Raw genomic sequence first — 144,179 nt, 5'->3', positions numbered from 1 at the left:
AGATTGTAGATCAGTGGTGGGACCCTCCTAATCATGCCTCACTGGGCGCAAAGGTTTCTCAACACTGCCTACATCACGTTTGTCCAAAGTGCCACAAAGGCTGGAAAGAAATTGGGTGTTCCAGTCAGTGTAGAAAATGATATATACAGTATTTGGGTGCTAGCAAAAGGGGGTTGACACAGAGAGTTTTTTTTTTTTTTTTTTCTAAATTCGAGCAATTTTTTTTAGAAATCATGTTTCTTTTTTTTTCTTTAGAAAACTGAGGGTTTCTGTTTGATTTCACAGCAAACACAACTGCAACTATTGATCAACATTAACTCAAAAGCAGACCCGGGTACACCCAATCCTGCATTTAACTGATTTATTAAACTTGGCAAAATATTATAGCAAACATTTCTAAATAAATGTGGTGAACCTCAATATCAGACATTAAAGACTGCTTATTAAGATCAGAATAATATGTCAAAAGGGACAAAACTAGAGGTGAGGTGCAAAGGGATGGCTGGATTGACATTAGAAGGGATTTTAGAAGACAACCAAATTCCACAATGTTTTTTTTATTTGGTATTCAATACATATCAAAGGTTGACAATGAAAACATTTAATTATAAAAAGAAAAGATGACACAACCTTCCATCTAAATAACATGTTATTGAAATGTAAAGGGTGAAAGTTTTTCTGCAAAACATCAAAAGAACAAGTCTAAGTTTGCTTAGACTTGTTAGTTAGACTTAGTTTGCTAAATTTGGTCTAAAAAAAAGCACAACTGGTTATCCTAAAATTGCCACAAATGGAAATCCAGTTTTTGAGAGGTATCTTTTATTACAAGAGGTAAAAGTAATGTGCTGGTTTGTCAACTGGCTCAACAAAAGTAAAGAGGTTTATTGCGATTTCTTGGCAGCAATGTTTTAATGTCCCTGCAGTTCATGAGTAATACACTGTTCACCTTTGGACATCTATTTACAACAACTGTTTCTGTTGGTTTTCTTTTCCTTTTTCTTGTTTTCTTGGCTTTCAGTTTTATTGTATGTTTTTTTATATAATATCGTTCTGGACAGCAGTTATTGACACAAGAAAGACCAGGTGGGTTCTCTAACCCAGGACTGGTACATATACTGTCATAAAAGGCCTGTCGGTCAGATGAATGACTAAATGGACCATGATTTAACCATTTGCTTGTGTGCTTTGCTTTTCTTAGAAAAATCCACACAGCTCCTGTTCTATATTTGAATGCTTCACCACAATCCATTCAACCCGTTCAGTCACGCTGTGATGACCCCTAGTGTGTTTTTTGCCTAAAATCCATTTGCAAACTGGTCATATAAGACATTTGTTATCACTACCTTAAATCTTTAAACAGTGCGGCTGACCATCCACCCATCCATCCTTTCATTGTCTTCCACTTATATGAGATTGGGTCTAGGGGGCAAGATGTCAAGGAGAGAAACCCAGACATCGCTCTCCTCTGCAACATGTTCCAGGTCATTCTGGAGCACCTTAAGACATTCCCAGACCAGACAGGATATTTACTCCCTCCAGTGAGTTCTGGATGTTCCCCAGGGTCTCCTCCCAGTAGGACACTATCGGAAAACCCCCAAAAGGAGGCACCAAGGGGGCATCCTGATCAGATGTCCAAACCACCTCAACTGGCTCCTTTCGATGCAGAGAAGCAGCGGCTCTACTTTGAGCACCCCCCAGATAAGAGAGCTCCCCACCCTATCTCTAAAGCTGAGCGTGGCCACCCTCCAGAGAAAGCTCATTTCAGCCTTTTGTATCTGGGATATCGTTCTTTTCGTCATGATCAATACCTTGTCACCATAAATGAGGGTGGGAATGTAAACGGACTGTTAAATCGAGAGCTTTGCTTTTTGGCTCAGCCAAAGGCAACTGGCCTACTCAAACACTCTTAAGATGACCACTGAGGGGGCCGTGACTACCATACTTGGCGGTGCAGAGGCAGGTTGGCTTTAACCCTCCTTGAGAATGTGACCCTTTGAGATAAAACACAGAAGACACAATAAGACATTAAGACTTCAAGTGTTTTGCAAAATAGGCTTTTGGGAGGAGATTTTTCAGGTGCTTTTTCGTACTGTTGGTATCACACTAGGGTTTTCAAAATTAAATAATTGGAGTTGGAGCTAAAGTGAAATTAACTGTGTGAACAAATTTCCCCATTCCTTTTTGCAACAGTTTACCCCCATACATTTTATTTTATCTTTATTGGATTAGCCCCCTAAAGAGCTGGGTGCAGCTGTGGGGTTGTGGCCTAGTGCAGGGCACTGAAAGACTTAGTATCTATCTCCACACAGGGGACTTGGAGATACTGAGCCCCGCTACCTTCCTTTTGAAACCTTTTCCCTCTGGTGACTGGCAGACCAAACAACGCACAGAGCTTTGTAAGTGACTCCATTGTCAGGGGCAGATTGAGAGGAAAAAAGGGGACTACCCCAAGGGATAGAAAAGCACGGTGAAACAAAAAGGTCTGGCTCTCTGGTCTGAAGAGGGCAGAAATGGATCAAAGGATTGGGTGCTGACCTGCGGCCTTTGTCCGTCAGACAGCCCTGGGTTCATTTAACCTCTCTCTGGAGGTCGGCAAAGCCCACTGGGATATCGAGCTACATAGAAGCTGTGCCCTATGGGGACATCTCAGTGCTACCCCTGCAAACCCTCCACCCGGGACAATACTGCAGGTGAAAGTGGGTGGGAGGAGTTTGTCTGTGCATCGCCTCAACCTGTCAGGGATGAACGACAAAGGGAGCTGAGCCTTCTCTCCGGATGCCCGACGGCCAAGTCTTACCTTACTATATGGCATTCACATGGCCCTGCTAGCTCCCTACCCAAGCTCCACTGGGAGTCACAGGATGTAGAAAATCAGAACAGAGAGAAGCTATCAGTCGCTCACCTGGGGATGGTAAACCTCAGCTATGTGGCAAACAAAGGTGAACTTGATGATTCTCTGCTGCATTGTTAAGATTTGGAAACCTAAATCTTCTTCCCTTAATGAACTTTTGAATAGGGAGGATTTTCTGCGGTTGAAAGGGTCATATGTGACTTTTGAAAAGCTGTCCAACATGCTTTCTCTAGACGCAGATCTAAAAAAAAACAATAACAATCAACTTCTAACGATATAGATTTCTAAAAACGTCTGTACTCAATGGGTCCCTGATTTAAAGTTTAAGTTTCACCAATATTTTTTCATTAGAATGACAGATGAGCATTTCCAAATCTGACCCAAAGACAGCAGGAGGGTTAGGGTTCACGGAATTACCCAACTTGATGATGGAACACGAGTTCGGGGTGCGGAGTGGTTGAAAAGGAAGAATGAAAATGAAGATGGGAGGCACATGGAAGTGGGAGTACCTGTACTGAAATGGCAATGGAGGGGTCTAACTATGTTGGGAACGAAAGCAGCCAAATTGTTCTGCTTTCATTAGTGCGCTGAGTGAAGCCTCTGCTCAGGCCTCGATTCCCAAGACTCTCAGATAACAAGTGGCTTCCCACACTGAGGCTTTCTGTTTTGTTTCCTTTCCAATAAAACCAGCCACAGAGAGGTAAAGATGTGGAGCAAGAGTGATAGAGGATTGAGGAAAGGGGAGAGGGGACCCCCTTGGTCTACTGTTATCTGTCTGACTCTGTCATTTTGAAGGGAGGAGGTTTGGTTTATTTCCCCAAGCCCAATGAATGACTGCCGACAAGCTATTTCTGATGCCCATGATAAGATTTCCCACCCCCGGTGCCCTACCTCACAGCCCCCGACCAGACCTCCAGCTCCACGCTTTCAACTAACAAGGTTAAATGTTCCTGCAATAGCTGGTAATGAAAGACAAAGTAAGGTGGCCTTGTGCTGAAATGCACAAACGCAGCAGACTGGGTGAAGGCGGAAAACAATGAGAGGAGGTCATTTCTATGACCTCCCACACACAGTAACGTACATACCAACGCAAAAGCATTCCATGGGCAACACCAGCCACTCTGTTGGCGATAGGCTCCAGATAGAGCAAACAGAGCCATCTGCTCCATGGCTGCTGCATGTTTGTTTGAGACCACCGAGACGTGAATGCAGAATTCACTGTTGTTGCTTGATAATTCACCTGACAATTGAGCATAGACAGTTTAAAGGAAATGCTGCATTTTTTTGGTGCTGTGGTAAGGTGATGGTCTGAGCTGTGAACAGGCTCGTGGAGCTATTTTGGCTTTGGGATCCATGCCGGTTCTGGTCAATTTTAGTACGTTAAATGGTCAGATTGGTCCACACGCAACAGATAACTTAAAAGTTATACTTCCCTCCCTTCACACAGATTTCCAGGAAAATTGTGGCAGAGGTTGCAAAAAAGGGCAACGGTAGTGAGTTTCTTTGAAAGAGTTTGGGATCTGGCTGAGAGCAGCTTTACTGTATGATCATCTAAAGAAAAAGACTTTTTCATGTCATTAAGGTTATGTTACATTAGGGTGGTGTTTGCAATAACGGAGACATTTTCCCCATTTCTTAATAGGGTGCTTTTTCATGTCACATAAAAAATATTACCAGGATGCAAATAGGGGCAGAGATAAAGTCCCACTGGTCTAGCTTTATTATTTTCTGTAATATACTTATATAATTATCTCCTAAATGCCTCAAAAGTTCTAATACACATACAAATAGGACTTATTTAAGATAAGTTTTGAACTTGCATCGTTAACTTATTCATAAATCACACGCAAAGGGTAGTAACACAAGCTGTTTTGTCAACATTCAAACTGAGACGAGAACATACATGTGCATAATAGCACTCGCGGGCATACAACCACAGCAAACAAACTCAATCTGATTTATTTTGGAGAGTTCATCTAACGGCGCTCACACATGCACTCAACCAAACAGTTCGAATCAAACATTCCTGCTCCAAGTCTGTCGTCTTGATCCTGCAGACAGCAACAAGAGGATGCTCAGCCAGTAAGCTGAACTGTCAGGGAGAGGCGGAGGGAAGGATGGAGAGGAAAGCAAGAGGGTGTCCGTGCTGCAGAGGAAGGGTGGCAGGAATGATAAACTGTGACCTTCTCCTCATTCTGCAGCATGCCTAATGGCTGCTCTGAGTGCTCCAGCTCAAGGTGTCTGAGCCTCTAAATGGAGGGGTATTTTTATCCTCCTCCCACAGACCCATATCCACACATATATTAACAAACACAGTGAATAGGGGGTATAGCCATGGCTGATGTCCGGTTTCACCACAGGGAGAGCAAGGACTGGCGAGTTGGCACGCAGCGCTGGCAGTACTCAAGTTCCTGATAGCTTTCAGGGGCCTTTGATGTTCCTTGCATCCCCCGGCCCCCTAACAGCTCTGTTCCCCTGGCCTCCCCCTCACAGGAAATTGCATTCTGTCCTCTGCCACAGCAGATAAATGAGGCAAGCGAGGGGCTGCACACTGTCACCAGCTGACCTGGTCTGTCTCACACAGCAACCTGTAGTGCGTTAGCCTGCATGTGCTTCTCTATCCAGCAGCTGGCTGTAGGGAAGGAGTCCATTAGCGCGCACACACAAACATGACCTGACATATACACGCAAAAATCATACAAATTGTAGGCAGGCATGTTATTGCATTGCACACACATGCAGACCTTTGCCTTAGACTCCTAAGTTTTGATCCTTGCTTCATACTTTGTGAAGACCTATTCCCTTTCTCTGTCCTAAATTAACTGTATGATCACTGTCTGAAAATGGCACTCTTTGCACGTGCAGTTAGCATGTCACCACGGATTACATCATTGTCCGTTTCTGGTAATCTCTCCATATTGTTGTCTCGGTATGTCAAGAAATAACACCGCTGAGGGGACTGCTCACGCAATGGGGACACCGGTATGTGCAAGCAGGCGACTATAAATGAATGGAAAGTTGCTGATGGTGTGTGCATGTACGTGTTAAAGGTCTTTGTTCAGTGCAATGGTGTGAATATAGACCCATATATTCACACCATTGTGTGAATATATGGGTCTATGTGCATAGACCCATGTCTGAGATCATGGGTCTATGCACAAGCTTCTGGCCTCAGCCTTCAAGAATGTCAGGATAGTGTTTGACTAATTGCAAGAACCTCTGTTGGCAACAAAGTGATGTAAGTCCTTCTGGATCCCTTTTCTAAAACCCCACCCAGCTTGAATAAGATTTGGAACATTTATGACAACTGACCGATGTCACAAAAGTTAAACGGATCTACGCACACGTATCACTGTTCTGTACTTGCACAGACTGCAGCTGTAGCAAATTAGTTGTATTTTAAAAAGGACAACCTCAAAGAGTTAAATTATGCACGTCATTAACTTTGTTTTGATTCTTAAAACACGTTTCAAATATGTTGTTGGCATACCGTTTCTGCATCAGCAACAAGATTGTCTTTAAAGGTTTGAGGAATAAAGTCACTGCTTACTGTAGCTGCGAAAGTGAAGACCATCCCTATTCTTACTCAAGGAGTATTAGCCGTTTAACAGTTTGGGACCATCTTCATCCTATTTCTCATGTTGTATCACTCCATCTGTACAAAATGGGCACAGGGTTATTTTTTTCCTGCAGAAAGATTTGAGCCATTACCCAGTCAATAAAACTAATTTGACTGCTGAGTGTGCAAAGCTAATAGCTAAAGAGCTCTATACTTCATGTTGTCTTTAGATTAGCTCAAGAGCATTGTGTATAGCTTCATGGAATGGCTTTTCATGACCTAGGAATTGCAAACAAGCTTTATATACTCAACAGCAATGCAAAACATCACCCCTATTGAAGTAGAGCACAATGCCATGGGACTCTGGAGCAGTGGAGGCATTTTCTGGAGCGACAGTTCATGTTTATATCTGGTAATCTGATGGACAAATCTGGGTTGGGCAGCTAACAGGGCAACATCCCTGGCCTGACTCCATTGTGTAGAGGGGGTTGATTATGGTGTGTGGCTCCCGGCCACTTGGTTCCAACGGAAATAAAACTCCTAATAGTTCAGCAGACCAAAAGATTTTGGACGATTTCATGATCCCAGCTTTGTGAGAACAGTTTAGGGATTGCCCTTTCCTGTTCCAAAATGGTCATACACCAGCACAGAAAGCAATGGTGATAAAGATATTCACAATTTTGGTGATAGAGAACTTAATTGGCCTGCTCAGAGCCTTCACTACAGCCCAACAGAACACCTGTAGTGTAGAGACTGGGAGTCAGGGTTTTTTCATCTAACATCAGTGTCTGACCTCACAAATACACTTCTGGTAGAATGGTAACAAATTCTCATAAACATATTCCAAAATAATATGTTTTGGAATATGTTTATATTATCAACTATAAAGAGTGGGAAAACATCTTACTAAACTTTATGCATTGACAATAGGATGTTACTCAAGGTCATGTTTGTGTGAAGGCATATGAGGGAATATTTTTGGCACCATGGTTTGAATAATTCCTTGAGTCTTTCACTGCTTGATTAATTACAAAAAAGGTTGACTTTTCAGAAAGTATTTATAGATTATTTAACATTTGTATTATTTTTTTTATCATTTTGTAATGTTGCTTTCAATCATTTTTAAACAGTTTTATTAGATTTTAAATACTTAAAACCGGAAATTTATGGCAGATGTTCACCATTTTAAATTTTCACATCAAACATTAGAAATGTGCTTTATCCACACAGCTACTTCGATATATTAACATAATTAAATAACTGTTTTGGATTGCAGTCTGTATTTTACACTTTATTCAACTCATTAGAAATTAAACTTCCCGGAACATTTTTTCCCCATTGTGTAAAAAGTTATCCCCGGTTCAAGTGAACTAAACTTTTCTTGTAAAAAAAAAAAAAAAAATCTATATTGCAATATTCTGGGCACTGACCTTTTCTTTTATCTTATCAGGTTTTATCACAAATGTTTCCGCTTGAGGTATTTGGTGACCTTTCAGATGTGGTGCCACATTCCAAAAAGTAAGATTCACCCCCCCCCCCCCTGCAACTCTAGACTTATTTAGGTAAACCATGATGGACTTATATTATTGTACATCATTTATGCTCCCTGACAACAAACACATCCTGTTGTTTTTAATAAGCGTTCATATAAAAAGTTTCATGAGAGCGAAAGGAAGATGTATATAAAAGTGAATTTATGTAACATGATAGGTTTATATATATATATATATATATATATATATATATATATATATATATATATATATGGTACATGTTCTGTTCATTAATTGCTAAGATTCGCTTGTCTACTATGTAACATTTGTTGCTGTGGGTACAATGTTTTTTATCAGCAACTATCATTTGTATTACAATATAGTATCATATCAATTGAAGCTGAGAGTTCTAGGCAAAAAATGGCTAAACTACACTAATGAAATTTTACTTCTGCTACCAAGCACATCTATGTAACACATAAAATTTGTTTTTAAATCACAGAAATGAGACAAAAGTATGCATTTTTAAAAGAAAAGTCAGCATAATTCTCTTGACCCCCAATCTTTTTTCCCTCCACGCAACACTCTCCTCTTTATGGGAACGACTCTACATGTGGTGAGTGAGCAGAGCAAGGATCCCATGTGGTTCTCAACAAAGTAAGAAACACACTGCATGCACATACACATGTTTATGTTCACGCCAAGCCCATTACCCACCGCCGCCACCTTCACAACTGCCGTTTATGACCCTTCATCTTCCCCTGAGCTGTTGCAGAGACCCACGCCCCACACACATCAGCGGCCTTCTGATTGACAGTCTGTGAAGATACACCAACATGGTCTCCATTTAGCTCAAGTACCACACCGCCATTACTATGGAGCCCCCCCCTTCTCCTCCACCCACCCTCCTCCCGCAACCTGCCCAGCCGCCCACCCGTGCACCCCTGATGCCCCTGGAGAAAACACACTTGAGCCAAAGTGTTGCAGAGCAGGATGTTTCCCTTGGAGAAAAGGTTTCGTCTCGGGTCAGTGTGCACTGCAGTGATGGAGGACGCTTTGTCACGAGGGTGTGCGCTCTGTGGGGGTTGTGTGAGGGGTGGTAATTCTTACTAATGCTGAGAGGGGGAAAATGTGGAAGGTGGTCTATTTAGAAATGGGGACCAATCATGTGAATGTGAGCAAAGGCACATGAACCAGGTCAGAAATGCATGTGAGGTGATGAGGCTGCACAGTGTCTGAGTGTTGGAGAGCTTGGAGAGATTAAGAGATGGGGGTTAGGTGGTGAGGGACTTTAGTCCTGAGAGGAAACATTAGCAAAGTGAGGAGGAAAAGCTGCCAAATTAACTTCTCACCCTTTCAATCACACTCTGGAGAGTTCCTGCCCCAATTTACTTGTGCCTACACAACAGAATAAAAAGAAGAATAGTTTTTCACTATGACACACCTTCACATCAATCCTGCCTCAACTGTTCAACCCTCTATGGCCCTTATTATCCATCTTTTACCAAGAATCACGTGTGTCTGCCGAGCCAGTGGCAAAAGAGAGGCTTTGAACATATTCACAAAAAAAAAAAACATTCGGTGTCATTAATACCACAAATGTCAATGTCACAACAGACGAAGTCATCATTTTGATATGGAAGGATGCTGATAGTTTTAAGGATCTTATTGTTTTTACAAATACAAATCTGAAATGTATGGTGCAAATTTCTATTTCATATTTTTTATTCTGATACCATAAATTTATGAGACACTGCAAACATGTGGAAGAAGGTGCTCTGGTCAGTTGAGGCACAAATTCCATGTTTCGCCTGCATACGAAATACGACGTGTGGCAAAAACTATCACTGTACATCACTCTTGATACACTCTTGCTTTTCTTCAGCAGATACCAAGAAGCTAGATGCTATGGCAATTCTGGAGAAAAAAGCTGTTTGAGGCTCTAAACGACCTGAGAACTACCTACAACCTGCAGCAAATGTCACAATGAAATGACTTAGAAAAAATATGTATGTGTTAAAAAGGCCTAGTCAAAGTCCAGTCCTCAGTCCAGTTCCGATATGTAGCCAGATCTGGAAATTGTTGTATAAAGATGCCCACCATCAAAGCTGACTGAGCTTGAGCAGTGTCATGAAAAAGATTATTGTTTTACATCCACTTCATTTGTCTATCACATAAAATGCCATATAAAATAAATGAAAGTTAGTGGTTTTAATGTGAAAGCATAGCATGTAAAAAAAAACTTCAGTGGGTATGAATTATTTTTAAGAAAGGTGCTCTTTCATGACGGGTGCTGTTGTAAATTGGCAATATAAAAATGGACAAAGCTGAAATGGCCTTTGTGTGAATTCACCTTAGTTTTAGCCTGTGCATTATGATTTTGTTGTGATTAAAAAACACTGTTGTGATACAGTTCAGACCACACATAAACCCGCACACCACCCTTCTTTAAAATCCTTACCCATTTGGAAAAAAATAAAACTAAAAAAAAACGTATACAAAATTAAGCAGTCAGTCAACTTCTGTTAATGTTTAATTTATTGCACATCATATAACGCTTACATGATTTACTCTTGAAACTGGCCACATTTGCATTTATCATGTGTATTTCTCCATACAAGAATGGAATGGTTTTTTATGAAATACTCAAAATGCTTCCAAAATATTTGGCAAATATACTAAAGTTGGCAATAATTTCCCAGTCAGCTGCTTTTTGTTTATTAATGGATTTCCTTGTAATTGTATCACTAGATTTGATAATGGTTTATGTCTTGCATGTGTGACACCACAAATATTTTCTATGTATTGGCCAGTCATACAAGTCTGATAATAAATTTTTCTACCAAGGATATCGTATGAGAAATTACTGTCATATTGTTCTGATAAGTAGACTATAGATAGGATTCTTGTATCTGCTTTCACTGTCTGAAGCATTACATACAGGTTTTAAGCAAAATAGATACAAAGTTTATAAGATTAATATATATTTTCCATGTGGCTAAAAAAGGCTTTCTAATTTCTCCGTATTTGTGCTTTTTTATAACCTTTTTGGTATGTTTTTATATATCTATTCTCACTACCTTCATATCATGCAGCAGATTAAGAGGCAGGTTTCTTACATCTCCTTTGCTCCTTTCAATTTAAAATGGATGATTACAGTCACTCTGCAAGACAAATGTAACTTTTCTGGATGCTCTAAATCTGTTTAGGCACATTTAATAGTGTCAATTATTGCGGGGCCAGACTGGGGACTTGGGCCTTTCTGTAGTCGGGGCCCTTAATAACATTGCTTACAATGAGAAGCAGATGCTGACCCGCTTGGTCCCTTTGAAAAAAGACATTTGAGTAGCTCTGCTTCTAATTTATGAGCCCCCTACACATCTGGAATTCTTTATAATTAAAACATAAACCCCAAAGTTCTACTTCCACCTGTCAAATGTTGAGAAGATGAACATAGTAATGGGCTTCTCCTGCATTGGTAGGAAGGATGGAAAGGCTGCTTTTCCTTGCTCTTTTTTTTTATAGACGGGAACTATAAAGGGGTGGAAAGAGAAGCCTTCTTCTGTGATTGTTTTTTTCTTTATGGCAGGTCTGGTGTGCATAAAGTTCCCACCAAGGTAAGTTCTTAGACAGGTTGCAACAAATAGTCTTATTCAGTAAATCAGAACATCATAGAACTATCCTTTATTTCAGTAATTCAGTTTACACAATCAAGCACATTATAAAGTTTAATTACACACTGATATTTCCAAGCTTTTATTTCTGTTAATTATTTTCTGCTTTCAGCTACTTACTTCAGACCAATTAGAAAACATTGATACTGTAATATGGGCTTGAGGAAAAAAAACAGTTTAAATCTGCTTAAAGGTTGAAAGGGTACTTCTTATCTAACAAACAGGTCTCATTGGAAAACATATAATTTATTCAATATGACTGCATAAATAATGGAAATTGGTATTTAAACTGCACATTGTAGAAATATTTTGATTCATATTTGCAGTGTCAGTTCTTGCAGTGATTTGTCTTGTGCTTCAAGAAGAGAGATGATGATTTCATCCATGTTCCTGAAAAATATAAATCACTACTAATTTTCAGAGATCGTTTTCAGGGATCACAAACCGTATTTAAAAAAAAAAAACTGGGAGCAGTGTAGAATAATTCAGTCCAGGGTTGAACTTTCTATATCTTCTGTTCTATATATCCAAAACTTAAATCAAACTTAGTCCTAATGCTATAAAAAGCAAATTAAAATTACCACAGGGTTCACTCATTTCACATTGTGTTTTAAATAATCACTCCTCAGTACAAAACCATCCAGTTCTGGTGTGGTCAGTCTGATCACAGTCTGATCGCTGTGTTTTGTTTCAAAACCACAGGAAAAAGACACTCCAGCATCACCTTCTTACACGGCAACATTCACAATCCAGACTGCCGCAGATAGCTGGAGACATATTAGTAATACCGTGGGTGCAGGCAGGATTTGGAATGTGCTATTACATTGCTACTTTTTATGTTGTTTTAAACTATACTATATACCGGCCTCAAACTGAAAGTTGAAGTTGTCTTTTAATAATAACCTTACTTGATCTTACACTATGCAGTGCAGACAATTTGTTGCGTTCTTCAAACCATAACCAGAATGGTCAGCATGTCTCACTTTCTGATTCATCTGGCTAATCATTTTTAGACTGCTTTGGGGCACTTGTAGAGTGTTAAAACGTAATTTCCAGACAGTCAGATGATACTTAAATGTCACAAAAAATAAGTCAATAAATAAAACATCACAGCAAGAGGTTGCCTGCACCCGGAGAGATCTCCAGTATACCAGAAACCCCAAGGAGCGAAAGGTGGAGTACCTAGAAATAACCCATGCAGGCACGGGAGAGTATGCAAACTCCATGGCGAAAGGCCCCGACCTGGATTTCAACCAAGGACCTTGTTGCTGCAGCCCAAGCAGCATGGAAGTCAAGCTAGAGATGAAGAAAAGCTATTCAGATTTGTGAAAGTTGTGCAGCAAATCTGAATCTGTGAATTAAACCCCAACTTTAGTGTCACTAACCTATGATGGTGTACAGTAAAGTTTCTTGTGGTCCCTAAACTGTGTGCAACCGAGGAGATGTATGAAATCACATTTAAATAAGAGACAGAACACTTCTTGGGATGTCCCCCCCCCCCCCCCCCCCCCCCATGAAGGTTATGCTGCCCTGGACAATGAGCCATATCACCTTTATATGACACAGCATATAATTCAAATAACATGAAAGACCACAAGAGGATAAATGTCAGGGCATGTTTTATTTTATCTTTATTTCATTTTTTTTTTTTTTTTTTTTTGCTTGAGTATTTGGTTCAAAGAGATCCGAGACAAAAAAAAAGTGTTATTGCAAGACGGAAGCAAGGATTTCCGATCTCACACCAAAACCGAGCAGGAAGCATCACGTTCGAGCTTAATAGATTTCCCTTTCATCTGTTAGCAGGAAAATAAAGCAGAGAAATGGATTTGCCACGGCTGGTGAATAACATAATTGCCTTTAATAACGTTTGTTCCCAACAGATCAATAGGACCTACATGAGAGAGCGCCGAGCGTGTGTGTGAATGTGTACGTGTCCGCCGTAGGTGTGGGAGCTTAGAGCCGCTCAGGCTTTTGGCTCCCTTCGTTAAATCGAATTAAGATCCTGCACTGGGCAGATTAATTTTCTTTGTCTTTTTTTTTTTTTTTTTCCTCCCCTCCCACCTCCTCATGCCCCTCTTCCTTTGGAGAGCAAAACAAAAGCAGCTGCAAAAGGTGGGGGGAGCCATCCAGCCTCTGGAGGTTGAAGAGTGCAGCCCGTGCAGCTAATCCTGCTGCGAGCACGGCCATGAGGACAGCATTCCTTCCATTTTCTTCACCGCTGCCAGACCACCATAATTAAGTCCTCAGCGTTATAGGGGCAGCCGGGCCCGAACGCAGCTCTGATCCCCGCTTGCTTCTGCAAGAACAGGGCAGCGCCGACGAACAAGGTCATCCGAAATAGCAGAGGGCTGCACGGCTTTTTATTCCCCAAGGGGAAGGTCAGCATCCTATGTTCATCCACAAATCTTCCCCAGCACTCTTCTCAAGACAGCTCACCTCTGTTGCTGCACTCTTAATTCATACTGTCAGCTGTGATGAAGAGAGTCAACAATGTCTGCAGGTGTGAGGCAGTTAAAACCAGACCAAAGCACTTCGAAATAACAGCATAAAACACGCGGCTCAAAAGGAGGCGGAGGCGGGTGTTTTTAAAAGGAAGGAGGTTCCTCTGCTGTCCCGAGGAAATGAAATGAGCTCAGTGGGTGACAGGTTTGGGAAAAGAGCGGAGCAGCGGGGAGGAGAAAATGAGCTAAACAGGGTAAAATGAGAAAGACGGCAAGCTGTGCAGAAGAAGGGGAGGAAAAAAAAAAAGAAGGATAGGTGGTAAGGGGGATAGGTGGCAGAGAAATAGGGCGAGAGCAAGAGAGGGGAGTGAGTGAGAGGAGGGCCTCTTTGTGGATCATTTGCAGATAATGGGCTCATTAGGCCAAACGTAGCTTTAAAAGGCTCTGGCTCTCTAAACAAACAGAACAGGCGCTGAGGAGATGGACTTAAGGGCCCGACATGGAGAGAGATATAATGAGGTTCTCCGCCCCCATCCCGCAGAGTAAAAGAAAGGCTACCAACTGGCTGCCCACTCAAATTCCCCCATGATCAGTCAACCTGCTCCAACCTCAGTTGCCCTCACCTCCCCAACAACCGAGCCGCCTCAGAACCCCCACCACATAGTTCTTGATGTCGCTTTGTTGTTGTTGTTTTTTCTCACTTTTGTGACATTTCTGGCAATGTGAGCATAATGTCAATGATGTTCAATGTACTTCCTGTCAGAGGTAAGACATTTACTGTTATTAGCAGCTGATCTGACAGTTCATTACAGGTTGGCTTGCATGTGCAGAGAGATTATTTCGTTTTTCTAATTCGTGCTTCCTTGTTTCCTACATCCTCGCGTCTGGGCGGAAATCATCTCAGGACCAAAAATAAAGAGAAGAATTTGATTCAGTGGATTTTAACATCTACCAAGTGTGCGGAGGACATGTTATGCAGTCAGATAGAGTATAGGTTGACATGCCTGTTTACCTTTCAGCATTAGCGTTTTACAACTTCAATGTATTTTATGTATCCTGTGTTACAGATCAACACATAGTAGTGCATAATTGGGAAGTGGCGTTTGTAATGACTTTATCTAGGTATAAAGTCATACCATAGCAATTTTATTTATAAAGCACTTTAAACACCCACAGGACCAAAGTGCTACACACAAGCATAAAATACAAATGATCATTCCTAAAATAATAATAATAATAATAATAATAATAATAATAATAATAATAATAATAATAATAATGGTATAATAAAATGGTATATCAAAGTAGTAATAAAGTCAGGTCACTGTGATGAAATTGTGTGTTATAGTTTTCTTTGACAAAGTCAGGCCTTTTACTTCCATGATGGCAGCCTTTTTCTGTCACTCTCAGCTGCTGAGCCAGACGCTGGATGACACTGCTGCGATGGGAGGAGTTAGCGCTCAGTGTCTGCTGACATAATGGCCATGTTTTTTGGTCTCCAGGCCTCTACACTGGAAGCCCTCACAAATAAAACAAACAGCCAGGGCACCTTAAAGTTTTCCAGGAAATGCTTTCCCCTCGAGAAAAAGAAAAGGAAAGGTCCTGGGTCTCACTTTCGCAACGTGCCTTTGATTGCTGTTTTCCTTCCATTTTCAGACTACACATTGGAAGTGAGTCTTCCAATATATTGGTTATTGTTTTATAACCTAACCCTGCTTCTCCACAACCTTATCTCTGATCCGTCGGCTCTGTTCCTGGTCTGGTCTGAAATTCTGTCTCATACTGAAACACGAGGGTATGAAAGAAATTGTTACATGCTGCATAGCACAGCATTCTTCTCTCAAGTTGTAACATAATACATTTTGACCAGGAACTGTTTGCGACACATTTTTACCAGTGAGATACTCCTTAAGAGCTATTTTTAGTAGGCTGTGATTTCCAAATTTATCTCCAGATGGAGAGAGTGTAAAAAGAAATGCTTGCTCTCTTTCACTTAACAAACCCAAGTTTCAACTTTCTGTTAGGCCATCTGGACTAAACCCATATGTTTGCCATCGTTCATGGGAGGTTGTGCAAATCAGATATATAACTACTAAGAAAATTACACTACAAGTCTGGAGAAAAAAAATGCTAGAGAAAATGTCAGTTTGTGATTCATTCACAAACATAATCTTACACATAATTGTATGCGTGTTTTAATATTTTGCAGACAGACAAGAAACACGTCTCTGCACAAGAGTGTAATAAGACAGAAAGAAGAAACAGCGATGGGCCACATGCAGACCCCAGACCTTGATGCTGCAGATTGGAACTTGGACCTTGATGCAGGGAAACAGGAATCAGGAGCATGACACGTAAGTTCACCAGAAAAAAAGGGTGTCGTAACGGAGGACCTAACAATGAGTATGACTGAACTGGCTGACTAAATAGGGGAGGAGCCGGAAGGGAGGTGGTGGAGCAGGTAAGGTGGAGCAGGTAAGAGTAAAGGTAATTAGGCTAAGAGAGAGAGAGAGAGAGAGAGAGAGCAGAATCTAACAGGAATGCATGATGTATGACCACAAATGAAAGAATAACCTAACTGACTAAACTGAGGCAGGAAAATGGGAATTGGACAGAAGCATGGATAAACCACTAACATCTTAATGAACAGAAAACTAACTAACGACAAACAAGACTCTACGGATAATAACTAATAATAAAAGGTGCAAACCCAAACAGAACTGCACGATCCCCAGGAACCTAAACATTACTAAAGATTTATTTTCCCTCCCCGTCTGTCCTGTCATCGTTCTCCCTCGGCTCAGCCTCCATTACCTCCACCTGTGTTTCCATTATCAGCTGATTAACGCCACCTGGTCCTCATGCCTACTCTCTCCCTCTTCTCCCAGGATTTCAGCACTATGGTTTCATGTTCTTGTTGCTGCTTTCTACTGTTTACCTATCTCGCTTGTTTCCCTGCCTGTGCTCCATGTCCATGCCTTCCCGATGATTATGTTGCTGTAAGTTTAATCCACGGTCAGGATGTTGACATAGTCGATGCATATAAATATTTGCAGTCTGTGTTTGATTCAAAACTGAAGTTTGACACTAATACACAATGTCAAACTTCAGCAGCAGAGAGTCCGCTTGCTGAGGAAGCTAAAATCTTTTAACGTTTGCAAAGACATGCTGTGTCTTTTATCGAAAAGTATTCTACCTTTTTCTTTTATCTGCCGGCTGGTGGGTTGTCGATGAATAGCCAGAACTGTCTCAATGGCATCGTCAGGGTCTGCTCCAAGGAAATTGGTGTTGAGCAGAGGGACTTGTACACCTTGTGGGAAAAGCAGATGGTCGGGAAAGCCAGATGAATAGTCTCCAGAAAGAACCACATTCAGTCTATGGAATTTACCCTAATGGCCTTAGTCTGCTGCTTTGTTGCACCGCCTGCAAAAAGGAAACAAAAAGTAAATATAATTTTCTTGAAATGAGTGTATCTGCCCTTGATTTGAGCAGGTAAATAAGATAATCTGCCAATAGGAAGAGTATTTTAACCCCTAGAATAAGATAACCAGACATACTGCTCTTGAAATAAGATGATGGAGAAGGGTTTTTCCTATTTTAAGTGCAAACGTCTTATTCCATTGGCAGATCATTTAAACTTGCATGCTCAAATCAAGGACAAATACATTAATTTCAAGCAAACATTTTACTTTTAGTTCCCTTTTTGCAGTGTAGAAGAACCAATAGATTCTCAAATCATTTTATTTATTCTGCCATAAGAATGCTGAACTGTGATGGTGGACCGTCGGACTTGCATGCATTGCACTAAACTGCTTAGTAGGAAATGTACTTTGGAAGGACATTGTTTGGGTAATGTGTACAGGAACGTGTTATGTTTTTATTTTATTTTTGTGTGTGTGATTGCGATTTTCCACACTACCTGAGTGGACTGATAAAATGGATTGTCCTTTTAGTATAAATAAAATATTCTGAATCAAATTCTGCCTAGAGCCCTGTACAATGTTGGTCTGGCCTTTCTCCAACTAATTGTTCAGGATATGTCACATTTAATTTAGTTTAAACTTGCCATTTTAACATGGGAGTGAACACATTTTTTTTTTTTTTTTTTACATTTTATAAAATTCCCAATCTTTTTAACTGACGGGATTTATAAGCTAACAATCCAATGCATATAAGTTTAAACCTCATGAAATGTACTCAATTTTGCCTACTTGAAAATGTTTTAACGTGCAAACATGCAAGGAGGAAGTATTATATTATAATTTACCATTTTGCCTCATTGAGTAATTTTACAGTGCTCAATAAGCTGATTAAAGTAGACAGAGAGAAATTTTCCCAAAACCCTTGCTGGACTGGTTTCCCCCACCATCACATCTTTGTCTGCTGAACTCAATACACTCAAACTCCTGCTTTACACTGGTTCCCCTTTACAAAAACACCTGGCTTGAGTCACCGTATGAAATGCAACCAACACCATTCTGTGTGTAGTCACGCTGTATTATTCACTCATTAGGTTTGGCTGCCCAGCACTGTCCTCATCCAACGTCTCCCCAAGGGACAATACTCCAAACTGAAACCCCCAAGTGCTCCAAATTTAATGTTACTGAGCGTTCTGTGGAAATGAGAGCCAAAGTGTTTAATGGTTGCGGTAAAAGAGTGTCGTTCCAACAAAGAAGTTTGTGGGGAAACTCAAATTCCTATTAAGCAATTTGGGATGCTTGTTGCCAGAAGGGGACAGACGTTCAGTTCTGTTCACTCGGATGCTGCTTATAGGAAAGAATCACCTCCGTTTAGCAATTCCTTCAAAATAAATAGTTTTTCCGACTCTTAATTGAAGCTGAGTTTTAAAAGGTTTACTGATGGCAAAAAAAACAGCAATAAAAAAAACAGTGCAGCTGCTTTCAACCTCATTGTAATCAACTTTGGGGAAGCATTACCAGAGAGCTTGGCTTTGTAGCCACTGAAGCAGCCAAAAGATTTATTGTGAGAAGAACCAAGGAGGCTTCTGTCTGGTTCTCAGGGATTCCAAATTATCCTCTTCCACCATTAAGGAATGTTTGCCTTTGTTTGCTCTTTATTAATACCAATATATTAAGCTGAGAAAAACAGAAGAGCCAGGACGGAACTGGGGAATGAAAAATAGAGTTATTGTAAGGAGGCCGAGGCAGTTTCTGTTCATCCCCAGCTGCTACACTGCTCATCATGCTGAGAACTAACATGAAACACACTCACGCTATGGCCTCCTCTCACATACATCTGACATCCATTAAGGATAACAGTGGAAGACCAAGCCTCTGAGGGGACTTTTAGTCCCATCTCTCAGCTCTTTACTTATAGACAGAAAAAGAAAGAAAGCAAAACAAAAGATGAAAGAGATTGTGAGGAGGGGGGTTCTAGTATTATTTTAAAAAAAAACTGTTTTAAATTTGGACTGTATCACATGTTTTTATCTCCTTAAAAGAGTATAAACATGTGCACTTATTTTTAAGTCGACACACCACAAAATGTGTACAGTCTGGATGCTGTATACAAACCACTTTAAATACAATCATTTGTTTTGCACATTTCATACGAAAGGCAATGTATATTTTCCAAATGTTTCTTAATAGTGCAAATGTAAGAAAAAAAATAAATGCATGAGAAGATCTCATCCTGGTTACCACAGTGGCAGTTCTGCACATTCTGGAGAATAACCGTATTTTAAGCCTTTCCCCAAACCCAGACTGTAAAAACATTCCAGCGCCGTCTGTGGGATAAGTCTATTCCCTGGGCACTGTTTCCCACTCAGATAAGTCAACCTTGACAGTGTGAAACATCATCGAAAAACAGTCCGGACTGGCCAAACACATGTAGGTCTCAATGTAGATCTGACGAGGTCCTGAGGCCTGCGCACCCACCCTAAAAGGGACTACAAGAGAAAGCTACACGCATGTGGAAAGTCTAGCTTTCAGTCTGAGACGAAGGATTTTCTTTATGTGAAAGCAACATTTCTTCAACCTCTAATAAAGGTAAAGTGAAGTACCAAGGCAACAAAAATGGGGCTTTTTAGCGCTTTGTTTTAGGAAGTAAACACAAGATACAGCCATGTCAAAAGAGAAGACATCAAAACATACACAAAGCTTGTCAAAACTATTAACACCCCCTGAACTTTTCAACATTTTGTCGTTGCCCAACAACAAAGCATGTGACATACTAAAACAAAGTAGTGGGTAATTGCCAAGCAGCAAAGTAAAACTCCTCATAGTGTGATGTGGATTTGGACTAAGACCTCTTTTACTCTGATGACCCCAAAATAAAATCCACTGTGTATGTATGTAGGTTTTTCTGTACTTGCCAAGTTTGAAAATACACTAATCCTTTCTAGAATCAATACTGGATGAGTGACAGTTTAGCCTTTGCAATGTATGATTTTTTTTTTTTCAAAGTCAAATATCATGGTCAGCAGCCATATACCAGATTTGGTATTATGCATCTTCTCTGTTTTCCCCGTCTCCCAACGTTATCTGCTGTTTATTGGGCCGGCTGTCTGTTTGCCACTCTCTGCTCTGCTCATTAGTGGGCGCAGCAGCATCTGTTACTGCTCTAATTACATTAATTCCTTCCACCTGTGCTCCTGCTTTATATATATATATATATATATATATATATATATATATATATATATATATATATATATATATATATCACAGTCATTCCCCACGGGCACCAGGTAGCCCCCCAAGGACCATATATGGTGCCCACAAGCCAGTTCTAAAAAAATAGCACAACCCTCCAGTGAGATCCATTTACAATGGAATTTATTCAGTTTCTCTTCCTTTGTAATCATACTTGTATTTACATAGATTTAAAAATGACAAAAGCATTAAAAACATATTTATATTATATAAAGTTCATATATGTAGTTCAAGGTCAGTACAGGTAGCCCTTTGTATTCTCTGTATCCTGCTGAGTCATGTGGCAACCCAAAAGTCCAGTCTCCTTCCACCTTATGGGATGCTGGTAACAAACCCTGAAAACTCGGATACAATACTAGTTAAAGGGTTAGAGTCACACAGCAGCACATGTTTACAGAAGAAAATTGTGGATACCAGCATCTCTCTTTTTTAGCAATGGGAGCTAACAATTGTAACCGACCATATTGTAACTAGAAGAAGAAAGGTAATAAGAAAACAGCACAGCTATTAACATTGTTTTTTGTTTGTTTTTGTTTTTTTGGTGTGCCACGCCTGCTACTCTCGTGGGAAGGTATTTGTGAATGTGTATTGAGAACCAGGACAGTGACATAAATGGCAGATTCCTATCTTAAACATTGTTATTGTTTTTAAATGTATCGAAACCCAATAAAATGGCCCCTTGCAAATGGAAATGTATGAAACTTAGAAGCCCTAGGCCTTGGTTTACCCTGGGAAATCAAATCCTGGGGCTTTAAGTCCTGGGGCTTGCAATGGAAGAGAGGCTACAAAGACACACAGGTCAAACAACCATGCACACACTCCCACCTCACAGTAATTTAGAGAGACCAATTAACCTAACAGTCATGTTTTTTTTTTTTTGTCTGTGGGAGGAGAACCCACACATGCATAGGGAGGACATGCAAACTTTGTGCGAAAAAATCCCAGGCAGGAGACCTTGCAGGACCTTCTTGCTGCAAGGCAGCCCCCCGTCTAAAAAAAAAAAAAAAAAAAAAAACTATTTTGGCAAATGCCAATGTAGGGAACATCATAGAGAATGTTTTGAAATTGGAAAATTAAATAATATTTTTTAGGGTTATAAGAATAACTAATGTTTAAAAATTATACAACAGAGAGAGGCAAGTTGACATAAAGACGGAAAAATGAAAATAAATGAAAATAAAACAAAATTGCTGGTGATGAACAACTATGTTACAACATGCCTTCTCCTGGAAGAGGAAAACCCCATGAGCATAAGTGATATCATTTCATTTAACCCATAATTTCTTCACTGAACTTGTTTTCACGGTGCTCTTTCAACAGCACAACAGATTTGCCAACATTTTTGTGTGTGTTTTGTAATCCTAAACGTTCAATATTAAAATGAGTTGAAAACAGAAACAGTTAGTTTCCTTCCACTCAATGGTTCTTAAACCAGATGTTTTAAAAATGTAGAGCAACAGAACTTAGACATTTTCAGTTTATGTTATATAAACAGCACAAACAAATGTATGCATTGACACTGAATGATGGTTTTTAAGGATCTGAAGTAATTGTTTGTTACGTTTTTGTTTTTTTTTATTAAAAAGAAATCACGTTTGAAGCTGATAAAATTACCAAAAGGGACCCTGGAAGGTGACAATTGCAGGGTTCTCACCAAAAAACTGCCATCAATATCCAACATGGCTACCTTGCATCTTCAAACTTGGTTATTAAGTAACAACATATTCATACACACTCCTGATCATTTCTATCCCATGCTGCCTCCTTTAGTTAACATGTTGCAAGAGTGTTAAAGAGAAATACATTGTTTTTAGCTTGCATTGCAAAGTGACTTGGCTTCTCAATCTGTCACTTTGGGTTTCCATATACAGAATATATATATATAACTCTTAACAAGAAAACCCCTATGCAGCCCCTAATGTGTTGAACATCCTACTACAGGAAGGAAATAACCTAGAAAGAAGCTAAATAAGGTGAAGAAAGCTCCTTGTTTAACGTGCGTAAATCTGAGTGAGTGCTACATTAACCTGCTGTCTCTCCTTCATGTTTACTTCAGCACATTACCCTGTACAGCCAATCTAAATGGATTCCGCACACCCTGACCCTCAGCCTGCACCGTCAAACAGAGGGATAAAGAGAAGGATAGTGCAGGAGAGAGAAAACCCACACCTCATTAATCATCTCTATGGCTGTCTGTTTTACCACCGAGTTTACTTTCACGCAGAGGTGAAAGTGACAGATGCTCAAATGGATGCCTTTAAAATGGAACGCGAAATGTTCAACGTCACCCACAAGTGATAATTTACCCACTTTTGTGCTTTACTTGGGTTTGCGTTCTGTGATTATTCCACGCTCACTGCTTGGCTTTTGTCTCCCCGAAACAGAAATCCGCAGTATTTTTAGACTCTCTTTATCTCCCAGCCTGGTCTATTATGACATCCTGATGAAAAGGTATCAAAACTTTTCCGGATAAATCTCACTATCCAAACACGGCCTTGCTAGAAAATGTCTTGACTTTAATGCTGATGAGAGAAGTTGAGTTATGGATGTTTTTCCCCTGCCTTTATAGCGACGCTACCTTCAACATTAGGAGGGAGTGGTGGCCTAGTGGTTAGAGCAGGGTGCTGGCGTCCTGGGAAAGTTGTTAGTTCCCCAGTTAGAATCCAGCAGACTGCCACTCTGAGTCCCCGAGCAAGACTTTTAGCCTCATAATGCTCCCCAGCCACCACAGAGTGGCAACTCACTGCTCCATTAGGCATGGATTAAATATGAGGACAAATTTCAATGGGATGTACAAAACTGCAATGACAAATAAAGATGATGATTATTATTATTAGCGGGTGATGCCTCTCCTTTACAGTATCTTGCAAAAATATTGATACCTTTTTAAGTTTATCACGTTCTCTGGCCGAACAATGGCATCATGTGGACGCCATTCTTGAAGTTGGTCAGAGTGAAAGGTCAGCGGAGCTAATTACAGAGCAGTCCTTCAAGAAAATCTGTTAGATGTTTCAGTAGATTGGAAATGGTGTAGAGATGCCCCTTCCAGCATGTCAGCAACCAAAAACATAGAGCCAGAACTACAATAGAATGGTTTAAAGCAGATTAATTTGTTAGAATGACCCAAGCAAAGCCCTGACTCACTTTCACGTGTAAAACTGTGGCAAAACCTGTGGCAAAATTGATTTTGAAGGATGTAAAAAAGTTCATTAGATTTGAATACTTCTTCAAGGCCCTGTACATAATGCTAGACCCAAGATTAGACCTGTTCTTTGCTTGTTTAACAAACAAACAAAAAAAACCATCACATGAATATTGATCCCAGTTCTAAATACATTAGATCATCCAATGAGTAAATCATTGTGAAAGAGAATGTATATATCCACTGAGGTTTTGCATTCTTTTTCAGTGCTGCTACTCCTCAAGTCTTACCTGTTTGTGTGCCGAGATTAGATCTTCATTCTTGTTTTTCCTCGTCAGATAACGAAAGAGACACAAGACCCGACAAAAGCCTCGATTATTAAAAGCTCGCTGCCGTTTGAGCACAATGTAATTAAAATACCACGGCATGTAAAGATTTATTATTCCTGACAAGCTTACGCACACTCACACAAACAAACATGACAGAAGCTATGCGAGCCATTCACGGTCCAGGCACCAGCGTGGAAGGATCTCAGACTTGTGAATTGTGGCGGCGGATCTGTATGACAATGGGTCAGCAAGCCCTGGAGGAGATCGTTAGAACAGTAGGGGTTAGGCAGCGGCTGCCATGGGCCGGAGTCAACAGCCCCAATCTCCCACCTCAAACCTGGAGTCTAGACAGCCGGGGTGGGGGGGGTGAAGTCGCTTGAGGGATTTAGGTTCCCTTGTCCAGACAGTCAACCAGACAGATGTGAGGATGGGTGACTTGTACTCCATTTTCATTCATAGCTGCCCAAAAATAATCCTGTTACAACTTCTCAGGGAACAAGTCCTCTTCTTTCGGGACCTCGTTGACCATTTGAGGGTCTCTTTCAACCGTGCTCCAGTTGGATCTACCCTTGTACAGCGCAGGACGGTGGGAGGTGGAGACGAAAACCACACATTACATCATGTATTTACTTATCCTGGATAGCTGGAGAGTGACACGGAGAGTGGGGCCGGGGGTGAAAGGTGAAGGATTCAGGAGTAAATGAGTCATGACCAAAACCAAAGGATTGGAATCTGGTGACAAGGTTGCCTAAAGACCAAACGCTACACAGTGCCCCCAGTAAGAAACCAAACATATTTGTGGTTGGACCAAAGAAATCTCAAAACTATTTTTGATTGCTGCAGACAAATTTCTAAACTAATCCAAAGAGCCTTGCCAGATGTTTTCAACAGAGCGCCATAATGTTACAGGGAATACAAAGTACTTTGAGATTATTTGCCATTAATGACGACAATTAGGGGATCAGGCTTTTGGTAGCCTGCCAACTACTGTTTCAACATTTTCCCTCCTTGGAAGTGGAATTTGAGCTCGGTAAATTGCTTCCTTTTAGTAACAATGCCATAAACACCCTCCAATCCCCTCGCAACTATCTGTGCATGGTCAGCATCACCCTAGTAACTGCTGGTGACATGTGCTGCTGATTGGCCTTGTTGAGGGTCCAACTACCTCACCTCACCTTAGCGAGGCGGTGCAAGTCACGGAGACCAAACAGACCCTGACAGGAAAATCTGCAGACTGTTCCATTTACGGTGAGGGTGGGATTTCTGTATTTCATTCAAGGGTGTGTGTGTGTGTGTGTGTGTGTGTGTGTGTGTGTGTGGGGGGGGGGGGGGGTTACTTGCTGAAATGGTGGCCGAGAGATGGTGAAACAAAGGTAAAAAAAAAAAAAACAGGCGAGAAGCAGCAAACGCACAGAGGTCTGTTGTAGGGGCACTCTGATAACACCAAATTGATGGAAATTAACTAATAACATTTGACAATTAAAAAATTGGGCACATTTAAACAATTTTTTTAAAATGTGTTCTAACAAAATGTATTAAATTAATGATTAATGTTCACAATAATGTTACTGAAATTCATTCATTTACACATTCACTTATGTTTTAGACCTACTTAAATTAATATTTTGTTAATGAAATGGAAGTATGTTAAACGTCTGCTCAATCAACGGTTTAAGACAACATGTCTTCATTGTGTTCATTTCAAAGCTGCAGTCAACGGTACAAGCGAAAAAGCTTTGTGTTTGCCAGGGATATCCTTGTAAAAATGTAAAGTGGTGAATTTACTCTAACAAGGCAGAAAGTAAACCTTTTCCCTAAAAAAAAAACAACAACTAAGAAGTGTTCATTGGCAAAGGCTGCTGCAGGGTTAAAAGGCTTACTGGTAAGTTTGGCTTTAACATCAATGCTGTCAGTAAAACAGACAAAGTTGGAAACAAACCTAAAAAAAATGTTGTTCCAACACACATATTTTCCCAATCACAGCTTATTTAACAGATCTTCACTTCTCCTTGCCGGATAGATGCTCACCGTCCAATTTATTAGGCACATCTTTGTAAAGTAGTTAACACTAACAGTGACTCAGCCAATCTAAGCATTTAGGCATCTAGACGTGGTTTAGGTAACACGCTGATGTTCGAACTGAGCATGGGATGGGAGAAGAAAAGGGGGTTTGGATTCTGAAGTGGCCATGGGTCTTGGTACTTCAGAGACTGATGATGTACTGGGATTTTTCATGCACAATCATCGCTCAGGTTTACAGAGAACAGTCAGAAAAAGACAAAAATATCCAGTGAATGATGGTTGTGCAAACAAAAAAGGCTTGCTGATGTCAGAGGTCAGAGGTTAATGGGTAAAGTGGTTGGAGATAATAGAAAAGTACCAGTTGATTAAACAGGCAAATGTTACAACCATGGTTTTAGGGATGCAAATCACCAGCTTTGTCCCGATATGATGTTATAACGATTTGTTTGCATGTACGATATTTGCTGATATAACAGTTTGTTACAATTTCTAATCAATGCAACCGATATGATGTGATATTATCTGGTCAAGAGGTGGTGTCATCTAATACTAAAATATAAATTGGCAGGGAGCTCTTTTAATGACAGACTGCTGCTCCCCAGATGCTCAAAGGAGCGCTTCTCACAAAAAACAAAACAAATCATAATTTGACCATTTTATTTCTAAGCTCTTGTGGGTATCAGGGATTTAAATCAAAAACTGCATTCTTCTAATTTTAAAATAATAATAATGATAATAATTGATCATCTATTCACTATAGTCTCGTGCATGAGTTTCAGATTAAAGGTGGATCTTAAAATGATATGGATTGATATTTTTATATTGCATCGATGTAATTGGATTGTTAATCATTTAATCGATATATTGATGTGGATCGATGTATTGTTACACCCCTTCAAGGTACTCAGAATTCCACCAACGAGTGTTTCCCGTCACATAAAATGGCCTTGAAGCAGATGTACTACAGCAGCAGAAGACCCCACTGGTTCCTGTCAGCTTAGAACAGAAAAATTGAAGCACAGTTCTCACTGGCCGATCAACTACTGTAAAACACCAAACTGGAAAATGCTGCCTTTCAATTGTGACTTCCAGGAAGCACGATTGAAATTTGTCATGAACAACGTGGAAACATTGATCCGTGCTGCACGGAGTCAACGGTTCAGGCTGGGTGGTAGTGGTGGCATGATGCCATGGGGCATTTTCTATGCCCCAAATTGGGCCCTTAAATACCAGTTCAGCATATTTTAAAAGCTGCAACCTGCTTGTGTGTTGTTGCTTACTATGTCTCTACCTTTTAAACCACTGTATGCCCATCTTCTGACGACCACTTCCAGCAGGATAGTGCACCATGTCACTCTTTGCGAGTCATCTCAACCTCATTTCTTCAGTATGACAATCTAGGTCTGATGGAGCATCCTTGGGATGTGGGGGAAACAAGAGATAACATCACAGTAAGCAGCCTAAAGAAAATCAATACATGTTGACACTTCTGAACAGAACAGGATCAAAAAGGAACCCTGGGCCGTGACCTGTGGAAACACACGAAATTGTTTGTATTGTTGTTTAATGATCAATAGCAGGAGCCAGTTTTTTGTCACACATCTAATGCTGCAGATTTTTGTTGCTTTGTACCATGAGAATGATACCCGACTGAACTTCCAACCAAATTAGGATTTGTTACCAAAACAGTGTAGTTCATCCTGGAAATTATCTTTTTAACGAGCATCTCACGTCCAAACTAATGTGCTTAATTTAAATGTAAATCATTTTAATTGTCCAAATATTCTTTTTTTCTGGTCTGGCTGTATGAATTTCCTGTCCTTTGTCTACCATATTTCCAGCAAACCTTGCCTGCCTGCATGGAGACATCAAGCACATTCCAAGAGGCAACCCAATTACGGGCAGATGAGGGGCAGTTCTCTTTGTTGAAGAACAAAGCCAGAAGTGACACAACTGGTCTTTAAAGGAAGCTCTCCCAGCCGTGGTTCAACAGAAAGACCGAGGGGGAGCGGGTGGGCATGAGGGAGGCGGCCAGCTGGTTATAAATATCTATTTGGTTAGTTACTGGAAGGAAAATGTGCAGTTTGTTTGTCATCCACTCATCCAGGTGGTGGGCCTGGTGGTTGCAAAACATCACAGAGCACAAGGGAGCAACGAGGCCAACCTGTCTGGGTTGACTGCCCGAGAGAAGTTCATATATGAAAGCCACATGTCAGCCGTTAGCGTACAAGGGGAGTGGGAGAAAGTTCTTGGCACAGTCAGATCCATATTTACCCTGGTGATGATTTTGGTTCCTTTACATTGTGGATTGCAGCAATCTAAAGTAGGAATACGAAGCCGTCATGATGACTTTCACGTTCAAAACACACTTCAAGAGCTGGTTGCTGACTGGAAAAGTTCCTTGTGAAACATTGCAGCATTCATAATCACATCTAGATGCATCTATGAGTGCCGCTTCCACATGCTGTCTCTTGAAAAACTTTGATAAACTGTTCCGGAAGCCGAATGAGTTTCATTTTTTATTTAATTGATTTTCTTTTTTTCTTTTTTTCTTTTTTTACAGCCAGGGGTGGGGGTAGAGGGAGCAGGGTACGAAATTGACACTAAAAAGACAGAGTTTGGGTGGAGTAGCGCTTTAATAACGCTCATTGTGCAAGTAGTTGTTGATGGCCAGAAGCGCAGAGCACTGGCCCGCTGAGGGGTGGGACGAGCTCAAAGTTTAATTCCCACTCTGCAGTAAATTAGAGCACAGCGGGGTAATGTCTGTTTATTCCAAATACAGCTGCCTGGGCCCCTCTCTCTCTCTCTCTCTCTCTCTCTCTCTCTCTTTCATCCCCCCCACATCCCCCCCCCCCCCCCCTTTCGTCTCTCCCCACAGTTCCAACCATAGTCCCAGAATCATCACCTGGACCAGCATACACACAATGCATATCCTGTAAAATAAGAGCACTGCACATAAGTCAACAACGTTGAACTAATGCACATGCTCAGAGATGCAGGCACCAACTCCTACTAAATATACAGATTTTTTTTAGCTCATGGACATGACTGTCTTGTTGACAGAAGTTTAAAGATATACTGGTCAGTACCCTGTCCTCACTTACTTTAGTATAAACTTCTGCTTGGGGAAAAAGTAATTTAACTAGAAATTGGGTCAGAAAGCAGATTTGTATTTCTTTAATCATTTGTTGTTAAACTGGGTGGGTTGTGAGCGTAAAAAAGAAAAATAAATAAATAGAAATCCTTGCTGGAACCCATTTGAACATCTTTATTTATTTTTCTTAGCGCCAGTGACTAAAATTACTTTGGAAAGTCAACTTACTTGGGGGAATCGGTTGTATTCAGTTTAAAATAGACATTTGGTGACCTCTAGTGGGGAATCAAGTAATTGCACTTTCTAAGGTTAGCAACTGTGTGAGATTCAACAGGACTGTACAACGTTTATCTAAAACTAAAACTAAAATATGATTTTTTTTTCAGTATTTAAAAAGGGAAGCTTGTATTTTATATCGATTTATTACACAAAAGGTAATATATTTCAAGAGATTGTTTATTTTAAAACACAGATATGAATTGACAATTGTCCAGCACAAGGACACGTTGAGCACTAAGGGTAAATGTTAAATAGGTTAGCTGTTCACAAAGTAGAAAGGAAGGAAAAAGGGTGGTAGAAAGAGATGCAGAAGCTAACAGGGATAACTGCGGTCTAGAGGGGAATGCCAATCAAAGCCCATTCAAGGTTTGATATTCTAAAGGTCTGGGCTGTATTTGTAGTCCATGCTTCAAGAGCCGCCACGGAAATTTCAATGATATGGGCTACCGCTCTTGTCTTCCTTTTGTTAAACCTCTCCTGAACCAGAGACAATGTCAATGTGCAGATTACCTGGGCTGCAGAAAGAAACCACTGGAATATTGCTCAGAGGTCCAAAGTTCTTCTTGCAGACGTCCATTTTGAAGTCTCCACAGGTAAATAAGTCAGTGATGATCTGGAGAGCTGTGTCATCTGCTTGTGGGTGTCCAATGCGTTTTATCAAGTCCAAAGTCAATGCAGCCATCTACCAGGAAACGTTTTGCCGCTTTAAGCTTCCCTCTACTAGAAATCTTTATCTGGGATTTGGTTTTCCAGCAGAACTTGCCACCTACCCACACTGCCAAAGGTAGAAACATCTGCTGAAATGACCATAGCATCACTGTACCTCACTGTCAGCTAGCTGTCTGACCAGAGGCTCATAGAAAATCTATGAAATATTGTCAAGAGGAAGATGAGAGACACCCAATCCGCCAATTCTGAGGAGCTGAGGGCTGCTGTTAAAGCAACCTGGTCTTTTTTAACACCTCAACAGAACCAAAGGGGGATTTCAATTAAATTCAAAAATACTTTATTAATCCCAAAAGGAAAATAAACACTGGTGGAACTCATGTTTCAGGGGTTTCTTCAACAAGACGTTGTAGATACTGATGGCTGCAGGCAGGAAGGATCTCCTGAAGCGATCTATCTTACAGCTTATCTGGAGAAGCCTCTGACTGAAAACAGTCTGTTGTTGCATGACAGTCTGATGAAAAGGATGCTCAGGGTTCTCTGTAATGTTTTTTTTTATTTGATGAAGAAATCTTCTTTGTAAAAGCATCTCCAGATGTTCTAAAAGGATCCCAAGAACAGAGCTGGCCTTCTTTATAACCAGACTAATGTGTTGTTAAATTTCTGACGGTGGTTTTGCAAGAGAGCAAAAACAAGGAAATGGCAAATAACAGTCCCTTAACCAATGTGCTGGGATTGCTGAATAACTCTGGTGGAAAACCTGACACCAGAAGAGCCAAACGGAAGAAAAATGAAGCAGATATAAAGGGAAGATGGGCAACAAAGAGGGCTGATAGACAACATTTATGCTGAGACAGAAGATTTAATCAAGAGCATTTGTTATGAAGTTATTTGTTCTAAAACTCTGTCACTTATAAACAACAAAAATTAAAGTTACAAAAAAAGAAATGCTTGAATCATTTCACTCTTTGTAATGACTCTATATGACTTTCTTAGTAATGTATAATTTAAATAAACATGTTTTTAGATGATATTTTAACTTACTGAGCTATTTGAAACAGTATTTGTCATAAAATGTTCTGAATATTACTTCACTTCCAGTGCACCAATATTTCACACAGGAAAGGGTACTTGGTACGGGTTTTGGGATTGTTTCGGTTCAATGACAAATACCATGAACAACGTGGAAAAAATGTATATAGAAGTTGACTATATGTTATCTATAAATCATTGTCTGATGTTTAAAATTAATTCGTAGGGACATTTTTGTGAGTGGTTTTTCCTGCTCTCCAGTCAAGGTTTGAATCAAAGTTTCTATCCATGAACCACTTGCTTATGCTAACATTGTTTGATCAGTGAATCCATCCTGGATCACAGCGCTGGTCTCATTTATTGGCACATCTGCTAAAGACATAAGGGGAAAAACTTTATTGCAAGTAGTATAATTCCATCCTGAAAAATCTTGGAAACAAATCCAACCTTTCTATTTAAGTGTATTCAATGATTGGGGTGGGAAATCCCACATTAACAACTTATTTAACAACAATTATCTCCCTTTGTACTGCTACCTTTGGCCAGTTGAACAGTAAGTATTCCGATGTAATGTTTCATTTGGTTAAAATCAACAAAGAGGGTAATTTCCTTTTTGTTCAGTCTATGTAGATCATCGCAAGTTTTTTTTTGCTGATTCACATATGTTCTCTTCTCTTCAGCTTACACCACTGGTTTTATTGGATTGAGGTCTGTGGGTGGAGATGGTCATAGAAGATGATTAATTTATGTGTCCTAAAGTCCCTGCAGAGTTTAGCAAACTCCTCATGTCTACATGTGTAAAGGTAGAACAGCAAATGCATTTTTTTTCCGGCATCCCTTCCAAAAAACATTTGACATGTAAACAGCATTTTGATGTTTTGCCTGCAGATTTCCTTAAGAAAGTTTTGCGTTTCATAGCATCTGATGTGATTCAAATATTAAACCCATCCCTTTCATCAGGTGTTTTCCCCCAGGCCTTAAAAACGACAATTATTAAACAATTGTTGAAAATGAGCAGTTTGACCAAGTTGCAACTGCAGAACCACAGGTCCATCTTAAACCTCCCCTCCATCAGTAGGATTATTAAAAAAAAGCTGCCTTTCAACAGTTAAATACCTTTTTAACAGTGACCAGCTGCTTTGACTTCTTCCAGTCAGACACCACCCTGATGAATGACATCTGTATTAATATAAACTATGAAAGAACCACACTGCTGGTACTTTTGGTCCTCAGAGCAGCATTTGATACTGTTGATCACTCAATTTTATTAGAGCGTCTAAAAAACTGTGCTGGTCTTTCTGGCACAGCATTTTATTGGTTTAAATCTTACTTGAAAAACAGGGACTTTAATGTGTCAGTAACTTTAAATCAGAGATGACAAAAATTACATGTGGGGTCCCACAAGGTTCCATCTTTGGGCCCCTCCTATTCAATACCTACATTTTCCCCTTATCTTAGATTATATATATATATATATATATATATATATATATATATATATATATATATATATATATATATATATAAAGATCAGTTTTCATTACTATGCGGATGACACATAGATATTTGCATAATTTTCTTTGCACAGGAGGATCGATCAAGCGTTAGCACACAGCTTCAGTTACTACAGCTAGAAACCACAGATCCGAGTCAAAATCTCGGTGTCGTGATGGACTCAGACCTGAACCTTTAGAGGGACATAAAGGGAGTTACTAAATTGACCTATCACCTGAAGAGTATTTCCAGGATTAAAGGACTAATGTCTCAACATGATCTTGAAAAACTGCTCCATGCATTTATTTTTGAGTCAAACTGATTACTGCAAGTGTCTTCACAGGTCTGCCTAAAAAGTCAAGTAGAGCACTGCAGCTGATCCAGAACGCTGCTGCCCATGTCCTCACTAAGACTAAGAAGGTAGAGCACATCAGCGTAGTTCTAAAGTCATTACACTGGCTCCCTGTATCTCAGAGAATTTACTTTAAAATACTTCTGTTAGTCTATAAAGCACTGAATGGATTAGCACCTAAGCATATTACAGATTTGCTGTCAGTGCATCAACCTTCTAGACCAGGGGTCATCAACCTTTTTGAAACTGAGAGCTACTTCATTGGTGTTGTCGTACGAAGGGCTACTGGTACTGACCTTTGAATTTGAAGAGTCAGAGTTCATCTTAACTTTATGTAAAATAAACATTTTTTTCATGTTTTGTTATAGAGATTGTCATTTTAAAAACTAGATAAATGCAAGTGTGAATAAACAGGAAGAGTAACAGAATATAATAAAGTTTTAGATGTAGCTCACTGGCTGATTGGGCTTTTTTTTTAGAACAGGCTTGTGGGCGCCACATGTAGTCACCTGGGGCTACTTGATTCCCATATATTCTGTTTTTATTTCCCTCTATTTTAATCATGTAAAGCCCTTTGCATTGTCCTTGTACAGAAATGTACTTGCCTTGCCTAAGGGTTGTTATGCATACTTGGTGTTTTCTTTTTTTAACTCCCCTTATCATTCCTTTCATTGTGTGCAGAAGCACTAGGTCTTCATCCAGCCTAGTGACCACTAGCTAAACATAAAATATATATACATAAAATGTGTATCATATCATAACTATTCCCACAGTAACAAAAAGTTGTAGATTTTCCCTGAAACTCTGATTAAAATATAAAGAATTAAAGGACAAATCACATTTTCACGCAACACACACACACACACACACACACACATATATATATATATATATATATATATATATATATATATATATATATATATATATATATATATATATATATATATATATATATATAATGAAAGGAATAATTAAATATCTATCTGTTAAATGTTTGTTTGGATTTTCAAATAGTTTATTGTGTCTTTTCAGCTAGTATATTGAAGTTGAAATAAGAAGCAGGTGGCGTGAGATGAATGTCTTAAAACAATTGTCAGGTAACTGTAAAGTTTCATCTTGGTGAGTAAATTCCAAGCAATTCAAAGCTGGAAAACTGCAAAAACTACCTAAGGTTAAATTAAATTTAAATATCTTTCATTAATCCCAGGAGGAAAATGATTTGATTGCAATGGCCCTTAGTATACGTTATCTAAAAGAGGAACAAACAAACAACATAATTTGGGAGGTTTGAAATAGTATGTGGATTCTAGATCAAATGTAAAACAATAATAATATAATCACTCTAAAAATATTGCTAAAATTTAGATTTGTATGTTCATGTTAGGATTATGCTTCTGGAAATGTAAGTATTTGGCGCCCTCTAGTGCAGAAAGCGAACAATGGAGTTTTGTTGACAGAGGAGAAAGGAAACACAACCGCTCTCGTCGTTCGCTCAACACCGACGTGCGCGTTCACGTGATTTCTGTGCGTCAGCTGGTACGTTGCGCACGAGCTCGCACTACAGTTCCGTCTCTATGCGAGATTTGTTTTCAAATGGAGGAGTCTTTGATAGTCCGATGGGACCAGGGATACTCAAAGTGCGGTGACTGCTGCGTTACGCCGGACCGAAGCGACGCCATGTCACCTGCGAGGGTTCAATCAAGTTTACATTGCTAGGGCTCTAAAAGACAAGTGGGGTACCTAAAGCCTTTTTTTTGTGTGTTTTGTCTGCGCAGGTTAGTTCTCCTGCCGGCTTCATTAGCTTAGCGAGCTAGCATACGAGCCAACAGCTGTGGGTCCGCTAATGGGGATGCGTTGGAAGGTGTCGCGGAGGTGTTCTCGTAGGTTTGTTTGCACCGCTTAGTAACATGAATTCCGGCAGCGGGTGTAGTCTGGCACGGCTGGCTTGTCTGGGGTGAAAAGCCCCTGCTCCGACAGCTATGAGCGGTTTCAACCAGAACCTCCGCATAAGCTCCTCTTTCGGCGCAGACGGCAACGGTCCAGCGGTCGGCGCCGACGCCAACAAGGACTGGGTCCTGGGCGGCGATGTGTTCGCCTGCTGCCACGAGATGAGCCTCGTGGACGACACGATGCAGGCGGGCATGTCGTCGGTCCAGCCGGGACTGGACGGACACCTGCCGCTGATACGCGCCCAGAACCACGGCTCGCAGGACGGCATATTCTTCGAGCTGGGCTCCCCGGAGGACTACCTGGAGAGCAGCCCGCTGGAGTACAGGGACAGCGACGGGAACGGCGTCGGCCCGCTGTTCGAGAGGAGGAAGAGGTCTCGGTCCAACAGCTCCAGGCACAGGTTCAACGAGGTGGTCACGGAGCTGGTCCCCGAGGAGGTCCGGTGGTTCTACAAGGAGGACAAGAAGACGTGGAAGCCGTTCGTCGGACACGACTCCCTTAAGATCGAGCTGATGTTTCGGAAATACTGCGAGCTGAACCCCGGCGCGGTACGCTCGCGGGCTGGCGGCGGCGGCGGCGGCGGCGGGGAGGAGGAGGGCGGCGGTAAATGCGTGGACAGCCCGGGGCAGAACGGCGCCGTGCCCGTGGACGCTGGCACTGGCAGCGTGGACGAAGGCCGCGGCTCTCTGGACACGTCCACCGTGTCGTTTGACGGGAGCGACCCGGACGGCATTGAGATCAACGTGGAGGCCGTGTGTGTTCGGGGAGGCCTCTATGAGGTCGACATAAAGGAGAGGAAATGCTACCCCGTCTACTGGAAGCGTGAGTAGATTGCCCCCCCCCCCCCCCCCCCACCATCACTTACACTAAATCCACACGGCTGGCGCTTGCTTGGTAATAATGTGCGTGTCCGCTCCGAATCACATTATCTCATTAACGATTCTCGTGTGCTTTTTACATCATGTATATTTAATAGTCTGCAGTGTAAAGACTGCGTGCAGATTGCTGGTCTGCTGCCATTCGTAATTGCATTCACTCTGTTTACATTTAAGCTGGAAACTGAACTGTCACCATTGTTTATGGAAAACCGTCATTGGGACATTTTTGGCTTATGTAGAGTTGCACCGATCAGATATTTGGAATCTGCTAGTTTCCCCTTCTGATCCACGGGTCAATTACTAAAGAACAGAGTTGGTTTATTATCACGATCCAAAGTCATATCGATATGTTTGGGTGACGATACGATATTAGCTGATATCACAAAGTCTTTTTTACGATACGATTTCCATTAAATTCAGTCCACAAGTCTGCAATCGATGTGACGCAATATCATCTGCCCATCTAACACCATTATAAACATTGATATAAAAAAAAAATTGTTATTTGACCATTTTATTTCTAAGCTCTTACAGGTATCAGGCATGTAAATCAAAAACAGCATTCTTCTAATTGTAAAATAATTATATTATTATTATTTACAATAATAATAATATGTTCACTATAGTCTCATGCCTTCTGAATTACAAAAATAAAGGCGTATCTTAAAAATGATGATATGGATCAATGTTTTCATTATGCATTTTGGATCATTAATCATTTAATGTTGTGTTAGGGACACATACTATAATGCAGAAATGGGGATAATCCTTTAGTTTGTTTTTTTTTAGGTTTGATTCAAAACTACTATAGCCTTAAAATCAGATGATTATTGGGATATTTGCCAATGTAGTCGCATTTATCATGTTTTACTAATATGGTGCAGGCCTAATTTAAATCTGCGGATATCGGATCATCTTCAGTTGCAACTTTCATGAAAGCTTGAGGGAAAACGTTTAAGTCGGTCTTCAGAGCGTGTCAGGAACATCTGATCTCTATGGGATAGTTTATGCATGGTTGTTTCTTTTAAGACGGAATGAAGAGCGACTACCGCAGATGCACTGATCAGGGTTTTTCTGGCCGGTACGGATTATCGAAGTCTGCTCTGCCAGTTCTGTTGTAGGTTGATTTAGATTTTTTCTTCTGAGTAATATGACCCCAAAAAAGAGGAAAACATGCTGCAGGTTCCTTGGTGATTTTTGCCATTTGACTTGACTTTAGCTAATGCGAGCCAATCAATGGATCTTAGCCGGTTCTGGTCGCTGTCCTTTTTATTATGTGTGTTTCTAACAATATTAATCCTGTTGCTGTTCTAGATCTGACCGCGATCAGAGCTTATTTGAATTAATGATCCTCTGTGCTGATTTTTAAATCAAGCAGCCCCGTTAATTTTAATGACTCTATGATCTGCATCTATTACCTCTTGTCTAGTTTCAGGTTACTTTGGGGGAAACAAATTAAAGATTTAAAGATAAATTATGGCCTTGATCAAAGAGTCGGCCGTTTTTTTGGTTCTTTCAAAGATGAACGCATACCAACATTTTTAGTTTTTGTAGTTGGCGTAAGCCTGTATAAGATTCTCACTGCAGAATAATCTTTAGCATGACTACCTTAGTGTCACAGTATTTACATCAAAATTTAATGGAAAAGGGCTTTTATTTAAAGCATAAAAAAGAACAACGTGCATAAATATAGAATAAACTCTTTATTTATAATTTTGAATGCTTATTAGAGCTAGCTGCTGTCATACAACCTGTAGCTGGCTCATTTACCAACACGCCACTTGTAGCTTAACAGCTGTAGTTGTTATAATAATGATGGGTAGGGATGGGCGATATATCTGCATTAACATCGCTATCGGCCAATGTTACTCGTTTCTCAGCGTATCTGTATCGGTCACATGAGTAAAACTGGTCCGATATTCTTTTTTCACTTTTTGAATACTTTTCGGATGAACGTTGGTTTCTGATATCAGTTTGTTTGGCCTTTGCTGCTGATCATACATCTATTGGTAAATATTGACTGATAACTGGTGAGCCAATCTCATCTACTGAGCCCTTATCTCAGCCCTTATGCGTTTGTTTTGGATTTAAATGGGACATTTAAACACACAGGTAATATCATTCGTGTCATTTTGCCCAGAGACACTCTGTCTTTTTTTTTCAGATTGTGCCTAATTAAGGATCGGCTATTAAGCTCCAACACCACCCCTGGGAGTCAAGTCAGAACCGTGTTCATAATTTCACTCTGGACTGTAATGAAACCTGGCCCCGCTCTGTTAAACACCAAGGCTCGCTCCTCCCGGATTTGACTGACTTATGTAATTAAATGCAAATCAGTTCGCCAGACGTCGTCTGAGGTGCCACGGGAAAACGAGTCACCTCCTAGAAAGGGATTGTAATTCTGCTCCCTTCGTTTTGTTTACTTAGCACCTATTCACACGAAATGTCACGTCAAGGCAAGACAAATGGGTCCATTTTATACCCAATTACAGTATGTTGAATCCAATTCAATCCATTTATTCTTATACAACCCATTTATATTCACATCTGATGCATATACAGTCCAATTCAATACAAAAATGCAGCACAAAGTCAGTAGATTAGTTATCGCTAACGGATAAGGAAAAGGGTTTATTTAAAAAATATATATATGTCTTCCAAAAGTATGTGTAACTAAATCAGCTGTATGTCTGCTGCAGAACAAGACCATATTCCTGTGATGAGAGGCCAGTGGTTTATTGATGGTACCTGGCTCCCGCTGGAGGAGGAAGAGAGCGACCTCATTGAGCAGGAGCACCTGAGCCACTTCCGAGGCCAACATCTGCAGGACACCTTCGAGACGGATCTGGTGGTCAAGACCGTCGACAGCAAAGACGGTGAGTGCCGGAGAAGGGGCTCAAGTTAGATTCTTTAGTCTGTAAAGCTTCAAAACAGGACAGATGCATTCATTCTTGTTGCTAATAGCCTCAAAAAGTGAACCCAGCTAATAGCTTTATTACGACAAAAAAAGGGGGGATTAGGTGTTTAGTTTAGGGTTGAAGCAAGGGCCAAGGGACTTGATTAATAATGAAATATGTGGCCTGCTGTGGTATCGATGCCCAGTCGATAGAAAAGAACCTGGCAGGTGCCCCCATTGTTTTCTCCTGTCTCGTCATGCTGCCGTTTTAAAGCGGGTTCACCGTGTACTTTTTGGCAGAGGCCTCTTTAAAAAAAATGGCTCAAGCAGAATATCACAAACCTTAGTTTTGGCCAACAAAAAGAAAGAGGCCTTCTAAAGGCTGCCAGTTCGATGAACGTGGGGGGTGGTGTGAACAGGAAGCTAAAACACTGCTAAAGAGTTCAGATTGATAAGAGTTTTTAGATTTAATTACAGAAAAAGGGACTTTGTCTCTAAATAAACGAGAAAGTGACACACGAAATATCTCCAATAAATCCAACCTGTAATAAAATTATAATTTCCTGAGAAACAATATTTTCAGTTGAGTTGTTGGCTTTTAGCGAGGATGATTTAAAAAAATCACGTGCATTCATGCACATGTAGATGCATGAATGCATAGTCGCTAAAATATATACTAGATTGATGGCACACCTTCAGTGAAAGCTGCGTGAAATCTAACGCCGCGGCTTTTTTGATGGATGCTGTTTCAACGTGTCGTGGATGAGCTGGACTCCTGCAAAAGGGGGGGAACAATATAGCTCCATCCCATTTGTAACAGAATGAGCCACAGCAAAAAGCCTGCTCCTGTTTTCCCTGCTACTACCGAATAGAAAACAAATATCAGTGCCTGCAGAGAGACCCCCGGTTTTTGCACCTCTATATTTAGCTGAGCCTGAAAGCAAAGTGAGCGATGGAACTTGTTAATTCACCATCTCTGAGCTAACGTCGCTCCCTGCCTCTTACAGAAGAGCATTTTGTCCTGACACCAATAATCTGTGGCACTAGGCGCCATATGGAGGCTATTTTAGACTGCATTACATCTAAGTTAAGGATTCTAAAACAAGTGCACTAATACATTACAGACTTGCAACACATCCTTTTTTTTATCATAGCTTGCACTTTGCTACCGACGCAGCAGCAGACACGGTGGACTTAGCGCATGCAGCACTGAGTGCTGTTTTAGATGGCTCCTTGTAGATAATGAGCCTCAAATATAACCAGTACCTGGAGGATATAGTGCCTTGTCGAACTCTAGCCGCTGGACTTTTTCCAAAACTGCTTTCTAATGTTTCAGAAGAATGAAGGAGACTCCTTAAATAGTGACTTTGGGATGTTTTGCTCTTGATTTCCATCCACTACCTTTGGGTGTGCAGAGTACAATGCCGGGTGTAGAAACAACAGGGCGTGGACTCATCTTTCAGGCTCGAAAGACGTCAGGGAAAATTACATCCAGCAGGCCAACAATGGCGTCAGCTGTGTGTCCTGCATATTTCTGATGAGGGCAAAGCCCAGTAGTTATTTTCTTCTAGCCTACCGTCGTATTCCAGAGCCTCTGATTATATGTAATTAGTGAAAGAACTAAAAAAGAAGGTAAACGCAGGGCGGTGTTTTATTGGAAGTCCTCCTATATGTGGGAGACCTCTAAATTGTTTATTACCTGTCTGTGTAGCCATTAGTAAATATTAAAGAGCCAAACCCACTCTCTGCTTTGATCATTTTCTTCAAGGATGCTTTGCATTATCATCAAAAGACCCAAGGCCAGTTGCACATTGTGGTCTGCTGCACAAAACACAAGCTAGTAAGTTGACGTTGACCTCCATCCACCCATTCAGTGCTTAATAGATGTCCCAGGCATTACAGAGCACTTATTTTTCCATGCCTCCATCAGTGCTCTACCGATCGCTCTTACAGCAAACACTCTTACCTTATGCCTCAGCACTTCTCCCCTCCTCCTCGGCTGAGGCAACCACTGCCGACATTTGCAAGTCTGATTGCCGCGTTATCAGGTTTCAAAGGATTTAGTCAAATCTGAGACTCGTGGCCTTCACAGTTGATATTCAAAATATCTCGTTGTTTATGGTTTGATTTATTTTACTGGCCTTTCTGATTTCATTCAAGCTCTTGATATTTAAAGATGAAATAATTATACTTTTTTTCAGATTAGAAGTGCTCATAAACAGATTAAATGCTGTAAATTAAAGGCGCTATCTCAAAACAAAGGTTGCTGAGCAGTTTGCTGTTGAAGTTACAGATCCCCGACTTTATTTGCTTTATAATGACAATTTCATGTTTATGTTGTTAGAAAAGTTATAGAAATAATTTGCACTCAGTACCACCTTAGTAAAAATAAGGTTTTAAACGTAATTATTAGTGTTTAAAAATGTCAACATGAGTAGAAAGCTGCCAGGTGTACAAATGTATCAGACAGGTACAAAAACAGATGGCCTCAGTTAACCTAAGATTACATCACCTTCTACCTCAGCCATCTAACCCCCAGTGTTTAGGCACCAGTTACAGTTCCTAGCAAAAGAATTAAAATGTTTCCCACATTTTGTCACGTTACAACCACCAGTACATTTTATTTGATCAACCAGCTTAAAGTAGAGCGTAATCGGGCGGTAGAAAGATCTATTTTTCTTACGAACAGAAATCTGAAAAGTGTGGCATGCATTTTCCTTCAGCCCGCCTGAGTCAAACGTCTCAGAGGAGCACCTTTCAGTGCAGTTAGAGCTGCGAGCCCTTTGGGGTTCATCTCTACCAGCTCAGCACATCTAGAGAGTGACATTTCTGCCCACTGTTTGCAAGACAGCTTTAGCTCAGCCGGATCGAATGGAAAGTGTCTGTGAATACCAGTTTTTTTTTTTTTTTTGTCTTGTCACAGATTGTGTAGGGGAATTGGGTCTGGGCTTTGACTGGGCCATTCTAACCCATGAATATGCGTCGTCGCTGTGGCTGTATGTTTAGAGCCGTTGTCCTGCTTATAGGTGGACGTCTGCCTGTCTTACGCATTAAGTCTAACCAGGTTCCCAAGCCCAAAGCACAATGCTGCCGCCACCATGTTTCACCATGTATGCACATCAGTGTCTTCCTTGCAAAAAGGACTTTTCACGTCTTTCATTCAAAAGGTGATTTCTTCTTGCGTCTCTTCCCTAAAGGCCTGATATGTGGAGTGCACAGCTATTTATTGTCCCGTCGACAGATTCTTCCGCCTGAACTGTGGACTTCTCCTTCTCCTCAAGAATTGCCCCAGGCCTCTTGGCTACTTCTCTGACCAGTCTTTGTCATGCCTGCCATTTTAGCCGTGTGGCCTTGTGTTGGGACGTTTTCTGATGTTACCATTAAAAAAAAAAAAAAAAAAAAAAAAAAAAAATCTATTGACAAAATTAAACAATGTTCCCTGGGACCTTTAAAGCTGGAGATGTATCAAAGGTGCATAGCCACGTTATATTCTTATAAAAAAAAGACCAAATACCATTTGATCATGATAAAATTAGGTTATATATACACCAAGCACCCATCATGATAGTGTTTGGGTAGTCCTTTCTGAGCTTAAATAGAATCCCAGCAACGGGTTTGACAAACAGATATAAACAGATGTGGCGCCATCTACCGGCAGTATTGCAGAACTACCAGAAAGCCAGATGGCGACTAATAATTCACTACTAAATAATGCCCGAGTCTGACCCCTCTGCAATGCCTGGTGGTGAAGTGGCAGCTCGGCGTGATCGCAGACCAGCCGGTATTAATTAAATAAACAGACCTACAGCAAAGAGAGCCTCCTATCAGAACATCACAGAGAAAGAAAATTCTCGTTCATAAATGGATACAGGGACAGAGCATCATGGTAAGAATCCATCAAACTATTTATAGTGTTGCTTGTACTTAAGACTGTAGAGGCTAAGAAGAGCATTGCTATTACTATTATCACGGCATTAATAAGGACGTTTACTCCGTTTGAAATCATATTTTATTGCGTTTTTTTTACACTGGATCTTGGACCTTTCTTCATTGTTTTCACACTTTGCTGGGAAATGCTAATAGCCGTTAGCCGCTTCCTTGTTTATCCCCTGCAGCACATCTACAGTGTTAAACTGCCGTTGTAATTCTAAATATACATGAAGGGCTTTATTTACTAACAAACTGAGTAAAAAGAAAGCGTAAAACACCAAAATAACAACTTGTATGCCAGCAGGATGTGATAATTTTTCATTAAAACTTTGTACGCAACCAGAGTGAGCTACTGATGTATAAATGCATTTTAAAAAGTCAAATGACGTGGCTATGTAGCTTTAAAACCAAACTCTGGTTTCAACATCTCCACAGCTTTGTCTTTGCCCTGTCTGATTTGATCCTTGATCTTCACGCTCACCAGTGTTCTCCCATCAAACCTCCCAGGCCGTCACAGGTGGACTGGTCAATTCTGTGGGTAATTAATTGCATCGGTGTAAACGCGACTGATTACAAATGCTTGCCACACTTTTCAGATTTGTGTCTGTAAAAAGAAAACTAAGCATCACACGTCCTTTTCGCTTCAATTCAATAATTAATGTGTGTCTTTGTGTTGGTTTTCGCATAAGATCCATAAAGTATATTGTTGTAGCGTGACAAACTGATGTAGTTCAAGATGTATGAATACCTTTATAAGGTATTTAATTTTCTGCAGCCTATATGAACTTAGAATAACCACACTGAATTAATAAGGTAACTTTAGCACCTTTTGATAAGTTTCCATGTTTAGAGTTATTGGCAATTTTATGTAACCAGAACTGGGTAATGAACATTACTCACTCTTTGTTGGTTGTTAGTTCTCTCCCACCTGCCCCCTTTCTATCTCCCGTTTCTGTTCAAATGGAGTGGATATCAGACGGGTGCTAAAACTGCAGGTCACAAGCGCAAACGCTGCCAAGGTACTGTGATTTCCTACGTTTTCTGTTGTGTTAGCTCCTTTAGCTTTTACCCCTTAACCTTTTAGATGCTAGGTCTCTGTTGGACTAGTTTTTCCTTTTCTTTTGTGGGTTAAACCTTTTTCGAAGTCTTACATTTAGAGCTAGACCTAGGCTCAGTTAGATACGTTGTTGTAGTAAAAAAAGGGATTTAGGCTGTTGTCTCAGTTCCCATTGCAGCTTTAACTGAGCCTAGTTGCTAGAATTCACTTTTTCGTGCTGTGATCTGGAGTTTGGTTCTACTACTATTGCTGCTTTTCTGGGGAATCCTGCGCATTTCCTTGCTGGAATAGTGAGTACACAACATGGTTCACTCAACTACAATTGCAAGACTCATTAGGAACTGCGTCAGAAATTCAAAACGGTTAACTATCAAAAAATCTCATAGTACTGCTCCTCAGCTTTTTAATGCATTTCCAAGCTGTCATCCTGTCTTTTTCATTTCTTCTGGCATATTTACTGTAACTTTACTCAAGCAGCATCTCCAGTTCAATAGAGTTTTGTGAACAAAGCTTCCTGTTGAGTGCTAAGCTCAGCTCATGAGCTGGAAGGACGACTGAATGTATGCTGTCATCGTTACAGCCCCAACAAGCTGTTCTCACGTCCGTTCATGTCCTATTTCTGGGTACGCTGAGGAAAGACGCCCTTTGTTTCCTCGTCTCAGTTTTGACCTAAAGCCCAGTGGGAAAGTCAGCATCAGTATAGACGCATCTTTCTTGTAGATGAGTCACAACCTTCGTTTTTTTTTTTTTCATTAATGTTACAACCCTCTGAAGAGAAATGAACTTGAACGTCACAGTATATTCCAGCGCCAGATCTGATGATTGGTGTGACAGGCTGTCTTTGTGTCTCCCGTTCACCTCTTGTTTTTCCCCAACCTGGACCTCATTTCATCTTTTCTGGTCTTTTAATGTCACTAAATCTTTTTTTTATTTTTTTTTATTTCAATAGTTAGAATGATAGGGGCCCCAACCTTTCTAACATTCCCGCTCCCTATTCACCATTTGGTTTTTATAGCTATATCTCAATAAATAAGAATATCATTAAATGTTATTCAGTTTCAACAAAAAGTAATCTTAATAATCATATATCATTACCTACAGGGTAGTTTATTTTACATATTGATTTCTGCTTATTTTGATGACTGAATTAACCTTTTTAAAGATATTCTTTTTTTTTAAATTATTATTGAGATGCTTCCATATATTGTTTTTGTCTCTGAAGAGCATGACCTTTGACCCCCACCTTTTGCCAAAATATAAGGGTCAGCAACCATCTCTTTTAGCTTTCTGCTTGTTTCTTCAACTCCAATGTGTTTTCTTCCTCTGATAAATTTAGAACAAATTAGAATGGGATTTGTCATCTTTGTCCAGCAAATGCACAATAAAAGGTTATAAAAAAAAACGTTTGGGATCGAAACAGACTAGCTAATGGCTATCTGTTACCGTTGCTGTCCAAGAGTAGTTGAGTGCTACGCCATGTTGTGATAAACAACGATTGTGTTTCCTTTGCCGTGGAGTGATTTCATCTGATCATCTACAAAGAGAAAGCCGAATGCACGACAGAACAAGCCTTCTGTTGCAAAGATACTTTGTCTTGTAGGTTCATAGGCTTCAGTGTTTGAAAGTGATGGTCAATGTGTTTTTTTTTTTTTTTTTGCCTGTTCTCATCTCTGAAGCAGTGTTTCATTTTCATGCAGACGGACCTGATCGAGAACATTTTCTATAGAAGTGGAGTAAATACTCCTTTTTTAAAATGTATTTATTTATTTATTTTTATAAATCTGAGGATTTATTTGACAGCCAACAGAAGACCGTTAGCTGCATGGGACACATGAAAGGTTCGACTTTTTTCGCTCATTGATACGAAAGGTGCAGATAGAGGCATTTCTTTAGACTAATCTGTGCCAGACCAAAAAACAAAAAACAAAAAAAAAAAAAACAGCTTTCCTCTAAACTTCCTATTGTTGGCAAATGTTTGGCGTTTCAAGCTAGAAAATCTAATCCAGTACCCTGCATTTTCCCAGGAACTTTACCCTCTTCTTAAGGATTTTAATTCCTTCTTTGTTTCAGAACAGTACATAGAGTCCACGGCTGTGTTTTGGACAAATGCCAACATATTCAACAATTTCACCCAAATGAACTTGACTGAACAGGGACACACAGCGCCGCTTTAACTCCCTTTAAACCACCACTTTCACTTATTGCTTCTCTGTTGGTGTCAGCTGGTTTCTCTCAAGCCATGATTTTGCTCATACTTGCTTCAGTCGTCGTATAAACCAGTGAAAAAAGGAGAGGACAGATATTTATTAAAGTTTAGACGTTATCAATTGGATGACAAGCAAGAGCTGACGTATGCAACCATGCTGTGTAATTTTAAATTGTATTCTTGTAAGCAGATCAAAGCTAAAAACTGCATTTGAGTCTGCAAAGAAGTTTGTGGACTTTTCATATCGCTGCTACTTTAAAAAAAACTAACTTGGTGTAACTTTTTTTTTTTGGTTTTATTTCTCAGAAGTCTTTATTCCCAAACCTTTGAATCAAAAGCGGTTCTCTCATTCTCTGCTTTTCTGATTCCTCTCTCACAAATGATCCGTGTCCTGTCTCGATGCTTTCTGTCTGCATGAACTCAATCCGTCACTCCTGTCTGACTGCCCCCTGCAGCCATCCACCATTTGAAGCTGAGCCGCACACATGTGGATTGGCACAGCGTGGAGGAGGTCTACCTTTACAGCGACGCCACCACGTCAAAAATTGCTCGCACTGTTACCCAGAAACTGGGCTTCTCTAAAGGTCTGTATCACCTGCATCGCACATTATCATATTAGATCGATAGGGGAATAGTGTTCTTACTCATCCTGTTTGATTTAACAGCACTGAAATGATTATGATAGAAAGCAACCTTAAGCATTTGGTATAAGTTTATTTTACTGTACTTTTGTTAGAGGGACTAATATGATTTACATGATTTTGCAATTGTGAATTTCAAACCAGCAGATTTTATATAGAAAACTTGCATATGTTTTTATCTACATATATATTATGTATTAAAAGAGATCTATTGAAAGTGATTCGCTCATATAATTACTCATGGTCACCCATTTTTAGGGAGTGCCTTTTCCACTTTTTACCAAGCAACAAATGCAACCTTCAATTTATTGATAGACCACAAAGTAGTGTATAATTGTGAAGTGTTTGTTTGGATTTAAACTTTGATATGAGAAGTATGACAGGAGTCTGTATCAGGTATGACTTTTTACTGTGACCACGGCTGCACAGCTTTTGGGGTTTGTCTCTGCCAGCTTTGCACAAACTGGAACTGGTCACTTTAGCTAATTTGTCATTGCAGAATAACTCAGTGAAATTGAATGGAGAGGGTCTTTGAACAGCAATTTTGAAGTCTTCTGTGGGGTCATAACTTCTATTGTAGCATGAATATGCTTTGGTCTGAACCAGCTTCACTGTCCCTCCTAAAGAAAAGATCCCCTCACCATTCCCACGTCTCCCTCTGTGGTGCGATGCCGAGTTTGTGGTGATGTGCCACGTTAGTTTTCCTCCACTTTTTTCCTCATCTGACCAGAACATCATCTTTCACATATTTGCTGTGACCTCTCCATGGCATCTGACAACCTTTTATTGGACTTTTTATGTCTTCTATCCAGTGTTTTGTTGTGCCAAATTTCTGGAGTATGCAACTAACAGCTCTCGTACCTGAGCTGTAGATCTCTGCAGCTCCTCCAGAGTTACCATCCACCTCTAAGCTGCTTCTCTGATTAACGCTCACCTTGCTCGGTCTACCGGTTGGCTACACAACCATGTTTTAGTCAGTTTGCAGTTGTGCTATACACTTTCCATTTTCAGATGATGGGGAGGACCGAGCTCTGTTTGATGTTCAAAGCTTGGGATATAGAGTTCTGTCTTAAACCTGGTTTAATCTTAACCACCACTTTATCCCTGACCTCCGATGTGTTCCCTGGTCTTTTGTGAGACCTTTTGTTCATTTATGTCATCTATCAGACCTCTGAGGCCGTCAGAAGAGCTGTTTATGTTGAGATAAATTAATCACAAGCGGACGCTTTTTGGTCAAATCGTTGCTGATTTTATTTAGGGATATCAGAATAAAAGAGGCTGAGCACAGATTGACGCCACAGCTTTGACTTTCATCGATTAAAAACATTTAGCAGTTTATTCAGCCTTGTGCTTCCACTTAACAATTATACATTGCTTTGTCTTCACTGGTCTACAGTACCAAAGCTCTAGGGTTCATTTTATTTTCTCTCTATACCATTTTGAGAAGCTTTTTCAGGTTACTTTATGGGTGGCTGGTTAGCAAACACTCTTCTCAAGGATCTGTGTTTAGTGCTGTCCAGACAGTTCACTTGCCCCTATCACGTTTCCTTTTAGCACACAGTCTGATCAGATTATAGGTTTTAAGTAAAGACACACACTTTGACCTGCCAGTACGTTACACGTGCTGCCACGTGGTCTGTGGCCACAGCAGGACTCCACGGCTCTCCTACTGACCTCCTTTCAATCGAAACAGCATGTTGGACTTTTGATAAACTGGCTTTTTTTTTTATTTATTTCTGCCAGTGTTGTACATTCAATACAAACCTGTCAAAGGTGTCATATAAATGTAAAACCTGCCTATAGGATAAAATAAATGTCCAGTCTCATTCTGAGTTTCTGTTGCTGCAGCCTCAAGCAGCGGCACACGGCTCCATCGAGGTTATGTAGAGGAGGCCTCTCCAGAGGACCGCCCCCCTCAGACTACCCATGTGGTCTTTGTGGTGCACGGGATTGGCCAGAAGATGGACCAGGGCCGCATCATTAAAAACACTGGAATGTGAGTTACATGTTTTATTAAGGGTACTGTATTTTGAGATGTATCTCCCAAAACCTGATTTTTATTTATTTGAATTATTTTTTTTGTGAAGCATCATGGTTTTAGATTTATGTCCAGTATGCTTTTATTCAAGCCGACTGTAAGGACAAAAGAAGCTTACGTCTCAATTCAAAATGTTTACTCTTTTCTGTTTCTATTTTAAGGTGCCAACTTTTTTCTCTCGTTGCACTGCTCTCTCTTATTTACTTTGTTTCCAGATCAACAAACAATGACATCATCTTCCCTTAAGGGGTATTAAATTGTCTGCATAGCTTTATGCGATCATTGCTTAGCCTTCTGACCAAACTTGTTAAACCTGTAGTTTATGTTCTCCGTGTATTCAGAGATCAACCTGCTGGGCACATTTTTGTTCCCACATTTGTTTGGTTGTAATAGCTTCAAGGCACACATCTTGAGATATTTGATGGTTATGGTGTGCCATTGCCACTGTTTTTAAGTTATTTAATGTTTAATAAATGACTCTTAGTCTATTAGGTATTGTCCGGTGAATATCAGCCCATACAGCTGATATCAGGACAATATTTGAAAGGGTGATTCGAGCACTGGCATTCTTTTAACAGCAAACTCTGCATACATATGGAATAAATGACTGACAGCTTCTCTTCAAGTACAAGAATTTATTAACAAAAATCAAATGAGTATCCAGAGAACATCACTGTAGAATGCTGTGTATCTGAATTAACACTATATTTCAATCAAGAAATCCTTTCTACGAGGCTAGTGAAACGTAACTAATCTATTCAATTCAATTTTATTTATATAGCGCCAATTCATGAAACATGTTATCTCAAGGCACTTTACAAAGTCAAGTTCAATCATATTATACAGACTGGTCAAAAACTGTTCCTATATAAGGAAACCAGTTGATTGCATCAAAGTCCCGACAAGCAGCATTCACTCCTGGGGAAGCTTAGAGCCACAGTGGAGAGTTGTCTGCATTGTACATGGCTTTGCTGCAATCCCTCATACTGAGCAAGCATGAAGCGACAGTGGGAAGAAAAACTCCCCATTAACGGGAAGGAAAACCTCCGGCAGAACCAGGCTCAGTATGAACGGTCATCTGCCTCGACCGACTGGGGTCGAGGCTTGCTCTACTAAGCAAATGTATGATAAAAAGAAGCTAAGGAACTATGTACACACAAAAGACAAATAAAATGGTTGAAAACCATCATCAGAATGATTCAATGATTCCTGGTTCATTACAGGTCTAAGTTGGAGTTCATCTTAAAGAATATGGAATGAAATGAAATTTGCTTGACTGATTTTGAACAACATTTGGTATGTTCAACCCATTCACAGTGCAAATCCTGAGTTAAAACATTATTTGAGAAAATACCATTTTAAAGAATGATTTATTCAGTAAAAATCAGTAACCTTTAGTACACTTGATTTCATTAATGTAATTATTCCTCCGGTAAGCTATGGGGCACTGTAGCGATCGGTCGCTTGGTGGGTTAATCCTAAAGTTGTACAAAACACCATTAAATCAACATTAATCTTCCCTATTAATGATGTACTAACGCTCATAACACTATCGAACGATTGCGGAGTGAAACAAAAGCAAGCCTTATGTTTAAAACAAACTGTAGTTGTCTTTACTAGGGCCGTAGCACTAATGTTATCCGGGAAGCTAATAGTGCTATGATACTGGACATTCAGCACCAATTTAAAAATACTTATAAACTCTATTTGGTCATAATGAGCGGACCGGATAACATAAAACATTAATATCCATCGGTGTATAAAACCCTTCTAGAAGTAAATAACCATAAAACACACTCAAACCACATAAGCAAAGCTTGCTTTACAGAATGCTAGCGGGGCTAGCGTGTTAGCTCGTTCAAGCTTTAAAGACACAGTGAAACATTTTGATTAAACCATTCTAAACTTTCCCATTTTATTTCTCTGCCAAACTTCTGCCGTTGTCTCTGGTTGGGGGCTCTCTGCAAGGCCTTTCCACCGTCGGGGACCTCCGCACGGCCTTCCTGGCGTGGCTGTGTTCGCTCATCGGCTGAGAAAAATCATAAGGCTGGTTTCAGTATAGATGGATTCTTTACTCCGGCATCTGGTTACGCAGAGGATAGGCTGCAGACTTAGCTTCAATCCAGCCTGCATATGTGGCGGTTCTCCGAAATCCAGTCGGATCCTCCGGTGAGGGAGATGAGTGTTCTCCCCAATGCTGCTAGGGCCGCGGGCGAAAAAGATTGATTGTATCGTGGCCAGGGGGTTTATACTGCTAGGAGAACAGTGCCCTGAGGGCCTGTAAAAGTCTCTCATTTCAGTAGACGTAAACCTTAGTCTGATGTTATTCCTCTTGGCTTGATTGCACAACAGTTACAAACAAGGATACAAATCAGCTCATTGAGAGGATGCTTAGGCAACGTTTTGTAAAAATTGTGAGCATGTTTCAGTAAAGGGCTGACACAATCAGATTAATTGTGATTAACTGATTATTGAAATGGTCAAGTAATTTAGTAATCGGATAATTGTTAACTGTATTATACTGTAAAAGCTGCCACCTCCTGTCGGTGGTTAGTCGCCTCTGCTTCTTTTCCCGTTCTTTCCCCAGAACGAATGACTCTTTCATGGAAGCAAGCTTATTATGGTACCCTTCTTTTATCCATCTGACTGGCCGCGTGCAGCAACAGGTTAGGGATAGGCAGCGCTGAAACAGCTGCTCAAAGGGCTAAAGGAAGACTTGACCATTTTTGTGTGCTTACGACACAAACAAATTTGATCGTCTGGAAAGATTTCTAGTTTAAACAGAGTTATTCATGGTGCGGAGCCTAAAGGAGTCGTTCCTGTGCTTTCTCTGGTTTATTATGGAAACGACTTTATTGTAGCAACATAAGACATTTTCTGTCAGTGGTTTTTGAAACCCTAACTCTTATAAAACAATGGTGGTATACCTATTTACCAGAAACCAGTTGGTGCCTACATGTCATACGACATATGGCACCTGTTCTAATATCAACAAAAAGCCACTCCATTAGGGTATACTGCTCAACCTTTTTGTTCATGCGATGGATTGTATTCTGCTTAAAGACAGTAGTAGAGAAAGACCTGATCCATATGCCACGAAGTTCGCACTTGATCCCTGAACCTGCTTACATTGTCTAAGTAACCAAAGTAGACCAATCCAAGCTGCAGGGCAGGTTAAGCTCGCTTCGTATCTTCCTGAGGATTACGGTACACACACCTTCCTCTGCCAAAACGAAAGATCAGCCAATCCCAGTGTTCCACTTTTGATTTGACTGGTTTTATTTTTATTTTATTTTATTCTTTTGATTTGACTGGTTTTATTTTTATTTTATTTTATTTCATTTACATTTTGAATCATTTCAGCACCATGCCTGACAGTGTTTCTTTATCATCCGCGGATAAGAAAACAGTTGGGTCTCAGACACTATTAAGTCTTAAGGGTTAAAGAGAGTGTGCCTGTTTGAAATGTTGCCACATTGTCACAGATTATTGCGGTCACAGCACATTAAACCTGTAATCTAGTTCCCTAAACTCAGAGCATGAAAGTTCCCCTGCAGACAGACATGTGACTCATCATCGGTTCCTTTCCATTAAGAGCTACCTTCCATAAAGAGCTACCTTTCTCTGTGTTTGGATTTAGTCATAAAACATGGACATCATTCTTCACCTGTAAGTGCAGCCTTCAGCGTCTATTAGAGAGTTTTAACCACCCATATTAAGGCTAAATCCCGTCTCCTGCTTCCTTCAGGTTGTCCCACTAGCACCACAATTCCTGACATCAATCAGAACTGAATTCAGGAAGTGGTTCAAAAATTTCACTGAGAAAACACACAAGCAGAAGTGTCCTTTTGTGTTATACTAATCATTGTTTTCATGCGCGTTAGGGAAGAGCAAAAATGTAATGCCAAAGGTACCCTAAGGACAAATTTAGTTTTAACGTTACATTTTTGCTCATGTTTCGCTCGAAAAAAAAGTATTCTACTTGGTCAGTAGTTGTTCCTTAACAATAAACTTTTAGCACAGTTACTTGTCTTCAAATATTCTTGGAGTTTACTAATAAATGTCAAATGTTTTTATGCTTTTTACAAAAATGCTTCACTCAGGTAATACATTAGAATGTAATTATAAGCTGCTACGAGTTCCCTTTATATATTATAACAAAATCATATTTTTAACAGGAACACGATTTATTTTCTTTTGAGATGAACACACCATGTGTTAAACTGCGTATTCTAATACTTATAATAATATAATATATAATACTTGAATAATTTAAATAAGGAAATGTCTGATCTTTGCTACTGTTAGTGTCAATCATAAATAATATATATTAAATGTAATATAAAAAATATGAGAACACTTCAAATTACCCAATGCAGTTATAGTGTCATTAAAAATGTAAATTGAGAAACAATTTGCATTCGGGGGAATTAAAAGCACAGCTTCTACCTCTTTTATTTGCTAAAAGGTTTCCCTTTCTTCCCTTCCCCTCCCCCTACTCGATTAAAAGCAATTGGGGCACCCAATCCCATTAGAAATGTTAAGTGATGGTAGAGGGCGAGAGGTAAAATGGGATTCAGCTTTAATCCCCAGTCTTCTAATTTGGTGATATTTTCATGCAAAAAAACAACAAAAAAAAAACAGTTTCTTTATTTCAGACTTCTGTTCAGTGAAACAGATTTTGCTGTTCAATGCCGTCATCATTTATTGTCTTCATCTTGTGCGTTTAGGTTGAGGGAAGGTGTGAGGAAGATGGAGGAAAAGCACTTTTCTGAGCACAACGATGAACACGTCGAGTTTCTCCCCGTTGAGTGGCGATCCAAACTAGCACTGGATGGAGGTATGCAAGGATTACAGGGCTTTGCAGAGGAATGCTCGAACAGAACTTTATGGTTTTACTATGAAGCATGAGCTGCAGCATGTTTGCTTTCTGGTTTACACTGGCGTGGCGTGTTTCCTTAGATACGGTCGACTCAATCACGCCAGACAAAGTTCGAGGACTGCGGGACCTTCTCAACAGCAGTGCCATGGACATCATGTACTACAACAGTCCTCTATATCGCGACGAAGTGAGTTTGATGCAGTTTCAGATCTTAAAAGGCTGCTCTGGTGGCCTCCATTTGCCCCTAACGTAACCTCTTCCCTCTTTACTTTTCTAGATAACCAAGGGGCTTACAGAAGAGCTGAACAGACTGTATTCCCTCTTCTGCTCGCGGAACCCTGACTTTGAGGAAAGGGGTGGAAAAGTGTCCATCGTGTCTCACTCCCTTGGCTGCGTCATTACCTACGACATCATGACAGGGTGGGATCCCGTACGGTTCTGTCTGCAGGAGCATTGCGCTGTAGAGGAGGAGCAAGATTTCCGGTGGATGTCCTATGAGGAGAGGAAGCTTTTAGAAGAGCTGAGGCTGACAAAGAATAGGTGGGATGTTCATTATGCAGAGCGGTGATTTTCTGAGTGCGTATATTGCTGAATAAGGATGGGAAAAGGTCAGGGAACAAAAGCCTTTTACTGATTCTGTAGTATGGTGTAAAATGGTTTGATTTGTGTTTTTGCCAGGTTGAGAGAGTTGGAAAATCAGCTGGTCAAACTGGAGGCCTCTAATCCTTCAGCCCCCCCAGCTCTTAAATTCAAGGTGAGATGCTTTGGTTTGTCGGGTAAAGCTGGCCACAACTCCATGTTTCCTTTTGGGCTTTTTAATGATCAATTTGAACAACTTATATTATTTAAGGGTGGAATTGTGCTTCAATGAATTTCTGGAGAGTTTGAGGTGCAGGTTAGATTTTATCTAATTGAGTTGGGGTCCTTACCTATACAAGCCGAAACATAAACATACACTTCCACTGATGAGCAAGTTGCAATCCCGTTTTACACCTTTTTTTTTTTACCGTTGACAAGCGTTTGGCATAATTCATAAACCACTTTTATTAAAATCTTCAATGTTTTTGAGGTCAAGATTATACCTGAACCAGGTTTGGTTTATGTTTGGGATCGTTATCTTGTTGGAACCACCTCTATTGTGAGTTTTAGTCATCCAGGTGTTGACTTGAGGTATTTTTAGATTTGGAGGTAGCAAGGACTCAAGGTGGCTTTTCCAAACACACTTCTTTTCACTGAAGCCAATTAGCTAACTTTTTCTAATCCTGTTCGACCATATAGCTTTTCTCCAATGCTGAACTTAGCTTAGGACTGTAGACGGCTGCACATTTTTACTGAGCGTCACGGTATAAAATATGAAGGAGAGGCATCTTTCTTGGTCTCCAGCCTCTCAGTCCATGGCGGTGTGAAACTTGCGTCACGATGGACAATGAATCTGTTATTCCAGCACTTTCTGTTCCTGAAAGTCTTAAACCTTGTTGATTCGGGGATTGTTCCATCCTAACCAATTCCCATTTATCTGAGTCTGACAATTTGGGTCAGATGGTTGAAACGTGGACATGTCTATATGTGTAACGTATATTTTGGAGCCAGATTATAAGGTGCACAGTGAATTAATGTGTCTTTGTATGTCTTTGTCCACATATAAGGCACACCAGATTATAAGGCGCATTCAATATTCTTCCCAGGTGTGTAATATCACTCCGCCCCTTCGCATATATACAGCTCTCTCCTGAGAGATAGAGCTCTCTGTTTCTGTCGGGAGAACAGAGTAGTTGGACTACACTGCTCTGTTTCTAACATAAGGCCAAAATAAACGTAACTTTTATATTGAATTAACTTACTAGGTTTATTGTTGCTAGTGCGTACTCCGTATTTTCTTGCAAAACAGGAATACTCCCCTAGTAAACCTCTTCATTCTAGCTAGAAGGATAGCTGTCATTAAACAGGAGAACTTGGCTGCATAAAAGATGCTCAACAAACAGTACAAATGTTCACACCTTACAGTGTTGTTTATAGCAATGACCAAATTCTGTTTGTATAAAATAAATAATTTAAAACCTGTTGGAACTTTTATCTTTCCCCCTTTTGTCTCACAGGTAGAAAACTTTTTCTGCATGGGTTCTCCTCTAGCAGTTTTCTTGGCCCTGCGGGGGATTCGTCCGGGCACGAGCGGCCACCAGGACCACATCTTGCCCACCTCCATCTGCAGCCGGCTCTTCAACGTCTTCCATCCCACAGACCCTGTGGTCAGACATGCCTGTCTCCTTAATTTGAATGATTTCCTTTTTAGATGTCAATGAGAGAGAATTAAGAATGACAAATGCTCATATGCAGCATATTCACTTAAAGGGAATAACGATTCTCTATTCTGTTTAGGCTTACAGACTGGAGCCCCTCATCCTTAAACATTATAGCAACGTTGCACCTGTCCAGATACATTGGTACAAACTTGGTTTTCATACTTTATTAAATTTTTCTTTAGAAGCACTCAACGGTAACCAAGTGTGTGTGTGCTTCGATTAAATGGGGTTTGTTTTGTTCACCAGGTGTAGCGCCACCAACCCTTCACCCTATGATGAGATCCGGCCCAACTTCATCAATCCAGTCAAAGATCCAGCTTCAGACACAGAGAGCATTCCCAGCCCGAGTACTTCTCCTGTCCTGGCCCGTAAACACTATGGCGAGTCCTTCACCAGCCTGGGCAAGGCCAGCATACTAGGTACTTTTTTAGCATTTGATTTATTTATTTATTTATTTTTTATGCTTGACTATTTTCTTTTCTTCAGTTTGTTCCAAAAACAAAAAAGGGAATCAGATACCTTTTTATGTTCCTTTAAAAAAAAAAAAAAAACTTTTACTGCATGTATTCTATAACCGTTTTGTCATTGGTGAAAATATCCATCTTAGGCCGTGGGCCAGAATCTGTAGGACGCTTCCTTAAGAAGTTTCGTATGAACTGTCAGGGGGCAACTTTCTTCCACCAGGATAAGTTGCTACACATAGCAGTGATCTCAAAACACCAATGTTCCCACGTTTTCGCTTGCACATTAATAAGTTATAGCCGATAAAAAATCTAAACTGTGGCGCTCCGGTCCAAGAGGTCACGTGATTCGATTTTTGCTGCTCAGCCAATCAGATCGCTGTATTGTCAGCTGTGCGCGTTCATCAGTTCATCATGGCTGCGCTCGTAAGATGTTTGTATGCATTTGTTTCCAGATGAAGAAAGCCCAATAATAGCATTTTCTGGCGCCAGCTGGCAGAGATCTTGATGGCAAGAAAAAAATAAATAGCCCAGACCATCTGTCCATCCATCCATCCATCCATCCATTTTCTAACAGGCTTATCCCCGCTGGGTTTGCGAGGTGCTGGTGCCGAGCTCCAGCTGTCAATGGGTGAGACGCGTTGTATAAACTCGTTGTGCCAAACGAGTTATCCCCTTCGGAATTTGTAGAATTTTGTATTGTATTTTTGAAATCAATAAAAGTTTTAACCTCCAGCTTTGTGAAGTCTAAATATTTTAAACATCACATTCTAGTAAAATGAAATTTATTTTTTTTAAACTCCTAATACGTTGTTCTATTTTTAAAAGAGACATATCTCGTTTTCTTAATACGGTTAATATCTCGATAAGGTTCTTGGTTGAATTAAAATCTTATTAAATCTGATAATTTTGGCTGTGCCTTTATTCAGTGTTCATTTGATCACACGTGAAATCCGCTTTATATAATCTATTCATGCGGGTTTAGCTACCAAAAAAGAAAAAAAGAGAACCAGCAGACAGCTGTGATGGACTTAGGAAGGTGGATTTTGGTTTCAGCAGACAGACATTCGACAATCTAATAACATAAAGCTAATATTTTCGTGACACATCTGGAAATGACCGTTTTCTTTCTCATAACGTATTATACTGGATGGATGGATGAACGATAATGTAACGACACCATTGCTATATTTCGTTAAGAAAAGTAAAACATCCTCATTTCCACGCCTAATAGGTTGGAAATGAGGCGGAGTTGACTAGATTCATTCTTCCAGCTGAATGCGCTCTTGGCGCAGGGAATACAAATTCTGGCGGGGATAAGTCGTTTGGCACAACGACACCTGTGCTATCCTAGCGCAGCAGGTCTTGGTGATATCACAGTAAATTGGGCAAAAGTCTGGACTATTTCTGCCCTGCGATGGACTGGTGACCTGTCCAGTTTATACAACGCCTCTCGCCCATTGACAGCTGGAGATAGGGACCGGCACCTCGCGAACGCAGGGATAAGCGTGTTAGAAAATGAATGGATGGATGGATGGATGAATGGATGGATGGTCTGGGCTATTTATTTTTTTCTTGCCATCAAGATCTCTGCCAGGTGGCGCCACAAAATGCTATTATTGGGCTTTCTTCGTCTGGAAACAGACACAACAGAAACAACCATCTTACGGGCGCAGCCATGATGACGTGGTAAACTCGCTCAGCTGACAATACAGCGATCGGATTGGCTGAGCAGCAAAAATCGAATCACGTGACCTCTTGGACCGGAGCGCCACAGTTTAGATTTTTTATCGGCTATAACTTCTTAATGTGCAAGTGAAAACGTGGGAACATTGGTGTTTTGAGATCACTGCTATGTGTAGCAACTTATCCCGGTGCAAGAAAGTTGCCCCCTGACAGTTCATACGAAAAGTCACCGTACAGATTCTGGCCCACGGCCTATCTTTGCAAGTCTGCAGTTTGGATTTCCCCTTAGTTTTGAGTCAGTGGTGCCATCATGTGGCAAAAAAGCGCATCTGTTTTTGCCTCGCTTTGAAAGATATTTTTCTTAAAATTAATGACATCCAGTAACTAATACCTTAGAGTATTCACACTCCCTTTCCTCCTTTTATCATGTTATAATAATAAATATCTAAGAAGAGAAAATATGTAAGAGAATATATTTTCTTAGATCGTTGGTGTTTGGCCAGCATGAAGTAGGCCATCGTTGTGAAATATATGGGAATAACATTTCTACAAATAAAGTTCTGAAATTTAACTTCAGTGGTTGTAAATGTTTTACCAGGCGCTGGTACTTGCTCGGTGTCTTTGTAAAGTCTTCCTTCATGTCTCCCTGTAGGTGCAGCAAGCATCGGAAAGGGGTTAGGAGGCATCCTCTTCTCACGGTTTTCCCGCTCAAACAGCCAGCCTTCAGTGTCTTTAGTTGTTGATGGAGGGACGAACGCTGAGGAAGAGGAGGAGAAGCGCACCGAAAGCCAGTCCTCTTATGGTCTTTCCACCATAACTCGACCAACTTCTCCTACCGCAGACGCATTATGTATGTTTATTCTGATATAAAGCATTAACTAGATATTCAATAAAACAATTTTCAGAGAGAAAATAACATGAATAGAAGATGCATAAAATTCATCCAAGAGTAGTGGCAATAATAATAATCAATGAAACATCAAAAGTCAATATGTAGCATCAGAAGATGAATTAATGATGCATTTAGAAAAAGGGTGACTGCTGAAGCATCAGCTTAACAGTGCCCACTGTTTCTAAAGGTCCATTTTTAATAGAGGGTGAAACAAATCTGAATAAACCAGTCATAAAAAAAGAAACCCTAATCTAAACAGACTTGTTAAACATCAGAATCTTCAGTCTATTGTTTGCTTTTCCCCACCTTTATGGGTTTTTACTTGTTGCCAACATTGCTTTTAAAAATCTAAATTTATAAAAAAAAAATCCACTAAAGTCACACTTTTTTCTAAACTTTTGGTTACATATGATTAATAAATATTTTACTTTACACATAACCTGGGATGTTTGATAATTAACCGAGTCCCAAAACCTTTTTATGTTTACTTTGTGAAAAGGTGCGTTTGGTACCTCTCTATTAAGTAGCTTGAATGAATGAATGAATGAATGAATGGAATTTATTTCAGACAATTGACAAATTTAACAAATAACAATAAATAAATAAATCAATTTAAGAAATACTTCAAATAAACAACCAACTACCATATAAAAAAGTAAAAGGTAAACATTGCATTAAATGTTGTATTCCAATTCAATTAAATAATTTGAACATAAATAGAAATGAGATAAACAAAATTTTCCTCTAAATAAACTCAGTATATTTACCCTGATATCTGACATTGATTATTGATTAATGTAAGTTGTCTGAAAAGGGGTATGAAGAAGTAAAACTTATTTTTCATACCCCTTCTCCCTCTAATGGCACTTAAAGTAACTTAAAGTAAGTAATTCACAAAAAATTCACACACATATATATATATATATATATATATATATATATATATACACACACACACACACACACACACATCTACATAGATATATTATTCACCTCACCTCCTCATCACAACCTGTAGAAAAACATCAGTTTTAGTCTTTCTTTTAAAAAGACTCATGCTTGGACATTGCTCTGGGGTTTATTCCAGACCTTTACACCACAGACTGAAATGCACATTCTCTTCATGGTGGTTCGAACCCTCAAGGTTCTGAAGTTAAGATTTTCCCTGTAGTCATAACCCCCTCTCTATCAGTGAACAGCTTTTGAATATTCTCTGGTAGTTGATTAATTCTAGCTTTATACATCAGCTGAGCTGTTTGAAATTCTACCTGATCAGGGAGTTTGCGGAAGTAGGACTCTATAAATAGTACGTTAGTAAACTTAGCTTTATTCATAATTTTATGGCTCTGAAGAATGAAACTGACTCGTGTTGGTTTAAGCTTTGTTCTACTCGTCCAAGCAGTAAGTTATAAAGGAAAATATTTAAAACAAAGAATATTATTTACTGTCTAATTATTCCAAAAGATCTGATACAAGGCACCACTTCTATTATCAAAGTTTGAGTTGGAAAATACTTATAAGTACTCAGATCCCTAAACACTGTATAAAAATAACTATGTAATAGTTTCTAGTTTTTATACATCTTATTAATCGTTAATGCAATTGAATTTTCAGTAGAGGCCAAACCTTTTGATTCTATACATCTTCCCAGTTACTGTCTATAATTACTCAAAAGAATCTTATTTGTGATTCTTCATTTCACCATATTTTCAGTATGGTTTAAAAACTCATATAATTGTTTTTGTTATACATCTATATTTTTAAGTTATTTATTCAGATTGAAATAGATTTTTTTTTTTCAAATAATTTTTGGTCTACAAACATGTCTACTGTATCCTTATTAATAACATAGTCATATCTTAAGATCAGCTGAATCAAATGTCCTTTTTCAGATCCAAGAAGACACCTAAAAATATATTTATTTTTCATAGCACTCGTTTTTCCTCCGAATTCTGAGAGCAAATATAGTTGCTCTTCCTGTTCTAAATTTATATTTTTGCATACCAAGTTTATTGTTTTTTGTCGTAAAATCACCTATCTGTAATTTACAGGCGCAGGAAAGGGCATACAAACTTTTAAAGAAGCTCAGTATGGTACTAATTGTCTTGTCATGACTGTAAAGGTGTTTTGCTTTTTTTCTTCTCTTGCAGTGGAGCTGGAGAGGCGCATCGACTTCGAGCTGCGGGAGGGTCTGGTAGAGAGCCGCTATTGGTCAGCTGTGACCTCACACACTGGCTACTGGTGCTCGCACGATATTGCACTCTTCTTGCTGACCTTCATATATAATAGGTCGACACCCTCTGTGCCAGCAGAAGACACTCCAGAACCAGACTGAGGCATATGTTGCAACACACAAACCCCCCCCCACCCCCCTCCAGACCTTTAAAATACACAAGCAATCAATCTATCCGCTGTTTTCTTTTTTTATATCTATGATCCAGCTACATTTGAGAATCATTGATGAGAAAAACCTCATTCCAAGATGTAGCCATTGATGGACCAGGAGCCCTTAGAAAGGGACCATCTGTGCCAGTATGACCGCTCACTAAACATTTCCATGGAAGAAGAGGCAATCATCCTTAAACACGGAGGTTCCTCCACCATCAGAAAAGCGCTTTATATTCATCCCAACATTGAGTCTGTTCAGCTTATTTATTTGTTTGTTTATTGTCTATCAGCCCATCCACTCTGCAGACACTCACTCTGGAGCCTTCTGATGTATTTTTGGATTTGTAAAAAAAAAAATATGATTGTTACTGAAAGTTTTTTTTTTTTTTTTTTTCACTAAACATTTAGTCAAAATGTGAAAACCCTATTCCTTACACAGGAACCCAATGCCTTCTGAAAGCAGCCCAAAAATGTTACTAATATACTATTTTCACAAAAAAAAAAACACAAGGGCATAATCCCTTTAATAATATTGGCAATAGACGTTTTTTTATTTGCTTTTAGCTATTTATGATCAGTAAGATTTGGAAAGGCATAAACCAAATACAACCTCAGCTCATCATGTTGTATACGTCGTTGTCAGATAAAAGTTGGTGATTTAGTTACAGTAAAAAAGAAAACTTTTAGTTTGGGGGGAAAATATCTTTTGACAGTTGCAGCTAAATATTTCCCCTTTAAATTCCACGTGACTTTCAGATGTGTACCTCTTGTATCATAACAGGCAGATATTTTCTTACACTTTATTAATACAAATCATAGTATGAAACTCTTGATGGCGTGATTTTAATTGAGTTTTAATGAAAGCAATCATTATTGCGCAACAAAATCAACGCTTCTTTGTTAGTATTAAGTTATGGAGATGCTTCTGATTGTCCTCATCTTTTTGCCTATATGTTTTTATCGATGTCCAACTGAAATGAATGGTTTTAGATGTATTTTGTATTGGAAATCAGAAATATTTTCCTAATGGTTTTCAGGCGTTTGCAGATATAAACCTGGATCTCATCACATGAAAAGTGGGATTCAAACTTGTGGCCAAATACCATTTCTGTGTCCAGTTTGTTAGCTGCTGCGGTAAAGCTACTGCTTATAGTTCACGAGAAGTGTAATCAACAAAGTGTGGAATTTAAAGAAAGAATATTCGTTTAGGTGTTTGGAAGACATTGCACATATGTTACTGTTTCTCCACATTTTCTGTTACCAAATGTGCTCTTTTTCTCCCTTTGGGCAAATGTTATATTGTTTTTTCTTTATTCATTTAAATATCCAGCTGCAGTCAGATAGGCAAATGAAGTCACGCCTCTTAGATTTATTCCATAAAGATAGTAAAAAGGAACAGGAGACGTTAAATAATTGTAAATTTTCCAAAACGTTTATCTGTGGTTTGTGGGTGCAAAAAAAAAAAAAAAAGAAGAAGCAAAAGAGCCTGCATTCATTTTGAGTCCCGGTAATATTTCTGCTGAACCTAGAATGCTTTTGCACTTTGCATGATCTCAGATAAATAGCTAATGAATGTTGGAACAATTTTAAAGAAATAGTGCCGTGCCAACACACATCTAAGACCTTTTAATACTGCAAAAACAACTCATTTGAAACACTAGCGATGGACGAAGAAAGAGACTGGTTAATGCTCGCCGAGTTACATTAAAAAGTGTCAAGTTTAATGTATCCTTTTTTTTATTGTATTATCAATCAGGTGCATCTCAATAAATTAGAATATCATCGAGAAGAGTTGTTTTATTTTTCACCTGTAAAAGTGAAACTCATAACTTGTAGATTAATCACGCAGTAATATATTTGATTTTAGTGCTTCTGGTTTACAGCTAATGAAAATCTAAAATTGATTAGAATATCAATATCCCACTAAGCCATTTGAAGAAAAAAAAACAAACAGGATTTTTGTTCCAGAAATGTCAGCCCACTGAAGCCCTATGATCGTTCTCTGTACTGTATATTGACTCGATACTCTTTGCATGAATTACTGCTTCAATGCGGTGTGGCATGGAGGCAGAGGTTTTTGGAAATAGCCCAAAGAATATCTAATTGGTTTAGGTCAAAAGAGTTTACTGAACATCCAATCAGAGTGACGCCACGGTTATTAAATCAGGTATTGGTGCTTTTAGCAGTGTGGGGGGGAAACGGGGACAGGTCATGTCAGCTGGGGGAAACGTAAAGTGCTTTACAATGTCCTGGGTGTTGGCTGAGCTGACTTTGGACCTTATTTTAAAAAAAAAAGAAGAAAAAAAAAAAGAGTTGACCGGCGTCAGAATATGACCTATCACTCACTGTGGAAACTTCACACCGGACTTCAAGCAAGTTGGATTGTGTGACTCGCCATACTTTCTCCAGACTTTGGGATCATGAAATGCAAACTTTACTTTCATCTGAAAAGAGGATTTTGGACCGCCGAACAACAGTCCAGTCCCGTTTGTTAATGCTTTTGACCACTGTCTCTGTCTCAGCAGTAGCCTAATACAAAGAATGCAGCAGTTACCGGCCGTGCCATAGACGCCGCCGCGTGTGACGGCCCCTTGAAGCACCGAGTGCTGTTGCGGTCGGCTCATTGTGAATCTCCCCCAAACTCTTGAATGGGCTTTGCTTCATGATCCACAAGGGCTGCAAGTGTCCCCGATGCTTGAGCACCGTTTTCTACCAGTTTTTCCTTCCACTTAACTTTCCATTGATTTGCTTCGACACGGAACTATGTGATCAGGCAGCTTCTTCAGCAATAACCTTTTGTGGCTTACCCTCGTCATGGAGGGTGTCGATGACTACCACCTGGAAAACCTTCAAGTGAGCAGTCTTGACCTTGATTGTCTAGGCCATAATATGATCTTATTGTTTCTGTATTAAAAGGCTTTTCTTTCTTTTTCTTCTTTTTCTTTTTTTTTGGAGAGGCTTTTAATATATCAATGTTCTTAAAAACGGAATTTTGGGTTTTCATTAGTTGTAAGCCATAATAATTGAAATGAACAGAAAACAGATGTCTGAAATACAACCACTGTGTTTAACGCGTCTACATATGAATTTCACTTTTTGAATTGGATTACCGAACTGGGTTACTTTTTGATGATGGTGTAACTTAAGAGATGGAAGTGTAGTGATAAAGGAGCGCATTTTAATTTGCCATGTCAACAACGTCTGACTTGCACCACCTTTATGCTCCACCTCTGAGTAGAATCAGTTTATTACAGATGTATAATGACTGTTACATTTGCTTTAGGCCAATTTGCTGAAACCATTCTGCCTTGGAAGAGCTGACATGACGGATAAGCAAAGACTGGTCCTGTAACTGGGGCAGAAAAGAGCAGCACTCTGAGATGGCAAATTCCTTTGACCAGTTGGAAATTGTGCAACCATTAGCTAAGAATTGCACAGAAACGTCATAAAAGTTGCCCCCCTTTTTTTGTGTAACATTGCAGCATTACATGCAAGAAGCTAATAACTGAAAACGCAGTTTTACGCTGGCCTCATCCTTCATGCATCTGTACCGTAATATCAACCGAGCATTGTGGGGGAGAAACTCCACTAGGTGGAGCTGCAACTGTGTGGTTTGACAATATTTCATAAATATATATGCGCAAGCTGGCACAATTTACATTCAGTTCAAGCCCAGATTTCTTCTCTCCGCTTGCTTTGAAGCTAGTGAGCTGACAGGAAAGCTTTGGAGAGGATTTATAAATAAATTGTAACTTTTGACTACTCGTCCAGTTAATGTACAGCTTTTTTTTTTTGACAGATGACAGTATATTTTTCCTAGTAAAGACATAAGAGGATGTGTCTGCTGCTATGTGTTTGTAGAATTTCCACATTTGGTTGGAAGGCAGATTGAAGTCATCATTGATTACGATCCATCTTTTGTGGGGGTTTTGATTCGTTTTGAAAAATACACTAGCAGCTTAATACGAAAAAAAAAGTTGCATATGGTTTGTAAGAAACTTTTGAATCGGGAGTAAGTGCTAACTAAGCGTTATTCCTGATCTAACTTTAAGCAGATGTTTGGGGGGGAAAAAAAAGTTTGTCCTTCGAGCTGTGCAACAACCCATGCCTGTAAGGAATCTGACTGCCATCCAAAGCACTGTATTTATTTCTTTTTATTAAATCGTTTCCTTTTCTCAGTTGGTCCTGTTTTGTACATTATTGAAGGGAGGGAATATTCAAGCTGAGTTCGGTGGACAATGGGTCCATTTGTTCCTCAGCAGCACAGATCAGATTCTTTCCACGACACCCCCAGAATTACCCACAGACTTTGACTTTTAGTAGATGAATAGGACACACTGTTACCCATTAGCCCTGATGGCTTCCACATGAGCTCATGGGGTGTTTTTATTTATTTTTTTACGCAGCATATGAACATTGGAAAATCCAAGTTTACAGATGGGATTGAATAAAAGCTGACTCGTTACAGAATGGATGAGGCCATGTTTGTTTTTCTCTCCTTGTAACCAGCAGATGTCAGTCTCCTACCGGTAAAACTGGAAGACCCACATTGAACCATCTGTTCAATGCAGTCTCATCCTGTGTCTGCTTAATGAGCCATTCTAACAGATTGTAATTCTCCCAGCTGTAATTATTACGGATCAGTAAAGTGTGAACATGTAGACTGGGCATTTCTGACAGCAAAGAGTATAGTGAAACATCCATTTAATATGAATGTGTTTCACTTTCACTCAAACTAATATTTCCTCCAACTTTTTTTTTTTTGTGTACCTCACCTCCTCCTCGTCCTCCTCCACATCAGCAGCGGAGCCAACTCCTTATCTGACTGACTCTTCTGCTTTGCATCGGACTCAACTGTTTACCCTGCAATTAAAACACAGCCTATAAAAGGCAATGGTTTGGCTGCCAGATCCTGACAGGGGGGGTTCGCAGCAGCAGGGAGAGAGGGGTTATAAATCGCTTTGATGCAGACCTGGGGTCTGAAGGCCCAGATTCCTTTGCTGGAGGACTGAAGGAGAGTGAGTTCACCAGGAAACTGGGCCAGAATTTCTGATGATTCATGAGATGTTACTGCTGAGCACTTGGAGAACGTGCAGTATTGCGTATTGTGGCGTATTGCTGCTTTGGGGAGACGCATGACTGTTTTTCTTTTTTTTTTCTTCTACTCTCCTTAGCCCAAACGTGTGATTTGTGTCATCGCTCATTGTTGCGTAAATTGTTATCTTTCGTCTCCAGCAGTGGAACCGGGAGCAGCAGCAGACTATTTTATCACCCGTTTCTGCTAATCTAGACAAACTCTAAACGCCATCGTGACTACCAAAAAAACTATTTCTATCAAATGTACACTAACAAGAAATTACAGTGCCCTGCTAAGTTATGCATACCCCGTTATCTTTTTTTGTTGTTACATCCACAAAATGAGCTGTGCATGATTTTGAGAAATATCGGTGGGACTGGATGGGAAAAGATGCATGATTTTTAAAATGTCAAAAAACTGACCTTTATTAAAAAAGTGGCAAAAGAACAGCCATAAGAAGCCTCCCTTGAATTGTGCCAAAAGCCACGTAGACGACTGTGTGAGTGTGTGGAAGAAGGTGTTTTAGTCAGATGACACCAAAATGGAACTTCTTAATTATGTGCAAATACACCATCTGCACCGAGAAACATGGTGTTGTCAGTGTCATACTGTGGGGAGGCTTTTCTTTAGAAGGAAGCATGGCTGCAGAAAAACAACAAAAAGATTATTCATTGTCAAGCAGGACGACGATCGTACACACGAAGCCAGACCTACGTTGGAACACAAGCGGCTTAAATGAGCTTGCTCCAGAGGATGACCAGCCTCAGCCTGTAAGATAAGGCGAGGAGCTGTGCAACTAGGGGGGCGAGCTCGAAGTAGAGCCACCGCTTCTCTGCATCGAGAGGAGTCAGTTGAAGTGGTTTGGGACCCAGACTAACACTAAAAACTTGCTGGAGGGATTAAATGGATCTGACCTGGGAGCGCTATGGGATCCCCCAGAGTGAGCTGGAGGAGAAGGCTAACTGGGGTTGCCCTCCTGGACCTGTTGCCCCCAGCGACCCGATCACGGATGGAGGGACAGATATTCAGGTGTTAGGGTCTGAATCTCAATCTGACTGAGCATCTATGAACACTAAGCAAGTCTTACTGTTCATAGGTGCTGTCCCTCCAAGCTGACTGAGCAAGAGGTATTTTTCCCAAAAAGTTGGAGTCCTTAAGTATTTTCCCCTTTTTGCACTATATATATATATATATATATATATATATATATATATATATATATATATAGTGCACTAACCATGCCAGTTAGTGCTCGTGAAATCAAGGCATCAGGAATCAATTGTATATTATTTCTGTGCTAAGGAGCCATCCGATGATTCATGTAGCTGCGAAGGACATAGAAATATTATTTTTGAAATATTCACGAAATGCAACAATTCATTTAAAATACGAAAATGTTTTGAAATGAACTAATCTGTTATTCTGTGAGGGTATTTCAATCCAGAGAGCCACTGGTGCCTGGTGTCTGATACGAGGCTCAGCCGCATTGTTGCCATATAAGGGCTGCTTGAAATCGTTCCTGTCTCCATTAAACCCTGCAAGCTGCTGAATATTCTGCAGGCTTTCAGTTCAGTTAAATCAAATTTGGATTTCTACATTTTTCTTGACCCACGGGTTTAGATTTCAGCGAGCTTGATTCTGTGAGTTGTTGTTTTCCTGGAATAAATCAGCTTTATCACAATAAAGTCAAATGATCAAATTACCTTGGTTATTTTTACACTTCAAAATTAAAAATTAAGTCTTGTACGTCCAGGAATAATACCTGTGAAGTACATAAATATCGCAATAAAATTCAAAAATGTCATAAATTCCTGGAAAACGAATTGGGACATTTAGCCAGTTCACTATATCATTTCTGCAAGATATAGTTAAACTGGAAAAGTAGATGTTTACAAAGGTCTAGGGTTACGGCAAAAGTCGTACAGTTAGTCTTAATTTTTTTTTTAGCTGATAACATGCATTAGGACATCTGTGTTTTGCTAAAAAAAAAAAATTACAAGAGTAAGTCAGTCAGATATTTTTTCATTCTTAAATTATAACCAGGACTTATCATTACTGCAGTCTGCACAAAAAAAAAAAAAAAAAAAACATTAAATAAACACACCCAGAAATAATTTGGTCATGTCGTTTATTTACTTCCTTTGTGTGACATAGCCAGGGATGACGTCTAACTTCGGTTCTGACAAAAACTCCTTTGTTATCTGAAATTAAGCTTCAGGTATGGACCAAATAGTTTGTTATAGATACCATTTGTATTTTTGGATTTTAGCCAATTTGTGAAATTGGCTAAAATTTTGAGCTCAAACACAGGGGTTCCCAAAGTGGGGGTCGGGACCCCCCAGGTTGACATCTTTTGGGGGTCACAAGATGATATGGTGCTGATGTGACAAAAAGATTTAGCATTGCCTTATTTGGGAAAATATCACTTAACAAGATGCTCCCAATTTCTCATTTTAACATGGGGAGGGGGGTGGCTTCAGTTCCTACAAAAAAATATAATTTTGTTCCAATAATTTTATGACTTTATTGTGTCTATTTCAAAGAAATAGACACAATAAAAAAAAATCTCGCTTGACAAAATGGGGTTGCCAGTCTCTGGCGCAATTATTCTGGGGGCCACAGTCTGCTCTAACATATGAAATCAGTGTTTTTTGTTTATCATGACCATTTTTATTATTTTTTTTTTTTTTCATTTGACCCATATTTCATACTCTGACACATTTTCTTTTAGATGAAACCCATAAACTTCTGCTCTGGCTTTGTTGTTGGTAGCGGCCCCCATCACCACCCCTTACAAAACCCACCATTGTGGCCCCCTGTAAATGAACTAAAACAAAAAAAAAAACAAAGAAAAAAAACAGGTTAAATGGGAGAAGAAGAAGCTCACAACGCAGCCACTAATCTTTTGAAAGCTTTAACTTTGTGGATAGGGATGGAGGGGGCCAGTAGTGGGGACTCCCCATCAGAAAAGGAAAAGTGGGATTGGAGAAGCCAATGACGTTATCCCCTGTAGGAAAAGAGAGGGAGGAGTAGGAGACATGCAGGGCTGGACTCCATTAACCCGAAGCCTGCTGCTGCTGCTGCCGCCTGGAAAACTGTTTGGGATACTCTTCACTTCTCCAGCCAGTTCTTCGGGGATTTCTTTCTGTTGTTTCTTTTTTTATTTTTGTTAGCAGCCCCCGTCAAGAACACATACATGATTTAAAGCAGTGGGACTTGTTCTGCGCCGTGTAGTCGACTCTTTTGGTGTTTTTTTCCCGTCTTTGTGAAGGTGAGTGTGCACATTTTAAATGCTCGTCCTCAAACCTCTGCTCGGTCGCAGCTCGGAAATAAGAAAACCTTTTTTTTTTGTGCTGCTGTGGTGGTCGGGTGACTTTTTTGCTTACTTTTTTAAACCAAAACTCGACTTTTTTTAATTTCCCGTGAGTTTTAAGAGATTCATTAATTTTCTCGCTGACTTTTAGTGGAACTTAGTTGTCCGGGGGACCGACTGGGTTACATATATTTCTATGTTGCAGCCGGGGAGTTGCTGCTGCTGCTTATATAATGAACCCCTATTTGTAAGCCGGCCATTACCGTTAGGGTTAACAGGTGGAGCGGCTCTTTTCACGCAGATAAGAGCTGCCAAAGGTCTGTGCTGAAGTTGTGTTCGCGGGGAGAGAGCCTTTGTTCCGCCGTGTTTTTATTGACCGGACGGCTGCTTTGTAGAAAAGCCAGGCGGGCCACTCCAGCAGAGAGAGAGCCCGGGCTGTTACGGTGACAGATCCAGGGGCGGTGGGAACTTTTTTGGCGGTCATCTTGTTCAGCGGGTACGTTTTTCTAAAGAGGCACCATGCGAGTCTGCTCACGTCTTCTCTACTGATTTAATCTTTGAGAGGGAGTTATTAATTATATAACAGTTTAACTTTATTTTTATGTTTTATCAGTAATATAGGGTGTTTCGTAAACCCCACCCCGTTACCCTATGTTCTATAATGTGTTTATCTGACATAAGGAAGGATGATCTGATAAGTGTGTGTAATGTGTTTGAATGAATTAATATTTTATGTCAGCAGCGTAATAATACACAAAAAAACCCCAACAAGCCTCATAAAATAAATAGCTGAAGCAATTTTATTTATCATTGGGTCCAAGTTCATACATACCACTTATATTTAGGTTTATATATGCCTTTTTTATTCAAAATAATATTAATAGAGGGACCCAGTTGGAGTCTGCACCTAAATCTGATTGAAAAGCTGTAATGCTAACAAAGATTATTATTATTATTATTATTTAGAGGGGTATCAATATTTTTTTTACCACAGGTATTTTTCTTTGATATTGTTTTGAGATGCAAGTCTCATCAAAAACACATTTCTTGATTGAACAAAAATGATTCAAAACCAAACCCGCCAGAGGTAAGAATCATTATACACGCTACTGGGACTTCATACAAACAGCCTGGGAGGGGTTAGTGGATTTGTTTAAAACACACCAACATTACACCGGTGTCATCTTTCCTGTATCCTGCTAAAGATTTCCAGAGCATCAGAAATAGGGCTGTACAATTTTTGCCAAAAATCAAAATTGCGATATATTTCAACTCTAATTGCGATTTCATTTAGACTTTTCTCTGCATTAACCACAAGCAACAGAAATGGTCTGTAGATAAAGATGTTTGTAAACAAGGACTATTTAAAACAAGAAACGTCACTGTTTTTATTAATCAGAATGTTATCGTTCAAGAGAATAGCTTGTTGAGTTGGACAATCCTTGTTGAACATAAAGTGCAACCTACAAACAAGTCTATGTATTAAACAGTGTGACCTGTGCTTAATCCTATCTGTTAAAACAGTATGATTATATAAACTCTAAAACAAGAAACAAAATTAGATTATCTAACTGCTGCAACTCTCTTCCCTTCCATGTGGAGGCAAAGCAACTTTAAACATATTACCGACACCTAAAGGACGCGTCTTATCCATTAATTGTTACATAGCCAAAAATTGAAGGCCTCTGCCATTTTGAAATTGCGTTTTTTTTTTTAATTGCCATTTTATTGCAAATGCAATTAATTGTCCAGCCCTAATCAGAAAGCATGAAGCTGTATAGACTAGTCGGAAAGATTGCTGGTAGAATCGTAGCTGCTTAAATCCTGGATGCAAGATCAGAAGCAAAGGGTAGATACTAATATAAATGTAAAGAACATGTATCACAGGGGTTTCTTTCAAATACCAAACAGGGATTATATTTCTGACTAGCTTTCAATGTGTTTTTTGCACATGTTTTGGGTGTTTAACCTCCTATCTTCGGTTTGCCTCTGGCAGGATGGCTCTGGATGGGATCCGGATGCCCGATGGCTGCTATGCCGACGGGACGTGGGAGCTGAAGATGCATGTCACCGACCTCCACAGGGACGTGTCTCTGAGGGTCACCGGGGAAATCCACATCGGTGGAGTTATGCTCAAACTGGTGGAGAAACTAGGTACATCTACATTTTGTTATGTCATTGCTGAAAAAAAACCCAAAAAAAATCACGTCCCCTCATGTGGTTCGTGTGCCGTATCACCGGACTGATTTTTGACATGATCTCCAAATAGCAGTTTTATTCTGTTTTTGACATAGAGGAGCCCAGGAAAACCTCCTTCCTCCTTCTGCCCTGCTGTGTGTGTTTCTGGGGGACTGGCTTGTGTTATCTGTTCACATTTGTTGGCTGGTAAATACCTCATTCTTTCAAAGTAGGGACCGCTTTGAGAAACTGAATTCCGCCAAGATTGCTCAAGCACAAAATGTTTTTGAAAGCGGCAGTCAGCAGCTGACGTTTTGCGTCATTTTGAGCTGGGCGAACAAAATGAATTCCCTTTGTCAGGCTCTAGAGACGAACATAAAGTTTTGGTTTTGTAACAAGCATAAAAATTCACATTACGTTTTGTTACGTGGCAACAAAGTTCCTTCTTTTTTTTTTTTTTTTGTTTTATTTAAAAACAAAAACAGCTTCAGTTGTTACCAGTCAGGTTTTCTACCACGCTAACATTCTGGCACTATATTGGAAAAAGTTTGAAATGAGGGTTTTCTTAACAGTAAAGCATATAACACTTATAGGCTGGTAGTGCTGGATGTCAGCGCAGACCTGATTATAACAGACTGGATAATAGATGACATGTGGGTGGGGTTGTCTGGTTCTATACTACATTGGTTCAGCTCTTACTTGGCAGACCAGGAGTACATCGTGTGTAGTTTGGGGTTCCTCACAGCTCCGTTCTTGGGACACATTTATTCAGAATTAGAATAAATTTTATTTGCTGCGTTTGTGCGTATAAACAAGGAATTTGACTTCAGATTCCAAAGCTTGCATCGTATTAAGCAAAAACCAAACAAAACAGAAATACTACAGTCTATAGCAGAAAGACATTAAAAAGACATGGTTCCATTACAATCCCTCAGTCAAATGAGTGGAGGGTTCAGGATTCAGGATGCACTATATATATGTATTAACATATTGGTATCAGTCCCATAAGTAAATCTGGGCTGATATTAATAACTGATAGTGTTTCCATGTTGCCATTTGCCAGGAAGGTATATAGGTGTGTGTATGTATATAGATATATATAGATATATATATATATATATATATAATATATATATATATATATATATATATATATATATATATATATATATATATATATATATAAAAAATAAATATATATAGTGTGTATATATATATATATATATATATATATATATATATATATATATATATATATATATATATATATATATATATATATATATATATATATGTATGTATATGTATGTATATATTATATATATAATAGGTAAATATTGATTAACAGGATGTCGCCATTGGCCCAAATTTTCAATTCTGTGAATCTATTGTCTGTATTTCCTCTTAATCAATACAGAAAAGATACAAGCCATTATTTTTGGTCGTAATTCCAATGTTAGAGATCAGAAGGGGGAAATTGACTGGACTAAAAAAAAAAAAAAAAAGGGAAAAATTTGATATATTTTGTTGGTCTTTACTGCACTGAATGGTATGAAGCCTAAAAATACGTTCACCATTTGCATGACTTGAATTTCCTCTTTCCTCTATCAAGTGGCCTACATTAATTTAGGGAACAGTATGGAAACCCATTTCCGTACAATTACATCTTTGACGTTTTATTTGCTTCCCTTGCTTGTTGGGTATGAACCATTCTGGATCCCTCAGGCCGTCGGACACTTATTCACCCAATGTTCTCCCTTTGTGGACTAGGACCAAGTAAGGGGTGGCAACTCTGGGACCAACTCTGAAAACCTGAGAGAAAACTGAAGTCTTTTTGTTAAAGGTCAAAGGTTACTTTATCAGTCAATTTTTACCGTGTCTTAGCTTTTCGTTAAACATGCTTAAATGTGCGCTTTCTTCTGATGTGATGCTTAAATTTAACCAGAATTCTTTTAATTTATTTCTTGTTTTTAATTATATCTGTGCCATTTATTAGTAGTTTAATCGGCCATTTGTGTAAATGGAGCCACATGAATGAACCTGTCTTTCCCATGCAGCATGAATGCATAAGCAGCCAGATGCATGAGGAAGCCACGCACAGCTAACCCTGCCTACTCTGTTCTCTAAGCACCAATATGTTCTGGAGAAGTTTGGGTGCCAGAGAGCATAAGAGCCCTCTGTTCCAGCCACTTGAACACTGCCTCGTTTCATGCAGCCCCGGAGAAAAGGTCAGCTGTGGTGGCAGTGCGATTTAGGAGGGACAGCTTGTTGTGTGCTGACGGTGCTCAGATGCTCAGAATTCCTGCAGCGCTCCGAGGTTTTCATTCGCTGCCTTTGGGTGCCGTTTTTAGGTCTCCTGCTGGAGCCCCGCATAATTGAGGTCTTTGTTCTCTGTGGTCGTCTGCGTCGGGAGACGACGCTCAGTGAAGTGCAGTGTTGGTCCCATGTGGGATGACGAGAACTGCACCCAAGACCTGCCTTTATTCATTCTTGTGTTGATGTGCTTGGAACAGTCTTTCATAGGACAGCCCTCCCTATGGTAAACCACGTGAAGCTCTTTTTAACTTTGGAATGTAACAGTCACAGAAATATATGATTTTATTTTATTTTTTTACACTTTAAGGTAATGTAGCAGAATGTCTTATGCATTTCAGCACCCCTAGGCCACTCATCCATTTCACAGTTGCTGTGTTTTCAGCTGTAGTTGGTACTGATGGCTCTTTAGATCCCACCCACTTTGTTTTGTTATGTGCAATTTTTATGCAGCCTGAAGTGTGCTTGGATTCAAAAGAGCCATCTTACTGACTAGCAGAACAATGCACTGTTGTTGTTTAATTACTCTTCAAGTATTTGAGGACATGTGTGCAACTGACAGTGGAGAGTGGGAACCTTTCTGCTACTCTGAGGCAACAGGTTATGAATGGCAATCATTAACCCAGCTGCAATATGGATTTAACACATGGTTGCGCATTGCTTTTGTATACCGATAATGCAGCACATTTCTTTCTTTCTTTATTTATATATATATATATATATATATATATATATATATATATATATATATATATATATATATATATTTCTTAAAACAAGCAGTAGGTGTATATTTTAAAAGGTATTTAATTAACAAGATGCTGGTATTTTGTTAATAATCAAGACCAGGTTAGAAGATTTTCTGAATTCTGTTTTTTTTTTTTTTATTTCCCCCAGAACTTTCCTCAAGTCCCTTTTTTAATACCTGTGCATGCGCAAGAATGTCTTACCTGCTCTTTTGCTCTTCAAGGGAATCGCATCAAAACATTTCCCAAATCCGTTCTGGTCTTATTTCTTTCTACTGAGGGCCTTCCTCTTCTTCTCATAAACTTGTACGCTGTTCGCTTCTTGCCACTCTCAGCCATGTTCAAAGTCTACAGTAAGACCTGCTTAGCTACAATGAACGGCTAACACCGAAGCTAACCGGATACATAAACACTCGAAGTGCGCATGCACAGCCAGCAAGCGGAAACTAACAAGGGACGAGCACAGACACTGGCGTCACCGCCAGTTATCCATGCTGGCCAAATCACAAAGCCTGTTAGCACCTTTAATAAAGTTTAATGTTGGCTGCACAGTCACAATGTGTGCCGGAGTAAGTAGATCAGCTTAATTAGTGTTACTTATTCATTTCTTTTTAGATGTAAGGTTGTTGCTGTGGTATAACTCCATGAAATGGGTCTTCTCACTGGTGTGTGCACGGTGAAGCGCTTCCAGTGTTGACGTGTTACCAATGAGACTGAACGTAATTTGTCTAGAGATTAAACACATTTTTATTTCCTAGTCGGGTTTAGACTTTTTAGGGCAACTCTTCATGCAAAAATAAATGTTTTATGTTCTGAACACTCGTCAGTATTATAGCTTGTATTGTGCTATTGTACTTGGGGGGATGCTTTAGATTCCTCTTATATTGGATGAGCAGTGTAACATGAAGGAACATCCTAGGTTTAATGATTGCTTCTCTCTGTTAAGATCTGGGGTCAAGTGTGTGTTTTTTTTTTTTTTTTTTTTTTGTCTCTGCTTGACATTTTGAGAACATGAACTTATATTGGGAACAGATAAGGGCGTTATTTACATTCAGCGTGGTATAGTTTAGTGACGTTGACATCTCGCTGCTACACGTGCACGCGCTCCCACACGGAGTCTCGTAGAGTGAGTCGGAGAGTGTCTCCTTGACAAAGCGTCCTCCTCCTATCATTCGACCCTTCATGTTAGCTGCAGGCTCAGATGGCCTTTGATAATGGATTAAATAGACAAATGCCAGGAAGCCACTTAGGTATTGATCACAATAACAGACCCTGCCTCCACTTTCCCCCTGCAAACCTGCAGGAGAGCAGTATTTAAAAGGCAGCTGATTAACCACCTCCACTCCTTTACTCTGCTAATCTTTTCATCCCTTTGTTGCTTTCCATCACGGGGTCTTTTTCTCATTTCGTCCACGCTTTCTGAAAGTGCAGCCATCTTTTTATCCCCCCTGAAAGCTGTTCCATTTACTGGGGGAAATGTGCAGGCGGCAGGAGGTGCAGTCAGACGGATGGTTTTTGCGTTGCATGGTTTTTAGCTTTGAGAATCTGGCTCGCATTGTGCGCTTCAGCTGTTGGACATGCCGGTGTGTTTGTCTCTATTCACTATAATGTGTTTGTCTGAATAAATACAAAATGCTGTTATCATTTCATTTATTAAACAAAAAGGCTATCCAAACCTACATTGTCCTTTTTATAACAATATAAGTATCCTTTGGTTTAAATTATAAATTACCTTTAATTGACCCCCTTGTTCCAAAGTAAAAAAAAAGTTTTGTTTGTCATTTTGTTCTTAGTAAAATATGCTGTGGACTGATGAAGATAAAGTGTAACTTTCTGGAGGGAGCTCTGCGTTTCAGAGAAAGAACGTCATATAACGGTTAAACACGGTAGTAGCAGTGTGCTGATCTGGGATTACGTTGCCTCATCAGGAAATGGCCGTTTGGAGCCATGAATTCTGCCGCCCTCAGCAGAAAATACCGGGTTGTCAGTTTGTGACCTTAAGCTCAAGCCCACTTGTGAGCAGCAAGACGGTTATCACGTAAAAAAATACCAAGTCCCCCTGTGATTGGCTCAACAAAAACTCAAGCTGAAAGTTTTCCTTCAGTGCTCTAGACTTGACTCTAATTGTGGCAACAGGCCATAAATGCCCCCCCAAAAAAACCCAGTTTTGCCGAGTTAAAACCTTTTTGTAACGAGGACACACTCCTGATGGTCATTAATGCTCCCAAGGGTGGCAAAACCAGATATTAGGTATAGGGGGCAAATCTATTTTCATATATGCAATGGATAAATCCTCTTAACAGATAGATTTTCTAATATTAAACATTCGTTTGATCTGAAACCTTTAAGATAGACCAAATAAAAGCAAAGAGAGAATAAATCCGTAAGGGGTTAAATAGTGTTACAGAGGACTGTAGATGGAGAAAACGGAGACAGATGAGTGAGAGGAGCGTCCCCCTCACTGTGACGTTAGCCACGCTACCAGAATTCCATAAAAGTCTCCGATGAAGCAGGAAAATGAGCTCCGGGGATCGGCATGTTGCTCTCTGGTGGCTGCCGTCATCGCTGGAGTCTCTGCTGCCCTCTGGATCCTCCTCCCACTCGCTTCATAAACCCCCCCTCCTTTCCCTTTCTCCTTGTTTTCACCTTCCTTTCTACTCGCTGTTTAAATGAGTCGTTTTTCTGTGGAAGTTTTTTTTTTTTTTTTTTTTTTTTTTTCAGACTTTCATTACCGCATATTAGGTGACGTCCTAAATATCCTGCCGCTCCAGCAACGCAAGCGGGACGTCAGCGGACGAACGACTGGGAACTCCGAACTAAGCGCGGCCCATTCTTTCATTGTTTCTGACCTGGGTTCATGTGCGCGTCGACGTGTTCCAGAAATAGAACCCGAGCAAACTAATTGGTCTGGTGTGACCCTGCTAGTGCATGTGGTCATTTCCAGCGAGAGGCCTGCAGTTTTTTGTTGGCTGCCGTACCAGCGGCCTGCCGCGCAGAACTCTTCCTGCACGGAAAGCGTAACGTCTGTTTTGCATTTGCTGTGTCATATATCTTCGTAATTAGCTAAATGTAATCAAACGCGTGGAAATTGTGCAGTTTTCATTCTTTAGTCATTGTCCTTCGTACATACCCTCTGTAAAAATTGATCTTTTAGGGTCTATCATGCCTCTCTTATTTTTCTTGAGCAGCGGTTGCTCTGTGCACAACAACCTTACCAACATATTCATGACTAGCTAAAATGACTTGTAGGAGCTACATGTGACAGGAGTTATGTCACTGCTTTAGGCAACCTGCACTGTTCCTGAGGCTTAGATCGGAGATGATACCCAGAGCTACAGTTCTGTCCCTTCTGGAGAGATAATGGTCAAAACTAGGGTTTGGCAATAACTCAAGATTTAAAAAATATGTATAAGATGTAAGATGAGACTATATAGTTTCTATCGAGATGGTCTGTGTTGCGTTAGAATTATACTTTTCTGTATTTTCCAGTAGGTTTTCTGGCATTTCTAATATTTATCTACAGCTATTTTGTTAAAAAATGTGCCTGCGAGACATTTGAAATAAAGCTTTGATTCAGAGATGCCTTTTTTATAATTTTTGAGAATGAAAAACATCAAGATGAATATCGTATATCGGCATTCAGCCTAAAAGTTTTGGTGCACATCGCCCAGTCCTAGTCAAAGCTATTGTCAATGCAAGTCTGAGGTCTAGTTCCGACTTGTGCCCTGTTTACACAACAGCGATCCGTTTAAAACTGTGTATTTTTGTTTTGTTTTTGTTTCTCTTACAATGACATGACAACGTCCTAATTGCCATCTCATAAAGAGTAGAGGTGTGAAAATGGTTAAATTCCCCCTCCACTCCACCTGTTGGTCCTATATTCTTTGAAAGTCAACCTAAACGTCCAAGCAAAAACCTTCTAGCTAAAACCCGGCGCAGTGGATAAACGTTGGTGATGGCAGAGAATGAAGTTGGTTGTATTCAGAAGAGTCAGCACCACAAACAGTACGCCGCTATCCATTATTTTTTGTTGTTGTTGTTTTTTTGGGATATTTTCTTCTTCTGTGGTTTCTAAAATTGTAGATGGCTGTTACTTTGTGTTAATCTCTATACTGATTTCTGTCATAAGCCAAGGATTCCCTCTTGGAAAAGTTTGTTTTTTCCGACAACGGAGACCGGGACGCTTTCAAACCGTTGCATTCTGGGACCTGTTTTCAAAATGTGCCGTTGTCAGAGAAATAATTCGGCATTCGTCGTGTAAATGAACAGAACCAACACAACCGAACTTTTCCATGTCTAATAGAAAACATTGTTGTGTAAACGGGGGGGGGGCCCCGACCGCTCCATAGTTTCCACTATTGCCACCAAAATCTACTCGATGTCACAAAGCACATCTAAAGAATAAGCTTGTTTCCTGTCATCATTGTTTTCTTTAAACATCTCTCTCTCCGCTTAAACAGCCGTTTGATTACGGTTTCCTTTTTGTAATGTCAGCTTAACTCTGCTACAGGTTTTGGTGACTACATTATTATTTGACAATAGACGTAGGTTTGATTAGGAAACGGTCACTGTTTAACACAGGATGTCCAACTTCCCCTTGCTTTTTTTTTTTTTTTTTTTTTTCACCTTGTGTCTGGCTGCTTTCCCGCCTTCCTGCCCTCTTGCTACGCGGGACATTTTTTAAGGGCCGTAGGGAAAGATCTGTCTGAGATGTTGATAGTCATATCTTTCCTGAGGATGTAAAGATACGGCACATCTTTTAATCCCTTAACTGCAGTTGTGAACGCTGCCGATGGGGCTTTAACATCCTCCTTTTTAATGTTTTGCCAAGACGTGGTCCTGAGACATATTCCTACGTGTAATGGGTCTCATTGATTGCGGCCGTGAGCTTGTTCTTAAGGACCATCGGTTTGAAGTGAGAAATGGTCTGCCAGCCCATGTAATCAACTTGCTGTTTAATCTTTCTGACAGGAAGTAGTTAGCCTAAGTGGTGGTCCAGCCCAGGCCAGTCTTCCTGTTTCAGATGCTGCAGTGATTGTGCTGCTCAGCATTCAAACTGGATCTGTGGCTTCATGTAAACAATGAATTCAATTTCTATATATATATATATAAAATTTCTTATATCCGTTTATCTTCATCTACAACAAGCATGCATAAAGCTGAAACTGGACTGAATGGTAACCTACCAAGAGACATTTTCCTACACAGTCCAGTCCAAATACATTTGAACTATTTTCCTGCTCTGGATATGATTGTAGAAAGAAAACAGAGGATTAAAATAAACGTGGTTCTAGATTTTAATCTCTGTCCAACTGTCTGAAAGTTAATTTCTTCCTCACATTCTTCACTTCCTTTCTTACATTTTGATTCCTTGTCTTCCTTCATTCCATCCTTCTCAATTTTCTTTATTTATTCTGTACATCATTGTCTGTTCTTCCTTGTGTCCTTCCTTATTTTATCTGTTCTTCCTTCCTCATGTTCTTGTCTTACCTTCTTTCATTCCTTCTGCCCTCTTACTTTCTCTGCTCTGTTTTAATTCTTCATCATACTTTTTGTCCTTAGTTGTGTCCTTCCAAATTTTCGCCTGTGACTTTTCATTCCTTTCTAATTGTTCCTTCAATTCTTTTTTTTTTTTTTTATCCTTGGCATTCTTTGCTGCCTTTCTTTTTCTGGTTTTATTTATTCTGACTTCCTTTTTTGTGTTTGTAACTTCCTTCCTTCTTTGTGTTTTTTTTTTTTTCCTTGTTATTCCCTTAGCTTTGCCTGCTAGTCTCTGGTTTTGCAGGTTACATATATAAAGCATTCCTAGTCCAGAAAGGTCTTCCTCAAATTCCTGTTCTTTTAATATTTATGTTTAAAAGTAGGCGAAACTAAATAACATCTCTAGAAATTTGAAAGTGAAAGGGTGAACATGACGAAAGATTAGGAAGCCTGGTTCTGCTGTAGGTTTTCTTACCTGTTAAAGGTGCTATATAAATAAAATAAAATTGAAATTGAGTTGAATTGAACCCCCTGAGAGTTAAAAATGCAGGAGTCAAAGCTTAAGTAAAAATTTTAGACCTGTTTTCTTAAAGTTTTCCAGGTATCACCATGCTGACATCTTAAAGCTAGGGTTGCCGATTTTTCCAGAAGGCCCTTTATGAATAACTGCGCATGCGCAAGACCGGCTAACCTCGCTCTTCCACTCTTCAGAGGGATCGCATCTTAAAAATCTCCCAAATCCACTCTGGTCTTATTTATTTCTACTGAGGCCCTCCTCTTCTTCTCATAAACATTAACGCTGTTCGCTTCTTGTGACTCTCAGCCATGTTCAAAGTCTACGGTGAGAGCAGTGGAGCTACAATGAACAGCTAACCGGATACATAAACACTAGAAGTGCACATGCACAGCCAGCAAGCGGAAACTGAGGGAACGAGCACAGACACTGGCGTTACATGAGCGCTTTAGAATGATTGACATGTTGGACAAACGATAAATAAGGCGATTTCCCCGGAGTTTGAGGGACAGAGGGGGGTGAGAGCAGGAACAAAACTCTGTCAAATCCATGCCTTTTAGACCGAGGGGCATGGATTGGTTAGTGTTTACAGGCCTGCAGCTCCCACAGAAATTATTATTATTTTTATTTTATTTTTTTAAAACCTCCTTTTTGTGAATACATAATGTATTTACTACTTTCAGGATGGAAGGGCCGTTTTACCCAGTATTACAGGAAGTGTTTCTGAGCAGGATTACCAACTATAGCTTTAAACGGTATTAAAACTGGATTTAAGCTGCTCTTTCAGCACTGCTGAAATCCATACATCAAAAAATTACTGATGGCTGCAGTAAAACTGTGTATTTGCAGTTCTCATGATGTAAAGCACTTTGAACTGCCTTGCTGCTGACATGCTATACAAATAAGCTTGACTTTCTATTCATACTGATCACCCAAAGCGCTTCACGCTATAGCCACAGTCATCCAATCATTAACGCGCATACATTCATACATCACTCTGTAGGGAATTTGGAGTTAATTGCCTCGCAGAGGGACACATCGACATGTGACAGGAGGATAATGGAATCGAACCCACAACCTTCTGACTGCAAGAGTACTCTACCCTCTGAGCCACAAGACGTCAGGGTACTTCTAATGGTGTCCTGTAGCCTTTTAAAGTCAGCTCTGGCAATTTGCATCCTAAACATGGTCTGAATTTATTGAATTGGAATAAATGAATTAATTTAATTGGGACAGTGGACATTAATCCACACATTAGTGACATGCCTCAATGTAAATATGCTGGAATTGGCTAAATTGTTACATTTCATTTCCAGTCCTACACCATGTAAGCAAACTTAAAGCTCCATTAAGGATAAAAAACAGCCTCATAAGGTTTTGTATTTATTTCAGTACACTAATGGAGCATGACAAGGATGAGGCTGGAAGGACAGAAATCAGCGGTTTTCATGCATTTGTCATATTTTAACAGGTGAATTTAAGCTTGATAGTCTGTCTTTAACACTTCTTGGCTTTAGTGTATAGTTATATAACAGTTTAATGCTTGATGTTCCAAGGAACAACTAATTGCTTTATTATATAAAGCATATTTAATACTCTAGAAATGTTATTTATGTAACGGGTTCTGAAAAAAACATGGCAAAATCAAATCATTTTCTTTGAGCTGCTGTTTCCCGCTCTTCTAATGCATTCCTTGCTGTGCTTGTTTAGGAAGATTTAATCATGCTTGGCATCTAAAACATGCGCTGCAACAACCGTGCTCTGGTTCCTTAAGGAATCTGCAGCAAACGTCTTTTTTTGTCCCTTCCCACCTCCTGTAGCGCAAATAGCGCAGTAGATTTAGTGCGAGGAAACGTTAAACCTGCTCATTGTTGGTGTAACACCACAAACCTTTGTGTCAATAGAGTAAACTGATCTGGAGGGTTTTGTTCTGCTGCTCGGCCCTCGGTTCATTCCTTTCTAAACCTACCTGGGAGTTTTTTTTCACAGCCAAGGCACTTGGCAATAATGGAGGGGAAATAGACGTTTTGTTGGATCCTTTGGATTCTCAAAGTTTTTATTAGTTTTATTTAAAAGCAGTCCTCTTGAGCTGCCCCAAGTAGTCTGAGGTTTTCCTTCACTGCTTAGGATAACCTGGGGGTTTCTTGGACTCTCATGACGGCATCCTGTCGTCCATTTCCAAAAGGCTTCAGTGGAAGAGTTCGTCACAATCCTGAAGGGACGTTTAACTGGACTCATGTGTGGAAAGCAGGAACTGATGACTATGGTACATCTCCACCATTGATCTTATTCCCAGAGTTTCTTTGTAATCTCATTAAATTCACCACGACCCTGAAAACCTAATTGTATAAAGCTGTGTCAGGGTGGAGGAGCACCATCCCCACTGCTTTGCTCTGTTGGGATTACGACACAAATGGATACAAAGACTGTATCTAAGGAGGCGTCCTTTAGCCCTCAAAGCCAGAACGGTTGGATTCTCTTTATTATGAGTTGCTGTTCGCTCCAAAATGTCTTGTTTAGGTTTCAGTGACGTTAAAGGGCAACGCTTCTGGGCTTTTTGCTAACTGAGCATGAGCCCCTATTAACATCTAACATATATATATAGGCCCACAATTAAACAACATCAGTCTTTTTCAGTTATAATGAATACATTTCAGCTCTTCCTCTGAAGCTGAGTCCTGGCTAAATTTGGATTTATAGAACACATTTCTTTACTACATTCATTGAATTTAGACTGTGATATCCATTCCATATGTCCTGAGAAAGATATTACCTTGATTTTGAGTGGTTTGTGGTTGCGTGTGAGACATGTAGAGGGGGTAGCTGAAGGAGTAGCAGGTAGCGTATTAAAGCACTACAATCAATAACACATGAGAATGTGCCCTGACTCCCTTTCAAGCTCTTTGTGCATTGCATATTTAATTTCTGTGATAAATGGCTAGTTTGATGGACTATTGGCCGGGAACTGGGCCGTTATATAATGAGGGGGCTGGAAAAAAAAGCTCAGCTGACCTAATTCAGTTCAGCCTTTTCAGAGAAAAACTCCTTGCTTTAAATTTGTGTACATCTATGGGTTGAAATTAAGTATAATTCTAGGGTTGTGCACATCTTGACATTTGAAAAAAAAAAATCTGGTCTTAACCAGGTACTAAAATTATTTTAAACTTAACCTTAAATGTACAACTGTCGCCAGTTAAGCAGTTTGCTGGTAAGTAAGTAAACTTTATTCATATAGCACCTTTCAGAATTAAAAACCTCAGTGCTTCACAATAAATAAACACACAAAATAAATATATGAATAGATGAAAAAGATAAAACCGCACAAGTGCAACATTATAGCATAGAACTAGTTAAAAACGAGTTAAACGGCAATCAGAATCACAACGGTTGGGTGTAATTGTTACACAATGTCAGGGTGGAAAGACATAAGCAAGGACTTTGGATTAACTGACACAAATGACTCCAAATAACTTCTCCAGACAAGCTTCAGGATCTCCTCTCACAGCATACACCCACCACGATTACAGCTTTGTGGTCGATTTCAAGCGACTCAACTTCTCACCCACTGATATAGTTCTTAGTTCAATTCAGTTTTGTTTATATAGCACCAATTCACAACAAGTCATCTCAAGGCACTTTACAGAGTCAATTCTATCCAATTATTCAGAACTACAATGTTTTCTATCTAAGGAAATCCAGCACATTACAGCGAGTCTTTGACTAGCTGCATTAAATCCTCCTGAAAGAGCGCATAGAGACAATGGACAGTCGCCTGGATAGTGTCGAAGTAATGTATCGCCTACATTCTTGAAAATGTTCCTATTTTCCACCATAAAATGTAACTCCTGTAATGCAGCCCAGCCTTGTTATTTGCTAAAGTCCGCATCTGTTGCAGCAGACATTCCTGCATGGAAAACACGGGTTTCTTTCTAACACCTTGTTCCAAATTTTATGTTTCTTCTGTATTTCACTCTAAACATCTCACTCATACTGTTAATAGCTAGCTTCCACTCTCCTACCTGCAGTAACAACTTCCACACCATAGAGTGTTGTTGCTTGTGCAAAGTGGCTACCTAGCTATGGTACATTTGCTGACTGGACAAAAGATCTTCACCTGCTTTATTGTTGTTTTCTAAGGCATCACTACTATTTAGCTAAACAAACTGTCTAAAATGTTCTGCTGGGTTCCTGTGTTGGTCTCAAACTGACGTCTACCGTACAGATATTGTTGTCGCCTTTCTATCAAACCTGTTGTGTTCAGGTTGACATCCAACAGAGCAGTCATTGAGTTTCAAAGTGCCTAAACGGGAATTTCAGTAACTCCAGTTTAGGGACGGTGCAGAGCATCTGTTTTCTCTGTCTTCACTGATCGTTACCAACGTCCATCCCGAATCATCCTGAGGTTCTTGGAAGTTTCTGGGAAGCGGAGAGTCTTGCATCTTTTAGAGTCGCCTGTTCTGCCTGCGTTCTGGTGAGCGTGCCACAGATGGTGAAACCTAACAAACCCTGCTCTTCGTCTTTGTTGTGTTTAAAAACAAGCCGTTGCCTCGCTCTGCTGCTGCCCCTGTGGCGTCAGACGGAAGTTCCCTTGGAAACGGCACGACCGGTCTTACCCATTGGTAATGTTATCAACCCATGGCTGAAAATGGTGAGAATGCCTTTCAGTGCATGATTGGAACAGATTGGCTGTGGCAGCTAATGGGGGCTAAAAAGCCTCACAAAACCTCCCTGCACGGCCCCTTAAATCATTTTGTGAGCGTGGCTTCGGCTGCCAGCTGATGCCCACTGGCTGGTGTGCTTCTTTTAAAGCCCTGAATCAAACTAGATACAGTGTGAGTTCACATGGATGACTTAACCCAATCCCTCCTATAAAGCTGCAGTGCAACCCTTCGCCCGTATTTGGCTCTAAGGTTTTACTTCTGATTTTAGGCCGTAGTGGCGCTCCCTTGAAAAATATTTTCTTATAATTGATTTTTTTGATTTTTTTTTTCTTTCTTTTTTTTGTGTTTTCTCATCTACATTTTTTTCCTCCAATAGTAATTGTTTAGTTTTTCTGATTGCATAGCTCAAAAATAAGAGGAAAGCAAAAATTTGTGTTGAGAATTATGCAGAAAGGGCAACCTCCAGCATGAGAAGAATAAAGTTAAGATCTTTGCAAATAAAGTCTAAGTATTCAGAATATGATGATGGAACTGAAAATGAGTTCAGTTAGACAGAAAAGCAATCTGTCACTCTTCACCTTTCGCTCACAACTGTATCCTGGAGGCTGTAACATTTCCATCTAGGTCACAAATAAGTTTTAAATTATACCTTCTTTTTTTTAAACTTGTTTAATAATAATAATTGCGAATAATTTAGATATCTACATACATGTGATTCAAATGGGTTTGATGTAAAATGGATTGGGTCAGCTACATTCAGTCTACACTTTTACAAACGCTTGTCATAGAGTGCATTCAGCTCACTAACGGAGGCTTTGTCTCTGCCGTGGACTTATCGGTAGCCCCTGGATGTTCTCTCTCCTCAGCCATTCATCATGTGGTTCTCAACTAAACCTTACAGAGCCCCCCCCCCCTCTCCACCCCCATCCCTTTTTATTGCTAGCTAAGTTCAAGCTGTTTAATCATCTGTATCACTTTGAACACCTTATTTCTATAACTTCTAAAGCTGTGCAGGGATTTTGTGCGTGTTTTCGACACCACCACTCTGACATGTCAAAAACATCTCTTGCAGAGCAAATGTGGCTTAAACCATGTGGAGACATCAGCTTTTACACTATAAAAGGGATAACAGCACCACCTCTTAATACCACGCACTACCGGGGTTTGGTTCTGCTGTTGTCGTTTGGAAAAATACAGACGGTGGGCTACTCATGCCTTTCAGTTGCAATATCACGGTTAGATGAGGTAACAGTCTAATTTGTTTTGACATTCTGGAGGTTTTTTGTACACTGTTAAATCTGCTAAGAGCGTTTTTGTCGTGCATTTGAGTCTTTCTAAGTGTCGATATCCTGCTATGTGGTACGAATTTGTTCAGGAATGGAAATGACCAGATGTTTTGCACTGATAAGTTATTATTCGCCATAAAAGGATGTAACTACATACATTTTTATTACCGAAACCTAACATAATACATAATCTGCTCTCAGCTGTGCTGTTACTGCTCTTCAGAAGCCAACATTTCTTCTCTGGTGGTCAGTCTGAGCCCAACCACAGCAGGGGGGGGGGGGGGGGTTATTTGGGTGGGTGTTCAACACGCTCTTGTTGAGGAGACAAGTTAAGATTTGTGTTGTTGTTTTTTTTGTTGTTGTTGTTTTTTTAATAGATGAAGGCATGACGAATAGGGAAGATTCTCATGGACACGTCTGTAATTTTTAAAACCTACCAGAAAAATAAAACCAGACATAAAGATTTGCTCCCAAAGTGCACCGCTTCACTTTTACTTACCCAGTACTGGGGGAAGCTGCACCAAGAATCTACGTCAACACAGCCAAGAATAAGGAGGATACAAAAGGATGCCTAATTGGTTGGAAACCTGCCTAATTTGGCAACACTGACTACACTATTGCTTTTTGTTTGTTTGTTTTTTTTTTAGATTTTTGGGATTTTATTGAGAATTTCTTTCTCAGCACTGTAGGAGTGGTCACAGAGCCGGGTCTAGGAGGATAACCTGACTTTGACATTGATGGGGATCCACCATGTTGGGTTTGTAACAGTAGGTGCGACGGAGCTAGCTGACGACTGTAGCAAAACTCACCAGACATATGCAGCAGTATGGATAGATAAGAACAAGTCAGTTTATCTTCCTAGTCCCTATGTTGTAAATGTTATTCCCCCTGGGGTCATGTGAATTATTCCTCTTTTTTTTTTTCAAAGCAACAAGTGGAAGGTGCAGTTTACAGTTGGCTTTAATCTTGAATGTCGTTGCTGCTTTAACACATGCTCTCTCATCCTGCTGGTGCTCCTCTCCGCCCCTTAACTCATCTCGCTCATCCATCATTTTCATCCTCTCCCATGTTGCCCCGTCCCCTCCCCCTCACAGACAGGCCTTCATAAACAAAGCAGCCTCCTAATGTAAACATAAAAGATATTCAATGCAGAGCACAAGTAATTGAGGGAATGGGAGTGATGTAGAGGAGAGCGAAGGCCCTTTTAGGCCGAGTGCTTTTGTACCTGCTCTGGAACATTTCATGTTCTTAACCAAAGCTCTCTTTTTTGGAGCCATGATTTATGTTTTTCTTCTTTAAGCAGTATCTCTGCTCGTGACCTCTTGTGCACAGATCGGATTAGGGAGTCATGGTGGTGAATGAAAAGCACATATTTTGCTGGAATTTGTGAATTAATTAAGCCTATTAAAGCCCAAACACACTCCTGCACACCGAAAAGCGAAAGCTAATGTAGTTAATGGATGGACAAAAGGAGCCCGCACACACAAACGCACACAACATGCGCTCCCTGAATCATTGGTCACGTCTTGTGGAGGCCATAAAACATGGTTTCCCCCGTCCCCTTGCCTTTTAGTCCATGTGCAAGAACCAGAAGCTGTGGGTCCACATTTAATGCCCCCAATTACTTAGCCACCCCCCATTCCTCTGGCTGCTGCATTACGTCAGACTTGGCAAGCTATATTTTTAGCTGTTAGAAGCCATTGCCCTTCTCTTCCTCTGTTTGGATTGAGTTACCCTGTTAATGCTGAAAAGGACCAATAGAGACCTGCCCAAGCTGCTTTTGTCCAATCACAACACGTGAAAACCACCGCATAATGACTCTTGTGAGGGTAAGAGAGAAGGCCGTGTTCGCTAGGGCTTCAGCAGTGGGCAGCCATAAGGAAATGGAGGAGCAGGAGTCTACAGGGAGAGTGTTGCCTGAGACTGGCGAAGTGGATGTATTCAGGAATGCATGGTGAATATAAGTGCGTTTCTATAGGTTGTGTGCGGTGCAAACCGTAGTGCCAAATGTTATGGTTGGCTGCTCCCAGACACCAGAAATTACAAGGTTGTCTGAGGGGAAAAACTGAGCAGAGTTATGAAAAAAAAAAAAAAAAAAGAAGTAGGATTAGTTTTATGTTTTTCCCTCTGCAGACTCCCTCTCTTTAGTTCTGCCCTTAGTGGCTGTACCAAACCTGAAGGCGAAGTTATGCTGATGGTGGCAATGAAGCCGTGTTCTGCACAGCTGAGGCATCAGAGGGAAGCGGTGACAGCTTGACCCCCCCTGCTGTTGGAGCAACTTTGCACGGGGGGACTCGGAGAGCTTGGAATGTTTTCACTCAGCTCCCAAGTGTTTGCCTGTTGGAGTAGACGGTATAAACCCAGCAGCTTGACAAACAACCAGCCAAATCCCCCCCACCCCTCCAAGAAACTTCTCAAAGCTTTGGGATGCTGATGGGGCCCTCTCCATTTTAATCATTGTTGTAATGTCTTCCTCTGCTCGGTTTGCTCCACCAACATCAGAGCCGTCTTGTTTTCTCGGTCTAAACAGTCCCGCTGGTTTCACCCAGACTCCCACTAATCCCATTCATTCAGCTCTCAGAGAAGATCAGGAGGCGTGCCAGTAATGCATACATTTGCCCCCACGTGAGGTAAAGGTCAGGGAAAACAACAACAACAGCAGCAGCAGCGCTGGGGAATAACAAGACCACCACAGGCTTCAGATGCCATGGCAGCAAGCCGTTTCACTGACAGGTGGATGGGGACCAGGCTAAAGCAGCATCCTTATTCCAGCTAATGTCCTACATATGGTTTTTGCTGAGGGGAGAATATACAAATGGCAAACATTACATTGTTGTTGTTTTCTTAGCAGTATATGCAAAATCATTTTTGGCAACCCCTATTTAGGATATGTAAAAAAAACTGTGTTGAAATGAATTGATATATTTTTTTACTTATTTATAAGCATAATCTCTCACTGAATCATTTAACTTGACAACATTCACTGGAGAAAATAGACATTTCAACAGAAACCCCGGTGGCACCATGGCTTTATCAGTACCATACAGGTTTTCTATAGGATCTAGGACTGACAATAACTGGCATTTCTGTGTTCATATGTTTTGGATCATTATCCCGTTAAAAGATGTCCATCTATTTTTAGTTCGCTGTCAAAGGCCGACCCTCCTGGTATTTCAGAGTTCATGTTGACGTAGCTTCCCAGGGGCCTTCGGGAGAGAAGCAGGCCAGCAGCTCCTCCACCACGCCGAACAGATACTTTTCCACATATTCATCCTTTGTTTCACTCCAGACCCACTTGAAGCGTTTTGTTGCCAAAAAGTCCCTCCCATCTGACCAAGGTGCACAGTCCCAGTCCCAGAACACTGAACACCACGTTTCCGTTAGTCGTGGTAAGACAGAAAGGGTTTTCTTCATTGCATCACTTCTAAATAACCAATTGGCATGTGGATAAATAAATAATAACAGTTGTTGCGGACACACGGCGACCCTAATGTGCCTCTCTTTGCTGTCGTTCTCTAACGGTGAGCTTTGGAGATTTTTTTTTTACCTCTTCTCCCTACCATCCAGCTCGCTGTGTTTGGCAGCGAATCAGCATACGTCCTCATCCAGCATAGTGAGCAAAAAATATACGGACCCCTTATGCCATATTTATAGCCCAGGAAAACATTCATCACCTTATTAAAGGGCACTGTTAAATAAAGAGAAAGTATTTTTGCGTTCTTGTGAATAGTTCACAAAACAAATGGTAGATGGCCTTTTTGCTGCGTATGTGTCACTTTGAGGGGGTTTTGAGAGTGGAACGTCAGCGTATGGTTGTGCTGCTTTAATAGAAACCAGGCGATCTTGAAAACAGATGCTGCTCGTTGCCTTAAAATCCCCGTGGCTTCCACCTCCACCTTGAAGTCAGACATGCAGACTATTAGACCGCAGGCCTGCTGCTATTGTGTGGAGCTCCTGCTGAGCAAGAGCCTAGAAGCTATGTGGGGGGGGTTTTGGGTGCCTTGTGTTTTGTTTAAAAAGGGATCACGGTGTGACTTTGGAATAAAGGAGGTATGAACCTGATATTCCCACAGTGTCACTCAAGCAGCCACGTCTTTCACACGGTCCACTCTCCCTTCACACCGCGACTTTGCTCCTCCCCCTTCACATGCTTTCCCAGTAGCCTCCTTGCAATGTTCTTTATTTCCTGGAAGATTCTTGATAAAATTACAATACAGATTGATCTTGTCTTCCGCTTTTCTTTTTTACTGTAAACTTTGCAAACCGTCTGATCGCTTTGCTTCCTCTAAATCCTAGATGTGAAGAAGGACTGGTCTGACCACGCCCTGTGGTGGGAGAAGAAGAAGACATGGCTGCTGAAGACCCACTGGACGCTGGACAAGTACGGCATCCAGGCCGACGCCAGGCTGCTCTTCACGCCACAGCACAAGCTGCTGCGCCTCCAGCTGCCCAACATGAAGCACATGAAGGTCAAGGTGAACTTCTCAGACCGCGTCTTCAAGGCCGTGTCTGACATCTGCAAGACTTTCAGTGAGTGGAACCCTCTGTTGGTGGTTTTAAGACTTTTTAGGGTTGTCGGGAGTGTTTAAGGATATACTGAAGATGCACTTCCTGCTGAACTAAAAACTTCCTCTGGGTATTGTATTTTTGGAGCTGTTCTACATTTAGCTTTGAGAATCACGCCCTTCCTTTTTGCTCTGTTTTTATTTAGTAATTTCTTGTGTTTATCAAACACTGTGTGAGCTCCTCACGTGTCCTTGAACCCAGGGCTGTATCTACCTCAGTTTATTGTTTAGCATACAAAGATTATCAATCTGTGCTGGGCTTACAGAAAACAGCAGAAGAAGACAGGCATGCTCATGTTTATGTTCACTCTGTGGGTTTCCCTAACCCCTGGCTTCACATTTTGTGAGATAGGTCAGAGGTCACATTCTGGATCCCATCGAGCAATGACCTACAAACTCACAATTTTTTTCCATTTTGCATCAATCCTATTCATGGCTCGCTGGCTTGGAGAATCTGTACATGTAGAACTGTGCAAAGGTATTCATAGGAAAACATTTTTTACGTTTTTCACTTTATAAGCAACAGCATGTAGATTTATATTTGGGATTTCATGTTATGGACTAACAAAGTAACACAATTTTGACGTGAAAAGAAAATTATACATTGTTGTTGTTTGTTTTTTTTTTTTTTAAATAATCTGAAGGGTTTATTCAGGCTTTTTCACCTTGATGCATAAATAAAACCCAGTGCAGTAAATTGCTGTCAGAATTAATTTTATTAATAAAAATAATCCCAGCTTTAAATTTACCAAGACATGGATGTCACCTAAACTGACAGGTCAGGATAAATTTAGTCTGAATGCTTCAACATGGCAACTCTGGAGGAGCTGCAGTTAACCTACGATCTCTCCTATCAGGGTTTGGTCTCTTCTCATTTTTAAAGAACCTTTGTGATAAAGGCAGAGCCTTTTTAGCCATAAATATATATTTGGCTATTATTTCAGCCTGTCGTGTTGGCCTTTGGGGATAAACAGTGGTCCGACAACAACTGGTGTTGTTTTATGAGAGGGGGAACGCTGTAAACCGCCCACATCCAGGCCTTTTGCCCTATTGCTGGACTGTCTTTGAACCTCTATCTTTTTCTCCTTTTGAGCCCCTGGAAGAAGGTGATATAAAATATTATTTATGAAAACAACCTTACTTGATGGCTCTGGCCTCAGCTAATCAAGTTGGTGAAATCTGTGGCCTTTCTGTGCATCGAGCCTTTCACCATCTTTCCCTGATAACACCAAAGTCATCCTGCAGCCTAACTAAAGCTTTACCTACCACTTCCAGAAGTGGTAGGTTCATGTTTTCTGGTAGAGCGGACGTAAAAATCCTCCTTTTGCTTCAGAGGAGCGGTCTTCTGCGTATTCTGTGTCCACTGCATACCCTGTGAATTTCTTTGGACAAGATGCAAGGCTTTTGGAGAACTTACCAATTATTTGTGTCTTTGGCAAAGCCTAATGTAGAAAAGCCTGGGTTCAAGCTTCGTCTTTCTAGGACCTCTAGCCTCCACCTGGTCTTGTTGCTCGTTCCATCAGAGGTCTTTCGTCCTCGTGGGTGCTTTTTAAAGGTCTCTATCCAGGAAGTGTGTTCAGCTGCATGCTGGACTTCCTCCTGTACATTTGCTAGATTTTAAGAGCTGGAGGTGACTGCTCCTGTTTTGGCACATTCAGTCTTAAGTGCAGGCTCTAACGGTGTGGCCCCGAACTGATTGGCCACTGGGGACAGTTTTCATTTTAACAGGAACGTCTGGTATTCTGGTAGTCAGTGTTTCTCCCCATAGTGAGACACGATATGAATGCTACGAAAGAGAACTTAAAGCTATGAATATAACCTCAGTTATCGGATTAACAGGAGTGTCACGCAAGAGAGACACTCACTCCTGATAATCAAAGAACCGGGTTTTTAATCATAACCTTAAAGTGTAACCCACGCCTGTACCAGAGCCCTATTCCGCCCAATCTCATACCTGGGAACCAGGAAACATGGGAGGGGGGGTAAATCTAAATAAACCAACTGAATGCTAAGCTAATAATTTACTAACCTGAAAATTAATAGAATGACCACAAAACTCATTATTCAAACTCCAACTCCCTACGGAGGCACAAGTCGGAGCTTCTTTTGTTCCCCACACATCAGTTTCTTCAAGGCTATATTCACACTGCAGGTGTTGATGCTCAATTACAATTTTTTGCTGAAATCTTGTTTTTTGGGGTGGCCGTTCATACTTTTAAATTCGACCACCATCACACGGCTGTCAGAACGGTTCAACACCGCAAAGCCACCCGCAAGCGCAGACGAAAGAAGGAGACTTCACAGCAGCGCTGTTTACGGAAGTTATGGTGAATCTAATTGTTTCTAGAAGTGTTCAATAAAGTTTTGTAAAAAAAAAAAAAAAAATTCCATCAAAACAATGAAAAAACCGTAGACGCCTGCCTGCGCCTCTCCTTGTTGTTATTAGCAAGCTATTGCGCAATGGGAGCCGACAATATTAAGAGCACATCATAGCAAGACGAAGGTAAGAAGAAAGCAGCTCAGCCATCAACAACTGTCTTCTATGGAGCGCTAACAGCTGCTGCTGTGTGTGGATGTGTAGTGAGAGACAGGAGAGGGACTTGAAATGCAACATGACCATTCAGACTGCGTACGTTGAAAAATATCAGATACACATCCGAATTAGTACCACATACGGAAATCTTATTTTTTTGGGTGGGGGGGTTGAAAAATCTGAATTCACACAGCAATGAAAAAGATGGATACGGGCAAAAAGATCAGATTTGGGTCGCATTTCCCTGCAGTGTGAACATAGCCTAAGTGACATCAAAAAACTTTTGAACCAATAGCTATACTGATTCGTTTGATCCTAGGAGAGCGCCACACTGATGGTTTTAGACACTGAAGCAGGATTTCAACAAATATGCAGTAAATTGTTAAAATAATCGGCAGGATATGTGGACAACACTATAAGATAACCATGTTAAATAAAGGGTTTTAACCAAAAATCATTGCGTCTGCTGTTTGGCAATGAAAGAGCATTCGCAATGCATGGTAATTATTTATTTCTCTAATATTTATTACAGCCCAAGCAGCTAACTTTGATATTATGGTGCTTACAGTGATATTACGAAAACAGTCAGTGGTGATATATTGTGCAGTCCACAAGTCAACAATTGTGAGGTCTTGGAATCTACATCGGAAATCAAAACCAATAGCTAATTATAAAGTTAAAACTTATTAATGCTATAACCGTAAAGAGATAAAAACTTACAAATAAATAAAAGTAATATCTTAGCTGTTGATATTGTTTCTGGAGTCACTTTACCCATAATTAATTAATTTAGTATCATACTGAACTGAGTCTCTCTCACAGTTTTTGTTTCCCTGTGATTAAGAAGCAGAAACATTTGACAGCCGTTGTTGTAGGACACACAGCAAACTTGTGGAAGAAGGTCCTCTGTACAAATAAGACCAAAGTGTAACTTTTAAGCCTGCATGCAAAATACTATATGTATTCTCTATTTTGTTTTGTTTTTATCACACCTTCAAACCTGCTGCTGTAGCATAAAGAAATGTGAAACTATTTAAGTAATCCTTGGCAGCGTGAGCTGTTCACAGGGATAGGGTTAAAACCCACCTGTTGCGTCTTTGTCCAGCCGTAGTTTGAGCCAGATATCAGAGGATCCAGCTGCAGCTTTCCTCCTTTTCAATGTTTCCACAGGCAACAAATCAGAGAATCACGTTCATCTTTATTTGGCCGTGCACATCAAGAAATATGTCTTTGGTTAGGTGTTCACCGGGGCTGTGATTTAAGCCAAAAATCTAAAATGCAATTTTAGACATGCCCTATAGATATACATGGTTGTAGACAAGGTCTATTTAAAACCAGAAATTAACTGTTTTTTTATTGAGCTGAATATTTTTGTTCAAGCGAATAGCTTGTTGAGTAGAACATAAATCCATGTTTAAAAAGTGCAATTCTATGTAATAAACAGTTCTACTAGTACTTAATTAAATGGCAACATTCCTGAACATTTCTGGTAATTATTTAATCTAATAAACTCTGATCCAATTTCTAAACTAAAATGATCTCACTGATCTCTAATCAGTAAAACGCAAACTGAAGTAGTCATTTGTTTTACAATTATTGGGTGCACTTAAGAAATACCTATAATAAATACACAATTAAACATTGAATGATCTCTTGTACAGAGTTGATTGTCAGGCGCTTTACTGATGGGTGGAATAGATGTTTACTTCTAGCTCGCTGGTGTTGATCACCCAGCTAGCTGCAACTCTTCTTCCCTTCTGTGTGGTAGGAAACCCACTTTAGGCGTAATACCGCCACCCAAACGGCAGGACATGGAAAGAACGCGTTTTAATCTCATTAAACGTTACGTAAGCAAGAATAGCATGCCTCTACGATCAGGAAATTTTGTTTTTTTAAAAAAGATCATGATCATATTGCAAATGCAATTACTTGAACAGCCCTATAGTTCAGTGCACATACATTTGGTATATATTATAAAAACAGTATATTTTTCTATAGAGGGAAAGAAAAACAGGAGGTTGTGAAGGTACAGCATACTGATTTTGTTTCAGTGTTGCTGACTAACCTGTGAGTCATCTAAGTGGTCTTGTTTTTAATTTGTTGTCCACAAAGTGTTTTTTTTTTGGCCTTTTTCAGGAACCTTTTGTTGTAAACGGGGAAAAAAGTGTCTCTGTCAGCCAGGCTTCTTATTTTCAGAATAATTTAAGGCAAAGTGCTTTTAGCTGACCTGGTTTGTGTCAGGATGTTGTTTGCTGACTCTAAGTTATTCTTTTAACATCACATTTTATCACTGCTCATTAGTAAGAGACAATTTTGTGCTCGAGGTTTATGACAGCTGACTTGGCTTAATTCACAGCAGCTGATCTGGAAGCATTTTGTTTTTTTTAGTTTTTTTTTTTAGTGGAAGGAAATCTTAGCTCGACAGTTTCCTGAAAATAATTTCTGCTGAGCTGCAAAGCACAGAGAATGAGAAGGAACAGGAAGAGACGAGGCCTGCCTAACCTGGAATTTCTCCCAGACATCAGAAGGGGAGGGACCCGAGTATTTAAAGACAGAAGCATTTTTGTTTTCCCGATGCCAATTTTACCAGTTGTTGCGGCGCTAGTTTCATTGATTTTTATTTCGATTTCTTTCAAACCTGGTCTGCTGGTCACACAGAAGCTGTCTTCTTTTCCAAATAACTCCCAAGCTGGGTCCTCTGGGCCTGTTTTTTGGCTGTCAGTATGCTTTTCTCATTATCATATAAAGCTCGGATCGCAGCCTGCATTTAGTAATCTGGCTTTTCATATTTGTCATGCAGTAATTTTATAAATCATATCTTCTGCTGTACCAAAGTGTAGAAAATTAACTAAACACTCCAAATTTGGTTAAAAGGTCCTTCTGACACAGACACAGCCCATCTGGGCTGACACACTGAGGAAAAAATTCAGCTAAAGGTTGATGTACTGTAATACACTGTAATGAAAATAACTTACCGCTCCCATTTCAGTTTGGCAGCTCTCACATCCTGTTCTGCATAGCAAAGTTGATGATGAAGGGATGACATTAGGGATTTTTTTGCTTTCAGCTTTAACATGATGTTTTGTTATTTTTCTTTTTATTTGTTCATACTTTAGTCAAGATTAACTCCAATGAATTCAGGTTAATGTGTTTTAATAGACACACGTTTGGGGCCGTGATCCAGTTTGTGATTTCTAAAAAGCTTCGTACTGGTGAAACCGATTATGTAACGTTTTTATGATGTTATGCCCTGTGTGTAAGAACCATCCCCTTAAAACCGGGTTCTACTGATTCAAAACAAAAGGAAAATGAGTATAGAAGTGACACTTTTAAGTTTTCTTCAAGATCCCGTACTAGCGACAAATGCAGTTGGTGGGACTAGCATTACCAAAGCAGCAGTCTGTATGTAGACATTAATGTTTTCTTCCTTTGTGTTGAAGGGCTAATTTTTTTTTTTTTAAGTGAAGTTAATAGTTCCCTTCCCTCTAGTAGAAAGCTGTCGTATCACCTTGAGCTCATTTGAACAATAAATGCATTCTTTAAATGGTAGAAAGCTAACAAGCTAGTCAGACGCATGCTTTTTCAATCAATCAGCTGATTTGAAAATCATCCCATGGACTCTCAATCAGCTGATCCATCAAACAACTACGAGATATGGAAAGCACCAAAGCGTGCCATTTGTCATGCTGTTGCACAACCGAGAGTCTGATGCAAAATCTAAAAGCTTACTCAGTTCTTGGTAGAGCTAGCGCAGACCAATGACCGGCAGCAGATCTGGCTGATTTACGCAGCCTGTTCACTCAATCAACGTGACTCTACGTAGGAACACAGACACTTGGCAGTGGACTCTGGCGTAAAAATGAAACTCTTTTCAGCTGAGTACCGCTTCAGGGTAACAAGAGTCAGGTTTCTCCACTTAATTTTAATGTCTTGCTTGCCGTTCGTTACAGTAAGCAGAGACAAAGAACTGCTTGGTGAACAGTCCATGTCAGCCCCTCTAAGTCGGTGCCTATAGCTGTCGACCAGAAAATTATGCACTGCTGCCTTAGGGTCGAGAACAAGTTTCTGCTCAAAGATGCGTAATTCAAGAATCTCTACGTTTTGCTCTGCGGTGAAGAAACGCTGAATGGCCAGGTAAAGTCCCCAGTTAATCCGTCTATATTCAGATCCTTGCCTTTGGTCATGAGCTGTGGATCGTGGCCGAAAGATCGAGACGCCTGGCACAAGGAGATGAAATGAGCTTTCTCACGTGGATTAGCCGCTGGTTTTAGCATAGAACGGAGAAAGCTGGCATAGTTTACATGTCTGACCAGGAAGCCTTCTGAACGCCTCCTTACTGAGGCTATCCAACAGGGAACTCCAAGCAGACCCAGAACTTGCTGGGGGGGGGGGATGCATATCTCTTCTGGGAGCCCTAGAATGAGACGGTCTGACTGGTGTGAAGGATGTATGCATTTCCTACATGGACCTCTGTGACCCGATGTTTGGGTGAGGGGTAGAAAGGGTTGCATGGTTGAAGCAGTAAACTTCTCTAGCAGCCGATGGCTGTGGAAGAAAACGAAAAGCTTAAGGCAGACTTTTTTTTTGTATCGGGATCAGGAATATGATGTTGATGTTCTTTTTCGGTGAAGTTCTTGACAAGTTCTTTTGATTTGTGGGGATTGTTGCTTTGTTCTTTCGCTCCAGCAGATTTATGGCCCGTCAAGCTGTGGGCTGCTTCAGTGGGGCTTAGTTTACTGGCCAGTGTTGTTCTAACATAAAAACAACTGTGGTTTGACTTAACTCTGAATCTTAAATCAAAACTGTGTGCCTATTTAGTCCCCTTTAGGTCTCGTCTGATAGACGAACTTCAGCTTCTTCCCCTTAATGTATACACTTCATCTAGAAGCGCACCAAGTAAAGGAAACAAATGAGATCACGGCATATATCTTGAATTTAGTTTCTTAATGGATACCCATATAGGGCTGCCAGCTGTTTGCACTGCAAATTTTGGTGTTGTAAAATTAGACTGTGACTGTGTTTGTGATTCTTTGTGGTGAGCATTACTCACTGCACTGAATCATCTGTTCCAAGGAACAGATCTTCCAGGTCCAGCTGGTTCCCTCCGAGCCCGTCTCCTCTGACCTCAGGCCTGGTTTCTGTCAGAAGTCTGCAGGATGAAAGGTGGAGGGTCTTGTTGTTCCGGTGTCATTTCTGCTAATAGGAAACTGCCGAGCCTTTTGTAAGAAATCTCATCATCAGTCACGTCTCCTCCTTATAAGACCATCTAAAACTATGTGTTGGGCATAGAAGAACCAAGTTCCCTTAAATTAACACTGTGGTGCACAGTTGGAGCATTGACTTTGTCAGCAAAAGTCAATTAGCATGTTTTCGGGCACTTTATCTTCCCAGATGGTTTTAGCTATCACTGTGCTATATTTCAATGTAGTTTTATACGTAGTATATATAATATTTACTCCATAATTCTGCTATTTATTTGTAATGCTAGAGTTACAGTTTGAGGATGTAGAAAAACTTGATTTGAAAACCTAAACTACCATTTAACAGCTTTATTAGGTTTTGATCATCTATATTTAAACCAACTGAGCTGAATATTTTTCATGGTGTCTAAAATGAATTTTGTTATTGGAGCAGAGAATATTCTAAAGAAAATAAACTACAAGCCAAATATAAGGACACAGTTTGATTTAGAGTTCATTTTTGGAAAAATAAACAACCTCCTGTGCTGTAGCCATGTTAGATCCAGACATGAGCTTCAGGCATCTCAAATGTTTGCCTGGAAATAATTCAGTAGGTAGTTTTCTGTGGTGGAGCAGGTGACATACTCTTGGAAAGTTGCAGTATGGCAGCAAGATTTATAACTGAGATTTATGAGGAATCATTTAAGTGTTTATCCCTTTAAAGACAGATACCTATAAGTTTAAAATGTAAGAGATCTTATGCTGTAGAAACACTTATTTAAGACTCTAATTTAAAAGAAACGAGTCCACTTTGTTACTGTACATAGTAAAATAAACTGTTTTGGAGCCAAATTCTGATCTGCTATGACCTGCTGCCATTAATCATTTACATTTGAAACATAGGCAACGCCACACAAGTCTGACCTCCAGCATGTAAAAATCTATGAAAAAAATAATGCACATTGCATTAAATAGCACTTCATAATTTTTTTTATGTCAGAATCAACATTAACTGCACTCATTATTGGCTGTGCTAAACGTAATAGTTTTCATACTGTGTCAGAGAGAGAACACAATTTTAAGAAGGATATTTAGAGAAAAGGCACATTGGAAGAAACTACTGATCCCTGTTCAAAAAGTCTAAAAGAGCAATGCAGCTGTTAGGGTTTTGAAGAAGAAAAAAAGTGTTTATGATTAAGCAATTGGTATTTAGCCGTGTGTGGATGCCAGCTTAATGGTGATTGGGCTGGCACAGAGAACGTGTTGGCGCAACATTTCCAAATGCAGCGGGTTCCATAAAAGGAAGAGACGGAAAGCTTTGAAGAATAAAACCGAGAAACTTTGATGTGATGCGTCCAGCCGTCCTGTTATCTGAGAAAATCTGCTCCACGTCATTTCAGCCCTTCATCAGTTAGATTCAAGTTCCCACGGTTTCTACGCATTGATATCAGCAGGCAGCTGCCTCTAAAAGCAAAAAACACAAACTGTTGAAAAAATGAAATTAATGAAGCACCCACTGATGTCTAGCTCTTTGTAGCAGCCAGAATAAAACACCTGACATGCCTCCATTTTTTTAAACAGACCCTTACAGCCTTTATGCCTCTACTGATGTCATCTTTTAAAAACCTTTTCCTCAGTAACAGCTTCCACACCAAAGAGGGTTGTGATTAGCACAAGCTAGTAGCTCTTACGCCCGGTGTGTTCACCTATCATAACAAAAAGAATGGTATTTTTTCAGTTTCCAACCAGAAAATCGGTCGGGTTCAGTCGTCCAGTTCCAGTCTTCGGCACATTTCTCAGCGCATCTCTAGTCTGGTGGGACTCGTCACATAAATTAGCCTGTTTTGAACTGTTTAACTTTGCTGATGACAAACTGGTACTTGAACTAGCACATGAATGTTGGACGTTCATTTGTGTTTCTGAAAAGAGATTTAAGCAGACTTTCCAACAGGCTGAGCCCCCCACACACACACGGGGTTACAACGTGGCTCATGCTACAGCAAATGAAATTCTTATTTTCTTATTTCATCAAATGCTTAATCTCACAATTAGTTTCTAATGTGATAGATTGCATGGGTGAGAAAATGTTCCGTCCTATGTGTAAAGGCTAAACAATTTAAAATGAGTGTAGTAAAATGCCACATGCCTCTGCTATGTCTCAGCTAGACGTACGCCGTGTCCAAGTACTCGCAGTCTGTGTGTGTGTGGGTGGAGAAGGGGCGGGGCTAGCGTTTGTGTGTCGGCCTCTTTGCATAGTTCAGCCGGGTGAAGGCTCAGCAGCACGCTCACAGCTCACATGGCTGTATAAGGGCAGGAGGGACTGTGCTGCAACAGAGCGAGAACGAGGGCGGAGGGAGACGGGGAGAGAGGACCGGCTCCCATCTGGTAGTTCTTTAAACTCCTGGAATGCTTTTGCTTTAGTTACACAAGCCAAACAAGCTTCTCACCAAGTCAAGATGTTCCCCTCGAGCCTCCCGTCCGTGCTCCCCTCAACACCTCCAGCGATGGCCTCAGTCGGTCTGCCGTGGTTGTTGAAGCCGCCGTCTATAAAGAGTTGGGGATGGATCGATTTAATGTCTGGAAATGAGAAAATGAACAGCTGTGTGTGTGTGTGTGTGTGTGTCTTTCTAATATCGACATTGTCGTTGATTTATAAGGAATCTGTGAGGAAAACCAAATCCAGCTGAGTCCAGATGTGCTCCTCCTGCGTTTGGCCCGTCTATGCTAACGCTGACACTTTCTGGATCCTTTGCCTCCTTCATCAGAGCCGTGCTATCAGAGTTTCAGCTGAATGATGGCTCCCTGGCCCAGATAGGCTGCTGCTTTAGTCCATGAACGTCTGTCTGGTGTCGGCCTGCCTCCCTTTGTGGCTTATTTCATTTAAAAGGAATGCTGCTTGGTAAAAGATGTCATTTCTTGCAACGTAACAAAGGAAACTGAGTTCAGCTTTGATGTGTGCTTGGTGAGGAAGAGTGAGACTGTGGCTCTCATGGCTCAGTTGGAGATTACAGTAAAGGGGGATCTTCAGGGGCCCTGGGATAAAGGATTTTCAATTTTCCACCCCATGTGTTTACAGCTGTTTGCAGTTCTACCAATCTACCCCCCCCCCCCCCCCCCCCCCCACACCATCCTCATTCCTTCTCCTTTCCGTCTTTCACACTTTGAGTTGACTTGCCGTCTCCGTCTTCCTGTCTTGTGCGGCTTCATTGTATTGTTTCTGGTCACTAGCAGAAGCCAGAGGTTTATTTAAAGCCTGTAGTTGAGAAAGCTCTAATTACTGTTTGCTTATGTTGACACGGGCCAGTTACTGGTATCAAGGTATCCAAAAAAAATCCTAAAATATTCCCTCCAGGTTGTCCTTCGCCACATTGCACACACCGATGCTGTAATTCAAAATCCAGAGAGCACTTTTTCTGATGAGGATTTAAAAACAGTGAACATGCCTAACGTCTAACCTCGGGGTTTGCATTGTGTCTTTGGAGCGCGTGAAGGCATCGGGTTCACTGATGGGCTGCAGCTCATTGCTACTGTGGCTATGGGGGGACAGCAGCTGCTGAACCAAATAAAAAAAAGAGCAGACTATGTTTTTCTTTAAATCTAAAAAAAATAACTGACAAATGAATTGGAGGCTGATGAAGGGAAGCCAATATTTGAGAAACCAGGGGTGAGAAATGAAGGACAAATTCCACAAAGAAGTGCATTACAGTGATCAATATGTGAGGTAATAAAATAATGGATTACAAATGTATGGCTTAGGGTCTCTGTTCTTTTTTTCTTGTTGCTTCATGCATCAAAATCGAGTGAATAATAAAAATAAAATGTGTATTCCTCAATATGTTATATTATCCTTTCTGTTTTGGACATAAACAATGAAATCATGTGATATTTATGTTTTAATTTCTTTTGTAACCATTGATACCATGAAACCGTGGTATTTTAACTCTGTGTTGACTTGCTGTCAAAATCTTATAACAACCTACGTCATATTGTCACCATGGTCTATCAACAGCTGCCCTCCCTGCTGTACACATTTGTTTATCTTGTATTTATACGGCATCAAAAAACCTTTGCTTTCCCTTTCTACATCCCTTAGACATCCGCCACCCAGAGGAGTTGTCTCTACTGCGCAAACCTCGCGATCCCAAGAAGAAAAAGAAAAAGCTGGAGGAGGCAGAAGAGGACAGTCTGGAGTTGGAGGGTCCGCTGTTGACTCCAGGATCTGGTGAGCTGCAGACAGCTTTTAGATTCCTGGACTTAGTGATTTAAAGGTATTTACTGTGCCGTGAAGGGGGTATACTGACACTGTCCTGAAGCAGCGGGCTCTGCTGGCTCACACGGAGTGTCTTCCACTCTCTCGCCGTGTGTTGGACTACACCTGTGGTCGAGAAACCGCTGCGATAACTCCAGGCTGCTGTTTCTAGTGACCAGACGCGAATGTGCAAGTTGGAGGCCTGCATGGGATTGGCAGCCATGGCTCCCAATTCTTCTGCAGGGAGGACTAAGAATGGTTGAAATTCCACACATAGCTGGTCACGCTGCCATTTTAAGCCCAAACCAGGGGAGAGGAGTGCAGTTCCCCCCCCATGGAGAGTTTACAACCATATGAGCAGAACAAAGCTGGCTGGGTCGCTGTCACTGATTTATAGGACAGGGTAAAATGTTACTCCTGATATGATGAGTCTGCTTTGCTGTGGCTGTTTTGTCTTTTTATTTTTTAAATGTCTCTTTCAAATTAATCCCTAGAAAAGGCAAAAACAAGCCCCCGCTTCACAATAGCAAAGCTGATCCCACCCAGAGTTGCATCATTACATAACATGGGTGTGATACATTCAAGAAGCATTTATTTCCCAGTGGATAAATGTGGTCACACTATGAGGTGGTGCAAGCAGAGCTTCAGCAAACACGTGTAAAATCTACTTCCTGTCACTGGTGACCTTGTCTCTTCAGTGTGTGTGTGCGTGCTTCCTGTGGGCCTCCCTTTTAGATCACAAGCTGCAGTAGAAGAGTGTATTTTGTGGTCAAATTGTAGGATGTTCTGTCCTTTGTGAGGAAGAGGTGGACTCTCGGTTCAGGTCTCCTGATCAAAATCACAAGGCTTCACAGAGAGGCAGAGATGCAATCAGAATGCGGCCTCTTCCTTTCTCCACCCCTCCATCAGTGTGACTCGTCACATGTGGTGCGGCTGTTAATCCGTCTGTCGATAAACAGAAAAGCATTTACCAGTGAATCGAGAACAATTTAGGTTTTCAAGCAAAAATGTGAATAAAATTAGAATTTGCACATTAAACTGAATCTATATTTCACCGTCCATTTTTTAATACACAGACTCCCAGTCTTATAGGTGTCTAATGAAGATAGATTTACTATTTAACAATTGGGAGATATTCATAACATCACGAGAAAAAGTGTTGCTGGATATATAAATGGTGCATAGAGGGAAGTTGTTTTCTACTATGTACTCAAAGAGAAGATTTTTTTAGATGAGTTGTTTATGAAACAACCTGGGACTTGTTGCCACAGCCTTCACCACATATTTGATCAGAAATGTTGACAAACCGCAGACAGCTAGGGCTGTTTACTGGACACGAACAGATCGGCCAGGAACCGGGATCAATGCAATAAAAGGGGATGTCTAAAATACTGAACATGCGAGAAAACGTACTGAAAACAAACATCATCCATGCAGCAAGATCATTTCACTTGATCTCTTGATGTAAGGTTATGGTGTAAAACTGAGCATTTAAAATGAAAAAAAAAAATTACTCATAAAACAGGACAGATTATCCAACATTATTTTTTATATTTTGGTAAGAACCAAATAATCTACAGTGATTGGCTGATTTTTGGTTTGACTGGCAGTACAAACATATTCAATTACATGTCTGCCAGAGGAGGTCGTTTCTTCGTTTTGGATGTTCTGTAGGGCTGGGCAACATATCAAGGTTTTAAAGATATTTAGATTTTTAAAAAAGAGATATGATGAGATTGTATTATTTATATCGAGGTGGTCTATGTTGCGTTAAAACTACTATTTTATGTATTCCAGTAGGTTATTTTTCAACTATTTCTCATATTAATATACTGCTGTTTGTTAAAAAAATTTGCCTGTGAGACATTTGGAATAAAGCTTTTTATAATTACTTTATAAAAGAAAAACCTGTTGAGATAAACATTGTTTATCGGCATTCAGCCTAAAATTGTCAAGCTTTTATTTTTGGTCCATATCGCCCAGCCCTAATGTTTCGTCAGTTACGTGATGAGGAGAATTTGACCCAAAGCCGACTTCAGTAGATAACACCAAGGCTCTGTCGAGCTGCAATAGAGTAAAAGAAAGCCAGACTTCAGCGTGTAACAGGTGGGTTCTTTAAGACTGCCAGAGTGAGGGAGAGGGAGACTTCAGCAGATAACAGGAAGGCTGAGCATGTTACAGCAAAGTTGCTCCGCTTTATCGTTTTGAGCTATTTATCTCAGTCCGTCATGAATGCTGCTAATATTTCCATGTGCTGGATTTCGAAATGTACGGTAAGCAGCTTTTGGAAAGCTTTTCTCAAAGCAGAGATTAGAATTGGGCCATAAATCTGATAAGTGTGTTTATTTACACCAGTGGTTTTCAAACCTGGACCCACTGTCCTGCAGGTTTTGGGTGTTGCCCTGCCTCTACACCCCTGGCTTGAATGAACCGGGGATGAAGAGGCCTCTGCAGCCCTTGATAGCGGCTGAGGAGGTAGGGCAATCCATTTATTCAGGTGTACTGGAGCAGAAACTTGTCCACACTGTCCTACACACATGTAGGACAGTTGGTCCTGAGGACCAGGGTTGAAAACCGTGGGTCCATATACTGTTTACATACAGGTAACATTATTATTTTGACCACTGCCTCGTCTGTATTTGCCGTCACTCCTGCTGTGTTGAATTAGTGCCCGGGCAGGGATGAAACCGTGTTCGTCATGCCATCCCATCTCCTTCAACAAAGGGGACAAACTGAGTCATTCGCCCTGACACTGTCTGTGGAAATAGTCTCATTTTATTCTTCTTCACCCTTTGTCTTTTCTCCTGTTTCTCTGTTTTCTTCTTTCCTTGAACAATTTGAAGCATCCTGAATCTATCCTACTAATTTTGTTTACTTTTCACTTCTTTTCCTTCACTTTTTTCTGTCTTTCCTTTTCCTACTCTTCCTTTTTCACACCAGCCTCTGAGATAATTTACATCGGACCTGTGAAAGGTAAGCTTTCCCTTTTTCCCCTGTCCTGTTTTTTTTTCCTCACTGCTTCCTTATCCTTCTCCCCCAAACATTGGACCATTACCTTGAGACGACATCCGTAGTCTGAGGGCAAGCAGCAGAGTCACCTGACCTTAGTAGTCTCATGATAAATGGTTATGCTTCCTATTAAGCCCAAGATCAGTTTCATTTTATGCAATTTAAGGCTGCTGCTCTCTAAAGGATGTGCAGGACAGCAAGCATTGTGATCATGTCTTCATGGCTCAGATAACATAACAGCTCAAAAAGAAACAAAATTCACAACATTCTTGAGTTTATTCATTTTATTTACTTGACGTTCTAACAGCAGATGGTAATATGTTTTCTTCTCCGCATCCACTAAATTTCCCACACTTTGGTTTCATGCATAACTTTTTATTTTGCAAGAGCTAAACTGTAAACAGGATGGGGGACGCCCGGTTGTGTTTCTCAATAAACTGTGAGCTTTTGCCTTTTACATACTCACTCGCACCAGATAGCTGACATTCCTCCCAAGACCCTATGGGAGACGGGAGTACTCTCCCTGCCCTGTTGAACTCTGCATTAGGAGGAAGACCTTGGAGGAACCATTGGATAACGCACTCCCCCACATTGAATGGGTGGTCAGAGCCTGCACCCTTTTTCTCATGACCTCAGCTTACAAACACAAATATACACAGTCACAAACTCTAATCAATCCCACTTCCTTGTTTCAGATGAGATTTACTGGTTTGGTCAGTTACTTCTTGACCTAGTCCTTAGGGAGGAAGAGAGCCAGCGAAAGGGGGGGATGGCCAAAAATACTCCCAGCAGGCCAGCCCAACAGGAAACAAACAGCTTCACCCCAGGGACTTGTGTGTGTGGTGTCAAATTCCAACATTGAAAGCCTAAAGGAAGAATTGTAGACGTAAATAAATGTTTGGACCATTTGAAGATAAACTTTGCCTCTAAAATCTCGCCCTTGCCTGTGCCATTGTTTGTTGAGTGCAAAATGTAATCCTGTGGGTGTGTGGCTGTACTTCAGTAGCTACCTTCACATGGACAAAAGTAATTGAAGTAAAGGGCCTATCGGAATAAAAAAGCATTGTGTAAAAACACCAATCGGAATATGATGATCGGATTAAGCCCAATCGGAATGAAATTGTAATCCGAATGAGAGGAGTGGTTTATGCTGATTGATAATCTGACCAACGTGCATATTAACGCTTGTCAGGCTCAAGTGGCAAACTAACCCGAGTGCGCATGTGCGCCCGACTCAAAAGTGACGTATTTCCACGTTGGTGAGAGGCGGAAATACGTTGGAAAGTTGGACTGTCAGGGCTCCCGATACAACCTTTCTGTTTGAAGAAACAGGAGCTCAAATTGTTTCTTGCTCAATTAGAACAAGTCCAGCCTGGGCACTCAGAAGACAAACAAACTCGTATAATACTGCTTTGTTTGCTATTTTTTGTTGCTTAGCAAAGAAGGAAGTAGTTCTTCTTCTGTGTGTTTTTTTTTTTTTTTTTAGGGGAATTTGATAACTGTGCCTGTCAGAGTGGTTCTATTCTGAATAAAGCCACGCACATTATGATTGGATTAATTGATTGTGTGCCCATATAAACGGTACAGTCCGATTATTTAATCCGAACATATTTTAAATAAATTTTGTGCATGTAAACATAGCTACTGAGTCTGCTTACCTTGTGGATCACCTGCATGCTGATCAGCACCTTCCTCATTACCAACAGGAGAGCAGAGCATAGTTAAAGTGCCTCAACACTGTTGGGTGGTAGTTGTATAATATTAGATGCTAGCTGGTCTTGCTAAGAATATTATGTAATTTTTGGTTTGGTTTCTTACACTTTTTAGAGGTGATTTTGCAAAGATTTTTTTTTAAGTAACCACAACACTTTGAAAAATATTTATACATTATTGAACTATTTTCAAACGTTTTTCACATTATAACCACAAACTTTAGTCTGTTTATTAAGGTACGTTCACATTGAACGCAAACAAGGCAAATGGAGCGAGTCGTTTACATGTTATCCTTTTGTAAAGGTGCCGTCAGGAGCGGATTAACGGTCCGTGATGCGCACACTGTGAATTTAGTAAATAGAGCAAAGCAAAATTTTGCTCGAGGTCAACAATCTGAACTTTTCTGTCAATTCATGTCGCACTAAGGATCCTCCTTGTTCATGTATTTAGGCAGAAAAATGTTTTTTTATACGTCACATATTTAGATAGTACAATTAGGCTTTATTTCTATTGAGCAAAGATGGATTTCCCGACCCAAGACGTCTATAGTTCGTGTTCAGCTCCTCATACTGGGTCCTGGAAAGACATAAGTACCGCTGAAAGCCACCGTCATCCAGATGCAGCTACATGTGGTGGTACTCGCGAAAACGGGTGCGTCTCTGAAAGATCTGGTGGATCTAGGGGTGCCGACGCAGTTTTTCCGCTTTCCACATCACATGCATCACATGGCTAGTTCTGTAAAATCCATGTCCGCCACGTTGAGTTGAACAGACAAATGGAACCGGCAAGCAGATAGACGCTCGTCCCATTTGATGGTGTGGTGAAGCGAGCTGAGCCTAAATTTCGCTGCGTTGTCAGCGCAAATTGTTTGCGGAAAAAAGGCGAAATATCAAGCAACCGGCGGCAGGTGATCAATGTAAAAAATCTGCTTTGGTCGCGTTCGTTGTGAACATACATTTAGGGTCTTATGTGACCAATGCAATGCTTCATTGTAAAGTGGAAGAAAAAAGATTTTATTTTCAGTCCCCATTGCTGTGATACTGTGAAATAATATCCAGTTCAATATCCAGTTCAGCAGGAAGGAGAATCCGTTGACAGCTGCGAGTCGTCCACTCCATAAAATCTGGCATTTACGGCGCAGTGGGAAGACAAAACATATGTTTTAAAGAACAACATTAAAAGTCCCATTTGCTGATTTGTCACAAGGCATGACTGGGACACTTTAAACATGTGGAAGAGGGTCCTCTGGTCACATGAGAACAAAATGCAACACTTTGGTCTTGGTTCAGAACGCTGTGTATGATAGACAAATAACCCCTCAGCATATATCACAGAGAAAACATTGAGGTGGCAGCATCATGCTGGACATGGACAGTGAAGCTAGTCAGAGCTGATGTGGGAAATGGATGGAGTTAAATACAGAGCAAATAAGAAATAAAACCTGTTAGAGGCTGCAAAAGACTTGAGACTCTGTTGAAGGTTGCTCAGTCAAAGAAAAGACTTGAACCCAGTTATGAGTTTGTGGTAACCCTTAACATTAATGTTCTCAGATGATCTGTGAAGCTGAGCTTTTCCTTGAGACTGGATGGGCAGGAGTAATGACTCAATGGGGCAAATACAAATAAACGCCACACTGTGGATGTAGTATTGGTAAATAAAGTTTGAAAACCATGTCTTCCTTTCCTATGCAATACTTTTCTCTACTACATAAAACCACACAAAAATGGCTGCAGTGTCAAGAAAAAAAAGTCCAGCAGTAAAAAGCTTTGCGAAGCGCCGTATGTTAATTCGATATTTGTAGGTAGAATTGTTTCTTTCTTTGTATGTTGTGGGGTGTCTATATATCTGGATAACAGCAGGCTAACTGTTGACTGTATTTTTTCTATCGCAGGGAGTATCTACTCTAGTCCAGGCTTGTACAGTAAGACCATGACCCCCACCTACGATTCCAGGGATGGCAGCCCCCTGTCGCCCACCTCAGCCTGGTTTGGGGACAGCCCCCTGTCGGAGGGCAATCCCAGCATCCTCGCTGTCAGCCAGTCGATATCCTCACCAGACATTCTGGTTAAGCTCTACAAACCCCAGTCCCTGCTGGATAAAGCCAAGATCAATCAAGGGTGAGATGGTGCTGGCTTAGCGCTTTGGGAAAATGCCTGCTGGTATTAAACGCTAATATGTTGATGTTACGTAGTTTTAGATCTGTGCAGCTTTTTTCGCATGTTCTTACTCTGCAAACATAATGTTTGTACAGGTGGTTGGACTCGTCCAGGTCTCTGATGGAGCAGGATGTGAAGGAGAACGATGTGCTCCTGCTGAGGTTTAAATATCACAGCTTCTTCGACCTTAACCCTAAGGTACAATCAAGGAATCACAATTACAGCAGTGGCTACTACTTTTTATTTATTTTTTGTACCAGAGAGCCATGCAATGTTTTAGGGAAAATAGTTGAAATGTGTGCTGGCTTCATGTTTTTTGTCTAACTTTTTTTTGTAATACATTTGTGGTATTTATTGGAGCTTGGATCTAATCACATAAAATGGTCTAATGCTGTGCTGAGCATATGTTTAACAGGTGCCACAGTGTCTATTCTGTTCAGCATGTTTGTACTTATCCACAGTATGATGCCATCCGAGTCAACCAGCTCTATGAACAGGCCAAGTGGGCCATCCTGCTGGAGGAAATCGAGTGCACAGAGGAGGAAATGATGATGTTTGCTGCCCTGCAGGTAAGAGCAGTAGTGTGTGTCTTTTCATGGGTAACCCGCATCTTTCCTTGCAGTATGGCGTAAAGCTCTGAAACGTGAAAGGTTTTGCGTTCCTTTTTATCTTTTGGACATTGTACCCATCAATTAATTGGACTGGATGGGAGTGGGAAACTGGGCCATATGGCTCCCAGTCGGGCACTGCGCATCACTGTGTTCCCTCGTCTTTACGACGCTGTTTGTTTATCAATGTTCTCTGACAAACCTTCACAGAGCAGCTGCATTCATAATGGGACCGATTTGCACACAGCTGGACTCTGCTTACTTAGCCGGTGACTTGTGAAAACGTTTGGCTTGGATTTTATTTAGGGGTTTCAGGTTAAAGAGGGGAGGATGCACGTCACAATTTTCAGATTTTGATGTTCCTTTTTCTTTGTGTTGTCACATAAAATCCCAATAAAATCCACACTTGGGATTGCAAAGCAACAAACTGTAAAGAGGCCTGAAGCAGATGAAGACTTTTTCAAAGCATTGTAGGAACTTTGGCTGTTTTATCTTGTTTATATTCTGAGAATGAGCTGTTGTTTATTGTCACTGTTGTTCCTGCGGGGATTCTCACTAGGTTTTAATATCAGTCAGTTATTTTATTACAGTCGGTGAGTGTTGAGCCTGTTTTCTAAGCTGCCGGTCGAGTCGCGGGTCACTCCCTGGACAGGTCTCCAGTGGAAGGGGAGCGGTGGAAACGATATACAGATGTTAACCCCCTTTTGCTTCCTCAAGTTGCCACATGGTGCCCTCAGCTATTTCTGACCATCATAAACTGGGTGCCAAGACCTGAGGACGCCACTCTGTCCTCACCCTGAGGGTAATTATAGTGCGCATAGGGCCACAGGACTCCACGCCTTGGCCCAGACCACCTACCCCAACAAGATACCTTCCCAGAGACCCGCTAAGCTTTCCTTTGAAAGCTGTCGCAGTCTGAGGTGTGAACGTGTATTTTATCAGACTGGTGATAAATCATACTTGAATGCTTTCTTGTTGCTTTACCATCAGTGTCGCTGATCCACCTTTAAGGTGCTCCGACTGGTGGCAGTCCTGTCACTGCCCGTCTTTTAGCACTTGGGTCTGCTGCAGTACATTTGGTGTCTATGAGCTTAAGGGTTTTGGTTAAGATTTCACTGTTAAGGGATAGAAGTAAGCTTCTAAATAAGGAGCAGCGATCATCCGGATCCAGTGTGGTGCTGCTGGGCCTTTGCATGCCGTCACCTTGGCTTTACACAGAAATTTGCCATGTGTACGTTAAAAACCTAGCCTGGATTCACGACAATGGGGAAAGTAGCTTTTCGCTTTGGTGTATATTGAATAGAAATATCAGTTTAGAAGAAAATGTGTCGCATTGAGCTCTTTCTCCCGATGCTGCTAGCTTATGGCCAACATGTTTCTCCCAAACGCAGCTCTGTGGCTTTCACTCTCTGGGCAGCTGTTCATTCATATATTGGCGAAGGGGGGTTGGTGATGAGTTGACATGGAAAAATAGCATTTGTCAACAAGCTGTTTTTAGTTTGGGTGACTCATGCAGGGTTTTCTATAACAAGCCTTGTGAACTGCTATTTCCATTGTTACAGACACATGTTTCCTCATCTTGCACATATGTAGACCAGTGAGAATGATTTTATTTGGTGTTAAGCTTCAAAGACATGCTATGAGAGTTTCCCTGACCACACTCCTTATTATGCAGTGCATCATCAGTCATTTTGTCTCATCCTGTTGGTTCTTTAACTTTCTGGTTTTCTTCTTAAACAACCATACAGCTAAATTAAATGCTACTCACTTGCAATAAACGCTACCATATAAGTACTGTATTTGTATAAACTTCATTCCAGCCCATAGATATCAACTGACAGGACCTCCATATTGTCAGGGTGGGAAACGGTTTACATAAATCCCTTCCTTGGACTTTCTTTGGTCTTTTTGTTGCCTCTCCTCTAACCATTTGTTTTTTTCTGCTGCTTTGCTTTTAGACTGGTGGTTTTGTTCTCCTGGTAGTTCTGCATTGAAGGAACAGTTAATCATAAAAGTTGTCTGAACCAGAGCCTTTTTTTTTTATTATTCCTTTCTCAGTACCACATCAACAAGCTGTCCATCATGTCTTCAGACAACCACATGAATAACAGCGAGAAGGAGGTGGATGAGGTGGATGCAGCGTTGTCTGACCTGGAGATTACTTTGGAGGGAGGGAAAACCTCCAATACGCTGGTATGAGGAAAAACTGCTGCAGTTTATTTTTATTATTTGTGCATTCATGAACTTACAGCAATGAAACCTTTTTTTTGTTTGTTTGAAAATATAATGCTTTATGTAGAAAGCAGTTCCCTGAAATTCAAAGTAATATTGGGGAATTTGGATTTATGTTAAATGTACCCTTTTTTCATCAGCAGTATTAAAGGGCAGACATATTTTACAGCCGTAATACCTTTAAGACTCAGACTCACTTTAATGATCCCAGGGTGAAATTATTATTATTATTTTTTTATTTTATTTTTTTTAGACTACAAAATACAAAACTGTAAAACATACTTACATTTTTTTTCATTGTAGTTTTTTTTCCATAGCAAAAATGAAATTTAAACACTTTCCTGAAGAAAAAGAGTTAGGAGAGACCCACCTTTCTGCACTGAAAAGGCATTAATAGGGGTGGGAATCTTTAAAAAAAAAATCGAGTTTTGAATGGAATAGAATGGAATAATCCTTTATTGTCACACAGTGGGAAGTTTTGAGTGTGTCAGCATTAGGTAAGGGAAAGGTTTACAATAAAATCAAAAATACTCAACGGTTATTTAATAAATGGTATACACAGATTGGTATACACAGCTCTTTTAGGGCCATACATTATTGTATGTACTGTATCATTAAACTCAGGATTAAAAAAGAGAGAGAAAAGAGAGATTTTAAGCTTCTTTCATTAACTACCGTATTTTTTAACTACCACAAGGTGCACCAGATTATAAGGCACATTAAATATTCTTCCCAGGTGTGTGATATCACTCCGCCCCTTCATGTACACAGCTCTCTATCTGTCTCTGTCGGGAGGACAGAGTAGTTGGACTACACATCCCTGTTTCTAAAATTAGGCCAAAATAAATATAACTTTTATATTGAATTAACTGGTGTCACATAAAAACTGCTCGATGTGAAGACTTCTTGCCTCCGAAAACTTTATAGTGTGACACGTACCTGAATGCGCAGTCTGCCTTGAGTACGCCTCAAATACCCGCAGACCTCCACGGAGTGAACTATGCCAGAGTATGTGGGGGCCGTTACATGAAAGCACTTCTCCTTTAGACATTACAGTCAGGCAGTCTTGTAGACAGCTCAGGGGTCTGATCAGGTAGTGACACAGTGTACTGTAATGCTCTGAATATCCATTGAGCGCAGCGGCTTTGTTGGTTACCAAAGGCATACTTACACAGATAATTTAAACTTTTAGCAACATAAACGTTGAGATGATTGTCAGCTTTTGCCTTTTACATACTCACTCGCACTAGATAGCTGACAGTTTATTGAGAAACACAACCGGGCGTCCCCCATCCTGTTTACAGTTTAGCTCTTGCAAAATAAAAAGCTATGCAGGAAACCAAAGTGTGGGAAATTTAGTGGATGCAGAGACGAAAACATATTACCATCTGCTGTTAGGACTTCAAGTAAATAAAATGAATAAACTCAAGATATGTGATGTTCACATATAACTTGATTTGGGGCGTGGAAACAAATATAACTCTCATGACCTACGAGTCTGAACACAATTTAAAAGGAAAATTGTTATTTTTTAAAATTGTAATCTTTGCCCTTTTAATATTCGGGTTGAGACACAGATCAGCTCTTTAAAAGTGATAATTAAACATTAAAAATTAGAAATTTAAAGCAAAGCACTCACTAAAGTTAGACTTGGAATATTTGCTGAGTATAATTGGCCTTACCTTAGAGTTGCCAATTAAACCGTTGACACAGAAACCTCTCTAAAACCATAAGAAGCAAGAAAAAGCAAACTGAACCTTTTTCTCCTTTCCCCTCAGGGTGACATCACATCTATTCCTGAACTAGCGGACTACGTCAAGGTTTTCAAGTAAGTCTATTTTCAGAGCCTCACATTCCCCCCAAAAACGTTTTTTTCCAACATACGAAATGTAAATAACTGCTTATAAGTGCATAAACATCTGTCTAAAAGATGGAGTTTAAGATTTAATTATTCTTTTTGAATAATTTTAAAGAAATCTGGCTTGTTTTCTAACATTGTAAGAGGCTGAAAATGTGCCAGTGCCAAAGAGCATTTACTGGGGAGGGAGCTTTTAGTTTCTCTTCAGGGAGATTAGTTAGTGGAAGCGTATTTTGGATCCAATCCGTTTTTGGCTTGAAGAGCTTGCTGACAGGCCGTTACCTCCTGGGGTGCTGGTCTCATAAAATATGCTTTTTAAAGTTGGTTTGGGTGGAGGCTTTGATATCGAGGGGTATTTCCTCTGTAGTGGTTTTTCGCAATACCGGCTCCATTCTTGCTCACCTCACCTCGATGAGTTCACATTTCAGGAGCTTTCTTTGTCTCTCTCCTCTTTGTATTCTCCTGTGATCTCCCCCTCCCCGACTCTTCCTGTTAACCGTCATTAAAGATTGAGCATTTTTCCAGCTGAGCCCTGATGCGTCTCGGTCTGCTTCGCTTTTCTAGACCCAAGAAGCTGACGCTAAAGGGCTACAAGCAGTACTGGTGCACGTTCAAGGACATAACGATTTCCTGCTACAAGAGTAAAGAGGAAGCACACGGGACACCCGCACACCAGATGAACCTAAGAGGTACAGAAATGAAATGAAATGTACCAAATGCAGGGCTTTGAACCGATTTTTTTTTTTCCCCAATCGGTTCGTTCCGAACAGAAACGGAATTATAACGTTTCCGGTTATGAGTTCCACCAATAAATTGACGTTCCCGAACCAGTTAGAACAAAAAAATACTGTTCCTGGAACGGTTAATTTCGTTCCTGTCAGCTGTTTAATGCTGACAGGCATAATAATGAATTATGTCACATCTTTCTCATCCAGCTTAAACCAGCTATTGATATTGTGTTTGGAATGAGCGTTTTACTTAACGATGGATCGTAATTTACCTCTTATTTAAGATGTGTAGCTCTAGTGGAGACACGGCTCTCTCTCTATTCAGTCAGCGAATGTGTGATGTGATGTCACACAGGAAGTGAACCTCAGCCGTCATGGTAACATGCGCAGGAAAATATATATATATATATATTTTTTTAGTTAATTAGGCAACGAAAACCGGTATTAACTGGTTACCATTATTTTTAAATAAGTGTTCCAGTTCCAGAACATAAAAAAACAATAACGTTTCCGGTTTCATTTCTGTTCCCTGTAAAATACAAAAAGTTCCCGGTTTTCGTTTTCGTTCCTTGAACCAGTTCAAAGCCCTGACCAAATGTGTTGCGTGTCAGTTCTTATCACTGAATGCGAAGGTTTATTACCTGCATCATGCGTGTTGTGGTAGGCGGTGTGTTTAAAGATTGACTGCAACCATGCGCTCCTTTTCCTGTCTCCGCTCGGATTGCTCAGGTTGTGAGGTAACGCCAGATGTGAACATCTCCGGTCAGAAATTCAACATCAAACTGCTAATCCCCGTGGCGGATGGGATGAACGAGATCTGGCTGCGGTGTGACACGGTGAGGCTGAAGTCGGCGCGGCTTTTCCGGGATCACTTCTGGTTCTGGTTCTGACCTTAATTGCGCTTCTCGTTCTGTCTGCAGGAGAAACAGTACGCTCACTGGATGGCTGCCTGTCGCCTGGCCTCCAAAGGCAAGACCATGGCTGACAGCTCCTACAACCTGGAGGTGCAGAACATTCTGTCCTTCCTCAAGATGCAGCACATGAACCCCGACCCGCAGTTCATTGAGCCAATCACCACTGATATTAACCCAGAGTGCCTGGTGTCCCCGCGGTATCTTAAGAAGTACAAGAACAAGCAGGTAAGCCTCCAAGGATGTGATAGAAGCTTTGACGTAATCTTAAAAAAAAACGATCAGATGGTTTTGTTTTGTGTTCTTGCCGGTGCAGCTAATGGTTCGTGGAGCTGTTTGTGAAATTAGTTTTTCCCAAACAAATGCCTTCTGGCATCAAAAGCTGTTACTCCATCTTTTCCTTGTTTATTTTTATTTATTTTTTTTACTTTTCTCTTCCTACCTAAACTTCCTGTACATATCCTTCTCGGTCCCCTAAAATGTGGACTGCACAACACCTTACTGCTTACGCTAAACTCTGACTATATTTCCCTTCTTGTTACCAACCTATTTGCATGTACATAAAGGACAGGTTTACTGGCTAATGCAACAAATCAGAATTTCTTAATTCATTGTTGAAATGCATCAAGAAACCTGCTGATGAGGCAATTTTCAGCTTGGTTGGCCCAGAGTGGCGACTGGCTGGTTGGAAATGCAAATATCCACACTTTAGTTTTAGTATTTTTGTATCAGTGAATGTATCATACTAAGCTCTAGCAGATCACACTGACAGAGATCTTCTTTATAGTGGAGGCTGTCACCTAAAGAAGGCCCAAAGTTGGTTGCTTCTATTTAAGAGAAGTCAGGAGAAAAAAATGAGAATAAGAGGAAACTTTTGTCTGACATGCTTTACATTAGCAGACAACAAAGGCAGAGCATAAAATAGCAAAGTACGTTTAAAGCATTCAACCTCTCTCTGTATTTGAAAAATGTTTCAGCCTTTTGGAAATCCAAGGATGTAGATTTTCTCAGTAGGACCTACGTAGACCGCTGTTTTAGTAATGCTAGCCAAGCTAACCGTAATCCCCAATACAAAATGAAAAGCCAGCTTAAAATAACTTTGTAATCATTCTGACATTGTTTTGAACTAATAAGATACTACACACAGTTTTACAATACACACTAATACACACTTTTACACACCAATGTGATGTTGGCTTGGGTCCTAATATAAACAAGGAATGGCCGCTCACAGCAAGAAAGCTATAAGAAAATATTTCCAGCGCTCTTCTTGAATCCTTCTCATTTCTAGTTCTTAAAGGGAAATCTTATTCAGATCAAATTGGTATCGATAGGTCAAAGCTTTACAAAGCTTGAGGCGCAAATTAAGGCGCACAATCCTAATCCATACATTATTTTCAAAATTCTGTGTGCAAATCACTGTAAATTTAAAGTATATAAACCTAATTCAAATCTGCAGGATGTAGAAGCTTAAAAGAAACATTAGCTGCAGTTATAACCTAATTAATCATAAAACTTTAGCAGAGTGCAGCACTGAGCCAAAAAACACCTCTGTGAAGTTTGCGTCCAAGAATTTTTTTTTTTACAATCTGGGTTTTAAACAGTTGCTATCCAGTCTTTCTAAAGGGTTTTATATCCCTTTAGCTTTGTTCTTGATTCCTAAAACTAAAGTAGGACTTGGTGTTGAGGCAACACAAAACTGAAAACTGTTCAATCATTGATCATTTGTTGTCACGTTCCAAAAAACGGCTCGTCTCTATTTCTTGTTAAAGCTTAAAAAGTAATTACCATTGTGGCATCTCTAATTATTTGTTTAGCAATATTAGTGAAAGGGGTTAACGTTTAACCTCTACCAGTCTCTTAATTGTCTTTCAAACATTGGGAAGATTCAGCAGTTTGCTCAGCAGATTTGCATGCAGACAAATAGGCTGCCATGTGGACGCGGCAGCAGCTGAGCACACAGCTGCCATAGCGGTGTGAGCCGGGGACTTATGAGGAGCCCCGCTTACCTCCCTATACTTCAGCTTAGAATCTGACGATCTGGATGTGTTTTAAGTAAGAAGCAGGCAGGTTGCCAGAGGGCCTGAATGATGTCAGGAGGCGGCTGGTACAGTAAATGATGACTCATATCTGGTCTGGACGGCTGCCTGGAAAAGCTCGGATATATGGAGAGCAAGGATTAGACCGGCATGACGTGCTGTAAGACAGGAAGTAGTTTAGCTTGAATTCACCTCACACAATCCATAAACGTTGAGGCAGGATGATGTCTTCATCAGCGTCGGTATTGCTGGATAAACGCTGTAAGATGTTGGCTTTTCCAGTTTGTACCTAATATCCTGCCTGCCCTATCAAAAACGAAAGCTTTTTGACTTCAGGGCATCAAAGTGAGTCGTTTTTTGATTTTAAATGAGTAATGATGTTTATTCGTATCATGACTTCAAACAAACAATGAAAAGTCGCGGCTAGTAAAACAAGAAACCAAACCTCGACTTAAAAACCTTCGTCTGAGGAAATTGACTATAGTAGTAATTCAACTGTAGTTGGAGATCGCAAAAGAAAAGGTGTTTTAGGCTACCTTTGGATACATTTCATGTATTTTATGTTGTTTTGTGCTACTTTGGCATCCAGTTAGGTGTATTTTAGTTTCCCCCTTATCCAATTGTAAAACATGTTGCAGGGGTTTGATTTTTAAGATACAGGTTATTTCTAGATTATTAGTTTAACACATTTTTGGGTAAATATTTAAATGAAACTGGGGTAAAGTATAAAAAAAAAGTGTTAGCAAACACTTGTTAGCATCCATGATAAAGAAGTGCTAAGTGCCATTAAATGGCCGTAGGAAAAAATGAGAGAAACCCGACTTTAAATTTTGTAAATTTATTTCATGGGCTAAGAAAATCTATTTTCATTTTAGCAAGTTCACCAGTGGCACATTTGTTAGTACCTTAAAAATCCCTATAAAATAAATTAGCTTGTCTTTAAAACACTTTGTAGCGATAGTTGGATAGTTATCTAGTGTTCGGACTGGAAAGGAGGCTGAGAAAAGTCAAGCAGGAAAGTTCCTGAGTTGCGAGTTGAACCGTGGCTTCACATGGCGTTCGCTCCTTGACTTCGTGTCATTGGGATATAAATACGACACAGGCCCATTTCTGTTAGCCGCTGGCCACAAGGCTAGATAAAACAGATATTTATCTTATAATCACACACAGGAAGTGGGATGGTAGACTCAATCTCCAAGACTCAACGGTTAGAGAACGGTAGCAAGGTTGTCGTTTAGTAATCCCACATTCTACCAAAAGAAAAAGGTGTTCTGTCAATGTGCCAACACGCTGCCCTGAATTAATGCGGTTTCAAAAAGCCTCTTTTGTCCTGCCTTCAAAACAAAAACACGTGGCGTTTATTAAACATTACTGGAATCCTTCCAGCTTTTCATCCAGAACTCTCCAGTTTGGTCTGTCGCTGCGCCTCAGGCTCACTGTGTAATATGTTCCTTTAGGAACCTTCTCTGAATGCATGGCCTCCTCATCTCATTGAGATACGAGGGACTTTTAGTTAAAACTCTGGTGGACTTAAAAACCACAAAGCACTGGATAAAGATCCAAATCAACAGAACTGGTTGACCAGACACAAAATCAATCTTCTTCCACGAGCATCTCAGTCCTCAGGGCTACAGCCCACAGAAAACCTGATAGATTCTCCATATAAAGGATTAAAAGATGAATTTATTTGAAGGACTTTTACACATCTTCACAAGGGGTGCCAACAGATTTGTCCATAACTATTAGTAATATGATCCATCGGCATGTTGCGTCGCTATGGTTCCTTTTTGTAATCCATGGTCAGACTCCCTCCATCCCGGTCTGCTAAATGTTTTCCGCAGGCTCAACATTAAAGGATAATGCTGTTCTGTATGTACAGTGTCTGCCTGTACAATCATGCTCACACACACACACACACACACACACACACACACACACACACACACACACACACACACACACACACACACACACACACACACACACACACACGAGCTTGTGTAGTGGGCGTGGGGCATCAGGAAATGAGCCTTGCTTGGGAATGCTGCGCGGGAAAACTGTCTGGGAAAAAGCTGTAAACTCTGTAGTCTGCTGTGGCCCCTCCCCGCCTCCCCCCCCACCCCCAGATATGGCTTCCTGTTGCTAGATCTGTCCAGGGAGAGTACCGCGCCGTTGCTGCGGGCGGATGCACACACACAGGAACCTTCGGATTACGTGGGTCAGAGCCACGTCCTGGCCTGAAAGCAGTAGGTTTAAGTAGAGAGCAAACACTGAAGCCTGCTGCAAGGAGCTCCTAGAGCTTCAGGGGCCTAAGCATCACTTCCGCTGCCGCTGGTACACGTCGCCATCTTGTGGAGGGAAAGAATGGGACGCTTTCTTATGTTTTATCATCTCTGTGGAAGTTATGATGGTAAACAGACAGTCGAGGCCTAAATACACAGTTCCAGTTTCTGTTTGACGGATGTTTTATTTGACAACAGAGTTGCAGTCCTTCCTTTTTTCTCTGAAGGATGAATCTTTATTGAGCTCTACTCTCCCTTTATGATGGCTCAGTACTGCATGACAGCCCTGCTCTTTCATTACAGCCGCAGTTTCCAGCATTATTTATTCATTTTTATCTTTCCTCCCTGGACTCTGTAATCTGATTTGCCTGTTCTTTGTCCAAACTTTTGTTCTCTTTCCTTTTTTTTTCTCCCCCCCTGCATCTCTGTCAAACTCCTGCATCTTCCCACCCCCCACCTCCTCTCTTCAGCCAGGCTATGTCAGGGATTTGGTAAGTGATGTGTCCGCTGGGTGCTTTTAAGCCATTCTGCATGTCTGTGTAAACCTTTTTTGGGTCTGAGTGGTCCTCTAACTATAGAGCGTAGATGGGCTCATTTCTAATGGCGTCTGTTTGTTGTTTGTCTTCAGCTATAATGTGTTTCCGAGAAATAATAAATAAAAGGTAATCGGATGTGAAAGTATTCCTCTGGCGCCTGCTTTGTGTTGAACAAGCGATCTTAACATATATTTAGAAGACTAAATAAATAAATAAGGAGGTCTGCTGCATGCTTTAGTCCGTTTAACACTCATACATGCTTAAATGTTGTTGTTGTTTTTAGTTTTAGCTTTGCCATACTGTTTGGTTTGTGTGTCCCCAATAATAAATGTATAGACAATGGTCGACCAGAGGTAAGTGACTGGCCACAGTAAATCTGAGTTTTAAGCACAGACTTTATAAACGCACGCAGTGAACATTTGGAGGTAGCTCCATTCCTCTGCTGATTAATATGCGCGGCATGGCATGTCAAACATGACTGCTGCTCAGGTGCATTGCCATCAAGCCAGCTTCTTGTCAGAAATACAAATAAAATGCTTGTAAAAAATTGGAGACACATTAACTCAAAAATTTAAAAGGGGAAACGTTACACGTCGTTAAAAGAAAACACCGGATCCTTAGTTGTAATCTGCTGTAAAAATAACTCGTACAAAAAATGGTCCAAGCCCTGAGGAAAAAGTTAGTAACCCATGACATGTTGGTTCCCCTGGAGTCTAAATATGACAAATCACAGCCGCCTCTCCTCTGGTCTCCAGCCTGAACATGGCCCCACGTTTATCGCGCCTCTTTTGTACAGTGAGCAGCATGTTGGAGGAGGGGCAAACCCTCCAAAGATAAATGTCATACGTCTGCAGCAAAGACATCAGCAAGTCTCCGCAACACCAGTTTTCCATGGCAACCAGTTGTTTGCCGCAACGCCAGGACAACAAGGATTTTCTGTCCTACCATCATAAGTGTTAACATGTGGAAATAGCAACAATTCACATTGACTTGAACTAAAACTGGGTGTATTTAATCAAAACTATTTCCCCTCCTGCCCACTGTTGAGTACAGTGGAGGATCAGTGATGCTTATAGTATAGCATACCATTGTGAACCCTTTAAACACCAGGAGAGTCTTAACCTGGTGGCCTCTTATAGTAAACTAAAATTTAGCTGGCATTCTGTGTTTCTAAAGGAAAATAATCTTTCCTTGAGCAGATTAGCTAAAGGGCAGGTTCAGTCTGTCTATCTGTCTGTCTGTCTATCTATCTATCTATCTATCTATCTATCTATCTATCTATCTATCTATCTATCTATCTATCTATCTATCTATCTATCTATCTATCTATCTATCTATCTATCTATCTATCTATCTATCTATCTATCTATCTATCTATCTTAGAATATTATTGAACAATTCATTCATTTCTGTAAATTAATTCACTAAGGGGAACAATATATAGATTTACACACTGATGAGGTTTTAAAGCCTTTATTTCTGTTAATTATGACTTTTTCCACATCTAGCTAATAAAAAAACACAGCATTTAAAATTAGGATATTTCATTAGACCAATAAAAAAGCAAAAAGTTTTCATGCAGGAATGGGATCTTTAAAAAAAGTCTGTTTATTACCGGCTTAGTCTTTTTTTTTCAAACTTTATCTCTGAGGAACAAGCCTCTTAAAAATGCATGGTCTAATTTATTGAATATGACTGTTTATTAATGTAGATTTTAAAGATTTGAATTGTCATTGTATTCAGTCTGAGAGAATACTTGCACATCTTTACCAGGGGGGGCAACATAGCTGCGCTCTACATGCTTACAAACTGGCATCCATTGACAGCTATATTTCATGCACCCAGTGAAACTGAAACACAAGCTCCTCGTTTAGGTTCCTACTTTGAAACGTTTATCTTCCTCTGGTTGGTCACCAACACGTGGCGTCCTGAAGGCTCTTTGCACTTATCCACAGCTTCACACGTTCACTGAGAGCAGATTTAGGTGTGGTGGGTGGGTCGGTGAGTGGTGATGGCCCCCAAAGGGTGCTTGGGGTGGTCTGACTTTGGGCCAACTTATGTGTCTCACACGTGCGATTGTGTCTTTTTGCAGATTTCAGCCCGGATTCTCGAAGCCCACCAGAACGTGGCCCAGATGAGCCTCATCGAGGCCAAGATGCGCTTCATCCAAGCATGGCAGTCCTTGCCAGAGTTTGGGATCACTCATTTCCTGGCAAAGTACATGAGTCGATCGCCACGTCACACATTTGGTGTCATTCGCTCAGCTGGGCTAAAACGACAACGTTGTGTCTCGTTTTTGGCTCCGCAGGTTCCAGGGAGGAAAGAAGGAGGAGCTGATCGGAATCACCTATAACCGTCTGATCCGGATGGATGCCCACACTGGAGACGCCATTAAGACCTGGCGCTTTAGCAACATGAAGCAGTGGAACGTCAACTGGGAGATCAAGATGGTAGGCGGGACCGCCCAAAGTAGCAAAAAGCAGTTTATTTTTTATTTTAGTACGGTGCTTTGTGAAGCTTTTAAGGTTTTCCAGGTTTTAACACAAATTTCAGTTTAATTATTTGTATTTAATCTGATATACTGACATAGTGCGACACACAATGGAGCGACACTGTTAGCATTATTCTTCCACCATGTTTTATACAGTGGTGATGGTGTGTTCAGTGTTCTCTATCAGGTTTAGCATTTTGCATGCAGGCCAAAAAGTTCAGCATTTCTTCTTCTCCATGCTTGCTGTGTCCCTGACATAGATTGTAGCAAACTGAACTTCTGATGAGTTGCTTTGGCAGTTTTTTTAACGATTAAGGCCAGATCTGTGCTACGCGTAGCTAGCACTTGTCATGTCGACAGAGTTCTGTCAAATAGATGCGGCAGTAGTAATCTTGTGACGTCATCTATCGTTTGGACTTACTATCATTGGTGTGCCGTGCATCCAGGTGACCGTCGAGTTCGCAGACGAGCCCAGCTTGTCCTTCATCTGCGCAGAAGTGGACTGCAAGGTGGTCCACGAGTTCATCGGCGGCTACATCTTCCTGTCGACACGCGCCAAGGACCAGAATGAGTCGCTAGATGAGGAAATGTTCTATAAACTGACCAGCGGCTGGGTCTGAGCAGTGCCAGGCCACCAGGGGGCGACGATTTTAGGTCAGGGGGAAATGAAGCAAGCTTGTATGGGTTTATTTTGTTGTGTTTTTCCGTCTTTTTAACTGTTTGAAACTGTGCTGAAGACATCAAAATTTAGCACGTTTATTGCCAAGACTGACATAATTATTGTTATTTTTTTTTTACATATATATATATATATTTGCATTAATGCTCACAAAGTAATTTGTTACTCCACTAAAGTTCTGGTTGGTACAACCCAGATGAAGTCTTGTTTTAGTGGGAGCCTTAAGAATAACACCCTGTACCACCTTCTTCTTCTTCTTCTCTTGTTTTTGCTCTGTCATCTTTCCTCCACTTAGAACCGGGGCCACAGATTTGCGTCCATTGCGAATATTTGATCAACCTTTAGATTTAATCGCAAAGAACATTTTTAGATTTATCCTTTCTCCTCCCTCTGTCAGGGTTCCTGCTAATCATTAAAGTCCAGATAAATACAGATTTTCATTTGATCGTTCTCCATGTCTAGAGAAGTATGGAGAACACAATTTTCAGACTTTAGTTTATTTTTGTCATTAACCAAAAGATTTAAAAAAAAAATCTGAATGTCTAACAAATAAAGGCATTTAATGTGGATTTATATTTCGATGATGAAATCTCAGATTTGCCGTCTTCATAGCTTGAGTTGTTCAAATCATTGATCCTTTAAGTTTCTGGGCTACTATCTGATTAAGAAGTCACTCAAAACGTCTCATTGAACTGCTTTTGGCATCTGGATCATTTTTCTAAACTTGACTGAAGGTTCTTGAAACCAGGATTGGTTCAGAGACCAAACAAAGCATTAGAATGAACAAATAGAGGGATTAGGTGATTTAAAAAGAACATAAATGTTGGTTCAAAGGATCTGTTTAAATTATTGCAAGTGTTATGAACTAGAATTGATATGTTTTGTCAGATCCCCCCCCCCCCCCCCACAAAGAAAGGTGAAATAGCCCTTTACCTGAATGTTGTGATAAAACAAAACGCACAACTAGTCAAATGTTTTGTTTTCGAATGATTATAATAAAAATAGAGGGACTGACAAACATTTTTTTTAAATAATTCTGACCAGGGATTTGTTGGAGCCTTGTATTTTCTTCTATAGCTGGGCTATAGGAGCTAAACTCTTTCCAAATAAAAGTTTATATTTATTTATCATAAAGGAATGAGCCAATCAACGAATCTGATCAAAAGTGCATCTTTAGTAGCCGTGGCTTCTCATGTCCGCCCTGTCCCGTCTATGAATCTCTTGGAAGGCTGATGTAGGCACCTCTGCTTTATTGATTTCTCGTTATTAATAAGCTGTCCAATTTTCCTTTTTGCGTCATTCTTATCCAAATTTCCGCCTCCTTACTTGAGCCACCATGTTGGTGATGTATTAGCCTGACACAGAACACCTTGTGTGCTTCCTTTGGATTTAACGGGAGGCGTCTCTGAAAACCCTGCACCTCAGCACACTGCGGTCAGCGTCCTGAGGGTTTTACTACCTGCGTGTACCAAATTTGGTCAAAACGTCTCATTCAGTTCTAATATATACAAAAACACTATTTTTTTTTTTGTGCGTGTGACTTGCCTATGTTTTTTTGAACAGTACTAGCAGGAGATGTGGCCGTCTGTAGCTGCTTCTACTAGTTTTAAGCAACCGGAGACTTGAAATTGCTGATGTGACGTTAAAGTGCATGCACACTACACAACAGGAGCAACACTACGGCAATCCCTCGAAGCATGCCCTGCGTTAACGAAGTCCTGTTTCTCACCGTATAGTATTATATCGTTATCAATACACACCAGCAGAAGGTCACAATTTCAAGAATGAATATGCAATTTCTTTTTTTGTTCTCTTCTCAGTATGAAGGATTGATAAATGAAGTATTATTGTTATTTTTTTGTAACTAATGTACAAACGCAAACGTTTTATATAATTGTACAGTGTTTTTTTTGTGCTTTGGTGATTTGGAGGAGTTCTCTTTTTTTTTTCTTTTTTTTCTTTTTCTTTCAGAAGCCATCAGTCGACGTGTGTAGCCTACAGAGCTGTTTGTGTACATTGTGATCTTACCAAGTTTCCACATGAAGATGCATATGAATCTAGATGAAGATGACACTAGTCTCAAACTCCAGGCTTGGTTAAAATGTTTTTTTCGTATGTGTAGCCAAACCCTATGCTGAGTGGTCATTCTTCTTTTTAAGCTTTTGTTTATTTTGATCACTTATTTTTGTCTTTTTTGTTTTGTTTTTGTCCCATTTGCAAGTCCATTTATGGCCAAGAGAACCATATTTATTTGTTTCAACCGACAGCAATTATTTACAAAGCTTTTTGCCTTATATTCTGCTTGTTCACTTTTTTTTTAAGTAACTTTGTTGGGTTTTTGCTGTCACAACTGAAATGCATCATATATTTTGGTGAAGAAGATGACCCTGGAGTTTGAGACAATTTCACAAAAATAAAAGTAATATTAATAAAAAAAAAAAGAGGTGAGAAAGGAACAAGCATATATATAAATATATTTTTTCCCTTGTTTATGGTTTGTTCGCCTCCAGTGTTTAGAGCAGCTGCATGTCCTGCTGTTCTGTTTTCTGACTGTAAAAAAATGCATTTATTTTAAAAAATAAAGTAATTTTTATTTAAATTCAGTTCTACTTGACCCCAAATTATGCCCAGAGAATTTTGATTATATTCTTCCTGCTGATATCCCTAAAAATGTTGAAAATCAAGTTACAATTGAGCAACAGGGCAGGCAGTTTGAACTTAACAATAAAAATGAAAGATGATAAAACCTCCTTATACGCTCATAGGGGAAAACCCTACCATAACTTTGCTGATCCATGGATCTTTTTGGAAAAGTATCAGCAAGTTGCTTCTAATCAAATGCACTAAAATAATTATGCTTTTTTAATCACAGTGTACTTCAAGGTTGACTAAATCTGTAGTTTGATGCTCGCTTTAAAAAAAAATCTTATTTTTTGCTACATAATCAACAGGAAGTCTTCTATTACCTTCCTTTGTACGCTGTGTGCACCAGCTTTATTTTCCACTAGATGGCAGTGTTGAACTAAATGTATGCTTCTTTGCTAGACTGCCTTACTACATTACCTTGTATGAACACGCCTCATGAAAGGTGCAGGGCTTCTCCAATAGCCAGCCCTGGATCAACCATCAAATAAAGGTTCCCCTCTGGAAAATAATTTGGATCAGGAAACAATGAGGAGCTGAGCTGTGCAGAAGCAGCTAAAGAGGAAGATCAGGGATGGAAAGAACGTACAGGAAGAATATGGAGGTTCAGCTGCAGCAGAACAACATTGGTGGGGCTGGAAGAGCCTGGAAACAATTTCTGGTGACCAACTAAACTCAGGCTGTAGCAGATTTAGGTAAAGTGAAGGATCTGAACAGGTTCGATCAAGCACTCCTTCCTCAGCAGCCTCCCCTGTTGCACACATGACCTCTGAATCAGGATTCTCTCTCACTCTTGGACAGTGTCCAACATCTCCAAACTGAGGTAGACATCAGATCAGAAAGGGCCTCCTGATAATCTGTTTATTTTCAGGCTTCTGCTTGTCACCCTCCAGTGGGCCTAGCTTACAGTCCTCTGACACCGATGGAGCAGGTGACCTCTGGAGGTAGAATGGGGACATCCTGAAACGGCATCGTCTCAGAAAATGCCAGCAAAGCCAACGTTGTTTAAACGGGGAAGACGGAGAGCACGATGACGACTGAAAAAAATGCAGCAGTGATGGAATATACATTTGTAACGTGACAGTTTTTTTTTTTTTTTTGCACAGTTCATGCAATTAAAGCCCACATCTTATTGCATTTTACAGTCAGAAGATCTATTTAGTCTATAGAACATGAAGCAGTTTGGCTTTAATATTGTATTTATGTGTTACTGCTTGTTGCCGACACACAGAAACCCAGCAAGCGCCATTGTTACAGTGAAATTAATCAGGTGAAAAGAATAGGTTTTCTCCTCATCAGATCAAAACCTGTTTTGCGCCATGATCATAAAACACTTGAAATCTTGGTTTTAAGGGAGGGAATAACCAAATCTGAGCGATAAGGATACTACAAAGTTCACACTACAGCCAGGACAGATATTTATAGCAGGAAGACGTTTTTAGAAGCAAACAATCTGGATTTGTTAGGAAACTAATGCTAGATGGACTGACAGTGTTTTAGTAACGTGGCACGTTATCCTTGCAATAACGTTTTGAGAGCTTTATCATTGTCCTGTAGCTAAACCCTTAAGAACAAAACATACACTGGTTAAGTGAAGAATGAATCAACAAACACTCCAGGGTTGGTGAGTTTTAGGTTAGTTACTCTAGTGACACAAATGTTGGGAGGAACATGCTGGCGCCTATCTTCACACATCAGAGTAATAATGCTGGTCAGAACCGGAGCAGAAATTATGTTCATCTGTGGTAAGTTACAAGGCAACAAAGTGCTTTTAAAATCCTCAACTGGGTGCTGGTTTGTTAGATTTTCAACCAACAGATCTTCATTAAACGACATTCCTCCTCCTCTGTATAAATTGCCACTTAAATCTTTATCTTAGGAACCCAGTTTTAAGGCGAGACACTTTGATTACCCGACTCTCCTCTTGGGTGGCTGTTTGATGCGTTGGTCCCAGAGTTTGTTGGTCCAAACATCATATTATCACTCATCCCTTGATTACGTTAATTTCTCGTGGAAATTAACACAAACACAACTGAAAAGATAAAGGTGTAAAGAATGGTGATATACGATCTTTAATATCATTTGTAAGATTTTTTACACCATTAGAAACACCTGCAAACATTTAAAAATTGTATCTATTCGTAAAGGATCTTTGTTTTCCAGCAACAAGACTAGAACACTGCTCTTGAATGTGAAACTGTACATTTTCTCAGATTTGACACCAGTGCAGTCGCTCATCCACAACAGACGATTCTAGTCCTGTGGAAAACGGTCTTTATCCCAACATCGACAATGTATAGCTTCCAAAAAATAGAAGAAAAGCCACCCATCAAAACTAGATTTGAAGGTACGCAGAAAGTAATAGAACCACTTTGCCTTTCTGCCTTTTTCTGAACCCCTCATTTCTCCTGCTTAAAGTCCAGTTCCCAGTGGGGTTAGGCCTGCTGGACTCACAGTTTTAATGAGGGCCGAAGACGTCTCGCTAATGACTTCACCCATTGTCATGAATTCCTGGGAACCCTGGGGAGGATGCCGGGTGGATTTAGGCTGTGACGTGGGAGAGAGAAAATGAGGGGAAGACTCGAGGGGTCAACGGTTCCTGCGTATCTCAGGAAGTGAAAACGTGGAATAAGTTGCACAATACAGCGAGGGCAGTTGCACCTGTTGCCATTCAGACACAGCAGCTTCCTGAGGGAACCCAATGTGCATAATCCGGTTAAACAAAAAGGGTTGCTCCGCTGTCTTGTAGTTCACTCCAGGTTAACGTCACTCTTAATGTCACACAGCGGCCTGTCTAGGAAAGCGATTCTGACATTCATCCCTGCAGTGAAGGGAGCGCTGGGGATAATGTTAACCAGCATAGACGACGTGCTGATGAGTTGGCTTTGAAAGTAATTGCGGGAACGTTCTTGATGAAAATGCTAATTTCTCTAAAGACAAATCTTGACCTTCTCCAGATGAATTACAGTTTTCTCTTCCTCACACTTTTATCACCGACTGTTCTTGGTGTCGTCATTCTAGGACATTTCCTCAGATCAAAAGACTGATGGCAAATAGACTCGTTCTTGAATATCTCACTAACTGCTCCGGTCTATATACTCCAACTTGCCCCAGTAGAACATTTAAGATGAAATTTCTGCCAGCAAAAATCTTTACAGGGCATGAACATGTTGGTAGAAGCAAATCTTCCAAGTTCAGAGTGAGAAAACTGCAGCAAAACACGACATCTTAAGCAGCGATGGTTTTTGGACCAAATGGGCAGATGCCAAAGGTGGATAAATAAATAGTATTAATAAATATTCCATGAAACAAATAAATGTCCTCATGAAATACATAAGATACATTTACATTTTCTTTGTCTTATATATATATATATATATATATATATATATATATATATATATATATATATATATATATATATATATATATATATATTCATGTGCATTCATTTCAAGATTTAATCAATCTTTTTTTATGTATTTCAAGATTTATTTATTCATGTATTTATTTACTTCAAGATTTTATTTAATTCATGATCATTTTTTTGTGTGTGATACTTTTATTTTTTAAAGCTGCAGCATTTTCCAATATGGAGGTAAAACATACTGATTTATATATTAAAGTCATTTTTCAAAATAATACGTTACTAAAAATATCAATGAGAGCAACCGGTAGAAGGAAATGGGCCTTCATCCAATATAATATAAAGACCTGAACTGATGAGCTGGATTACTAAATTCCTCCGACATGATTGGTTTAAAATGACCTTAAAACACTGAAAAGGCTCCTTTTCAGCTCAGTCTGATCAATAAGACTCTAAAATCTTTATGGGACCAATAAAGTAAATAAAGGAACAAAAAGTCATTTTTTGTGCATAGACGTTGGACGCATAATAAACTGGCTCGAGGCTTTAAATGCTGCTGATGCAGGACTTAGAGGAGGCCTCACCTACGGCAACTTTAAAACTTAAAAAAACACCACCGATGTAGGGTCACCCAGATTTACACATCTTCACCAGATCAGCCTATAACCCTGATGCAGGTTGTATAATAGAACATTAAAGAGCATTATTCAATCATCACTACGCCTCGTTTGTCAGTGTATTGTTATGCTGTCGGTTTGGCAGCAGAGATCAAACCGTCAAGCTTATTTTTATTTTAGCTGTTCTGTGTAATGTTAGAACCAGCCAGGCATCCAGTTATTAAATGTGAGTCGGTCCCATTCATCATGGACTGAGTGCTGAAACAATCTTGTGCTGAGTTCGTCCTCCGTGTTCTGGTTTTTCATGAAAACACTTTAAGGTGTTGCTGCTCTGCTCTGACGTCCATGGTCGTGTTTCTACTCTGAAACACGGGCTGCTGCCAGGTTGGTTTGTTCATTTTCCACGTTGTATACAAGCAGAAGACAAAGGTATCTGGGGGGGTGTTATGTCAAAAATGTAATATTGCAAGAATCAATAGTAGGCTGTTAGGTTGCATCAAGAAAGAAAGTAAAGTGGGCGGACGAGACTGAATGAGGAACAGGAGCAGCTTTTCACAGTTTCATTTTCTATCAGGAATATTTCTGTCTTGGGTATTTAAGAAAGAGAAAATGTTCTGAAGCAGCACCTTTGTTTTATCAGCTTGTTTGGTACAGTTGTTAAGCGACTCTCCCTGAAAACCTCTCCTGCTCACCTCTGGGTGATAAAGTTTAATTCCTGGATCTCCGTTGCACAGGTTGAGTTTGCTAATTTGTTGGCTAAGATTACCCTGGGACTTTCACCTTCAGTTGGTCCGTTTTTGTGCTGCTGTGATAATAGCGTCATAAGCCATAGGTTTTCCTCTGCCAGCTGGAGTAAAAAGGAGCTATATTAGCTGTTTTTGTGGGTAAGTTTCTCCTTTTCTCCTTTTTGGACAGCCACGTGTATCCTAAAGTTTTATTTCCAACGTTTTTTGTTTTCTTCCAGGTACAGCATAGCTTGTGTGAAGACCTTTTATGTGTTTTACCCTCTAAAGCAGGGGTGTCAAACATACGGCCCGCGGGCCGGTTCCGGCCCGCCGAACAATTTAGTCCGGCCCGGTGGCTAAATGCATTATAATTACTAAAAAAAAAAAAAAAAAAGAATATTTTATTTTTTCTTCCCCCAGTGTCCTGTCTGGCAATGTGGCAATAAGAATTATCGTCTTAATGCCAAAAAGAGCTCATCAGATTTGACTTTCACAAGTGGAGCAGTACTGCTTTTGCCATAGTGCTCCGCTTGATTTATGAATGTGAATAGTTTTATTATGATTTATGCGGGGAATATCTTAAATGATATGGACACTACAATGGGAAAGTAGGAGAGGAAAGGAAGAACGAGAAGAAAAAAAGAAAAGGTGAAAGAAAGAGGAGATAAAAGGAAGAGAATGATAAAACAATTATTGAAAAAAAAACATGTACTTCGTTTAATTAAAAATCTGCAGTTCCTATATAGTCCACGAGGGGTGCTGTGTTTTAATCAGCAGATGGTAGCACTGAGCTTCAGATGCGGAAAAATTGATTTTAAATAATTTCTTAATTTTTATCTGTTTTTTTTCTGTATTTTGTCATGCAGGACAGTGTTTTTAAGTTCCAAAAAATGTGAATAAATGTTTTTCAACATTGTATAATCACTGTGGTCATTTCTTATGCATAATGCACTTAAGTAAATGTTTAACCGAGTAAAAGTATTGTTGAAATTGCACATACTTTTCTTAAAAACGCTGAGGTTATTCATAATATATTGTGTAAAAGTGAAATTCATTTAATATAAAAATCAACAACAAGTCCACATTTATTAGTTCTATTTAATCTTGCAATGAGTTTACTCGTGTGGCCCTCTTGAGATCAGATTAAGCTGTATGCGGCCCCTAAACCAAAATGAGTTTGACACCCCTGCTCTGAAGGATGCCTTTTACAGCACTTTACAAATATTTATACCCTTTGAACTATTTCACGTTTTGTCTGATTGCATCAACAAACTTTAACGTGTTTTTTTTTTTTTTAGCCTAACACAAAGTTGTCCATTATTGTGAAGTGGAAAAAAATGGGAAAATGTTTCGACGGGACCGCCGTGAGTCATGTGCTCCACAGTTCAGAAAGCCGTTGCATAATGAAAGGACCATGAGGTTCTATTTGCAGTTTGCCACAAGCCATGTGAGGGACACAGCCAGCACGAGGAAGAGGGTGCTCTGGTCAGATGAGACCAAAGTAGAACTTTTTTTTTTTTGCCCACATGCAAAATGTCACATGGAAACTAAAACCCTGCAAAAGCCCTGAAGACACAATCATCAAACATAGCAGTGGTAGCTTCATGGTGAGGGGATGTTTCTCTTCAATAGGCCATAGATCATCCTGAAAGAGAACCTGGCTGATGCAGCAAAGAGATAAAGACTGGGGCGGATGTTTGTCTTCCAGCAGGAGCAATGAATGATTTAGCTCAAAGCAAATTCACGTGTTAGAATGGTCCAGTCAAACTCAAGACCTACATTTAAATGAGAACTTGCAGAAAGTCAGGAGAGTGAAGGTTCACAGTTGATCTTCGTCCAGTCCGACTGAGTCTGAGCTGTTTGGCAGAAGCAGAATCAGCAAAGATTTCAGTCTGTAGACGTTCAAGGCTGGTGAAGACATATCCTAAAACACTGCAGCAAAAGGTGATTCTACCTTTGAGTACTGACTCAGTCCGGATGGAGACAAATGCGCGCCACTGACGCTTTCTGATTTTTGTTTGGAAAGGTAAAATAGAAACCCATGGATCATTTTCATTCCACTTCACAAGTGTGCGCTGCTTTACGTAGGTTTATCGTGTAAATCCAACAATCCATCCGCTGACAAAAGTGTTACAATACAGCAGATTATATTACGGGAGTAACAGATCCAGGAAGGAAACCAAGACATCCCCCTCCTCAGCAACACTCCAGCTTATTATTGGCAATCCCTAGGCGTTCCCAGCCAGAAGGGAAGTATGATCTCTCCAGAAAGTTGTGCATCTGCCCCGGGGTCTTTTCTCAGTGGGACATGCCCGGAAAAAAAAAAAAACCTTTAAAGGGAGGACTGCAGGAATCATCCAGATCTCGTATCCTGATCCCAATAAAATTCATTAAAATTTACAGTTCCAATGTGACAAACGGAAAATTGGAGCACATTGTGTTTCTCGTTAACCCGATCCTGCAGTATATCGGAGGACGATGTAGAGTTCAGTGTAGGATGTTGTGGAGAGGTGGACTCAGAAAACACAAAGACCCCAACATTTCTTGCCCGGGGGACCCTTTGACATGTGGCAGGCTAGCATTTCAAACCCACAGCTTGTCAATGGTTAACCTTTCTCCTGCTGAGCTTATCTCGGCAGATATAAAAACCAGAACTCGACCCACACAGTCACACGACTTGGGTCCAGGCAGTTCCACACGTACGTCACTCCTTTATCTCCACAGCTGAGTCTGGAGATATGTTCATGGAAAATGTTTAGACTGAGCTAAACGCCAATGAGCGCCAAGATTCCTCTGCTGATGTCACCGTAACCTCTCCAGGGCTGCTGAACAGAGTTTATAGGAGCTTGGACGACGTAGGATCCGGTACAGGTTCTGTGTTGTTCAAGAGATGACACACACACGCAGCTTGAAAACGCAAACAAAGTGGTTTTCATTTCCACGGTGAACCGATTCGTCTGGTACGTTTGCTAGCGTTGGTAGGGGGGATAGTCGGGTAACGTCAGGATTCTGTCTTAGGATCGATTTTAAAGGTCCATTTTAGGTTTCTGTCTCCCAAAAGAACTGGTCCCAGCTGCAGACACGAAGACAGTCGCCACACAGCCACAAAACATCTGGCCCAGCTGCTTCTCGTCTGCCTCCAGAACCCCCGAAAAGTGAGGGTTCGCCACCTTGTCGCTCTTACTATGCGTATGAGACATCACACAAGCTTTTATAGAAACTACGAGTATGTCGTTAACGTCTGAGCGGGGGGGTTTCCTCGGAGCTGATGAGGTCATGTCACATGCGGTTTATTGGGATGAGATGGAGCTCAGCGCCGGCCAAGATCCGTGCTTCGTGACTTTCTGCGGCACGCAAGATTTGAGTGTCAACGCGTACAAAAACAAGCTGGAGCAGAAGGGCTGTTTGTTGATGGAAAGGACTCGCAGCGAAGGCTATACGATACGCAGTGCATTCCAACTCGGGAAGTATTTCAAGTTGAATCTGATCCCAGGCTGTTTGCTGTGGGAGTTGTTTCCAGAGTAATTCGTTTGTCCCCTGGGAACCCTTTTGGCTTTAGGCACTGTAGCGCAAAATTGGGTAATTTGCATTGCCTCGTGCCCCAAAACCTGTTTTGTTGGGTCTGAATCTTGTTTTGCAGCTGACTTAATGCAATTCAAAGGGCTGTTTTGGCTGGGGAATATGTTCGGAGCAAACGGGAGTGTCAGATTGCTGTGTTTCTTTTCTTTCCAAGATGAGGCGCAGATTTGTTGTCGCCCAGAGCGCGATTTGAACGCTTGCTGCTGGCGCGGCTGACCCATTCAGGTGGATTCATTCAGCGACATTTTTTTTTAATGTTATATTAGAAAACTAATAGCAGCTTGTCTTTTACGAAGAATGGGGAGCGATGTAGGATATAAACGATCCAGTGGGTGATTGAAGAAGCTTTTTGAGGTTTCATTTCTTAAAATGACATCAGACTCATTGCGTTATAAGGTTAATTTGTGTTCTGTCTTTCTGTTAAATGATCTTCTTTGGGACATATTTGTTAAGATATGTGCTTTGCCCTCATGGACCCATATCCATTCCGGTGTTTTCCTTGTAAAATAATTGGAAGTCTTTGCTCAGTGGAAACCATGGGGGCTTTGTTCTTCAATCACTCCTATTGGCCTTTTTTGATTGTTATCTCCCAATGGCATGATAAAGACCACAGGGCTGAGTGGATTCCTGCTAAACCCAAACAGGGGGAAAAGCAAACGTAACAGAAGAGCAAGTTAAAGATGAACTTAAGCAGAATAAGGGCAGGAAACTAAAAGCAGTGTCATGTTTAAAAGTTAACTTTCAAACACATAGAGATTTTACATCAACTATATTTTATTGGAAGCATGAGTAGCTTACCACAATGGCCTATGTGTGCTCTACTGTAAAGCATGGTGGTGGCAGCATCATGCTGTGGGGATGCTCCTCTTTATCCCTGACAGGGAGGATGAACTGAGTTGACGCGAAGATGGAAAGAGTTACTCAAGGAAAGTTTGGAACAAAACTTTTTAGAGGATGAAAAATAAATAAATAAACTGGCAGAGATTTGTGGTCAAATGAAATCTCTGGTGGAGATTCCCCTTCCGCTAACACAGGGGTGTCCACACCTTTCGCCACCTGGGCCGAAATTGTCAAGTCAAAGGAACTCGAGGGCCAAATAATTACTTTTTTGTTAAGTAACCCAAAAAACATTACGTAAGTTTTTTAAAATAAATTAAATTAAATAAATCATTTAAATAAACAAATTTGTCCGATTTATTATTATTATTCTTTTGCTCATTTGTCGTATTATAAGATTGTCAACCAGTTTGCAAGTTATTTTAAATATTTTAATTTGACTCTTTAATAATAATAAACTGAACTCTTTTTGGTTTAGCAATGTAAGAACATGATTTGGATGAATTGTTCTTTGAAAACCCTTGTTGTATTTAGCCCTAATTAAAAACAGAACGTTTCTATCTTCATCCCAAAATCCGTACAGGGGCCACGAATGGCCCCGGGCCGCGCTCTGGTCATGACTGTGATTGATCTTCAGTTCCAGATCCAAAACACTTGAATCCTAATACTTGCTTTTTAATTAAATTTCATTTCATTTTAGTAATTACTTTTTTGGCAGTTTGGACCACTATGGATTGTGAAAAGAGTAAGATCTCAACATAAGTCATAAATAAAATGCTCTTTTTAAGGCGTAAGGCTTGATTAAACCCACCGATATTTTCAGCTCTGTTTAGTTACTTTTTAAAGAGTTACAGTTTATTGCAGACTGGCTTTTATCAGGGGACTGGGTAAGCACTGGGGTTGCATTTATGCAAGAATGGTCACTGAGGACGACAACCCCAGACATAAAACCAGAGAGTTCACACTGAAAATCTGACACAAACTGTTCACACAGCATTCAATCAACCTGACAGCTATGGTACAAGTACAGCACCAAGTGCTTATATTTCTACAGCCAGTAAAGATATAAAGTTAGGCGAGAGGTATATCAGATATTGAACCATTTCTTCCAGACGCTAGCAAACTGTTACATCAGTACTTTTTTATGACGGGGGTGACTTATGGTTTTCATTTATGAATGTCACAAACAAATGCTCCCTTCTCCTATCATTCAGCTGCTTTGGAAACAGCAAAGACCGCCAACGGTCCCGACATCAAATTACTTACTTTGATGCTGCTTATTATAATGTTAATGTGTAATTCAAAATGGGGAGATTTCCATTCCCGACACACAGTGAAGTATCCTTTGCATATTTAGCACGCTGACGGTTTATTTTCTCTGATCTTCAAAGGTTTTATGATTGATGTGAATTAATATGCACTTATCAACGGGCCTTAAAGGTGAGCAACATGCATTAGTTTAGTTCTGACTTTTGGTTTTAAAAAAAGGAAAACTTGTACATTAACAATAAAAAAAAAACATGATCAAAAAACCGGTGATAGTTCCCGGTTTCATTGATAGTCTGGCAATAATAATTCATTTAAATGTTGAAGCGCTTGTTTTAAAACGAAATGCAAAACCATGTTCCTTTTATGTGGAAACACACTTTGAAAGAGAAATTTTGACCAACTAAACAGCAACAAGGGGTATAAACTATGGTTTTCAAGCACCTGGAACCTTTTCACTGTCACATAACAACTGCAAACAGCGATGCATTTCATTGCATTAAATGTATTACACAAACTAGTCGAGCATAATTGTGAATGGAAGGAAATTATACAGGGTTTTCCCAATTTCTTTCTTTTTTTGCATATAGCTTCCCTGGTTAAACTCTCAGTAGATATAAGGAATAATGTACTATAGTTTGACAGATCCATTGGAGAAATCAAAGGACACTCATTGATAGCCTCTGCAATCTTTTTACAGCGGCATTGTTTGATTGCTAGCTATTTAAACATGCACTCCCACCACTAACAGCCTTCTGCAAATATCCGTTTGTGGCCTTATAAGCTTGGTAAAAAAAAAAAAAAACAACATTGGACGTTAATGCACGAATAGGCAATATGAGCCGAAAGATAAAGCATTGATGCATAGAAATATTCAAAAGCGAAAAATGGATCAGCTCTATGCCTGACTTCTTCCTTGCCATTAGTCTGCAAGTTTAAAATCGATACTCGCTGTGAGATTTCGTGTTTAACGTCGCTTATAAATATTCTGAGCAAAGTATTTTACTTGGTCAGACTCAGAGAGGGGGAGGTCTTCTAAGGAGGGCTGTGGCGTGTACATAGAGGAAAACAGTTTTTCTCGTTGACAAGGCAAATCCAAACACGGGCTTTCAGACGCCTACTGCCATAAACATGTGGCCCGTTCCTTTGAAAGTGCCAAATACTGTAACCAGATTTACACAGATGTAAGAAAACAAGAAGCACAAAAGGCTGGATGAACTCCTCTAAGAATGTGGTGGTTTCAACTGCATGTAGAAAAAGAACATCTTTGACCTGGTGCTCACTTACTCTCTCAAGTCAACAGCGAGACATGTTGTGCTCTCCTGTCAGCTCTCATGCAACGCTGAGACTGCCGCCAGAGCCTGATGTGTGCTTAATTCTCCAGCAAGTGCAGCGTCAGCAACAAAACACGTGAAAACCCCGTGTTTGATTTGTGCAGCGGAGACACACGGAGCATGGGGAAGCGGATCCTAACAAAGAGTGTGTGAGAGCTTGGCGGACACCTGGACCTGTGGGAAGACACGAAGCAGCCGGCGGTTTCGGAGCAAAGGTGCTCCTTGCACCATTCCCGCCCTCTTTCGTCAGACCTTTAGACAGAGGCACCTTATTTTTTTTGTCTAATCAGTCTTTGGATGTTTATGTATTTTGTAATTTTCGTGGAAGGGATGAAGAGAGCGTGCAGAGGCAGGGAGGAGGCGGTAGATGTAGCCAAGACAGGAGAACCCAGATCTGCCAAAAGCTCTTTTCTTTCTTCTTTCCCTGTTTTATGAATGGAGAAGGTACTACATGTGGAAAAAAGCTCTTTCATAGCCACTTGGAGGTCTGTCATTACAAACGTATTACAAACTATTATTATTATTATTGGGAAGGGAAGACATCGACAGGCCGCCTGGGGAAAACCACCCCTCTCCCCCAGCAGAGCCTCCACACAATACAACGCCCCACCACCACCACCCGGCAGTCAACAACTTTTTTTGTCCTTTTATCATCAAACAAATCACTCGGTGAGCTGCGATTGGTCCGCTTCTCCGCCCCTGTTTCCTTCCCCCCAAAAGGCTGCAGGGCCGTAACGCAGCTTGGAAACTTCAGATCACACAAACATAGCTCCGAGGGTGTTTTTTCCGGGCTCCGGGAGGTGTCGTGCATCCCAACGCTAACCTTAGCAATGGTTCGAGCAGTGGCCAAAAAATCCAAGCTTTCAGTTTATCTTTTGTGCAACCAGTTTTAAGCTGTGATTGAGATTGACAGCGCTCCAGAAAATCCCCTTGTTCAGCGTCGTTGTGGCCAGTCACTGACCAGGCTCTCTCTGGAAAGAATCAGCCGCCTGGAATTCCCAACTCACCAGCAAGAAAGCAGCTACTGCTCTTGTAACTCACTCAGCTCGTGTGTGTGTCCCCCCTCCCTCCCCTCCCTCAGGCCACAGGCTCGTTTTCTGTCCACCTGGAAAAAGTGAATCACTATGGCAGTGTGTGTTTTCGAGCAGGAGGAGTGCAGAGGTGAAGTTCAGCATTACAGCGCCGGAGAACCGTCCTGCAGCTGCCCCCCCCGGAGGTCTCGTTACAGGAGCGGTTAAGCGTTTCCCCTCCAATATGGATTTATTTTCGGTCGCGAAGCGTCCCTAAATCAAAGCGAATTGTCTGAAACACGGCAAAGTCTCAGGTAGTCTCAAGAGGACAACTATTTCAATCCAAAAATTCCTGGAATGAAATATTTCTTTATGTAGCACCAGATGGCTGAACAGCTCGTTGTGGCTTGGAAGAAGAAGAAGAAGAAGAAAAAAACAACAACGACACACACAACACAGTCTAATGTGATTCCAGAGAAGTTGAAGCAAAAATCTGATTTTGTTATTGGATTCCCATCTGCCAAATCAGCTTCATCTGTCTATTGGCCTACTTTATTTATAAAGTGATGGTAAATATACTGTACTCACCAGAGCAGGTGCCACCAAGCTTTTTGAAACCGAGAGTCATACGAAGGACTACCAGTACTGACCTTTGAAGTAGAAGAGTCAGAGTTCACCTTAAATCTATGTAAAATAAACACATTTTTCATGCTTTGTTACAGATATTGCCAATTTAAAATCTATACAAATGCAAATTTGATTAAACAAGAAGAGTAACAGAATACTGTGGGTGACCCCTGCATTAGAGCAACACTGCCTTTCACTTATCAAATACACAGCAGTGAAAGCATGACGGATTCAGACATCTTTTAGATAACGTGACTGCCAACATAGGTTTATTTCTGTATTATGAAATAGCTTTTTTTATGGACACTAAAACAAGGAGAAAAGGTGAAAAATAGAGGAAATAAAAGGGAAAGAATGATGCAACATCCTCAGTCTGCTTCTTCACCTGCAAAGAGAGATGTAAAAGGTACGGCACAACCAGACGATAAAGTATTACAGGTACAATCAATTAACGCCTTGGTACCATCACTGAAGTATATACAATATTAATTAATACGACATGTATAAAGTGACAGCTGAAGATAATAACAGGGGTTTTCTGTTTGGAAGTGAGTCTGTAAGTATCTGGATCCAAGCACCTGTAGGTGTTTGTGAGAGTGTGCTTGTGTATGTAAAGTTTATCCATGAGAAAAATGTTCAATAGTGGTTGTGAAGATCCAAAGACCCCCCCCCCCCCCCCCCAGAGCACCGAGGCAGACGCCATGGGAACCAAAACCCCAGATGCCCCAAAGGAATTTCAGAGTAATGGTGATCAAGAGGAGCCAACACAGGAAATCAGTTCAGCTCATCAGTTCTTTCCTAAACATAATAATCTGGAGGCATAGAAAAACAAAAAAACATAAGCTTTCTCAGCCATAGTGTCCGTGTCAGTCAATAAAGCCAGCAGAGGTCAGGGAAGGAGCATCATCTGTCAGGGGAAGACCTTTGTGGAGGAATGTGGGCTGAAAAACCTCAAAACACCACCTGGACAAAATCTCCCTTGCCGTTTTTATGCGTGCGCCTCTGTGAAATTCCACCGGAGTTCGTTTGCTGATGTCATATAGGTGGTAGTCACCCGCTGACGGTCTTGTTATTTCGGAAACGCCCACACATCCAAAAATTAAGCTTGAAAATGTTCAGCTGGTGTCGACAAGTCTAAACTGGTGCCTGAAAGAAGTTAGGCAACTTTTTGGAAATTAGGGAATCTTTGAGGGAAAGTTGTCAAAACGCTACTCTGAGTAAGAGTCTGAGCTAAGGAGGAAGAGTAACAACGGTTCACCTTTAACGCGGCGATAACCGATAAAACTGACACGAAGCGACAACAACACACGTCTTGGGACAAGCTGCAGGATCACGATTACAAGCTATGCTGACTTTAATGGCGGCTTCAGGGAAAGTTACAATTGCTGTTCGATGACATTGTGGACTGGTGCTGAATCGCCTACTATTATTACACACACATACAGTATATTTAGAGGCTGAGTCACGCGCACTAGACTATCATACTGTTCCACTGCCACTAAAAACATATTGGCACACATCATCAACTCTTAAACTGTCTGAGGTACCTCTCTAAAGATGTAATTTGAAGACGGAAAACTCACTTCTCGTGGCCACTGTAGTCTGATTGCCTCAGTGTTGTGGACGCAGACAGTAAGGGATAAAAAAAAGAGTTTGCAGAATGTTACCAGACTGGAACTCTAGTTTAGAGGACGTTACATGTTTAGTTGCAGTATTTATTGATGGCTTTTGCCTTAGGGTGCCACTTTGTAAAGGGGCAATGGTGCAGCGGCTGGAACGCGCAGATTTTTTATAAAAACGGGGTTTGAGATTCACAAAACCTGTTTATGAAAAAAAAACAGAAGAGTCTTCTTCCCTTCTTATGTTGACATCAAAACATCTATAGATTGAGTCAAGTGGGAAAATTGAAATATATACTTGGATCTAATCCGTACTGACTTATTCTACGCTGATTACGGATTCTTTAAAAGCACAGTTTGGATCAGTGGAAATCTTTGTACTCAAAATATGCACTAACCTCTTCAGCAATCTGAGCTACTGTGGTTCCTCTGTTGGATCAGCCCACACGGGCCAGCCTTCCCCACACGCGTCAATGAGCAATGGCCACTAATGACCCCCTCAGTGTTTTATCACTATTCCTATCTTGGACCACTTTTATTATATATATATTTTTTAGGATAAATAAGTCTACAAATTAATTATGTGGTGTTGAAAACAGAGAACATTTTGGCCAAATACATCATTCAAGGAAAATAATCTCACCATCTGTGATGCACAGAACTGGAAGCATCATGGAGATACCTGGGGGGGCAAGAGCATTTCAGGAAGGACTTGCCCCACCAGCACATGTGGCTAGTGTAAATTGGAGACGTTTTATTTTTAATTTGGGCAAAATTATTAGACAAGGTAAAACCTTACAATTCAAAATGTGACGTACAACGTGAGGAATTCATCTTTAATGGACCACATTTTTACATTCGCTTTAATTTCAAAGTAAATAGGACATCTATCCAATGACTTTTACTCATTTGCAGACTATGGTGCATTACAATCTGCTTTAAATTTATTAATCAAAACTTACTAAATAAAGCAAGTGTTTTCAATAAAATATTGACCCAAGTCCTGTTCTTATATTGCTAAACCAAAAACAACTGAGTTTCTTTCAACTGAGCCCAAAATAATTTGCATGCTGGAGGACCATCTTTTAATAAGGTATGACCTTCAGATCTACAATGATTCACACAGCCTTTTCGTACAGAACATCCAACTAATTTCTTTATTTAAAATTATTACATTTTTCATAGGAGGTATTTTTTTTTTTACAATAATTTTATTTTCAATAAATTTTTTGGGCATTTGAGTGCTTTTGACTCGACAGTTTCTGTGCTGAAAAGTTTGGACACCCCACGTAGGCTACAGTATAAAGACAATACAGCTAAAGAAGAACTAGGATGTGACAATGATCCAAATCACATGAATAAATCAACCAAAGAGTGTCTGAACGCCTTAGAATGGAGTCAACTCCCAAATCTATGTCCGTTTGAGATGCTGTGGGGTGACTTGAAGCAGGCTGTACTTGCAAAAAACACCTCAAACATGTCACAGCTGAAAGTGAGAAGTGGGGAAAACCTTCTTCTGCCTGATGTCAGAGACTGGTAGATGGCTACAAGAAGAAGACAGAAAAGTATTAGCACCCTTAACTCTTATTACCCTTTCTTATCTGCTCTGCTTAGCAAGCTCGGGCTCTATCCGAATATGCCTAACTAAAGCTCCTAGCTCCTGTTCCTTGACCTTCCACGGGGTCAACAACAGTAAGAACTCTATCGTGGGAACGAAAAGGAGCTACGGACTGCTGTGCCTATTTCAGACAGCCTTTAACTCCTACGTCAGTGCGTGACGGAAACGCACATGGATGATGCCAGTCAAATTTGGGCCTACAGCCTTCCGAAAACCGACTACAAAGTGCATGCTCTCTTCTCTCCGGACATTTTCGTTTCCATGAGGTGGGCTTTGCTTATACGTGACA

The 144,179-nt window shown here is 40.4% G+C and overlaps 2 protein-coding genes across 7 annotated transcripts; both read left to right on the top strand.

Annotated features, from left to right (window-relative positions):
* Positions 1–34,635: 34,635 nt before the first annotated feature.
* Positions 34,636–65,488, top strand: ddhd1a (DDHD domain containing 1a). 3 transcript variants are annotated; one of them, XM_012861541.3, is made up of 15 exons: positions 34,636–35,877; positions 38,633–38,809; positions 40,598–40,669; positions 43,677–43,778; positions 46,478–46,606; positions 48,512–48,659; positions 53,432–53,541; positions 53,664–53,770; positions 53,861–54,123; positions 54,262–54,337; positions 55,680–55,829; positions 55,960–56,024; positions 56,130–56,302; positions 58,683–58,880; positions 61,073–65,488. In XM_012861541.3, exons 1-15 carry the CDS (start codon positions 35,085–35,087, stop codon positions 61,255–61,257), a joined length of 2,748 nt encoding a protein of 915 aa, XP_012716995.2. In that variant the 5' UTR covers positions 34,636–35,084; the 3' UTR covers positions 61,258–65,488. The 3 variants fall into 3 exon arrangements, with proteins under 3 accessions (XP_012716995.2, XP_012716996.2, XP_012716998.2); XM_012861542.3 differs by lacking the exon at positions 40,598–40,669; XM_012861544.3 differs by lacking the exons at positions 40,598–40,669; positions 43,677–43,778 and having other exon boundaries at positions 34,638–35,877.
* Positions 65,489–69,423: 3,935 nt separating this feature from the next.
* Positions 69,424–127,247, top strand: fermt2 (fermitin family member 2). Of its 4 annotated transcripts, XM_036150430.1 has the most exons (17): positions 69,425–69,658; positions 71,697–71,854; positions 91,176–91,409; positions 103,251–103,379; positions 106,347–106,379; positions 110,020–110,245; positions 110,380–110,482; positions 110,746–110,853; positions 112,951–113,085; positions 114,903–114,952; positions 115,547–115,671; positions 116,440–116,546; positions 116,631–116,849; positions 121,413–121,433; positions 123,571–123,695; positions 123,787–123,928; positions 124,416–127,247. In XM_036150430.1, the coding sequence occupies exons 2-17, from the start codon at positions 71,698–71,700 to the stop codon at positions 124,587–124,589; spliced, it is 2,088 nt and encodes a 695-aa protein (XP_036006323.1). In that variant the 5' UTR covers positions 69,425–69,658; position 71,697; the 3' UTR covers positions 124,590–127,247. The 4 variants fall into 4 exon arrangements, with proteins under 4 accessions (XP_036006324.1, XP_036006323.1, XP_036006325.1 ...); XM_036150431.1 differs by lacking the exon at positions 121,413–121,433 and having other exon boundaries at positions 69,424–69,658; XM_036150432.1 differs by lacking the exon at positions 106,347–106,379.
* Positions 127,248–144,179: the final 16,932 nt, after the last annotated feature.

The sequence above is a fragment of the Fundulus heteroclitus genome, chromosome 19 (assembly GCF_011125445.2).
Source record: "Fundulus heteroclitus isolate FHET01 chromosome 19, MU-UCD_Fhet_4.1, whole genome shotgun sequence".
In the NCBI taxonomy this organism is placed as follows: Eukaryota; Metazoa; Chordata; class Actinopteri; order Cyprinodontiformes; family Fundulidae; genus Fundulus; species Fundulus heteroclitus.
This window is presented reverse-complemented; position numbering and strand designations above follow the sequence as displayed.

What these genes read in the sequence shown, in the direction of transcription:
- ddhd1a (XM_012861541.3), top strand. Translation starts at nt 35,085, where the DNA reads ATGAGCGGTTTCAACCAGAACCTCCGCATAAGCTCCTCTTTCGGCGCA. An exon ending in CAAACTAGCACTGGATGGAG is followed by an intron (nt 53,542 to 53,663) that starts GTATGCAAGGAT and finishes GTGTTTCCTTAG; the next exon opens with ATACGGTCGACTCAATCACG. An exon ending in TCCTACCGCAGACGCATTAT is followed by an intron (nt 58,881 to 61,072) that starts GTATGTTTATTC and finishes CTTCTCTTGCAG; the next exon opens with TGGAGCTGGAGAGGCGCATC.
- fermt2 (XM_036150430.1), top strand. Translation starts at nt 71,698, where the DNA reads ATGGCTCTGGATGGGATCCGGATGCCCGATGGCTGCTATGCCGACGGG. An exon ending in TCTTCGACCTTAACCCTAAG is followed by an intron (nt 110,483 to 110,745) that starts GTACAATCAAGG and finishes ACTTATCCACAG; the next exon opens with TATGATGCCATCCGAGTCAA. An exon ending in CAGGCTATGTCAGGGATTTG is followed by an intron (nt 121,434 to 123,570) that starts GTAAGTGATGTG and finishes GTCTTTTTGCAG; the next exon opens with ATTTCAGCCCGGATTCTCGA.